The following is a 122,339-nucleotide window of genomic DNA, read 5'->3' as shown; positions in this document are numbered from 1 at the left end:
TAACCAACATTTTGAGAGTGATACTTTTCCCAGCTCCGTTAGAACCAAAGAATCCAAAGCATTCCCCTTTCTGAACTGCAGATGTTAACCTATGCACTGGCACAATAGGTGCACACTGAAAATATATCTAAGGAAACAAATGGTAGGGAGACAGAAGCTTTAAGTCTAAGATTTGTATTTTCTGGGGCAGCCACCCTTTGAGCCCTGTTGTCTCTTCCCCTCTCAACAACAAAAATAAAATAAAACAATGCAAAACAATCCATCAACAACCAACAAAGAGAAAAAAAAACAGAGGAAAAGAACAGAGAAATAATGATCTATGATATTGATCCAGTAACATTTCTTTTTGTTTGTTTGTTTGTTTGTTTGTTTGGTGGTACTGGAGGTGGAACCCAGAGGCTTTCTACCTCCAGGCTATACTCCCAGACCTATTTTATACTTTATTTGGAAACAGGGGCTCAGTAAGTTGCTGAGAGCCTCACAAAGTAGCTGAGGCTGGCTTCGAACCTGTGCGATCCTCCTGTTTCAGCCTCCCAAGCGCGGGGATTACAGCGTGTGCCACCACGCCCGGCTTGATCCACTAACATTTCTGACAGGACTGTTTGTCACCAACTGTACCTTTAAGAGTTCCTTAAGAATTAGAGGTCTGTTCAAGGATGGTGTTTTCTTCGAGAAACACTCCAGGACTTCATTTCTTTCACTGATTACATCTTGATCTTCAAGCTCTAATGATTCCTCATTGCCCTTTTCCTACAGGCAAGAGGGGGAAAAGGATTGAAATTGTTAAGGAAAAAGTTAAATTGTCTCTATTTTCTAACAACAGTATCTTATATATAAAAATTAAAGGATAGTGTGTTTTCTCTCATTTGTATGAGCTAGAGAGAAAATAGGAAACAAAAAACTTTAAATAATGTAAAGAAATATCAGAGTAGTTGAAGGGGGTTAGGGGTAAGAGTCAGGGAGGAGAAGAGGAAGGAAACCATTTAAATAATACAAAGGCAATATGTGAAGGTATCACTGCCAACCTCAGTAACTCATGAGGGGAGGGAAGAGAAGTGAGCAGGGTGAAATGTGGAGGGAAGTACCAAAAGAACTGTTTGCAAGTATCTTTTAAACACATTAAACTTCACTAAGATGTATAACCACAATTGCAGACTAATGAAAAATATAGTAAATTACAGGACACAGTATCAACATACAAAACTTGTTTCTATATGCTAACAATGAACTACCCAAAAAAGAAATCAAGAGAAAAACTGCATCTATAACAATACCAAACTCATTGTCCTTTTTTTGTGATACTTGGGATTAAACCTAGGGGCATTCTATCCTCAAGCACCTCTAGCCCTATTTTAGTTTTTTATTTTTAAACAGGGCCTCACTAGGTTGCTCAGAGTCTCGCTAATTGTTAAGGCTGTCCTCAAATCTGTGATCCTGTCTCAGCCTCCCAAGTACTGGGTTACAGGTGTGCACTACCACACCCAGCTTCCAATCTTCAAGTAATATTAAATGGCATTTAGTTTTTTCGGTTTGTCAAATGCAATTATAGATTAAAAATCATTGCTAAATATGGAATATAAACTATATTGTTCTAATTTACTATAATGAGAGCAATGGGATATGTTATAGTTTTATACATTATAATAATTATTTTATTTATTTATTTTTGGTGGTACTGGGGTTCCTGGAAGCCCTTCTACCTCTGGGCTACACTCCCAGACCTATTTTATACTTTTTTTATTTTTGGAAACAGGGTCTCTTAAGCCAGTGCGGCTGACTTCAAACCTGTGCGATCCTCCTGTCTCTGCCTCCCAAGCACGAGGATTACAAGTGTGTGCCACCACGCCCGGTTTAATTTTTTTTTTTTTTTTTTTTTTTGCAGTACTGGGGATGGGATGGAACCCAGGGCAATTGTACCTCCAAGCTACACACCCAGCCCTATTTTTTAGTCTTTTTATTTTATTTTTGAGACAGGGTCTCACTAAGTTGCAAAGGGCCTTACCAGGTAGCTGAGATCGTCCAGTGTCAGCCTCCTGAATGCTGGGATTACAAGTGTGTGGCACCATGTACGGCTTAAAAATTATAATTATTAACCCATATTAGTTGTAAAATGAGATTCACTGATATTTTCATATATGCATATTGGGCATTGAACATGTCCATCCATCCTTCTAACTTCTCCCCTCCCCTCAGCCTCTTTCTCAGTCTACTTTCATATCATTTGTTTTTGGCTTCCACATATGAGAGGAAACAAGCAATACTTGTCTTTCTGTGTCTGGTTTACTTCACTTAACATAATGTCCTACAGTTCCATCTATTTCCCTGAAATTTTCAGGTTTTATTCTTTATGGCTGAATAACACTCCACTTTGAATATATACCATATTTTCTTTATTCATTCACCGTGTGTGTGTGTGTGTGTGTGTGTGTGTGTGTGTGTGTGTGTGTACGTGTATGTTACTGGGAATTGAACTTAGGGGCATTCTGTCTTTGATATGCACTCCCAGCCCTTTCTTAAAATTCTTCTTTTTGAGACAGGGTCTCCCTAAGTTGCCGAGCGCCTTGCTATGTTGCAGAGGCTGTCCTTGAGCCTATAATCCTCATGTTTCAGCCTTCCAAGTACTGGGATTACAGGAGTGTGAAACCATGTACATCACCAGTCATCTTTTGATGGGCACCCAAGCTGATTCAGTTCTTGGCTACTGTCGATAGTTCCACAATGAACATGAGCATGCAGGTGTCTCATTTGTATCCTAATTTCATTTCTTTTGCTTATATACCCAAAAGAGGGATAACTATCATATGATAATTTTGTTTCTAGTGTTCTGAGGAACTTCCAAACCATTTTCCATAATGGCTATGCTATTTGAAATCCCAACCAATAAATTATAAAGGGTTCCTTTCTCTCTACATCCTTACCAGCATTTATTATATTTTTGTTTTATATGATAATAGCTATTCTCTATATTTCATTTTATTAAAACATAATACATAGGAATAATCTTAATACTTTTATTGTCACATTATCATCATATATAACACGTAGAGTGATAGAAATAAACATGCACGCAGCACTTGCGTTTCACTGTAGATCCCACCTCACCCCTTCTCTTCCCCATACATAGCATTGATATAACATTGATAATTCTGTATGTGTTCAGCATAGCATTATTTTCACTGACACCTTCATTATATTCCCCCTCCTTGCTTCCCTAACCCTTGCTCCACTGGAGTCTCTACTCCTTTATCTGAGGTCTCTTCTGTCACCCAATCTCTCTCTAGCTTCCACGTATGAGAGAAAACACACAACTATTCACTTTCTGAGACTGGATAATCTCACTTAGCATAATATTCTCTAGTTCAGTCCATTTTCTTGCAAATTATTTAATTTCTTCTTTATAGCATAATGGAATTTTAATCAGCCATAAAAATAAATTTAACAAATGAGCTAAAAGATCTCTATGATCCAAACAATAAGACGATGATGAAAGAAACCGAGGAAGAGGCCAGTAAGGAACAGGCCTGTAATCTAGTACTTGGGAGGCTGAGACAGGAGGAGTGCAGGGTCAAGGCCAGTTTCCGTAACTTAGTGAGACTCTGAATGGGGAGGGAATGCGGTGGGGATTGGGTAAGGGCTAACTGGGTAATGTGTGCATGTATGTCTACACAAGTCTTTTATCCCATTAAGGTATATGACAATGTACCAATTAAAAAAATAAAAAAATAGGGCTGAGAGTGTAGTTCAGAGGCAAAATGCCACTGGGTTCATCTCCAGTACTTAAAAAAAAGGAAGGAAATTGAGAAAAACACAAATGAAAAACTTCTGTTCTCATGAAATGAAACAATAGTTAAAATGTCCAGAGCAAAACAAAAAAATTAAAAATTTTATTTTTAAGGTATTTTCACATTTTATGAGCTATATTTAAAAAGTAGTATACTCCTTTTTCCCTCTACCATGAGGACAGGCTTCCCAGAATCCCTTGCTTTTTCTATCTGGGACTGCTAGAACTCCTGTCCCACATTATTAAAATTAGATTCTCAGAACTCTAAGCTAAATGTACAGCTTTTATATTTGTCATCTGTTGTCCCCCTTTTATGTGAAATGTCAGCTTTTTCTTTTTCTTTTTTTCTTTTTTCTTTTTTTTTTTTTTTTTTTTTTGGTACTGGGGATTGAACCCAAAGGTGTCCAACCCCAAGTCATACTCCTAGCCCCCTCCCCTTTTTTTCAGTACTGGGGGATTGAACCCAGGAGCATTCTACCTCTGAACTACACCCCCAGCCATATTTTTTATTCTTTATTTTAAAACAGGGTCTCACTAAGTTGTGAAGGGCCTAAGTAGCTGAGGCTGGCTGTGAACCCATGATCCTCCTGTCTCAGCCTCCCAAGTACTGGGATTACAAGTGTGTGCCATCATACCTGGCTTCCCCTAGTCCTTTTTATTTTGAAACAGAGTCTTGCTAAATTGTTGAGAGTCTCAATAACTTAGGGATTACAGGTGTGTATCATCATACCCGGCTGGTATGAGAGTTTTGAAGGTATGTCTTTTCTTCTTCTATGTATGCGAGGGCTAGAACAATGTTTGACACAAACAGAAGAACAACAAATATATTTTTACTAGTAGTAAAAAAGAAGAAGAAGAGGAGAAATTGTTCTTAAACATAAGGTCCAAATTGATGTGACATTTCTCAAAAGTAGCAGCTTGAAGCTCAAATGTATGAAAAGAGTACTAGAAAAGGAATCAGAAGAGCTAGAGTGTAACTCAGTGGTAGAGCACTTGGCTACCATGTGTGAAGCCCTGAGTTCAATCCTGAATATTAGCAAAAAGAATACACACACACACACACACACACACACACACACACACACACACACACGGCAGTTCTTTAACAGACAGGGTCCTCAGTTTCCTCTGACTAAGGGGCTTGAGTCTAAATGTTCATCAAATTAAATGCTCATCTACTCACCCTCTTTTGTCCTCTTATAAAGCCATACAAAAAAATTAGAGCAAAGAGATTTACAGGACAAGAGTTAGACCTCAATGATGTAAAGCAGGCTGAGAAAAAGGAAGCCTGTGACAATCATGGCAACCACACATTTTCCGATCCTATGGCCTTGAAATCCATAATTCTCTTCATATTTAATGTCTGAGAAAGACAAAAAAGATATACTACTTTTAACATACGTGGAAGTGCTCATTTTTCTCACTTTATACTTGCTAAGTTTGGAAAGTTTTTTAAAAAATTAGAATGGCTCTTTGTTTTTTCAAAGATAGGAACATAGTATACATATAAAGACAATGTTACTTGAGGCATTAATGATGAGATTTGAGCCTCTATTGAAATTAATGTTGCAACCAAATGAAGGTAAAATTAGTGAGATATACTTGATGATAATTCATAGTTGGCTATATGGTAACCAGGAATATGTAGTAAACAATTTATATATTTAATTGATCCCATTTATTCAATAACCAAATACAAAAAAATTTCATAGAGTTTGTCAATTTTTCATTTCTACTTCTTAGAAAACTTCCCTTCTATATCTTTCGTGCTTTTTTTGTGGTACTGGGGATGGAACCAGGAACATTTTACCTCCAAACTACACTCCCAGCCCTGTTTTTTATTCTTTATTTTGAAACAGAGTCTCAATAAGTTGCAGAGGGCCTCACTAAATAGCTGAGGCTGTCAGTGAACCTGAGACCCACCTGTCTCAGCCTCCCAAGTACCAGGATTACAAGCATGTGCCACCACACTCAGCTATTAGTGTATTTTAAAAATTCATTATTGGGATTGATAGTCAAATATATAACCATTAGAACAATGGTCATTATGTACCAACCTTAAACCATCTCATGTACCACTAAGTGTTAAGTCTGCAGCACCTGGAGAAACGCTACTGTATGGTGTGAGTTGGGTTGGGCTGCACTGGGTTGGGGGTGCCCAGGATGGCACAGAAATCGGGTTGTCTGCAGGTTCTATAACTGCATCTTAGTTACAGGCTTAGCGTAATTCACACCCAAAGAGGACACGAGTTCACCTATGCCCTGTAATGTTTATACCACTGAAGCCTGAGTGTATATACATTGGGATCACCTCAGTTACTATTTAAAAAAAAAAAACTGATTTGAATCCAACATGGAACCTGGAGTCTGCACTTCTAACAAACTCCCAGATACTGATGCTAATATTAAGTTTCCCAAGAAGGCATGGTAGCAAGCACGGGGGCAGGGGCCGTACCTTCCTCTTGAGCACAGTACCCAGCACCAGGTACCATTTTGGTTAATAACCATCGACAATTCTACCCAGAACATCACATGATTGACTTTCCCAAAATGCAGATTTCGGCTAACGACTTTCAACGCCTATTCACAACTTTCATTTTCCTCACATAAAAACGATTGTTTTTGTTGTTGGGAGGGGAGCACTGGGAGTTGAACTCAAACTCAGTAGCATTCTACCTCTAAGCTACACCCCCAGCTCTTCTTTTGTTTTGAAACAAGGTCTTGCTGGGTTGCTGAGGATTTCGCTAAGTTGCTGAGGCTAGCCTCGAACCTGCTACTCTTGCCTCAGTCTCCCAAGTACTGGGATTACAAACCTGCACCACCATGCCTCGCTAAACTTTTTAAAAATTTTCTTGATAATTCAGCCAAGAATATATATAACTTTTTTGTGGTACTGGGGGTGGAACCTAGGGGCTTTCTACCTCCAAGCTACACTCCCAGACTTATTTTATACTTTATTTGGAAACAGGGTCTAAGTCGCTGAGAGCCTAAGTAGCTGAGGCTGGCTTCGAACCTGTGCGACCCTCCTGTCTCAGCCTCCCAAACGCAGGGATTACAAGCGTGCGCCACCGCGCTGGGCTAAGAATGTAATTTTTGAGTACACAGAGGTTCGGACCCACTAAAGAGCATCCCTGGACTGTTCTAGGGAAACAGCTGCCAATACCCCTGCGAGGGCCGAAGCCCAGGGGCCAGCCGGTCCGCCGCGGAGTCCCCGGCAAAGCGCGGTTTGATTGGACGATCCAGGTCGGAAGATTCCAAAGTAGTGGCGGGGGACTCAAGACGGCCTCGCAGACGTAGTTAAAGGATTAAATGGCAAACGTGCAGCCCAGAAAAGAACCCAGACAGCGGCGACATAAATGACCTCCTGCGTATTTCGGTTTGAAATTACGCGTCTCCCTGCCCTGCGCCTTGGAGCAATTGGATTGGCCCGACCTCCAGGGAGCAGTAGAGCGCGGTCTGCCTAGAGAGGCCCCCGACGCAGGGGGCGTGGGAAAGCGCTTCGCGGGGCACGCTGGGAAACTCCCTTCCTCCGCCACCATCTTGCTTCCTTTAAGCCCGCGGTGACAGTGGGTGCGAGCCGTCTGGAGCCATGAAGCTGCTAACCAGAGCCGGGTCCTTCTCGGTGAGCAGGCCGGCGGCCTGGGGAGGGCGAGGGGGAGCCGTCCGCTGACCGGGTGGTGCGGGCCGAGGTGTCCGGTGCGGCGTCCCGGGCGGCTCTGGTCTGCCCTTCAGCTGAACCCTGCAGGCCAAGGGGACTGGAGGCTGGGCTCGCTCTCAGAAGCTCGGCTCGTCCAGTGAACGGAAAAGACCTAACGCCGGGAAACCTGGAGAGAGGGGGCCGAGTGGAAAGTGGCGGGGAAGCGGCTCCCAGGAGAGACTTCTGAAGGTCACTCCTGTGCTCGCGCGCCGGAGAAGGACCGTGCGACGCCGGCGGGCGAGGCCGGCGCAGAGCTCGCCCCCAGCTTACCCGCGGGTCGGCCGCCTCTGCGCATTAGGGTTCTTGTGGAGCGTCATTTTCTCCAGCGGCTAAGGGGGCTTACTAATAAAAGTGTAAGAAATAAACTAAGGTTGATGCAGCGCTTAACCCAGTGCCCAGAACTTCATTCGTTGTTAATTTTATCCTACCAATGTAAAGTGCTTCTTCATCTTTTGTGGCAGAATACCTCCAGGAGGGTTTCTTGGGTGACCAGCTCTCCCCCCTCACTCCCAGCCCAATCAAACGTAGCCGTCACTTGAGAGGCAAGCGTCGGTGTCTTATTACTGAAGCACTGGTCATTAAATGAGTAACGGAGGGACACTTCAAATTTTCAGCAAGGGATAATTTGCCCCATTGTACTGTTAGCAATGTCTGGAGACAATTTTGTTAGTAACAATTTTTGGAAAGGGTTCTCCTGGCATCTAGAGGCCAAGGGTGCTGCTAAACATCCTATAATGTAGGGGGGGGGGGAAGCCCCACAACAAACAAGAATTGTCTGGCTCGAATTCCAGTAGTACCTAGGTTTAGAAATTGCCAAGAAGGGCTTGGTGGTGCATGCTTGTAATCCCAGTACTTGGAAGGCTGAGACAGGAGGGGATTGAAGGTTCGAAGCCAGACCAAGCAACTTAGGCCCTCTGCAACTAAGTGAGACCCTGTTTCCAAATAAGATTTTAAAAAGAGGGGGCTGGGGCTGTACCTTGGAGGTAGAATACTCCTGAGTTCAATCCCCAGTACCTCTAAATAAATAAATTGGGTTGGAGTTGCAGCTCAGTAGTAGCACACCCCTGGGTTCATTCTCTAGTTCCTCCAAAAAAATTAATGAAATATCATTGTTAGGCAAATCTGAATGAAAAAGCACATAAATTTTGCTTAATACGTGGACTATGGTTTATTCGTATTTGAACTGAAGGAAGTTAGTAAAAAAGTACTAAATTTAAGTATATATATAGTCTTTTTTTTTTTTTTTTTTTTTTCCGGGTCTGGGGATGGAACCCAGGGGCATTCTGCCTCCAAGCTACACCCCCTGCCCTATTTTTTTATTCTTTATTTTGAAACAAGTCTCACTAAGTTTCGGAGGGCCTCAGTAGCAGAGGCTGTCTGTGAACCGTGATCCTCCTGTCTCAACCTCCCAAAAGCTGGGATTACAAGCGTGCACCGCCACACCCGGCACATAGTCATTTTAACAGGGAGATTTACTGGGCAGATTAGAGATGCAGTAATGCTGAAATCTATAAAAGGATGTTGCCATGGCAATCCAACACTTTTTCAAAAATTTCAAAGTATCAGCTAGAGAAAAACACTTGACACTTTAATAATAATATAGTCAAAAAGTACAGGAAAAGCCGGGCGTGGTGGCGCACGCTTGTAATCCCCGCGCTTGGGAGGCAGAGACAGGAGGATCGCGCAGGTTCGAAGCTAGCCGCGCGTGCTGGCTTAGGAGACCCTGTTTCCAAATAAAAATGTAAAAATAGGTCTGGGAGTGTAGCCCGGAGGTAGAAGGGCTTCCAGGAACCCCAGTACCACCAAAAAAAAAAACAAAAAACAAAAAAAACAAAAAAACAAACAAAAAAAAAAGTACAGGAAAACAGCGACTCTTTGGGGTTTTTTTTTTATTTTTTATTTTTTGGTTGGTACTGGGGATTGAACCTGTGATCTTCCTGTCTCAGACTTCCAAGAACTTGGATTGCAAGTGTGCACCACTGTCCCCCTCCTCTTAGTGATTTGTTACATAGTAAAAAAGAAAAAATGAGCATAAAGGACTCAGTAATATCTATAAATCACAAATAAGTAGAAGTTTAAAAATGGCTTGGGTAAACTATTGGGTTAATAAGTCTATAAAAACTTGTTAGCTAAAAAAAAAAAAAAACTTGTTAGCTACACTGTCCCAAGAGATAATTATCTTTCTTACTTCTGAATACTGTCACTTGGATATAACACTAAGATATAATACTTGTATATAAAGTACCATTGCTGTGAGATAAATTTAACTGATCTTTTTTTATGTGTGTTTAGAGGTTTTATTCCCTTAAAGTTGCCCCCAAAGTCAAAGCCACAGCTGCCCCTGCAGGAGCTCCTCTGCATCCTCAGGACCTTGAGGTTAGTCCTACTGAGTTGCTCACTGGCACCCATATATATATATTTTACTCTCCTTGGTAATAGAAAGACATGAATCACATCTCTACTTTTTCTCATATACAGTTCACCAAATTACCAAATGGTTTGGTAATTGCTTCTCTGGAAAACTATGCTCCTGCATCAAGAATTGGTTTGTTTATTAAAGCAGGCAGTAGATACGAGGACTCCAGCAATTTAGGAACCTCTCATTTGCTGCGTCTTGCCAGCACTTTGGTAAGTATCTTTATTACTTCAGTTTAGAAATGTTGTATCTTGGTCCAATGAAAAGGAAAAAAGCAGTGTCTCTTTATTAGTTTCCTTGAGCTGCCCCATCAAATTAACACAAAGTAGACAGCTTAACCAATAGAAATATATCCTCTCGCAGTTTTGGAAGCTAGACATTCCAAGTCGAGGTGTCTCTGGATGAGTCAGGTCATCAGCAGGCCACGTTTCCTCTGAAGGCTGTAGCAAGGAGTCCGTCCTGGTGTCTTGCGGTTGCCAACAATTCTCTGCATTCCTTGGCTTGTGGCTGCATCACTCCAGTTCCTTCTCCTGTTGTTAGATGCCTTCCTTTTATCTGTATCCCATGTCCAGATTGTATTAGATTCAGGACCCACCCTAATCCAGTATCACCTCATCTTAAGTACATCTGCAAAAGACCTATTTCTAAGTGTAAGCAAAGAACAGGAGGAAAGAGGGGTAGAAAGTAAGGGAAGTATTGGAAAGTGAAAATGATCAAATTACGTTCTATGGTTGTACCAGTATGCTGCAGTGAAACCCACATTCTGTAGACGTAATATAAACTAATTAAAAACAAAGATCCTATTTCCAAATAAAGTCACTTTCCCAGGTTTTGGATAGGTAAGCATTTTGAAGAGACACTGTTGGACCCAATAAAGCCCCCTAATGTAAAATTAGAAACCATAAGATATTTGTTAGAAACAACCATTCAATTAGTGTCCATCTGGATGTTAGTGTTAGAACATAAGAAATTAGTAACAGTGCCAGGCACAATAGCATACGCCTGCAATCCAATACTTAGGAGGCCAAGACAGGAGGATTGCAGCTTTGAGAACAGCCAAGACCCTGTGTGGAAATCAAAAGGATTGGGGGTATAGCTCAGAGGTAGAAGGCCCCTGGGTGCAATCCCTGATGAAAGTACCAAAAATTGGAAGGACTTTTCTTTCCTATATGCAGTTCTCTTTCAGAATAGACTAAGGAGTCCAGTAAGCTTATTTTTAATAATAGAATTTTTATATAAATGTACTTTGTATAAAAAATTTGTTGTGTGTGTGTTAGTGGGAAATGAACCAGGGACATTCTATCTCCAAGCTACATCTCATTTTTTATTTTGAAAGGGTATTTCGACAAGTTGTCGAGGTTCTCACTGAGTTGCTGAGCTGGCCACAGACCTGTGATCCTCCTGTCTTAGCCTCACAACTACTAGGATTACAGGTGTGTGCCACTGTGCCCAGCTTCCAGCCCTTTTTTAAAATTTCATTTTGAAGCAGGACATGGTGGTGCACACTTATAATCCCAGTACTTGGAAGGCTGACAGGAAGATCACATGTTCCCACAAGCTCAGCAACTTAGTGAGGCCCTCTGCAACTTAGTGAGGCCCTTTTCAAAATAAAAAATAAGAGATGGGTGTGGTGGTGCAGGCTTGTAATCCCAGCATTTGGGAGGCTGAAACCAGAAGATCACGATTCGTGGACAGCCTCAGCTACTTAGTGAAGCCCTCTGCAACTTAGTGAGACCCTGTTTCAAAATAAAGAATTAAAAATAGGGCTGGGGGTGTAGCTCGGAGGTAGAATGCCCCTGGGTTCCATCCTCAGTACCCCAAAAATTTTTAATAAAAAGTAAAATAGGGCTGGGGGTATGGCTTGGAGGTAGAATGTCCTGGGTTCAATTCCTAGTGCCACAAAAATAAATAAAATTTCATTTTGAAACAGGATCTAAGTTTCTCAGTCTGGCTTTAAACTTGAAATTCTCCTACCTCAGCTTCCCTAAATTCTTATTTAAAATTTAAAAGGACCCACTGTAGTGGCACAGGCCTACATTCCCAGTACTTGGTAGGCTGAGACAGGATCTCAGATTCAAGGCCAGCCTCAGCAGTTTGTCAAGATCCTCAGCAACCTAACGAGACCACGTTTCAAAACTTTGTTGGGGGTATGGCCTGGAGTTGGAATGCCTTTGGGTTCAACAATTATACAATCGATTCTGATAGTGTGAAATTTGGCAAACTCATTATTTGAAAAACTACTAAGAAAAATCATCCTTTTTTTTTTTAAGACTACAAAAGGTGCTTCATCTTTCAAGATAACCCGTGGAATTGAAGCAGTTGGTGGCAAATTAAGGTTTGTTAAATAAGTATTTGGAAATAAATAGTGAAAGCACCAGAAAATATTGGGTGTAAGGGGAAGATTTCTTTAAAAAAAGATATAAGAAGACTGAATTTGCATCAAAATCTAAAACATCTTTGTGCATTAAAAATTTAAGTAATTGATTGAGAGTATGTATTTGCAAGATACATAACATGCAAAAGATTTCTCTCAGGAAAATTAAAGAACTACAAAACAGGAAAAAGTAGCCAAAGAGAAAAGGAATGGGCAAAAAATAGGAATAAGCTGTTGACAGAAAAGGAAGCCAGAAACATCAGTCTTTGTTGTCAGTAGCACAATACCATTTTATACTCATCAGATTGTATAATAGATCATGTGTTGGCAGAGATAAGGACAGTGGGGAATCTCTTAATCTGCTGGTGAGAGTATAAACTGACCCAATGACTTAGAATCTGGAAATGCTAATAATATTGAAAAGTATGTTACTGCAAAGAAATGACCTAGATCTGTAGATCAACGTGGAAAAACAAAGTGCTTATCACTGTGGTTTCTAGAGTGGGACAGTGGGAGGGAATTGATCTCAGAGGGGATCAAAGAGATCTTCAATTTTATTTGCCATTTTTAAAAATTATGGCAAAGTATAAATAACATAAAACTTGCCAGTGTTTAGGTGTGTAGTTTCATGGCTTTAAGTGGCATTTAGCAGCTACTACCACCAATTGTCTCTGGAACTTTGTCATCTTCCCCAAGGGAAATTCTGTACTCACTGAACAGTGACTTCTCATTCTCTGTCATCCCCAAGCCCTTGACAACCACTGTTCTATTTTTTATCTCTGATTTTGACTATTCTGTTCTTCATGTAAGTGGAATCATGTAATATTTGTCCTTAGTGACTTCGTTCAGCGTGAGATCCTCAGGATTCATCATGTGGTAACAAGGGTCAGAATTTTACATCCTAGTTTTCCCCCACTTTGTGGCACTGGGGATTGAAACCAGGGACATTCTACCTCTAAGCTATGCCCCAGCCATATTTTATTTATATTTGGAAACAGAATCTCCCTAGGTTGATGAGAGTCTCGCTACTTGCTGAGGCTGTTCTTGAACCTGTGATCCTCCTGTCTCAGCCTCTCAAGTACTGGGATTACAAGAATGCACCACCATGCCATGCTAATTTCACTCCTTCTTAAGGTTGATTTTACACTTTAAAAAAAAGTTGCTTTAATATTTTTAAATCTGTTGATAAATATATATTGCACTCTTTGATAATACTTCCAAAACTTTCCAAAGGAATTTGTTGATTTAACAACAAAGTCATATGTAAAAGCTTCTTCTGATTCTGATTCAAATAATTTCATCTAATTTATTTCCAATTCAGTGTGACTGCAACAAGGGAAAATATGGCATACACTGTGGAATGCCTGCGAGATGATATGTGAGTACCTGCCTATGTTTAGAATAGCTGCTTTTTTTTTCTTTCAGTAGCAACTTAGTATTTCTCCCATATACCTATATATACATATGTTATATATATATTATATATGTAAGTGTGTGTGCATGTGCGCTTGCTTTCTTTTATTGGTGCATTGTAGTCTCAGGGCATGCTGCAGGTCAGAATGATAGGGACATCCATGCACACAGCACTTGGTGAGCTTGACGCCGCTCCCTCTTCCCCATATATACATTAGAACATCTGTTTTAATGAAATACTAAGCTGCTCAGTTCATCTTTGTAACGTCACTGTAACCTTTGGCTTTAACTTTGGTCTTAGATTATTATTCACAAACTTTGGGCTCAAAATATGGAAAGCTTTTTTTTTTTTTTTTTTTTTTGATGGTGCTGGGGAAACCCTTCTACCTCCAGGTTACACTCCCAGACCTATTTTTATACTTTTTTAAATTTGGAAACAGGTTCTCTTAAGCCAGCGCGGCTGGCTCTGAACCTGCACAATCCTCCTGTCTCTGCCTCCCAAGCGCGAGGATTACAAGCGTGCACCACCACACCCGGCGGGAAAGCATTTTTAAAATTGATAATTAAAAGCAGTCAGTCACGATTAAAACAATATAGATCTACTGTTCTTTTTAGAACTTTGTGCTTATAACACTGCTTGTTATCACAGGCTAAAGTTTATAGAGAATATTACTGTTACATAGAATATTTTGTTTTGGTTTTTGGTTTCTTAGGTTTGTTTATTTTCTTTTGGAATAGAGACTCACTAAATTGCCAGGGCTAGCCTCGAACCTGCAATCCTTCTGTCTCAGCCTCCCAACTACTAGGATTGTAGGCATGCACCACTACCACACCCAGCTACAGTTATTTAGAATCTTGAATGTTAGTTTTAAAGTTTTGATCATAACTCTTGATGTTTTCTATAGTGAGATACTTATGGAGTTCCTGCTCAATGTCACAACAGCACCAGAATTTCGTCGCTGGGAAGTAGCCGCCCTTCAGTCTCAGTTGAAGATTGACAAAGCTGTGGCTTTTCAGAATCCACAGGCTCGTATGTACATTTTCACATGATGTTCAATTCCTAAGATACTGACTTTTTGAGAAGATTGATTTATAAAGGGGGAAAAAGCTATGGAAATATTTTTCTACTTAGGCTTGAAAATATCTTTTCCAAAAATTTTGTTATTTAAGTATATTGTATGTTGTTTTCCTTCTATTTGTTGATTATTTTTTCATGTTTACTGGTAAGAAAATTGATAATAGAATCTTAGATGTTTTTTTCTATTTCCTTCCATGGTTTTGGTTTTGGTTTTGGGTTGTTTTTTGTTTTGCTTTGCTTTGCTTTGCTTTTGTGAACCCAGGGACATTCTACATCTGAAGTACATCCCCAGACCTATTTTATTTTTTATTTTGAAACAAGTTCTCACTGAGTTGCAAAGGACCTCACTAAGTAGCTGATGAGGTTCTCTGGGATCTCAGTCCTCTCTCAGCCTCCCAATGCTGGGTTGCTGAGAGTCTAAGTTGCTGAGGCTGTCATCAAACCTGTGGTCCTCCTATTTTAGCCTCCTAAATACTGGGATTACAAGTGTATACCACCATGCCCAGCCCTCAATTTTTTTTAATGGTTATTTTACTTATACCAATCCCGGCAACAGTTTATCAGTTTATTTTTGCTGCTTCTGCTGTTTTTGTTGTTGTTTTTTTTTTTTTTTTTTTTTTTTTTTTGGTACTGGGGGTAGAACCCAGGGGCTTTTCTACATCTGGGCTATACTCCCAAACCTATTTTATATTTTATTTGGAAACAGGGTCTCACTAAATTGCTGAGAGCCTCACTAAGTAGCTGAGACTGGCTTTGAATCTGTGCGATCCTCCGGTCTCAGCCTCCCAAGTGCTGGGATTACAAGCGTGTGCCACCACACCTGGCTCTGCTATAATTGTTCATAGTTTTTGTGGGCTTTTTTTTGTTTGTTTGTTTTGTTTTGTTTTGTTTTGTTTTGTTTTTGTAGTACTGGGAATGGAACCTAGGAGCACTCTACCTCCAAGCTCTACCCCCAACCCTATTTTTTATTCTTTGTATTGAAACAGGGTCTCACTGAATTGCAAAGGGCCTCACTAATGAGCTGAGGCTGCTGGCTGCGAAATGCAATCCTCCTGTCTCAGCCTCAGGAATGCAAGGATAACAAAGTGCGCCACCACACCCTGTTTTATTGTTATTTTTAATCAAGCTCTCTTTATGGGTTTTTCAAAAGCAAGTAACTTTTAAAATCAGCTTATTTGTATTCATATTTCATGTTTATAACATTTATTTATATAATCTTGACAAGCACAACTGACAAAACATACCCTTAAACAAGCACCACTGACTTAAAAATCATATAATTTATGAAAGGAGCAAGAAGACCAGAATAGGGGACCAGCTGCAGGAGGCTCAGAGTGGCAGGCTTCCCTAAGAACACAGGCCTGTCAAAAGATTTTGGCTCAGTTGGGCATGATGGCGCATGCTTATAATCCCAGCATTCATGAGGCTGAGACAGGAGGGTGGCAGTTCATGGAACTCAGTGAGACCCTGTTTCAAAATAAATAAAATAGGGCTGGAGCTCAGTAGTAGAATGCCCCTGGGTTCAATCCTCATGAAAGCTAGTGTCACACAGCAATGTGATCTTTTTTTTCAGGACCTGTACCAAACAAATAGAATGATAAAATTGTAGGAAAAGTAACTGAAGTGCCCAGAATGGCTGACATTTCAGCCCTCATCTTTTCTGATTGAACAGTGACTAATCTCCTGGCTGCACTGGACTCTACCCCCAGATCTACATCGGCCCTCTCCTACATTGCCTTTTCAGTGATCCTTCTGACATGAAAACCCAGTGAAAAATCTGTTAAAAACAAATATAGAGTAAAGCCTAAACTCTTTAGCTTAGTTTATATGTCCTTTTGTAATTTTGTCATGACCGGACCACTTCTCTTATTTTTTTTATTATCATTTTTGTTTTTCAACTGACAGCACAAAAACTTAAGTTTATTAATGGGGTAAAATGAAATATTTCAGTACATATATACATTGTGTGATGTTTAAATCACATTAAGCAAATCTCAAATATTTCTTTGTGAGAAAAACTTCAAAAATTTTTTCTTTTAGTTTTTTTGAAATGCCCAGTATTCCTCTTGTTTCTTGCTCTAGCCTCTTCCTCTCCTGGCAGTGATTCCTCTCTGTTAAGTATACTGAATGTTCTTTTCGTTCTGACCATTTATGTTTGTTGATTATTTTTCATGTTTACTGGTAAGCAAATCGATAATAGACTCTGGCTCATCCTGTCATCACACAAAGATGCCTTTGCTGTGTCTGTTTCCATTGCCTTCCATGCTGCTCCCAAATCATTCACCTGGAAGACTCTCCTTCTAGAAGTCTTATTCCATACTTGTACTCTTTTCCAGTCTCCACTGCCTTTCTTTGTGCCCTTACTGCACTTTCAGCATACCATAATGCTTCATTTCACAGGTTTTCCTCTCAAGTTTTGGAGGGGAGGCATTGTATCTGACACATCTCTGTATTACTAGCATCCCGCACAGTGCCTGGTATGGAGTAGCTGCTCAAATAATGAGCAAGGGTAAGAACTATAACTCCAGCAAAAACACGGGAGCAGGAAGGCAGGGACAGTGCCAGGGTACCCTTGAAGAGGGAGTCCAGGCTGATGGGAGCATCGCCAAGGACTCATGAAAGCTAGTAATACAACCTGGGACCTTCATAGCGCCCCTTATCCTAACAACAGCACACCCATTACCTGGAGCAGGGACCTAGATTAAATGATTCGCCCAAGGTCACATGGCAAGGTAGTAGCAGAACTGAATATAGATCATGATACTTTCCAGGTGATACAGGGTAGATGAAAGTCCGAGCAGTGTTTAGATGGACTCCGGCACGTAGAAGCCACTGCCATGTAGTCTCTTATTTTGCTCAGCACATTCAACTGGCAGGCGTTTTAAAGGAGCTAGACGTCAAGTAATAATAGATTTCAAGTTTCAAGTCCTCTTAATATTGAATAGGTTTATTGGAGTCTTTTTAAAATATTATTTTCTTCAATTACATTACAATAACTGTTCCTTTGTTTATCTCACAGGTATCATTGAAAATCTGCATGCTGCTGCTTACAGGAATGCCTTGGCTAATTCTTTGTACTGTCCTGACTACAGGATTGGAAAAGTGACATCTGAGGAGGTAACCGATAAAACATATGCATTTTATTTTATTCTTTTATTTTTTATTTTTGGTGGTACTGGGGTTCCTGGAAGCCCTTCTACCTCCAGGCTATACTCCCAGACATATTTTATACTTTTTTTATTTTTGGAAACAGGGTCTCTTAAGCCAGCACGGCTAGCTTCAAACCTACACGATCCTCCTATCTCCACCTCCCAAGCACGGGGATTACAAGCATGCGCCACCATGCCCGGCAAACATATGCATTTTAAAGTGTGTTCGTTTTCACATTGAACCATCACCTACTGCTTCAGAGTGTTTGCTCACTTTTCTTTTTACCTCCTAATTTTAAGAAATTCAGCTTGCTTGTTTCTCCCTCCACCCCCCAGAAACATTACTTTTTAACTCAAATTCTACCTGAATATTATTGTGTATCTTCTAACTTAAAAAAAAAGTTATGGCAAAGAGATAAGATCATTGCAGAAAATCTGAAAGATAAGAAAAATGAGGAAAAAGAAAATATCTCATATACCTAAAGGTACCTAATACCTGGACTATTTTCTTCTACACCCTTTTCTGTTTATTGTATCTTTTTAAAACTATATTTAAAGCCAGGTGTGGTGGTGCACACATGTAATCCCAGTACTTGCGAGGCTGAGACAAGAGGATTGCAGGTTTGAGGACGGGATCAGCAAGTAGGAGACTTTAATCAATCAAATGAGACCCTGTCTCAAAAACAAATATAAGGTACAGATGGGGGTAGATCTTGAAGTTAGGATGCCCCTGGGCTCAATCCCCAGTACCACAAAAATAAAAAATAAGTATTAAAAGCTGTATTTAAGCCAAGCGTGGTGTTAGAATGCCTCTAATTACAGTACTTTGGGAGGCTGAGACCAGAGGATCTTTGGTTTGTGGCCAGCCTCAGCCCTCCTCAACTTAGTGAGACCTTGTTTCAAAAATAAAGAATAAAAAACTGAGCTGGGGGTGTAGCTTGGAGGTAGAATCTCCCTCAGTCCCCAAAATAAAAGCGAGGCTCTCCGTAACCTAGAGAGACCCTATTTTAAAATAAAGAATAAAGAATGGGGCAGGGGTTGTGGCTTGGAGGATGAATGCCCCTAGGTTCCATCCCCAAACCTGCAAAAAAAAAAAAAAAAATCGGTATGACAGTAAACCTCTTAAGGAATTTAGTCCCTCTGAATACTTATGTGAAATGAGCCCCACCTCCTTGCCCCAGCCCAGTGTCAGCCCACTGACTTGCTCACTCACCCTCTAGGACACGAACCTCCCTCTGCTGTCATGCTCCTCAGCCATATGTACGCCATGGAGCTTTGTTCCCAACAAGAAACATTGAGTATTCGATCTTCAAATGTAGAGGCATACATAGAATCTTAATTTCCTACTTTATCACCTGCCAACCCCCCAAAAAAAAATTTATTAGAAAACATCAAGAAGCAGGGCATGGTGGCACACGCCTATGATCCCAGTACTTGAGAGCCTGAGATAGTAGGATCACAGGTTTGAGGTGAGCCTCAGCAACTTAGCAAGACTTAGCAACCTAGTGAGACCCTAGAGGTGCAGCTTAAAGGTAGAATGCCTCTGGATTCAATTCCTAGTACAAAAATAAAAAGACAAGAGAAAAATTTGGAATTATCTATACTTTGAAATACTAGCTTAAAAATTATGTTTTTATTCTTTCATTTTTAGTTAGCTGCTACAGGAAACTAAATTGTATATCTCTTTCTCTTTTGACTTATCAATCAGTTGTGTGTGTGTGTGTGTGTGTGTGTGTGTGTGTGTGTGTGTGTGTGTGTTTTACTGGGGGTAGAACCCAGAGGCTTTCTACCTCCAGGCTATACTCCCAGCCCTATTTTATATTTTATTTTGAGACAGGGTCTCTGAAAGCCTCACCAAGTAGCTGAGGCTGGCTTTGAACCTGCGCGATCCTCCTGTCTCAGCCTCCCAAGCTCTGGGATTACAAACATGTGCCACCACGCCCGGCTCAATCAGTAATTTAACACCAATCATTTCTATGGCACTTTTATTTCAAAACCATAATTCATATCACCCAATTTGAACAAGAATATTTTTCATTAAGACTGGCTTCTAAGGAGTTTTGACATAAATCAAGTTCACCCTGTGAAGAAATATCATTGAGGTATAGCTAAAAGAAAGCACAGTAGCTGGGTGTGGTGGCATGTGCTTGTAATCCCCGCGCTTGGGAGGCAAAGACCGGAGGATCACACAGGTTCGAAGCCAGCCTCGCTGGCTTAAGAGACCCTGTTTACAAATAAAATATAAAAAAAAATAGGTCTGGGAGTATAGCTGGAGGTAGAAGGGTTCCATCCTCAGTACCACCAAAAAAAAAAAAAGAAAGAAAGCATAGTAATACATGTATCTTTGGTCATGCTGAAAATTCTCTATGAAAGGCTGAATGTAAAAGTACAAGGAGTACATCGTTTTGTTTTGTTTTTGTTTTTTTGGCAGTACTGTTGATGTAACCCAGGGGCATTCTGCCTCTGAGCTGCACCCAGCCCTATTTTTACTCTGTTTTTGAAACAGGGTCTCACTGAGTTGCAGAGGGCCTCACTAAGTAGCTGAGGCTGTCTGTGAACCACAGGTCCTCCTGTCTCAGCCTCCCAAATCCTGGGATTGCAAGCCTGTGCCACCACACCCGGCGGGGGGAAATAAAGGAATTTAAACATTCATTTTCTGTGCTCATTTTTAAAATTTATAGCTTAAACATGTCAAGTTTATTGCAAAAGAAAAAAAATCTATAAGGCTGAGCATGGTAGTGCACACTTGTAATCCCAGCATTCGTCGGGAGGCGGACACCAGAGGATCACGGTTTCGCAGACAGCCTCAGCTACTTAGTGAGGCACTTTCCAACTCAGTGAGACCCTGTTTCAAAAAATAAAATAAAAAGACTAAAAAGTAGCCTGGTGGTATAGCTCAGAGGTAGAATGCCCCTGCGGTCCATCCCCGGTACCACACACAAAATATATATATATATGAATTGCGGTATTTTATCATTAAAAAATTAGAAACAAGCCAGGCATGGCGGTGCACGCTTGTAATCCCAGCATTCGGGAGGCTGAGACCAGAGGATCGTGGTTCATTGACAGCCTTAGCTACTTATTGAGCCCTCTGCAACTTAGTGAGACCATGTTTCAAAATAAAGAATAAAAAATAGGGCAGGGGGTGTACTCAGTGGTAGAATGCCCCTGGGTTACATCAACAGTATTCTTAGGCGTGCCATAGAATAGTTATAGTGTTTTATTATTATATGTGGAAAGACAAAGTAAATGTGAAAAATTGCTTAAACCACATTGTAATAACAATCATAAACTTCCATTTTTTCAAGTTCAAGCCAATATGTACTTTAATTTCTTTTCTTTTTTATTAATAGCATTATTGAAATATAATTTACATTCTATAACCTTTCCTATTTAAAATGCACAATTCAGGTCATGCATGGTGGCCTGCAATCCCAGCACTTGGGAGGTGAGGACCAGGAGTGTTATAGGTTCAAGGCCGGCCTCATCAATTTAGCAAGGTCCTCAGCAACCTTATTTTATTTCAAAATAAAAAAGGGCTGAAAGTGTAGCTCAGGTAGATTGCTTCTGGATTTAATACCCAGTACCACAAAAATAAAGTAATGTGCACCATAATACATTGATTTTCATATTTACAGTTCTGTAACCATAACCACAAATAAGTTCTAGTAGTTGTAGGCAGTAGTTTTTATAGTTAAATCCAATGTGATTCAGTACTAGCTAGTTAGCTGGTCCCCCATAGTTCATGATAGCATTTAAGCCTGAGTATTTATTTTCTGCTAAACTGCATTTGTATGTTTTTACAGCTTTTTATATTTATACCAATGTAACCTAATAAGTGTTTTTAACTTTCTCAGTTACACTACTATGTTCAGAACAATTTTACAAGTGCAAGAATGGCTCTGATTGGACTTGGTAAGTTGGCATGGGTATCATTTGCTTCTCTAAGAGTAGTCCTGTGAACTATAATTATGTGAACATGGGATTTAACAAAATTGGAAAATTTGGGGTTTTGTCAGATAATCAATATATAATAGGGTTTTTTTGTTTTTGTTTGTTTGTTTGTTTGTTTGTTTTTTCATGGTTCTGAGGATCGAACTCAGGGGCATTCTACCTCAAAGCTGCACCTTCGGCCTTTTTCTTAATTTTATTATTTGGAAACAGGGTCTCACCGAGTTACTGACAGCCTCACTAAGTTGTTGAGGCTGGCTTCAAACCTGTGATCCTCCTGTCTCAGCCTCCCAAGTACTGGTATTACAAGTGTGCGCCTCCATGCCTGGCTGTATAGTAAGATTTTAACTGCTATTCATTTCTTCAAAGAAACGGAGACCAGTATTTAACTTTGTAAGCTACTTGTTCTGTATTTACAATATTTGCAAAAACCTGTGATATGGGCGACTTTCTCTACAAAGAACTTTTACAAACTTACAAATAAATACAACTTTCTGGCATGGTTGCACGAGTCTGTAATCCCAGTACTTGGGAGACTGATACAGGAGGGTTGCAGGTTGGAGCCCTGCCTCAGCAACTTAACAAAACTGTGTTTCAAGGGTGTTTGTTTGTTTTATGCATTACTAGGGATTGAACCCAGGGACATTCTACCTCCGAGTTACACCCCCAGCCCTGTTTTTTATTCTTTATTTTGAAACAGGGTCTCACTAAGTTGCATAGGGCCTCACTAAATAGCTGGGGCTGGCCACGAATCTGCAATCCTCCTTTCTCAGCCTCTCAGGTACTAGGATTACAAGTGAGCGCCACCAAATAAAAAGGGACTGGGGGTGTAATTCAGAGGTAAAACGCTCTGGGTTTAATCCCCAGTACCAAAAGAAAGTACATCTTAATAGAAAAAGAGGCAAAGGGCATAAGCAAACAATTCATGAGTGAAGAGTATGTATGTGTGTATCCAGTTATTTTAAAAGACGGTCAGAGCCAGGCGTGGTAGTGCACGCTTGTGCAACTACCACTGTCCCATTTAGAACATTTTAATTCGCTCCCCCAAAAGAACCATACCCACAAGCCACTCCCCGTTCTCATCTTTCCCTGCTCCTGGCATCTACTAATCTACTTTCTGTCTCTGTGAAGTTGACTACTCTTTTTTTTTTTTTTTTTTTTTTTTTTTTGGTGGTACTGGGGTTCCTGGAAGCCCTTCTACCTCTGGGCTACACTCCCAGACCTTTTTTTTTTTTTTTGAAACAGGGTCTCTTACACCAGCGCGGCTGGCTTCGAACCTGCGCGATCCTCCTGTCTCCGCCTCCCAAGCGCGGGGATTACAAGCGTGCACCACCACGCCCGGCAGAAGTTGACTACTCTTGACATTTCATACAAATGGAATCATAATACATGGTTTTATATAACTTTTACTTAGCTTGATGTTTTCAAGGTCCATCTGTATTATAGCATGCATCAAATATTACATGGCTGACGCATATTCCATTGCCGGATCTTGTTTATCCATTCATTGACATTTGAGTTGTTTCCATCTTTTGGTGGGTGTAAAAACTTAACATTCAGTTTTTCTTAGAACACTGGTTTTAAATTGTTTTGGGTACACACTTATTAAGTAGAGTCACTAGGACATGTAGTAACTCTCTGCTGAAACAGCTTAAGGAATTGCCATACTATTTTCCAAAATAGTTGTACCGTTTTACATTACCACCAGCAGTGTACAAGAGTTCCAGTGTCTTCACATCTTTACCAACATTTATTACTGTCTTTCTGTTTGGGCCTCACTAGGTTGCTGAGGCTGACCTCCAACCCTGGAGTCTTTTTGTCTCAAGCAAAGTAGGAAAACCCAGCTTTTCCTACTTTGTAATTGGGGCTTTTTTTTCCCCTCTTTGTGGTACAGAGGATGAAAACTAGGGGCATTCTATGTCCGAGTCTATGTCAGCTACACCCCTAGTCCTATTTTTTATTCTTTATTTTGAAACAGGCCTCACTAAGTAGCTGAGGCTGTCTACGAACTACAGTCCTCCTTTGTCAGCCTCCCAAATGCTGGGATTACAAGCATGCGCCACTATGCCTGGCTGGGTTCACTCTTGATAATTTCCTCTCATAAGGCAATATTTGTTTTAATAGACAACTAAAAGGAACATGTCAGTTGGCCAGGTGCAGTGGTACATGTCTAACCTCAGTACTTGGGAGGCTAAGACAGGAGAATTGCAGGTTTGAGGCTAACCTCCGCAACCTAGTAAGGCCTTATTTCAATAAAAAGTGGGGTGAAGCTCAGAAGTAGAATGACTGTGAGTTCAATCCTCAGTACCAGTGAAAGAAAGAAAGCTAATTATCCATCAAAAAGAGATTGATTAAGCCAGGTGTGATGGCACACGCTTATAATCCCAGCATTCAGGAGGCTGAGACCAGAAGATCGCCATTCGCAGACAGCCTCAGCTACTTAGTGAGGCCCTCTGCAACTCAGTGAGACCCGGTTTCAAAATAAAGAATAAAAAATAGGGCAGGGGGTGTCGCTCGGAGGTCGAATGCCCCTGGGTTCCATCCCCAGATCTGCCAAAAAAAAAAAAAGAGAGAGAGAGAGAGAGAGAGAGATTGATTGTGCACACCTGTTATCCCAGAACTTGGGAGGCTTAGGAGAATCGCAGGTTCAAAGTCAGCCTCAGCAAGTTAGTGAGACTATTTCAGAATGAAATTAGACAGGCATGTTAGAGCACACCTATAATGCCAGTACTTGAGAGGCTGAGACAAAAGTTTCGCCAAGTTCAAAGGAAGGAGTTGATTAAATAAATCATGGCTCATCCATAGAATAGAGTTCTGTATAACCATTAAATATTAATATAGATCAGTGTCCCAGAAAGATGTAAATTATGAGAGACAAGTTAAAAGCATCAATAGGATGATACCATTTTAAAACTAGGGGCTGGTAGTCTATAGTTCAATAGTAGGACACATCTGAGAGTGCATGAGGCCCTGAGTTCAATCCCTAGTACAGAAAATAAAAGAAAATGAAGATAGTAACTGCTCAGAAAGAAATCTAGATTAATATAAGAATAAGCAGTAGGCAACCTGGCATAATAGCATATATCTATAATCCCGTACTTGGAAGACTGAGACAGGAGGATCACAGGTTCAAGGCCAGCCTCAGCAATTTAGCAAGATCCTGTTTCAAAATAAAAAACAAACACAGCTAGGAGTGTAGGTTCAAAATAGAATGTACCTGGGTTCAATCTTCAGCATGTGTGTGTATGTATTGTTATATATATGTGTGTGTGCGTGTGTGTATTTGTAATGTTTGAATTTCATAATCACATTCTTTAAAACAAGGTGAAGCCAGGCATGGTGGCGCATGCTTGTAATCCCAGTACTTCGGAAGTTGAAACAGGAGGATAATGGGTTCACAGACAGCCTCAGGTACTTAGTGGGACCCTCTGCAACTTATTGAGACCTTGTTTCAAAATAAAGAATAAAAAAAAAAAGACTGGAGGTATAGCTCAGAGATAGAATACACCTGGGGTCCATCCCCAGTACCAAAAATAAAGTGAAACAGTGGGTTTTTACAATTGGGTTTTAGAAATTCTGTTTCTAGTTTTCTTTCTCTTCAAACAGGTGTGAGTCATCTTGTTTTAAAACAAGTTGCTGAACAGTTTCTCAACATGAGGGGTGGGCTTGGTTTATCTGGTGCAAAGGCCAAATACCGAGGAGGTAAGCATTCTAATTCCTTTAAGGTTCCTTTATCAGAAGGACATTTCACCGCTTTAATACCATTGGGGATGGGATAGGATTGATTATTTATTACTAAACCATCTCTGTAAGAAAAAAAGAATCAGATGGTTTGGTTGTTATATATTAAACACGTTTTCTGTATGTCATCGGGAATACTGAGAGTCATTGTTCCTTCTCGCCATCTCCCTACACGGCCCAGGTGAAATTCGAGAACAGAGTGGAGACAGTCTTGTCCACGCTGCTGTTGTAGCAGAAAGTGCTGCCATAGGGAGCGCGGAAGCGAACGCCTTTAGTGTTCTGCAGCATGTCCTCGGTGCTGGGCCGCACGTCAAGAGAGGCGGTAACACCACCAGTCTCCTGTACCAGGCTGTTGCCAAAGGGAACCCACAGCCATTCGATGTGAGTCTGAAAACTGGGCATGCCTTCTCTGTGTTTTTAGAGGCTCAGTATCTATAATGTTATCCTGATTGTCTGCTCTATATGGTAAACACATAAGAGACAGCTTGATTTTAGTACCTTAATAGGACTATCAAAAACTTACTGTCTTTTCATTCCTAATATAGAAAGGAATTGAATGCTTAGAAATTAAAGAAAGTCACACTTCAGTTCCTTTTTTTTTTTTTTTTTGGTGGTACTGGGGTTCCTGGAAGCCCTTCTACCTCCGGGCTACACTCCCAGACCTATTTTTACATTTTCATTTTGGAAACAGGGTCTCCTAAACCAGCGCGCGCAGCTGGCTTCGAACCTGCGCGATCCTCCTGTCTCCGCCTCCCAAGCGCGGGGATTACAAGCGTGCGCCACCACGCCCGGCACACTTCAGTTCCTTTTATAATCAGGTTGTAGATAGAAAATATACTCCTAAGTTCTAACTAGAGTTTTTTTTTTTATAGAGATTCTTCTCACCTTTCTGTATCTGTACTTTCTGAATCTTGGGCAAGGCATACACTAAAAATTGATTACAGATCCACTTGCGCCAGCTTTAAGATTAAGTTAAAGAAAAATAATGGCATTTGATATAAAAGGTTCATACTACTTTAGAAGATACTTTGTGAGAGTCTTAAAATAATGATGTGTCAGGAGAATATGAAATGTCAACAAACCAAATATTATTTAGTGAGTGAATATTATTTGCCCAGTATAATACCCTATATGACATTCGGTTGTATACCTTAAAGAATAACAAATGAACTGAGTTGTATGATTCAATTCAATTTTAGTCATAGTTTCTGCTATGATACATGGAACATGTAAGTGTTGAGCCATGTGACACTTAGTAGAAATTAAAATCTGCATTCTTGTTTTTATTTCTCAGTTTTATATTTGACTAGTAGTTTTTTAAGCACAGGAAACTTTTTTCTATATGTTTTCCTACCTTCAATGCACAAGTTAAACTTGTAAAGAAATTTTGAAGACTTTCTTGACTGTGAAACCTTTTGAATCTTCTGCATGAGTCTCAGGGTTCCTGGAGCACAGATTAAAAACAATTATCTTACATTAGTCCTAAATTAAGTTTGCTGTTTTCATTTTCTCCAAATTTTCTTTCCCAGTTCATAACCCACTGTTTTCTTAATGCTTTACTTTTCATTGTTGATTGTTACTGAAGGTTTTGTGTAGCTGGAGTTTATTCTTAATCCAGTGACATCATTTAATATAAATTCCTAGTTCAGAATTTGGCCAGAAATTTGGAGCATGATTAGGATAGTCTTAGAGTTAATTAAATCCAAGCTTGCTTTTTTTTTTTTTTGGTAGTACGGGTGATGGAACCCAAGGGCATTCTACCTCTGAGGTACACCCCCAGCCCTGTTTTTTTATCCTTTATTTTGAAACAGGTTTTCACTAAGTTGCAGAGGGCCTCACTAAGTAGCTAAGGCTGGCTGCAAACTGCGATCCTCCCGTCTCAGCCTCCCGAATGCTGGGATTACAGGCATGCGCCACCACGCCCGGCTAAACTTCAAGCAATTTAAATGTGTTTCTTCTTAGTCTTTACATGGACTGAACCATGGTTTTCAAACTTTAATGTACATAAGAATCATCTGGAATACTTGTTTAAAATGTGGGTTCCCAAGGCTGCATCCACAAGGATATGAATCAATAATCTTATTGCAGGAATCTGCAAGTCTGTTTTTAAATAATACCATAGGTGATTTTTCAGGCAAATGGTCTACATAAACACTATACTGATCAATCTAGGTCACCTTAAGGAGCTTGAAACTTTTTATACTGTAGTCAGCAATATCCTTATTATCCAGAGGTTAAATTTATTGCTGCCTTTGATATCCAGACAGTAGCTACTAAGCAAAATTGTCCCCTAATCCTGAATCCTGTGGCTTTAGTGTGTAGGAGAAATGAGAACAAATTGGTAAAAAAAAAAAAAGTCACCACCAACAATGGAGATAAGAAACCAGGTCTAGACCGTCTTAATATCAGAGTTGTCATCTGTACCACTTACCACTTGACCATATTGTGTTACAATGTTTCCATTATTCTTTAGTCATCAAAGGGTTAGAAAATGCCCTGCAAAAAGGAAAGTGAGCAGTCTTTTTTTTTTTTTTTTTTTTTTTTTTTTTTTGTACTGGGGCTTGAACCCAGAGGCATTCTACAAGTTACACCCCAGCCTGATTTATTTCTTATTTGGAAACAGGGTCTCACTAGGTTGATAAGAGTCTCTCTACTTGCTGAGGCTATCCTCAAACCTGTAATCCTCCTGACTCTGCCTCCCAAGTACTGGGATTACAGACATGCATCATCACACTCAGCTTTGAGCAATCATTTTAGAAAGATATGTTTAAAACAAAAAAAATGTACTGAAAGATGTACTGTGGGTATAGAACACGTCACCCTTTGACAGGACTGGCCAAGTGAAATATTAATCTATTTTGCATATACTGTGAAGGTATACGTTTTTGTTTAGACAGCCTTGGAGTATGCCATTTTACTTGGTAGAATATTATATAATAAAGTTTCATTATATTTCAGGTTTCTGCTTTTAATGCCAGTTACTCTGATTCTGGACTCTTTGGAATTTATACTGTCTCCCAGGCTGCAGCTGCTGGAGATGTAAGTTGCAAATACCAACTCTCAAGTTTTTTCCCTACCATTTCCCACCTTTGTTAAAATAGGGAATGTTTGAATTGAATGCTGTGATTTATCAGCACTATCTACTGTGATACCACTGAAGTGTATCTGCTATGGGGAAAACTTAACAATGCAAACAAATACTTCCAGGGAAAAAAGGAAATGCCTCTTTGGTATTCTGGCTCTGTTTTGACAAGTGGCATTGAGTTGGCTCTGAGATATCTAAATTTGAAAATCCAGAAGAGGCCAAGGCCAGTGGTCAAGACCAAGATGCATAGTTGTGGGCCCTCGATATAAAGACTGTTGAAGTTAGGTTTATGGGTGAAAGACTGTAGGGAAACACCACCTTTTTTTTTTTTTTTTTTTTTTTTTCTGTACTGGGGGTGGAACCCAGAGGCATTCTACCTTCAAGCTACACCTCCAGCCCTATTATTTATTCTTTATTTTGAAACAAACTCTCACTAAGTTGCAGAGAGCCTCACTGAGCAGCTGACACTTTCACTAGCCTGGATCCTCCTGTCTCAGCCTCCCAAGTACTGGGATTACAAGGGAGTGCCACCACACCTGGCCGAAAACACCACCATTTATGTAGCAAATTATGGGAAAATGGGAATAAAAAGAAGAGAATATGGTATATTTGGAGGTCAGGAAAGATAATGGTGAACACCATTTTGATCCACTATGGCTTAGAATCCCTTTAGTTACCACAGGAAGTCTGGTAGTTTTAGTAAACTAAAACATCATGGATTACTTTATCAGTTTCTCCAGAAGAGTAGATGTGAGCTAAAATTCATTGTGATTAAGGAAGGAATGGTGCATGAGAGGTTGATGTAAGCAAGTGAAACTTAGACTTAACCTCTAGAGAAGAGGTTGTCCATTTCAGGAGTGTTTATGCTGAGAAACTAAAGAGAAAACACAGTCATAAAAGAAAAACTTGAGCAAATAGAGGAGTTAGAAAATGATGATTGGCTCAGTTCTGGAAAAGCAAGAGCAAGTGGGACCCAGAATCCAATGGACATTTTAGTCTTGAGAACAAATAACTGTAGGGAGAAGATGAAGTACATTCTTATAAGGTAAGGGGCTCAGTCATGTTTTAAGAGAGAGAAGGGAGAAAGAAAGTAATAGCGTTTGGGATAGATGAGTGGCCAGATGCACAGAATGGGCGGCAGCAGCAGCGTCTCTTTGAAATGAGTGGCCATGGATTCACAGTATAATCAGCAAGGTCTGTTTTATGATTTTTCTTGGAAAAGTGGGGGAGGCAGGGAACAGGATGAGTCCCAGGTTGGAGTACTGCAAAGTGGGTAGGTTAGAAGTAGAAGTATAGCTAGGGAGTCACAAACACTGGCAAGAGCAACTTGAAGGGCCGATTCGTGGATCCAAACCAGTTAGAAAAGAGAGGCCTGATAGATTGAGAGGAAGTGGGTAAATCGGGGCACTAGAGATCTCGATGAAGTGGAAGAGTAAGGACAGCATAATTACAGTCAGTGGCCGGGGTCTTTGGAATAGGGGATTTTGAAAGCAAGGCACACGTGTTTAGGCTGTGTTCAACTCTGGGAACAAGGAAGGGAAATGAAAATCCTAAAATTGAAGTGAACAGTAAGTAGAAGACCTAGAATGATGCCAGGGTTGGGAGAGAGAAAATTATGGGCCAGGTTTGGGGGTTTCTGTGTTTTGTTTTGTTTGAGGGGACACGGACTGGGGATCGACCCCAGGGGTGTTCTACCTCTAGCTACTCACCAGCCCTATTTTATTTTTTCATTTGAAACAGGGTCTTGCTAAGTTTCTGAGGTTGGCCTCAGTCCTGCAATCTTTCTATCTCAGCCTCCCAAGTACTAGGATTACAAGTGTGTACCGCCATACCCAGTTGGATCTGATTTCTTAAATTATTTGTTCAAGCTGGGCGTGGTGGCGCACGCTTGTAATCCAGCATTCAGGAGGCTGAGACCAGAGGATTGAGGTTCGTGTACAGCCTCAGCTACTTAGTGAGGCCCTCCGCAACTTAGTGAGACCCTGTTTCAAAATAAAGAATAAAAAAATAGGGCAGAGGGTGTGGCTCGGTAGCTGAATGCCCCTGGGTTCTATCTCCAGACCTGCCAAAAAAAATAAATACTTTATTGGTTCAGCAATATTTACTAAGCTTGAGCTAGATGTGGTGGCTCATGCCTGTTAATCCCAGGACTTGGGAGGCTGAGACAGGAGGATCACAGGCTCAAGACCAACCTCAGCAACTTAGTGAGAATCTCAGACACCTAGCAAGACCTAGGTGTCTGAAAAAAAGGTGTGGGGGTATAGATTAGAGGTAGAATGCTCCTGATTCAGTCCCCAGTATCGTGTGTGTGTGTGTGTGTGTGTGTGTGTGTGTGTGTGTGTGTGTGTGTGTGTTTTTACCAAGCTCCTACATCACTAGAACCTAAGCTCCTACATCACTAGAACCTGATTTCTTGTCAGTTCTGGCATTCTGAGTAAAGATAAGCCATTATTGCCTTCCTCTTAGTGAACAGTAAAAGATAGCAGTATTAAATGACCTGTGAGAGTTGGGACATTTTAGAGGTGCTATTTCGTATAAGCTATAACAGATTCATGTGTTTGCTCTTCTTCAAGGAAGAACTGTCCTCTTGAGCCATCTTCTGCCCTCTACCACTTAAATTTTGTAAGAAGCATGGCTGCTTGGATACTGTAAATTGTACAATAGCTGCTTAAAGAACCTACTAGTGATTAGAGCGTTGCAAATGGACACTGTGCTGTTTGTGTAGAGCTCACCTTCCATCTTGTGTTTTGCCTCAGGAGACTCTGGCACTAGCAGTGATGACCGCCTTTCATTTGTGTGCCCTAGGTTATCAAGGCTGCCTATAACCAAGTAAAGGCAATTGCTCAAGGGAACCTTTCCAGTGCAGATGTCCAGATTGCCAAGTAAGTCTCTATCGTAGCTATACATCTCACCTTTTAATTACTTGAAAATTGCATTTTTTTGTAGTTTTAGTGATACTATAATATATGCTTATTATAAGGATTGAGTAGTACAGTAAAGTCTTAAATGGAGAAAGGAAGGACTGGGGATATAGGTCGGTGCCCTGGGTTCAATCTTGGCGACATATAACATCTGTGGAGAGGGAAACACACCTGCATTCTAATCACCTAGAGATATAATCGTTAACATTTTGTTTTCTTGACCATGCATTTTATACCTATATATGTATGCTTATATCCTTTTTAAATACCATGTTTATTACCGAAGTTTGAAAGTTACATGAAAAGAAACAAAAATGATCTTTGGTTCTCTACCAGTGATTCCTCTTTAAACATCAAAATGATGTTTCCATTTATTCAGATTACTAAAAACCTTTAAACAATAGTTGTGTTTCAAACTTTCTGGATTTTTTTCCAGAAATTATAAACTATAATGGACATCTCTGAGCTTAAAACCTGCATGTTTTATATTACAGTTGACTGTGTGTATTCAGAAGTTCTGTATCTGTGGATACAGAAAATATATTTTGGGGGAAAATTTGCAGGTGTTTTTTTCTTGTCACTCCCTAAACAACACAGTATAGCAACTATCTATGCAGTATTGAGTCCTATAAGTAATCTAGAAATAATTTAAAGGATATAAGAGGTTGTACATGGTCTATATGCAAGTACTTTTTTTTCTTTTTTTAAATAAGGGACTTAAGCATTGAAGGATTTTGGTATCCATGGGGATCCGGAAACCAATGCTCCTTGTGCTCGCTTCAGCAGCACATAAACTAAAACCAGTGCCCCATACGTGCCAATGGTCAACTATACTTTTTTCTTGTGAATTCCCAGCTAGGTTCTTTATTTTGTTTTTTAATAAGAAAGTCAAATACTAGACTGCCATTTGGATTTTGAGGGCTAATAACAAACTCCTAATGCATTGGTGTTTCAGAGAGTTTCTCTAGCTAAAAGAGAAAAAGTTGGAAATCAATTTTTTATATAATAGTTGACTTCACCTACTTAGAACAGTTCAAAATGTAAATCCTCTGACTCAGTCTTTATGATCTCTTTGTATTGCCCACAGAGAAGTAGGACAGAGTGCATTACAACCCATGATGGGACATCTGTTACTCATTTCTGTTCCCATTCCGATTGTTAGTTTTTCTGTGCTGAGTACACTACAAAATTGCATCTCTTAAATAAGTACAACATAGTTTATTAAATGTATACATGGAACCAAGGGCAATTAGGTAGAATACAGTTCTACCTAATTGCAAAAGAAACAAAGGATGATGAGAATAAAATTAAATATTAGATTTATTTTTAAAAATTCTAACTGGGTGTGATGGAGCAGGCCTGTATTCCCAGTATTTGGCAAACTGAGACAGGAGGATTGCAGGTTCGAAGATAGCCTCAGCAAGTGAGACTCTTTATCAACTTAGCGAGACCCTTTTTCAAAATATAATTAAAATAGGGCCGGGGGCATAGCTCAGAGGTATAATCTCCTGGTGCCCTCCCAAATCTAAGTTTCAAACTTAATTTATTTAAGAAAATGTATTTTCTTCATAGCTATAGCACAGTTTTCATAAGATGGCAGTATATTGAAAATGAAGTTTTGGTTATTGATGTCAAGATATGTTTTCTGCCATTTTGATGAAGGTGATTCTCGTAAGGCTCTTAGTTTTCCTATAAGAGAAAGTGAGGTGTCAGTGTTGAAGGGGCAAACTAATAACCTCTTAGTAAAGTTTTTTGCAGGTAAAATTCTTTTTTAATTTAGTTGACAATTTGGTAGAATTGCTGCATTCCATTATAATGGCTTAAGTGGAAGTCTCACTATAAAGTGCCAAAAGATGAATAGTTTATTTGGGGTTTAAATAACTCAAGTATCCACCATATTTATAAGTATTATTTCTTTCTGGGAAAATTGTGAATTGGGTTTTGTCTTGTTTTATTTCAAATGAGTGCTTTTGTTCCCATATTTAAGCTACTGGGACTTTGAAAACCTATACCATCCTTCCCCACCTATCTTCTCCATAAGGCCATTTGTCATTGAGACAAACATTGTGCTAGATAGGCTGTGCCTTCAGAGCCTGCATAGCTAGATATCTTTCTTTCATAGAAATTTCAAAAATTACCACTAAAAATATATTATGAGGCAGGAGTTATTTCATATTAAAATAGTTTTACCTAGGTCTAAGTAAAATTAAACATTCTGTTGAGTTTTTAGTAGTTTTGTATTGACAGCTTTCCGGGAATTATGCAAATGATAAAATATTTAGTGAACTATAAAAATAGGTCTTTAGCTGTTAATTTGCCTATTTATCAAAAACATGTTGCAGAGTTTGAGGCTTACACTTTAAATTTGTCTTTCTCTACAAAACTGACAGGAATAAGCTGAAAGCTGGATACCTAATGTCAGTGGAGACTTCTGGGGGCTTCCTGGATGAGGTCGGGTCCCAGGCTCTAGTTGCTGGCTCCTATGTACCACCGTCCACCGTCCTGCAGCAGGTCGACTCAGTGGCTGATGCTGATGTCATAAATGTAAGCAAATGGAATCTTACAATTTAACATTACAGAACTTGACCTTAATGATCCCACTTCAGAAAGAGTACATAAGCTTCATGGGCTATTCATGTGGTTCTCATGCTATCTGGTGCCTCTCTACCTATTCTGGAAGCAGGGGGGCTTTTATGAGAAATCTGCAAATACCTTCCCTGTTAACTCAGGGCTTAAGTATCTTCCTCATTCAAATAAACTACCTAAAGCTAAACTTTTTTTTGGGGGGGGGGGTACTAGCAAGAGAACTAGGAGCATTCTGCCTCTGAGCTATTCCACCCAGCTCTATTTTTTATTCTTTATTTTGAAACCAGGTCTCACTAAGTTGCAGAGGGCCTCACCAAGTAGCTGAGGCTGCCCGCAAACCTGCAATCCTCCTTTCTCAGTCTCCCAAGTACTGGGATTACAAGCATGTGCCACCACACCCGGTCCATTTTAAACTTTTTAGGTCAAGAAGAGTCAAATACTGGCAATTTTATATGATTTTACCTAAAAAGTAGCCTATTTTTCTTCTTTACCCCCAAGAAATAAACTCCATCAAGCATTTTCTTTACTCTTCATGGGGGGAGGGGCTGTTGGGGATTAAACCCAGGGACATTCTATCTCCAGACTACACCCCCAGCCCTATTTTCACTGAAACACAGTCTCACTCGGTTGTTTAGATTCTAACTGCTTGCTGAGGCATCCTTTACCTGCAATCCTCCTGTCTCGGCCTCCCAAGCTCTGGAATTATAGTGTGCGCCACCACACCTGGCTCTGATTTTGTATTTTTATTTGGAAACTGTCTCGCTAAGTTGCTGAGAGCCTTACCAGGTTGCTGAGGCTGGGTTTGAACCTGCAATCCTTCTGTCTCAGCCTCCCAAGAACCTAGGATTACAGGCATGCACTACCATGCCCAGCAAGGTTTTCTTTACTCTTTTCAACCTAAAACATTCTTCTGCTTTGCCTTTTATTTTTTCCTCCACATATATTATTGTTCCCTACAAGATCAAGTCTCATACGTTTTTTGTAGTAGGGATTGAACCCAGAGGCAGTCTACCTCTGAACAATACTCCAGTTCCATTTCTTATTTTTGATTTTGATATGGTCTCATTAGCTGAGGCTGTTCTTAAACCCACAATCCTCCTTCTCATGTCGCCTGGCTCAGACTTCTTTTTTTCCTACTATGCCTAATAAGCATGTTAATAAATATAAAGTTACTGGGGTTTTCCAGTCCTTTTCGCATTAAAAATGCCAGTTCCTCAGCCAGGCATGGTGGCACACACTTGTAATCTCAGCATTTGGGAGGCTGAGACCAGAGGATCACGGTTCGCATACAGCCTTAGCTACTTAGTGAGGCTTTCTATAACTTAATGAGACCTTGTTTCAAAATAAAGAAGAAAAAATAGGGCAGGGGGTGTAGCTCGGAGATTGAATACCCCTGGGTTCCATCCCCAGTACCACACACACAAATAATAATAATAATAATCAGAGCTAGAGCACACCTCTAATCCCAGTACTTGGGAGGCTGAGACAAGAGGATCATAGCTTTGCAGCTAGCGTCACAACTTAGACCTTCCTCAACCTAGTGAAACCCTGTTTCAAAATAAACAGTAAGCCAGGAATGGTGGCACACGCTTGTAATCCCAGCATTTGGGAAGCTGAGACTGGAGGATCACGGTTTGCAGACAGCCTCAGCTTAGTGAGGCCCTCCACAACTTAGTGAGACCCTGTTTCAAAATAAAGAATAAAAAAATAGGGCAGGGGGTGTAGCTTGGAGGTTGAATGCCCCTGGGTTCCTCCCCAGACCCAAAAATAAATAAACAAACAATAGAATTGGGCTGGGGGGTATACCTCAGACATAAAGTACCCCTAGGTTTAATCCCCACTACCACAAAAATTAAATAAATAAATAAATAATATCAGTATATTTTTATTAACCCAGACCATTTGCCTACAGCCCTGCCTGAAACCACTCTGTCCTATTTGCGTGTCAGTGAGGTTTTACTCATCCCATTCTCAGCAGCCACCTTCTTATCTGGAGCACAGCTTTTGTTCTGTCGGTCACATATATGATGAGATGGCCATAGTGGTGGTGCATGTCTGTCATCCCAGGACTTGGGAGGCTGAAACAGGATCGGAGGTTCAAGGCCAGCCTCAGCAACTTAGCGAGATTGTATCCCAAAATAAGAAAAATGAAATAGGGCTGGCGGTATAGCTCAGAGATAGAATACCTCTGGGTTCAGTCCCCAGTACAAAGAAAAAAGAAAAAAAAAGAACAGCTGAGCATTCCCTCCCACGTTGTCACAAAATAAAACACTAGCCAACTCCTAATAAATTTTCATAAGGGGCTCTTTTAGAGTTTCTAGCCTAGAATGTCCTACCCATAAACTCTTGAAATAACAAAATAAATCAGTTAATCTACTTGATGATACATCTTCTGTCTTAACTTTCTGTCCTTTGTTTGTCTATTTAAAGGCTGCAAAGAAGTTTGTTTCCAGTCAGAAGTCAATGTCAGCAAGTGGAAATTTGGGGCATACACCTTTTGTCGATGAGTTGTAACACCAAAGAATGTTTTGCAAAGGAGCGAGCTGGACATTTTTTCAACCCAGAGCAAAACAAACACATGAACGTTAGAAAGTGTCTAATAATTTACCTTTTTTTCTCAACAAGGTAAAAAATAACTTAAAGTATAAATGCAGGTAATTATTCCCAGCTGACCTAGAGTCAATAAAACATTCTACGTAAATGTTTTTCTTGCATTTTTCCTAGTTTACAGTATTTATTATGTGCCGAGATCTTTGCTTTAGATGCTTTAAAGGAGATAGAAATCTAGTCGTTGACTATTATTACCTAAGAAACATCAGAAACTATTAGAATTAAGAGCTATTTGGGTAAAATTTTCCAGATTATTAATTGTGGTTTTTTAACATAGAAACAAGCTTAAAATTTGTCATTTGGGGTCACATCAGTTTTAAAGCTCTGATTTTTAACCCCCTTTTTTGCAGTGAAATCATTTCTGAAAAACATGAACATACCCTGTATACCTACCTATTACTTCACTTAATATGTGACTTGCCTTTGCTGTAACAATTTTTTCTCTATTTCCCCCCTCATCTGTGTCAGTCTGTTTCTTTCAAATAATGACAGCCCCATATTCAAAGGGCTATAAAGGAGGGAGGAGTGCTAATGTGAACAACCACCCATAGAACATAAAATATCTAAAGAAAAATGTGGTGTTTACCTTAAAAAGTGAAGTTTTCTACTCTGTTCCAGGCATTCTCATATTGGCTTCCTTTACTGCAGTTTCTAAAAGTTGGGGAAGTCTCAGAAAGGAGGGTCTTGATGACCTAAATCATTTGCTATTTTGAGAACAAGACTTGGGAAGCCTGTGAGACCCAAGGAAGTCTTTTTCACATTGAAGAAAGTCTGTAAGGGCTTTTCTACACAATCATGGAAGAAATTTGATAAGTCTGAATATACTTCTGTAAGAATTCCTACAAACCTATACATAGGCACAAAAAATGAGTGTTTTAAAGATAAGTGCTTGTATGGGCACCGCTCTGCAAAGCACTGCCTAGCCAAGCTTTGATACTGGTTGACCTTGGCCCTTCTCATCCTGGGCACAGGCCTCCAGCCAAAGTGCATCTGAGGTCGAGGAGGCCGAGGAGGAGGAGGAGGAGGAGGAGGAGGAGGAGGAGCTGCTTTCCTTGTCTCGCTTCACCATTGTCCAGTAAGGCGATGGGGCTCTTGCTTCTTTCTTAATGTCTTTTCCAATTCTTATAGTATGGTTCTTCTTTTTATAGCCATGCCATTCTCGGGAGATAGATACTGGTCTCATTGCAGGGTGATGCCCAGTTGACCGCGGATATCTATAGTATTGAAGTCTTTTATCTAAAACTATATCTTCATTGTCATCACTGCTTGTTAAAGATTCTTCTTTTGCCTGCTCAGTTTTCTTTGGTGTACTGAAATGGGAAGAACACTGAATGAATGAAATGGAATTTTTTTATTTTCAAAACTGGGGGTTGAACCCAGGAGCATTCTACCTCCGAGCTAAACCCTCAGCCTTATTTTGTTTTATTCTTTATTTTGAATCAGGGTTTCACCAAGTTGTAGAGGGCCTCACTAAGTAGCTGAGGCTGGCTGCAAACGTGCGATCCTCCTGTCTAAGGCTCCCAAGTACTGGGATTACAGGTGTGTACCACCATGGTAGGCTTATTTCACACTTCTTTAAAAGCCCAACTACTGGCCAGAATATTCGAAGGCCTTAAAGGATGGGTTCATTTCACTTCACTGAGAGTGACAAATTCAACCTGGCCATCTCCTGAGAACTCTCCTCATGGGTCATATGGCAATAACAGAAAAGATCACTGATTGCCAGGAGAGTCAGGAAATAGCCTCAGCATCTCCAACATGCAAATCATTAGTAAGACTTGAAGTCTTTTTCTCCTGACACTACTACACAGAACATCCTTCTCTGCCTCCTGTTGGGTTTTCAGATGTGTATCGGTAGAGCACCCCCTCCTATCCATATGTCTGTGGTCATTCACTATTTCACCTCTCTTGCTATCCAAAAGCTTTCAGGGTTTTTTGTTTTTGTTTTTTTCTTTGAAAGACTTGATGATTGGAGCTTGGATAATGGTTGCTGGCTAGCAACTATAAGCCCTTGGACTTCTATGATGCCTACAGTACTTGGGCTTGCTTTGTTGTTCTTTTTTATTTCGGTACTGGGGATGGAATTCAGGGGCATTCGACCTCCAAGCTACACCCCCAGCCCTATATTTTATTCTTTATTTTGAAACCGGATCTCACTAAGTTGCAAAGGGCCTCACTAAGTAGCTGAGGCTGTCCACAAACCTGCGATCCTCCTGTCTCAGCCTCCTGAATGCTGGGATTACAAGTGTGCGCCACCACGCCCAGCTTGTGCTTGCTCTCTTTACAGAAAAACACTATCCATCACCCACTCTGCCCCACCCTGGTGATGTTGCCCAGCAGTTCCAAAACTGGATCTGTGTAATGACAGTCCCCTGGCACATCTGTCCTGTTAAGACAAAACAGACCTCCTCCTCATCCCCAAACCTGTCAGATTTGCTCCCATTATCACTCAGTACTCCTGCTGGTCTTTCTGGTTTGGGTTTTTTGTTGTTGTTGCTGTTGTTTATTTTTAATTCCAAAAATTTAAGGAGCTTTTTCCTAACATTTATCTCTTCTAGTAATACATAATTAGTACTGAGTCGTTTCTACTAAGAGCCTTAAATGGTATGATTTTCTTTATCCTTGATTTAAGGACATATTACTCAAATATCAGAACTAAAACAATTTGAAGGAGAGAAAAACATCCAAGTTACTTTTACTCGGATTGTAAGAGCTAGCCTTGGGAACTCTGTATTAGGCAACCACAAAAGACAGGTAGCAGGGCTGGACTACTGTTAAATTAGCATTAGAAGCCAGGCATGATGGCGCATACTTTAATCCTAGCATTTGGGGGGCTGACACAGGAGGATCAGGGTTCAAATAAAGAAAAAATAGGGGTGGGGGTGTGGCTCGGAGGTAGATTGGCCCTAGGTTCTATCCCCAGTACCTCAAAAAAAAAAAAAAAAAAATAGCATAATAGACCACAGTCAGCAGAGGTTAGGGTTGGCTGGAAGTCATTTCAATACCACTAGGCCTAACAGCACATTATATGGACTGTTCTCTCCAGTGGACACACAAGTGCCGTCTGCTCCTGGAAAAGGCCACACTGACTGTGAAAGAAGCCTTTCCTTACCCTTCTGTCCCTTCCCTGGCACCTTGCATGTAAGTAATTAAATCCCTTTGAGGCAGGAACACAGCTTTGTCCTTTAAACTGAATCTTCTGCACAGGCTCTCTTGGATATAAACAAAGCTGTGTCTCCCTAGACAGCCTACAAGATAAGAACAGGACTGATGGAAAGAAAAGCAATATGCTAATTAATGGCTCCTCTGCTTCCGCATCATGCTTAGACTAGGAAAAACGAGCCTCACACTTACCCTGCCCCTTTAGAACTAGGAAACCAAATGTATAAAAGAACGTGCACGTTCTGAGTTTGGGGCTCAGACCCGAAGCTTTGCTTACTCAGCCTTCACTAGTGAATAAAGTAACAGCTTTCCTATCTCTAGCCACGTCTCTTATCTCTGGGGATCAAGTTTCCTGCAACAGCTTACTTATAAGTACTTTGCTCAATTAAGAAAGAGATTCAAGAGCTGTAATCCTAGCATTTGGGAGGCTGACACAGAAGGATAATGGTTCGTGGACAGTCTCAGCTACTTAGGCCCTTTGCAACTCAGTGAGACCGTTTCAAAATAAAGAATAAAAGCTGGGTGTAGTGGCGCACGCTGGTAATCCCAGCATTCAGGAGGCTGAGACCAGAGGATTATGGTTCACAGACAGCCTCAGCTACTTGGTGAGACCCTGTTTCAAAATAAAGAATAATAGGGCAGGGGGTGTAGCTCATAAGTTCAATGCCCCTGGGTTCTATCCCCAGACCTGCCAAAAAAAAGAATAAAAAATAAGGCTTGGGGTACAGCTTGGAGGTAGAATGCCCCTGGGTTTCATCCCCAATACTGAGAAAAGAAAGAGATTTAAAGCCAGGTGCCATGGTGCATGCCTATAATCCCAGTACTTGGGAGGCTGAGACAGGAGGATCACACAGGTTCAAAGCCAACCTCGTCAGCTTAGCTAGGCTCTCAGTAACTCAGTGAGACCCTGTTTCCAAATAAAATATAAAATAGGTCTGGAGGTGTAGCCCGGAGATAAAAGGCCCCTGGGTTCCATCCCCAGTACCACAAAAAAATATAAATAAATATAAGTCTGGGACTGTAGCCCAGAGGTAGAAGTCCCCTGGGTTCCATCCCCAGTACTACCAAAAAAAAAAAGAAGAAGAAGAAGAAGGGTTGGGAATGTAAGTCTGAGGTAGATTACCCCTGGGTTCAATCCCCAGTTTAAACAAAAATTTTTTTAAAGGTATTCAGAATGTACTTGGGAGGGGTATTATTCCTTATGTTTATGAGGTTTCGCCTCACACTTTAGTTGAATTTATCTTTGCTAGTCTGTGTAATGAAAATGCTTGGAACATAGCATTTCGATAAGCAAATGGTTGAGGCTATAGCATTACATTTCTTAATACAGGGCTACCAGCAAAGTATAGCTGGATAAATTTGACTTAAATTTAAAATTCCTTAGTCACAGTCCCCACCTTTAAGTGCTCAATAGCCACATGTGGGTAGTGGCTGGCATAGGGGACAACTCAGATGTAGACATTTCTACACTGCAGAAAGGTCTCGCTGACATGCTGCTCTAGAGACAGGCCTGTGCCGATTAGCCAAGCTTACGCGCACTGCCCAGGGCCTTAGCTTCCTTATCTGAGGGGGGGTGTTGAACGGATGCTTAAAGTCCTAGTTGCAGTGGCCACAAAATAGTGAGCAAGTGTTCATTGCTTTTAAGATGGGAGTGGACGGAGGAGTTCCTAGGAAGTGGATCTCCTAAGGAAACCCGCTGCAGCCCTTTCAACAACCATTGGAGGGGGACAGGAAGAGGGCAAGGGGTGGGAGGTTTGCATTGGTGGAGAGAAAGAAGCTGACGATGCAAGACAGGGGAAACAGGACCCTGGCGCGTGTCTTAAGGGCTAACTGCAGAGAGGGGCAAGGTACAGGTAGGTTCAGGGATGGAGTTCCTTCCCATCAGTGACTGCAGTGGGTTTGGTTGTTTTTGTTTTTGTGTGTGTGTTTTATTGGAAACTGAACCCAGGGCATTCTCTCTCTGAACTACACCCCCCCCCACACACACACACACACATTAACCTATTTTATGTTTTATTCGGAAACAGTCTCACTAAGGGCTTCATAAGATTGGTGAGGCTGGCCACAAACCTGTGATCTTGTCTCAGCCTCCCAAGTATTGGGATCACAGGTATGTGCCACCATGGCTGGCTGGTTTTTTTATTTTTATTTTTATGAGATGTGTTTATCATGCTGCCTCATACGAGGTCCTGCAGATGGTCACTTAAATTATTCCAGCAGTGTCATCAATCCCTCCCTACCATTCAATAAATCTCATATTAAATCAGTACCCTGTGTTTCACAGGCCCTGGAGTTCTGTATTGCTAACAGAGCTCCTAAAATAAGCTACTTACCATGTTTCTGGGAATTTGGTCTCGGGGATTAAGTCATATATTTCTTGCCATTCTTTGGGTATGTCAATAAAATCTCGGTAAACCTTGATTTGTAGCACTGTTCCTACAGTGATATGTTGCAAAAGCTTTAGAAATTCTCGAAGAGTATATCCTAACACATTGGCATAGCCAACACTAATCAGAACATCACCTGAAGGAGGAAAAATATAATCAGTAAAATTAAGATAATGGGTTGAAAGGGCCATATTGATTTCTGGCTTTATTGCAAGGGATTTCATTGTATGGGTTCATATTGTTGGTTCATTTAGTACCAAAACCAGGCTCCAGTCTTTATTTATTAAAAACATTCATCTCTTTGACATGAGTGTCCTTTGCACAATGAAGAATGCTTGCAAGATGTTTCTTAATAGCAGGATAAGATTCAGGTAACTATTTTGGATTGCAAATGAGGATAAATTTAATGTTCAAACAATCTGATAAAACAACCATTTGGGAACTGAAAAAATAGCAACATAAGAGGATATTATACCATGTTTCTGAGACATTTATGAAGTTCTTGGTGTAACAGAAGCCAGAAACCATTTATAGTCTCAACAACCTTTTAGGATTCTCAAAATATTTGTTTCAAATAAAATGAATGGCCATTACTAGTAAAGAAATGATCACTTACCCTAAGTGATAAATGACCTATTTCCTATTACACCTGCCTGGCATTTTCCATTGCCCTCCACAGAAAAAAAGGCTATATTAAACATCAAGCCTTTTGCCAGGCACCTGTAATCCCAACATTCAGGAGGCTGAGACAGGAGGATTGCACAGGTTCGAAGTCAGCCTCAGCGACTTAGTGAGGCCCTTGTAACTCATTGAGACACTGTTTTTTTGTTTTTTTTTTTTTTTTTTTTGGTTGTGGTACTGGGGATGGAACCCTTCTACCTCTGGGCTACAAATTTTATTTGGAAACAGGGTCTCTTAAGCCAGTGAGGCTGGCTTCGAACCTGCACGATCCTCCTGTCTCTGCCTCCCAAGCACGGGGATTACAAGCATATGCCACCATGCCCGGCTGAGACCCTGTTTCAAAATAGAGAATAAAAACCAGGGCTGGTGGTGTCTCTCAGAAGTAGAATGCCTCTGAGTTCCATCCTCAGTACCGCAAAAAAAAAAAAAAAAGTCTTAATTTTCTGCCCCATGCAGAATTAGTTGGGCAAATAATACTGTATGAAACATTGGGCAGCCTGTTCTGTGCTGAAATATGTATGCTGAGAATATGTTGGTTCAAAGGAATTTGACAGTGGGGTCCCCTACTCAAGGCGATGCTGGAAAGGGAGGGAAGCAGGACAGTCAACCACAGAGCTCTGAGCTCCCGGTAGGGGGCAGAAGACTACATCTTAGCAACAAATCCCTGGACCTCCAGAAAGGAAAAGCCAAAGGCCAAATTACTCACTTGCGCCACCCTCCTGCACTTTTCCAACCCCAGCAAGGAGGACATGGACCTGTAAACAAGGTGCAGCCACCAGGCAGTCCCACCTGGGTGGTGAGCCAGGAGCACTCGTTTCCCAGGAGTAGTGCTGTACTGCCCCCTTTGTTCTCTCCCCATTTCCCAAGACTGGTTCTCCAGCTTGTCTGGAATTCTGTCAGACTTGGTGTCCTAAATTCAGTGACATATAAAACTGTTTCCTGTTGCTTGCAGTGAAGAACCCTTGAATGCTACTTGAATTTGCCAAAAACTTTGAGGAAGGAATATAAAAGAATTGCCTTTTAAAGACAAACTCACATTAGGTAACATCTTAGTCCTCAGAGCTTATTAGAACTGACGTCTGCCAACAGTCATGGGGGCTTTGCCTGGCTGAAGTTATAAAGGATGTGCATGGGAAGCTAAGAACCCCCAACTCTAAGAACCCTCATTCCAAGACAGCTGGAGCCCAGCCTCAGAGACAGAAAAGGTAAAAAAGAAACACCTTCTCTGATACTAGAACTCCAGTTGGCAAAATCAGGAATTACACTGATTCCCAAAGAAGCCTCCAACGACAAGATTTCACAGTGCTAGATCCTATCAGAAACACGTGTCTAGTATTTTAGGAAAATGAGTACTTAGGCTGGAGAAAACCTTTTGCTTTGATCTTAAAAAGTAGCTGGGGATAAAAAATCAATTACATATCTGAAGCTAACATCAGAAAAGAGAAAAAGAAAAAGGAAAAAGAAAAAAAAAAAGGTTTCCCAACTACCTGCAGGCTGCGCAGTGTGAAACAGCTGCTCATCCTACTGAGGTTAATTACAATGGCAAAATAAACCCTCTCTGGATGAGCTTACTTGTCTAATGTTAAAAGGAGTGTTTATAGCTGAAAGCTATGGCTTGGCACTCTGCTTAATTATGTTGTAAAAGGGCGACTTTTTATCAAGAGAGCAAAATATAAATAGCTTAATTCCCTGACCATTCTGGCTGTGAACCAAAAGTGCCAGTGTATGAATGGGAATTATTCCGGCAATATGTATTAACACTGCCCTTCATAGAGAGATGCCAGTTTGGTATATATATGAACAGCATCTTTTTTTGTTGTAATGGGCTATAGAATAACATTATATAAACTTTGTCTTCATCACCTATATTGGATCAACTTTGCAACAGCCATGCCACTACTAAAACATAGGTGTTTTTTTTCTCTGTGCCTCACAATGGGGCCGTAAGTTGTTTTAAGTTCCATCCAGTTAGAGAGCACATCTGTTTTGCTCCCCACTGCACCACTGTGCCTAGCAGGGTGCCTGCACACAGCTGGGTTCAAGCAATGCTGACTGAAGAAGCCTGATGGAGGTCCATGCCTGGGCTGGATTCTACAGTCAGCTAGATTAATGTCTCAAAACTTCTGGATATCAGAGTCTACTTAAGCCATATTGCCTAAGAATAATCTAAAGCTTAGCCAGAATAAACTGGCAGTAAACTAAGGAATTGAGATGAACTCTCATGAAACACCAAAAGCGAGAACATTAAAACACATGGGTGAGAAATGATGGGGCTGGGAGGTAATGGTGTCAAAGAAATACCAAGTTTCTATAATTATTGCCTCCCAGAACCTCATGATCATCAAAAGTGACCGAATTATGGAGATTCTGAAACCCAGGTATTAAAGAGAAATGGCTGACTTGTCATGAAAATACATGAGGCCCTGGAGTCCCTCTGTATTGGAAACTCACACCTAATTATTAGGCAGTTGCCTAGAAAGATACAGGCTTTCTAGGCAGACATGGTTCCAAATCTCAGTTCTGACCAGACTTAGCTGTGTATCTTGAACAAATTACTTTATCTCACTAAGTCTTAACATTTCATTGTCTACATTCCACGAGTGGTGCAATCAGGAAGTTAAATAACAGATGTGAAAGTATGCCGTACAAGACCTGGGACAAATACTCACTTACTGTTCATTTATTAAGCACACATATCATAAATATTCCAGGACTGTAGGTAAGCCCTGGATTTAAAAAAAATGGATTCAAGACCATCTCAGACCTCAGATGGCCCACTAACTAGCTTCACTGTGAGATTCTGTGTCACAGGCACAGACTAGTGCATACTTGCCCTACTGGAGTGTGCACCTGGTTATCAACCAACACCTGTCACGAGACTCCAGAGGAGCTGTGGAGAAAAGCAGAAAAGCCCAAGGAACCTGTCCTGGAGTTCTTTGGTGTGTAATATGGTTTGGATAAGTGTCCTCCAAAGGCCCATGTGTTGAAGGCTGGATCCCTAGCCTGCAGTGCTATTGGGAAGGGGCGGAACCCTTAGGAGGTGGGGCCTATTAGGAGGAGGTTAGGTCATCGGGGGAGGGGGGGTGCCCTTGAAAGAATGTGGGGCCCTGCCCTTCCTGGCTCCCTCTCTCTCTTTTTGCCTCCCAGTTGCCATGAGACCAGCAGTTTCCTCCACCACGCTCTCTCCCACCATGATGTGCTACCTCACCACAGCTCCAAAGCAACAGCCAACCGGCTATGGACTGAAACCTCTGAAATCGTGAGCCCAAAGAGACCTTGCCTCCCCATAAGTTCTTTTCCCAGGTATCTGTCACAGTGATAGGAAGCTAACACGGTCTGGAAAGCCCAGAACCCTAATGGAAGTTTGTTCCCCAGCACCAAGTAGTGATACATGGAGAAAATGATTTGACATTTTTTTTTGGGGGGGCGGGTCTGGGGATGGAACCCAGAGGCATTGGTCCTCTTAGCTACACCTCCTGCCCTATTTTTTTTTTTTTATTCTTTATCTTGAAACCAGGTCTCACTGAGTTGCAAAGGGTCTCACTAAGCAGCTGAGGCTTTCCTCAAACCGCGATCCTCCAGTCTCAGCCTCCCAAATGCTGGGATTACAAGCGTGCGCCACAACGCCCGGCTAAGGGAAACTTTTTTGAATAGCATCATTTATCCACTTTCTTGTTGTTTCAAACCCTAGCTGCAAATAAGAATCATCTGAGGAGCTTATAAACTTGAAACATGAAGAACTGCCCTGTCCCAACCCCACAACAGAACCTCTGGGAAGTTAGGGCTGAGGTGATTCTATTAGGTAACCAGGATTGCTGGAATTCCTATATCGCAATCTTATTTATTTATTTATTTATTTATTTATTTATTTATTGGTACTGGGGATTGAATGCAAGAGACAGAACTACCTCCAACCTATACCCCTGGCCTTTTCTAATTTTTTTTTTGTGTGTGTGTGTGTGTGTGTGTGTGTGTGTGTGTGTGTGGTGATGGTGGTGGTGGTACTGGGATTCCTGGAAGCCCTTCTACCTCTGGGCCACACTCCCAGACCTATTTTATATTTTTATTTGGAAACAGGGTCTCTTAAGCCAGCACAGCTAGCTTCGAACCTGCACGATACTCCTGTCTTCACCTCCCAAGTGTAGGGATTACAAGCGTGCGCCACCACAACCGGTGCTTTTCCTAAATTTATTTATTTATTTATTTATTTCAGTACTGGGAGTGGAACCCAGGAGCATTCTACCTCCAAGCTACACCTCCAGCCCTAGTTTTTATTCTTTATTTTGAAACAGGGTCTCACTGAGTTGCACTGAGTTGCACAGGGCCTTACTAAGTAGCTGAGGCTGGCCGTAAACTGTGACCCTCCTGTCTGAGCCTCCCAAATGCTGGGATTACAAGTGTGCACCACCATGCCTGACTTCTGATTTTTATTTTGAAACACGGTCTCACTAAGTTGCTGAGTTGCTGAGGCTGGCCTTGAACCTGCAATCCTCCTATCTTGGCCTCTTAAGTATTGGGATTACAGGTGTGTTACACCATGCCCAGCTCCATTTTCTTTCTTTCTTTTTTTTTTTTTGGTAGTACTGGGGATTGAATCAGGGGCTTTCTACCTCCAATCTACACCCTAGGCCTATTTTTTATTCTTTATTTTGAAACAGGGTCTCATTAAGTTGCAGAGGGACTCCTATTTCTAAGGCTGGCATCAAACCTGCAATCCTCCTGCCTCAGCCTCCCAAGTACTGGTATTATAAGCATGCACCACCACACCTGGCTTTTTATTTTAAAAAGACATAAGTAAACCAGGCATGGTGGTGCATGCTTGTAATCCCAGCACTGGGGAGGCTGAGACAGGAAGGTCGCAATTCAAGGACAACCTCGACTACTTATTGAGGCCCTTTGCAACTCAGTGAGACCCTGCTTCAAAATAAAGAATAAGCCTGGCGTGGTGGCACACGCTTATAATCCCCGCACTTGGGAGGCGGAGACAGGAGGATCGCGCAGGTTTGAAGCCAGATGTGCACACACTGGCTTAAGAGACCCTGTTTCCAAATTAAAAAGTATAAAAGTAGGTCTGGGAGTGTAGCCCGGAGGTAGAAGGTGTTCCAGGAACCCCAGTACCACACAAAAAACAAAATAAAAAAGAATAAAAAATAGGGCTGGGGGTGTAGCTCGGTTTCAAAATAAAGAATAAAAATATAGGGCTAGGAGTGTACCTCAGAGGTAAAATGCCCCTGGGTTCCATTCCCAATACTGCAAAAATAAATAAAAAATAAATAAATAAAATAAAAAGACATGTCTAAAGAGTTAAGTCAGAGTAATGGGAGAGAAGTTATTACCACTATTTCTAGAGCACTTGAGTTTTCAAATCGCTTTCATAAAAATCTTATTTCATCAAATCCTAGCAACCTCTGGCCAAGATGGGATTCTCCCAATTTAGAGATGAAGTGAGTGTGGTCTGGGAGGTCAGGTGACTCTGCCCCAGGACACAGAACTAAAAAGTGGCAGAGCCTGGGCCTGGCTGGAGGCCACCCTCTGAAAGGCGCGTCCTCTCTCACCACTCCACCAGACACTGTCATTCCCCACTCCTGGGCACAGCCCAGGGCTACGGCACGCTGACCTCACACCAGATAGAAAACGCATTCTCCCAAACATGATGAAGCAGAGCAGTACTGGTCAAGCCTGTGGGCTCTGGAGTCTGAGAAAGGCTCGAATCTCAGCTCTTCAGTATGACTGTGGACAAGTCACTAGATACCTGCTTCCTTGCCTATGGAATGGTTGAATGCAGAATCTACTTCTGGGGTTGCTCACGGGTAAGATGAGATCATGCATCCAAATGCTAGTGATGGTTGATACTACCTATGAAAGAAAAAATCTTTACGCACAGGCATAAGCTTTTGAGTGACCACGAGTCTGTATTTACTTACAAGAGGCAGGTGACCTGGACAAGAACTCAGTATCACTGAGTCTGTTTCCTCACCTGTAAAAGGGGAATGATGCTACCAGTTCACGCCTACAGGGTTATTGTAAGAATTAAATGCGTTAGATATCCAATAGTGAGAGTTATATATGTGAGAGCGGTTGGCTGACCCATAGAAAGTTCTCAACCAGTATTGTTGCATTATTCTGGTTACACTGAAAATGTATGAGTCTGAGAGGCAGAGGGGAGGGAGACATGGGGAAGCCAGTCACCTGGCTGGAGTGTCCCGTCCTTGGCTGCAGCCCCCTTTTTGATGAGGTGGGTGATCTGGAGGTAGGGCCCGTGCTGGATGACGATCAGGCCCAATCCCAGGCTGCCCACAGTGAGTTTGGTCTGTCGCCTTTTGCTCAAGTTGTGGACAGAGGCCTCTTTGAAGTTGGCTTGTCTTTCTAACAGAAAGAGAGGAACTTGTTTTAGCCATTGATCAAGGCAGTGGCGTGGAGTATAAAGCTGGGGAAGCTATGTAATTAATCTCTCTATTCCTCAGTTTCCTTGACAGTAAAATGGGAATTATAAAAGTGTTATGAGAATTAAATGAGACTGTTAAAGGCTTGTGCATACGGTCTGGCACACCATGAGGGCTTAATCAATAGCACTTAGTACCACCATCCATTCACATGGTGAGTCACTCTTACCGATCTTACAGCCTAGTGGAGGAGGCAGATTACCAGTCGTTATGTAGATCTAAGGCAGGTAACACACTGACTGATGCTCTGAGGGAAAGGACAGCGCTATGAGGATGAAGATCAGGGGCGGAGAGAGTTCACCCCGGAAGGCGGCTCAGGCTCCCTGACAAGGTTCATGCCAATTAAGTAGAACAGGCCAGCAGCAGGAAGTGTTTACGTGATGGAGGGCGTAGAGAGAGTGTATCAGGGTTCTGAGGCACTCTGGAGACCCTACTGGGAATAGGAAGGAGACTGGTGGGGAGGAGCGGGCAGGAGGCGCAGGGCAGGGCAGACGGGCTGGTGCCTCCTGCCCGGTCCACCCTCCAGACGGCTTCCATAGGTGGCCAAAGGCAGCTGGAGGGTAATCTGCGCAGTGGTGGACAGTTCCTTGTCTTGACTGTGGTAGTGGCTCAGGGTGGGTCTACACTTTTTAGCTGACCAGTATAAAGCAGGTGCTTCCTGTGTGTATGTTATACCTCGATAAACAATGGTGGGACGCCATCTCCCGGGCCAAGAATGCTGCGTGATAGGGACCCAGGTTGTACCCTCTCCCCACTCCCCAGCTACCTTTCTTGCTTTTCCGGAAGGCCTTCTCCATGGCCCCGGGAAGGCGGAGGGGCTCAGGAGGACCTCCCCCCTCCGAAGCCGGCGTGCCTCTAACTGCCAACAATTTCGAGTCCCTGGGATCCAGCGCGCGGCGCAGCCAGCGCCAGGCCCCAAGGACAGCGGCCAAGACCGCGGGCGCCGCCCTCGCCTGGCCGCCAGGGGGCGCCGCGAGGCCGGGGGCCCTGAAAAAGTGGCGCGGGTACTGCCCCCCGCGGGGTGTGGGCTTGGGTAGAGAACGACGCTTCTGCGGGGTCGGGGACGGGGGAGTGCCGGGCCCCGCTGGCTTCTTCGCTCATCGGTGGGGAGCGTGGAGATGGGGCCGGGGGAGCAAGCCTAAAGCAGAGCCGGAGGGTGCGGAGGAAGCTCGCGGAGCACCTGGCGATGGGTCCAGGCTCCCCGCGCTCCTAACGGGGTGTGTTTAAATGTTGCCACATCAACAGCTCCAGCCGCTTGGCCGCTGCACTTTTTCATGGGTGTTTTGGATGAGACAAGGCCAACGGTGGCCTGAAAACAATGAGTCACTATTAAGACACGGAGTAACGCTTCCTTCTGTTTTCCAAAATAACCCTTCCTCCCCCACACACTCACTCATACTACAAATATGCATTGGGAGCCGCTCTGCAGTTTATGGGATGCTGGGGACATGGCAGTAGAAGAGACAAACGAGGGCTCTATTCTCTCGGAGCTTATATTTAATAAAACAGATGGCAATTTTTTAGGAAAATATAAATCATTGAGAATAAAGTGTAAGCCAGGCACCATGACACGTACCTAAAATCGCAGGAACTCAGGAGGTGGAAGCGGGAAGATGGCAAGTTTGAAGCTAGCCTCTGCAATTTAATTTTTTTTTCTTTTTTTTTTTTCTTTTTTTTTTTTTAGTGTAAAGGAGAGCAAGGCTGTAGCTCAGTGGCAGAGAACCCCTGGGTTCAATCCCAGGAAAAGGAAGAGAAAATAACATAAGGCGGTAGATCTCCACTCTGATGAAACAGAAAGCACCTTGCCCCAGAGCAGTCAGCCCTTGGACATAGTAGTCAAATGCCTCTCCGGTGCCGCACACTGTGTCAAGATTTCTTGGGTAAACCTGGTAGGTCCCAGCTTATTATGTTGTTTCTTTGGCTCTCCCCAAACAATAAGCCAGGGCAGATTTCTCCCCGAATAAATCCCATGTGGCAAAGCCTCATACCAAGGGCTATTTTCAACCTCAGGAACCTCCTGCCCGGGGTTCCTTGTGATGGTTGGTCACCTGTTTCCTCTTCCAAACAGTCTGGCAGGGCTGTTTCTAGACATCTAATGAATACTCTCATAAAATGCTTCCTTTTCCTCCATCATTCCATCAGTAAGGGAGTGTAACGCATTCACAGAAATAAAGCACGTGGGTTTTCCCCTGCATCCCGGGATGAAAGATCTCTTCAGAACTGATGCTAAGGTCACACTGGCTGGTGGCATTGTGGGATACTGTCACGGAATCTGGGCTGTGCTGCCCAGATCCCTTTTAGAGCAGAGGGACTTATATCTACCATCCCCTGCTGCGGGCTGAAAGAGCCCCTTGCCTAAGATCCTGCCTTGGCAGGCAGCTGGCATTCTACGCCTCAGTGCAGGGCCATCCCAGCTTCAGAGCTCGCCATCTGCCTGCTGTGGCCCTGCTATGGCTGTTCCACAGCAGGACTTCTCCCTCTGCCCAGTCCTGCTTCCTTCCCTCTGCCCACAGATGTGGACCCCAAAGCAGGCCCCTGTTAAAATCCTTGCAACTCAGTTTCCTAGAGAAACAAAGTGGCAACAGTTAGTGCCAGAGGCAACCTGAAAGAATAGATGCTAAGATAGGATTTGGGAGCTGGGTCCCCCAGTAAAATGAGGACCCATCCCAGGCAGCAGAGGAGCATAGACAGCCCCTGGCTCAGGGGAACACTGAGGCTGAAAAAAATTCTACTGGTGGTAAGTGAGATGGTACAGGAGAAGGGAATGTTCCAGCAGGTATCATGTATCAGGCGTTCCTCAGGCTAAGGAATCAGCAGGAGTCATCACCAGGAGCCAGGCGCACCTGCCATCCCAGTACTTGGGAGATTGACACAGGAGGATCACAAGTTCAGAGCCAGCCTGGGAAGCCGGGTGTGGTGGTGCACCCTTGTAATCCCAGTATTTGGGAGGCTGAGGCAGGAGGATCACAGATTTCCAGCTAGCCTCAGCTACTTAGTGAGGCCCTCTGCAACTTAGTGAGACCATGTTTATGTTTCAAAATAAAGAATAAAAAATCAGGCTGGGAGTGTAGTTCGGTGGTAGAATCCCTCTGGGTTCCATCCCCAGCACCACACACACACAAAAGAAAAGCCAGCTGGGGTAATTTAGAAAGATTCTGTCTCAAAATAAAAAATAAAAAGGGCTGGGAGTATAGCTAAGTGGTAGAGTAATCCTGGATCCAATCCCTAGTAACTCACACACACACACACACACACACACACACACACACACACACACACAGAAAGAGAGAGAGAGAGAGAGAGAGAGAGAGAGAGAGAGAGAAAGAGAAAGAGAGAGAGAGAGAGGTAGAGGTGTCACCAGGAAGGAAGCAGGCTGCTACTTCACATAGGGATAGAAAAACTGGTACGCAGGTACCCTATTTCAACAGTAAATGGACAAATATAGCAGCCACAGCCTGAAAAGTGCATAGCAAGCAGGGACTTAAACTCTTCAGGCCTAGAAGTCAAGTCCACTCCACCAGATGAACCACCTAGACCGTCAGAGGTGCTGGCAGAAGGCACGAGAAAGCCCAGTGGATAGAAGAGGAAAAGGGAGGGCGTCCGTTATGTTTCGAGATGAGCTGTAGCGGTGACGGGGATGGATGTTCCACTCACCTTCCTCCAGTAAGTTTCCACAGGAAAAGATGCCCACCAGGGCCCCCAAGGGGCTGCTCTCCAGACTTCAGAGCAGTAAGTCAAAGTTGAGAAGTGGGGTGTAATAAAGTGAGCCTAGGCCTAGCTTCAGCAAGGCCACGATGTTAACCTTGGCCCCAAGGCACCAATGTTCGTCACCAGGTACCTTGCTAGTCTTGCAAAGGTGCCTGTTTGGCATCTGTCACTCCTGCTTAGCTTGCACCTGCAGGGAAACAAAGGCTGCTGGGAACTTTCTATCCTTAAAACAATCGAAAGCTGGACAACAGAAGGGATCGACATGGGTTGTTGAGCTCCTGCACAGCGCTGTTCCTGGCTTCTTACTTTCTGCTTGACTTGCACACCCACTGAAAGAAACTATTGGGAACTGTCCATATCTGTGAGAACCTCAACTCTTCACTCCTGAGCTTGTAGTTTTGACATATAAAAAGAGTCCTAAGAAACGGCTTGGGGCTGCACTCAGCACTAAACACCCTGCAGTGTAGTTGCCACCAGCTAATACTTTCTATTTAACTTAAACCAAGTCTGAGTGGTCTTCTCTGGTGGCTGCTCTACGGCAGTGGGAGTTAAAGTATAAAGATATGCTTTTGATTGCAGTAAAACAGGGTAGGCCATGGCCCAAGTATGGGTGATGTGCTAGGATATTCAAGCCACTGGATAGGTATGACCCATCTTCCTGGGGTTTACTTACAGATATATGAGAAATATAAAAGTTATTATTACAAGTTGGGTATAGTGGCACACACCTGTAATTCCAGTACTTGGGAGGCTGAAACAGGAGGATTGCAGGTTTAAGAGGCTCAACGACATAGTGAGACTCTCATTAACCCAGTGAGACCCTGTTTCAAACCAAAAAAAATAAAACAGAGCTGAGGGTCTAGCTCGATCACTAACACCACACACACCCTAAATTATCATTTAGAGCAAATGCAAAAGGCTGTGATCTGTACAGCACCATGGAGGGGGGGATTATTCTCCAGATACCGGGAGGGTTACAAGTTGACAGGTGCCAGCTGTCAGGGTCCTTGAGGAAATGTCCTTGTCTAAAGGGAGCTGCCTTCCCCAAGGTCACACCTCCTGCTGGGGCAGCCAGCATTCGTGCCAGGTCAGTGCTCAGCATGTGAAGCTCAACCCCTTTACCTCACTCAGCAACTCAAAATGGCCCTCCTGGCTGCAGCACTCCCCAGGTCTCCTGTGAATGCACCCAGCTTCTCCCCCTGCCCAACCCCGCCTCTTTCCCTTCCCCCAGAGATTGATCCTGAGAGCACTCCCTAATCAACTTCCTATGAATTAATCAATAACCTCTTGCCTCTGAGTCAACTCCACGAATCTATGAGACAAGCCATGCCTGGAGCCCTGGGCGCAAGCTGTGCACCTCTGGATTTGACTTTTCTGTCTTAACCCTAGAAACCCCAGGTGCACACACGCTTCCGCCACACTCTTGGCCCACGCGTTATACTTGGCCCCCAGGGAGGAAGTGTGTTGTTTACCCTGTCAGGCCAAAGGCACTCCTTAAAGTGAAGAGTGATGGCACAGTCCCTTCCACCGCTTTCCCCGAGGTCCCATCTGGACTCCGGCTCTTCTGGGCTGAAGTCTACCATCTATCACAATAAAGCACACCGTGTTCACGTTCCTTTAACAGCCACCGTTATGGCTATTTATGTCTTTGGGCTTCCAGTATAAGCTCCCTCCTGGGGCCTTCTATGTTCTTCAGGGTCCCCCAGGACTTTCTGCCATAAGGAGCTGAATGAAAAAGGCCCAACTGTTTTGCCTAGGGGTGGTGAGAGAATAAGATGCTTCCATCAGCAAGACAGAATCGCTCTGGGGATCGGTTTGGTCAAATGGAGGAAAGAGGTGACATGATTTTCCCAAATTCAAGCTGGTAGCCAGGCTGGATCTAGAGCATCCTTCTACGTTCTTTGTGCTCCACCAGTACCACTCCTCCCAAACCCCTTGGGTTTCCTGTACTAAAATCTAGACGGAGATATAGAGAAAGGAACTGCTCTGTCCTGGAAAACTCGGGGGCTCGAGACTCTGAATCACCAGCTCCGCTGGAAGGCAAGACTATGGTGTAGTTAATACAGATTAATTAATATAGATTAGTGGGAAATCTGTGAACAATGTACTTGGCTCCTGTGAACCCTATCCCCTATCTTGGTTGGTAGGAAGGGATGGGATAGGTCACTGTTGTCTATAGTGATGAACAGCCGCTAATCTGAAGAAGAAAAAAAAAAAGAGCTAGATTCTTTTAACACAATACTGGTTGTTCTTGTGCTCTAAAACCTCTTATGGAGAACAGATGCAGGAGGAAGTGCTGCCAGGCACAGTCTGGGTAAAAGGAAGAATTTATATTTGTATTTTTTAAACAAAAGAGTCAAGTCATCATCATTGCACTCAATTGGATTTAAAATAGTGGCAAACTGTTCTAACATTAACATTTCACCCTAGGATTCTCATCAGCTGTCCAGTAGTGAACATCAGTGGATAGTATTCAGGAATTTAGTTCTGTAGAGTTAAGGTTTTATTAGTGGGCAATCAAAATAGCAGACAAGAAGCCAAAATTTTATTTATTTATTTATTATTTTTGGTGGTACTGGGGTTCCTGGAAACCCCTTCTATCGCCGGGCTACACTCCCAGACCTATTTTATATTTTTGTTTGGAAACAGGGTCTCTTAAGCCAGCAAATCTGGCTTTGAACCTGCGGGATCCTCCTGTCTCCGCATCCCAAGCGCGGGGATTACAAGCCTGCGCCACCACCACACCCAGCGCCAAAAATTTTAAGTACTTCGCCAGTACTTAAAAAACAACACCCAAAAGGTGAAGAACTACTTCAATAATGTGAAATGTATTCTATCTAGATCCTTGGAATGAATACACACACACGTGCGTGTATGTGTGTGTGTGTGTATAAAATCTTGTGTCATTTTTTGTGGCAGAGTAGAAATTATATAATAAAAAAAAACCCTTCCCCCAAGAGACAAGTGTTTGGACAGAAAAGTCTTTACACTAGCAATCAAATCCCTCCTCCCCCCAATCTATGTTCCGCCATGGATAACTGCACATTTCTTGCAAGGCTGTTGGATTTGGTGGAACTTGAAACCTGCTGAGTTTTGTGGACATGTAGGCATTCCAAAAATAGAGACACTCTGTCACTATTCTAGGTTTTTCTAGAGATAACCTAGGTGGCATTTAAGGAGAAAATCACCGTCTCATCTCCATTCCCTGCGTGGAGGGAAAGAGCTAGATCTAAAATCAGGGTTACTGGTGAAATTAGTCCATGAGTCATGGAAGAAAAAAAAAGACCTTCACTAGATAGCAAAATTTTAGATGGTTAGATCATCTGTATTGCTAATGAATTATGCAAATGTCTTAATTTTTCCTGTTGACCCATTAAACCTGACTCTCCCCACAGCCCAATTCAGTAGATAGAGTTACCAAACACATAGTGGCTCAGGAGTCACTGCTACGCTCTTTCAACGTTCCTCATTATCAGCAAGTCATTCCCTCTGTCTACAAAATATTCCATCTGTCCATTTTTTCTCCATCTTGACTACTTTTACCCTGGCCAAAGCCATAACTCTGTCTTCTGAACTACTTTGCCTCTTAACTGGGTCCCGGCTTTCGCTTTTGCCCCTCCCTGCTGCAATCCACACTACAGACCTTTCCAGATTAAGTAAAATCGAGTCACTGTGCTGGTGACAGCCCCCAGTGCCTTCCCCTCGGACTTGGAACAAAATTCAAAGGCTTTATCACGGGCTCCAACGCCCCCGGCCTCTGCCTACCGCTTCTTCTACACCCTCTAGCCGCATAGGACATTGTGCGGGTCCTTGAATGTGCCAATCTCTACCCGGCCCTCCCCTAATGGTGACTGCACTTGCTGATTCCTGCGTCTGTGATAGTCTTGTATGTGTGTGTGTGTGTGTGTGGGGGTCTATGATCCTAGTGATCTCAGCGGGAGTGTATTCTCCCCTGACCATCATTATCACCAACCCCATCACACTGACCCCCTATAAACTCAGGGATCGGCACCTGAGATTACCTCTAAAGACAGATTTTAAACCTACTTCTTCCCCCCACCAGCGCACACACGCTCGCCTAGGGGCAGACAGTGCGTCTCTGGGTCCGCTCGGGTGACCCCGCACCTCGGGCGGCCGCGGGGCCGACGATGGGGGCGCGGCCCCCGCGGGCTCAGCGCACCCTCTCGCAGAGCTCCAGGATCGCGGCGACCGCAGGGCCGGGCGGGCCGGGGCCGGGGCCGCGGCGCCGGCTTCACTTCCGGGTCAGGCCGGCGCGCCGAGCAGTTCCGGGGCGCGGCGGCGGTCCCGGCGGGCGGGCGGGCGGGCGGGCGCGCGGCCGAGGGGCGCGAGGCGGCGGCGGCGGCGGCGGCGCGGGGACTCCGGGCCCCGGCGGCGGCCCATGGCGCGGGAGGCGTGAGGCGGCGGCCTGCGCGGGGCTCGGGGGGTGGGGGGAGCGGGGCGGGGAGATGGATAAACTGACCATCATCTCAGGATGTCTCTTTCTGGCCGCCGATATCTTCGCCATCGCCAGCATCGCCAACCCGGACTGGATCAACACCGGGGAGTCGGCGGGTGAGCGGCGGGGCAGGGGCGAGCCGGGCAGGGCTGGCGCCCGGCCGGGGACCGCGGGGAGCCCGCCCCCGCTGGGCTTTAAAGGGAGGCAGGGGGAGTCCGGGTGGGAGGCGGCGGGGGGCCGGGCTGGAGGGAACTGCCGGGGAATTAGAAGCCGGGCGGAGAGGCCGGGGCAGCCCGCGGGGAGCCGCGCGAGCCTCGGGAAACTGGGGGGCCGACCCGGACCCCCTGCATCCCCAAGAAGCCGAGGCGGCAGCCGGCGCTGACCCGGCCTGGCAGGGTTAATGGTTGGCGCTGGGAGAGAGGATGGCGTCGGGTCGGGTGGAGGCTGGGGGATCGCAGCCCCCAGTCCAGTCCCCGGCCGCTTGGCAGGGTTTGAGACGCTTGTGGTTTCCTCTTTTCCCTTTGAAGTGTGTGCGGTTATAATTTTGCTTTATTTTAGACCCGGGAGCTATAATAATACTAATAATAAACTTCATTTTATGAAGCATCTTTCATTCCAGCGCATCCCAAAAACGCCGTGGAGATCTTAATAGTAGTTAGAAAATTAAATAACACATTAGAGTTGCAGGCAACCCCGCAGCAGCGGCAGAGCCTGCTGTAACATCACGGAGCTGTAGGCAGGAGAGGCAAGGTGGTGCCCTCAGGAAAGAGGCGGGCATCTTTGCGAAGGGTATCTCAGGTGAATGTGCTGGCAAGATCTTTCTCATCTTGGGCCATCTCTTCTCGCACCCCCCTCAACCCCCAGACCTGTGAGACTAAATCTTTAATTAATGTAAACAGCTGTCAGGAGTGCTGCTGGGAATTAAGGAAAGATCCTGGGTTTTTCTAGCTACTTGCTCAGGGTAGGTAAAGGGAATATTGAGAAGTGGGAATGTCAAACTCCCTCCGAGAATAATTTGTTATAAAAATGTATCCAAAATATATGCGTTTGCTGTCAAACTTACTTCTTAAGTATTACTTAGGGTTCTGTATTTATCCTGCAATATTTTTAGCTCTTTAAAAAAAAAAAAAGCTGTAGCTGGGACATTTGTTGCTTCCTCTTCTCTCCCCTAATCTAGACCTAGTAACACGAAATCATGCTGTCAGATTTAGTGGTTATTAAAATACCACTAAAGAATGTTGCTGGTCTTGCCTGTAGAGTTTTAGCAGAGCTCTAATTATGAAGCATGTAAGAAAAGTATTCGGATGGTGTAGAATTTGGTAATACTGTGGGCTTTGTTTCTGAAAGTGTTGGCGATACCAAACGATTTATGCAATTATATGTGTGACATCAGGTTCATGACCATTCTGTGGATCTCATCATATGGATAACAGCTCCTTTTTCTTTGGGCCTTTACATCCTTTGGGTCAGTGGATTTTCACTGCTTTAGCAGACAGCACCTTTTTGCAAAGGAATATTCTGCCGGATCCGGATAGAAAAAAACAGGCTAACTGTGCATGGGAAAGAAAATAGAGTAGACTATATCATATAGAGGAGAAGAAAGAGGGATGTAATGGTGTAACGTTCCGTAGAAAACAGAACGATGCAGGATCCTCTCACAGTCAAAAGAAAGCAAGAATGAGATGAATACAGCTCCGTTAGGCAAAGTCATTGGTTGTGAGTTGCCACAGACTTGGACCATCAGTAGTTCAAGATTTGAAGAAAGTCATAATTTGGGGGAAGTCGGGAGTTGTGGCTCACACTTGTAATACCAGTACTTGGGAGGCTGAGTCTTAAGGATCACAAGCCTCAGCTACTTAGTGAGGTTCTCTGCAACTTAGTGAGACCTTATTTCAAAATAAAAAATAAAATGAGCCAGGTGTGGTGGCGCAAGTTTGTAATCCCAGCATTTGGGAGGCTGAGACACTAGGATCTGGGTTCGTGGACAGTGTCAGCTACTTCGTGAGGTCCTTTGCAACTCAGACCCTGTTTCAATATAAAGAATAAAAAATAGGGCTAGGGAGCCCGGTGTGGTGGCACACGCTTGTAATCCCCGCTCTTGGGAGGTGGAGACAGGAGGATTGCGCAGGTTCAAAGCCAGCATTGCTGGCTTCAGAGATCCTGTTTCCAAATAAAAATATAAAAAATAGGTGTCTGGGAGTGTAGCCTGCGGAGGTAGAAGGGTTTCCAGGAACCCCAGTACCACCAAAAAAAAAAAAAAAATAGGGCTAAGGGTGTTGCTCAGAGGCATAATGCCCCTGCTTGGGTTCCATCCCCAGTACTGGAAAGAAGAAAAAAAAAAAAAAGAGCCAGGCGTGGTGGCGCACACTTGGGAGGCTGAGACAGGAGAATGGCGAAGGTTCAAAGCCAGCCTCAGCTGGCTTAAGAGACCCTATTTCCAAATAAAAAAATATATTTAAAAAATAGGTCTGGGAGTGTAGCCCAGAGGTAGAAGGGCCCTGGGTTTCATCCCCGGTACCATCATAAAAAAAAAAAAAAAAAAAGAATAAAAAGTCAGGCTGGGGGTGTAGCTTAGAGGTCGAATGCCGCTGGGTTCCATTCCCAGTACCACAAAATGTTGGGGAAAAGTAGTTACAGAGAGGGCATGCCAATGCAGTAGGATTGCCTGGGGCTCTGAAGCCTTGTGGGAGTTGGTGGTGAGCAACTTACAGTGTGATCACCTGTGTGCCCGACTGGCCTCCTGCAGTAGTGCTCAGCTACTCTGGTACCAGAACAGCTGAGGCAGGTGAACTTTCCAGATGTTCTTGGAAGTAAAGAAGCATCAAGAGTGTGAAAGCCAGTAGAAGGTTTCATTTACGTTTGGCATTTGCCAGATATGTGCAACAAAATGACAGGGCCACGAAGGTGTTTCTTGGAAATAAGAAATAGGGTATTTGCCCAAGTATCTGTGTAATGATGTGCCATGGACTCTCAGCTGGATAAAGAGTGAAGTAAATAAAGGAAAGAGGTGATGGATTGGCCAATCAAATAGCAGGTGGTATATGGTCAATGACTAGTAGATCCAGTAAAATGGAAGGCCCACCCCAGTGGGAACAGCTGATACAGGAGAGTGGACTGGCAGGGGCTGTGGGCACGGGCCTGGAGTGGAGCAAGGAAGGGGTGTGGCTCACATGGAGTAGTGGAGGTGACTTTTTTCCTAACAGTTTCCCTTGCCTCAGGATGCTCTTCAAGTAAATGTTTTGTGGCTAAAAAGAAGAAACAGGAGAAACAGTAGGAAATTTTTCAAAATCGTATCTAACCCATATTTCTTACCTTATATATGTCAGGAAATAGACCCTCCAATACTTCAAGTGAATGGGTTGATATGTTCCTCTGTTTATTTTTGTGATCTTGTTCTGTAATAAAATGCACCTGAACTTTGCCTGATACTCGAGCACTCACTATACAGTTTTACCTGAGCAGACAGATGCAGTCTTGCATTTAAAAGAAAACTACACTGGGCGTGGTGGCACACACTTGTAATCCCAGCACTTGGGAGGCTGAGACAGGAGGATCACACAGGTTCAAAGCCAGCCTCAGCTTCTTAGTGAGAAACTGTTTCCAAATAAAGTATAAAATAGGTCTGGGAGTGTAGCCCCGAGGTAGAAAAGCCCCTGGGTTCCACCCACAGTGCCACACACCAAAAAAAAAAAAAAAAAAAAGAAAGAAAGAAAGAAGGAAAGAAAGAAAGAAAGAGAAGACTACAAAAGACAGGGCAGAGTTATATCTTTCAAATCAAATATAAGAATATTTAGCCAGGCATGGTGGCGCATGCTTGTACTCCCAACATTCAGGAGGCTGAGATGGGAGGATCACAGTGCCTGGACAGCCTCAGCTACTTAGTGAGGCCCTTTGCTACTCAGTAAGACCCTGTTTCAAAATAAAGAATAAAAATAGTGCTGGGGGTGTCACTCGGAGGTAGAATCCCCCTGGGTTCCACCCCCAGTACACCACACACACACACACACACACACACACACACATACACACAAGAATATTTAAACTAGACCACTTGGGGCTGAAAGATTTTGTAGAATGTGGTTTGAAAATCACTGTAGTCACCAACTATGGTGGCCCATACCTGTAATACCAATACTTGAGAAACTGAGAAAGCAGTTTGAGGCCACCTGCAACAACTTAGTGAGACCCTGTTTTAAAAAAAAAAAAAAATTAGGGCTGAGGGTATAGCTCAGAGGTAGAATGCCCCTGGGTTCAATCCCTAGCAACCCCCCCCCCCCCACACACACACACAAAACCCCACCACAGTGAAAGACTAAGGGCAACTTCAGGATTCAAATCCAGACTTCATTCCTCACTTCAGTGTAAGCTCTCTGGTGTCTCTCTGCCTCACTTTTGTCATCTATAAAACTGGGCTAATGTTAATAGCCGCCTAGTTGGGTTATTGTGATGATTAGCCCAGCTAATCCATGTAAAACATTTAAATAGTGCCTGGCACATAGTGTTGGTAAAAGTTAGATGTTGTATTGCTGTTCTAGTTTATAAGAACAGATTCAGTCAAACCTGAATATATTACTGTGAGAAATTATATCTTTACCGGATGTTCTTGGAAGTGAGGAGACATAAAAACATAGCGCATCTCTTGGCTTTGCGCTTTCTCCATCACTCCTCTATGATTTCTCCTCTTCTGGGCTCTCATCTTCATACACTAACCTCTGCCCTCCAGCTTTTGCTTGAACTGCCTCAGGATGAAATATCAGACAACAAAATCTGTACAGAATAACATCACAAGTGTATTACCATAAGATTGTGAACTTTGGATGAGCAGAACTTTTTGCTTGTTTTTATTGCAGGGGTCCAGACAGAAAGTACATTTCTTTCATTTCAGCTGTTTGAGAAGATATGTCCTGCTTGTTCTAATAGCTTGAAGATTATGTACAAACTTTTGCAGATATAATGAAACAAATTGATGTTGCATATGGGGGAAAACACTCCAGTAAAGATCCTTAGCAGTTTCTGTTAGTGTTACCAACATTACTAAATTGTACAGGAGTATAATGGCAAAATTACATAATTCTGATATGCTGAGGTCAGATTTCTGCTGGTTACTGAAACCCAACCTCAGTAGGAATATATTTCATTTTATATAATGCTTCATAGATTTTTTTAAGCACTTTGACATTTATTACTTCTGGGGCTTTTTATATTTGGCTTAAATAAAGTAATACCCATGTTTTTCCTGTATTTCAATGCATTCCACATGAGAGTTGAATCCAAGTGTGGCTTTAAAAGCTCCCTCCAAGAAAACATTACATTTGCCCAATACGTGTGCGACCCTGAGTTCAACCCTCAGTACCACAAAAAAACCTTTTCATTGAAGTGTTACCTATATCTTATTTATGTGAAGACTCTTATTTATTTTTAGAGAAGGTTAAAATTCTTCTGTGACTAGAGTTTTTGTGCCAGATGGAGGAAAGGGGAAGATTTGGGTTTCAACCTTAAAGTGATACCTTTGATTTGCACAAATTTATTAAACCTCACTGTCACTCTTTACTCCTCCCTAATCTAAAGAGACAAACTTTTTTTGTGTGTGTGGGGACTAAACATGAGCCAGACAAGGCGGCTCACACTTATAATCCCAGTACTTGGGAGGCTGAGACAGGAGGATTGCAGGTTTGCAGACAGCCTCAGCTACTTAGTGAGGCCCTCTGCAACTTAGTGAGACCCTGTTTCAAAATAAAGGATAAAAAATAGGGTTAGGAATGTATGTATCTCAGAGATAGAAGGTCCCTGGGTTTCATCCCCAGTACCACAAAAAAGAAGGAGGAGGAGGAGGAGGAGGAGGAGTTATTGTTGTTTAATTTCAGCAATATCAGCACAGTTGCTTCTGAACAACAAACCCCTTTATTGAGGAATCATCTATTTACAGCAAGGATTTCAGTGACCCTCTTGGATTATACCATCCAGGAACATCCTAGAAGAATTTCCATAGTGTTTTCTGTGAAGGTTTTTCATGTTTTTCAAAAGTCTTTTTCAGGTACATGCAGGAATTTCTTCCTTACATCTAAACAATTTTTTTCTAGGATGGTTATGATAAAGTTAGTATATTTATTTATTTATTTATTTATTTTTTTTTCGTTTGGTACTTAGGATTGAACCTAGGGGCATTCTGCCTTTGAGCTATACCTACCCAGCCCTATTTTTTATTCTTTATTTTGAAACAGGGTCTCACTGAGTTGCTGAGTGCCTCACTAAGTTCTGAGACTGGCCTCAAACCTGTGATTTTTCTGTTTTAGCCGCCCAAGTACTGGAATTACAAGTGAGCGCCACCATACCCAGCTAGTATTTTCATTCTTGTTCTTTTCTAAGTTGTTTACATGGAATGTTGGTGTTTAAGAGGTATCAGAAACAAACACCTTCTTCTCTCCTTGTATTTCAAACTAGTTGAGAAAAAAATAAGGGATTAAATACTGTTTTTTATGGATAAGGAGGGTATTGGAAAATGTGAATTACACTTGAAGCCAGCAGCTTCTTACTATTGGGCCACAGAATTGGACAGACTTACCTGCTCAGTCTCACACAGAACTGGGAAACCTGTGCCTATAGGAATCACGCCATTTGCAGGAAAATAGATGTATTCAAGAATATTATACTAAGCCAGTATAGCCAGTCTCAAAAAATGAGATTTATCTTTTCTCAAATATATGGAACCCAAGCCGGGTGTGGTGGTGCACGCTTGTAATCCCAGCATTTGGGAGGTTGAGATCAGAGAATCGCAGTTTGCAGACAGCCTCAGCTACTTAGTGAGACCCCATTTCAAATTTAAAAGAATAAAAAACAGGGCAGGGGGTGTAGCTTGGAGGTTGAATGCCCCTGGGTTCCATTCCCAGACACACACACACACACACACACACACACACACGGAACCCAGAGAGATATTTGGAAATAAGGGTGACATCAGATAGACGATCAGAGACCCCAGGGGAGTAACTGAGGGGGACTAGGAAAGAGAGGGATGAAGTCATAAATAATGCTCTGAATGTATACAGAACTACCCATTCCAATCTCAAAGGCATGCACAGGAAAGAGGAGACAGACCCGGTGTGGAGGGCATCAAGAGCAGCGTGCATGTATTTTTCTAACACTGTGTACCCCAATATGATATAAGGCATCAAATTCAAGAGTGCTCCCAGAGGCCAAAGGTTGGACAACGTAGGTCCAGCTCTCTTTCCTAAACTTCCAGTCAAATGAAGTTACGAATGAGCTGGGAAGGAGTGAGTCGGGGGCACAGATAAGCTAAAAATAGGACGCTAACAGAATTCTCTCCCTCTTCCTGCCCCCACCTCTCATGGACAGAAGAGTCAGGAGAAAGCCTTACCTGATAAACCGAGGCGATGTCTGACCTTTTGAGAGGAAAACTCCCAGTTTTTACAAAGGTTGGCAGGCTCTTAGGGAGGTGAACCCTGGTGTCCACGGTGTCCGTTCCCACTGTGCTTCCTGCCGTCCTGTCCTCAGGGCGTCCTAACAAACCTCACCTAAGCGTCCGTGGTAGGTACGCAGTATCTCCCCGAAGTGCTTCGAGGTCTACAAGTAGATCCTGGCCTACAAATTAGAGACCCTTGGTTTCAAACCTTAAAGTGCTGGGTGTGATGGTGCAGGCTTGTAATCCCAGTACTTAGGAGGCTGAGGTAGGAAGATTGCGGTTTACACTGCCATCCTCAGAAATTTAGTGAGGCCCTTAGCAACTTAGTGAGACCCTGTTTCCAAGTAAACAAGTAAAGATCTGGTAGTGTAGCCTGGAGGTAAAAGGCCCCTGGGTTCCATCCCCAGTAGCACCCCCCCCCCCATACACACTTAAAATTTAAAATTACAGGCTGCCCAAGACAGTTTCTTTTTTTCTTTTTTTTTTTTTTTAGGTACTGGGGATGGAACCCAGTGGCATTCTTTTCACCCCCAACCCTAGTTTTTATTCTTTATTTTTTGAAATAGGGTCTCACTGAGTTGCAAAGGGCCTCACTAAGTAGCTGAGGCTGGTGGCGAACAGCAGTCCAACTGTCTCAGCCTCCCAAATGCTGGGGTTATAAGCCTGTGCTTCCACACCCCATTCACAGTTTATTTAATATTGGACATTATTGATTATTTCTTTGAGCTCTGACAACTGTGTGTGTGTGTGAGTGTTAGTGTTACTGGGGATTTAACCCAGGGACATTCTACTTCTGAGCTACACTCCCAGCCCCATTTTATTCTTTATTTTGAAACAGGATTTCATTAAGTTGCAGAGGGCTTCACTAAGTTGCTAAGGCTGTCCCAGAAGCTGTGATCCTCCTGTCTCAGCCTCCCAAATTACTGGGATTAAAAGTGTGCGCCACCACGCCTGGCTGAGCTCTGACAACTTCTGTGATCACAAAGATGCTTTGGCATGAAGAAGCTCTGTAATAATATCAATTATTAAATCACTTTGGGGATGATTTGTAGAGGACATAATTTGATTACCTAAGAGGGCAAAAGTTTTGGTTTGGTGTTTGGGTGGTACTGGGGATTGAACCCAGGAACATTATAACCTCTGAGTTATACCCCGAGCTCTTTCTTTTTTTCTTTTTCTTTTTTTTTTTTTTTTGTGTGTGTGTGTGTGAGTGATGTGGGTATGTGTTGCTGAGGATGAAACCCAGGGGCATTCCACCTCCAAGCTACACCCCCAGCCCTATTTTTTATTCATTATTATTATTATTATTATTATTATTATTATTATTATTTTGGTGGTACTGGGGTTCCTGGAAACCCTTCTACTTCCAGGCTACACTCCCTGACCTTTTTTTTATACTTTTTTTTATTTGGAAACAGGGACTCTTAAACCAGCGCAACTGGCTTCGAACCTGTGCAATCCTCCTGTCTCCGCCTCCCAAGCGCAGGGATTACAAGCGTGTGCCACCACGCCTGGCTTATTCTTTATTTTGAAATAGATGTCTCACTGAGTTGCAAAGGGCCTCACTTAGTAGCTGAGGCTGGCCGCAAACTGAGATCTTCCTGTCTCAGCCTCCCGAATGCTGGGATTACAAGTGTGTGCCACCACGCCTGGCCTCACTTTTATTTTCAGTTCTGAAATAGGGTCTTGCTAAGTTGCTGAGAGTCTGGTTGCCGAGGCAGGTCTCAAACCTGCAATCCTTCTGTCTCAGCCTCCCAAGCACTGGGAGTTTTTACAACAAAACTTTTAAGATTGTGTTCTCCTTTAATTTAGAAAGCATCAATAAAATTTCTTCATTGACCTTTCGAGGTTTTTTTCCAGTAAGTTTCTTTCTTAAATGGCTTTATTGAGATGCAATTCACATAATCATAAAATTTACTTATTTAAAGTATATAATTTAGTGGTTCTTAGTATATTCACAGAATTGTGAACCACAATCACCACAATCAATTTTAGAATATTCTCAACATTCCAGAAAGCAGCCCCATGCCTCTTAGCCATCACCACCAACCACTAATCTTTCTGTGTGTAGATTTGCCTATTTTTGACATTTCATATAAGTGGAATATACAATATTATGACAGGCTTCTTTCACTTAGCATAGGTTTTCAAAGTTCCTTCATAGTATAGCCTGTATTTCTTTTTATTGCCAAATAATATTCTATTACATGGATAGACTACATTTTATTTATCCATGCATCAGTTAGTTGATGGCCATTTGGATCAGTAAATTTCTTTTACTACTTAGAATAAAATTCCATAATGGTAAAGTGGTACAAAGATTTATAAATTTTATTTATTTATTTATTTATTTTTGCAGTACTGGGGATTTAACCCAGGGGCATTCTACCTCCAAGCTACACCCCCAGTCCTATTTTTTATTCTTTATTTTGAAACAAGGTCTCACTTAAGTTGTAGAGGGCCTCACTAAGCTGAGCCTAACTGTGAACCCACAATCCTCTTGTCTCAGCCTCCCAACTACTAGGATTACAAGCATGTACCACTATCCCCTGTTTATTTTTAAAAAGTGATACTGAGGCCAGGCGTGGTGGCGCATGCTTGTAATCCCCGCGTTTGGGAGGCAGAGACAGGAGGATCGCGCAGGTTCGAAGCCAGCCCCGCGCACTGGTTTAGGAGACCCTGTTTCCAAATAAAAATGTAAAAATAGGTCTGGGAGTGTAGCCCGGAGGTAGAAGGGCTTCCAGGAACCCCAGTACCACCAAAAAAAAAAAAAAAAAAGCGATACTGACCAGACATGGTGACACACTCCTGTAATCCCAGTACTTGGGGAGGTTTAGATAAGACTGCCACAGGTTCAAGGCCAGCCTTAGCAGCTTAGTAAGACCCTGTTTCCAAACAAAAAATAATAAGGGTTGGGGATATAACTCAGTGGTAGACTACTGCTCTGCTTAGTTCAGTCCTCAGTACCAGAAGGGGGGGCAATATCAGTATTTATTTCAGCATATCAAGTAAAACGTGTGTGTGTGTGTGTGTGTGTGTGTGTGTGTGTGTGTGTGTGTGTGTGTGTGTGACTCAGGATGGAAACTAGGTACATTCTGCCTCTTAGCTACACCCCTCGCCCTATTTTTTATTCTTTACTTTGAAGCAAGGTCTTACTGAGTTGCAAAGGGCCTCACTTAGTAGTAGCTGAGGCTATTCAAGAACCACTATCCTCCTGTCTCACTCTCCCGAATGCTGGGATTACAAGTGTAATCCACCACACCTGGCAGGTAGAACTTTTAGTAAGAATTCAAAGACAGAACTGGAAGTATATTTCTTTCTTCTCCTTCTTCGTGTGTGTGTGTGTGTGTGTGTGTTACTGGGGGTGGAACCCAGGGGCATTTCTATCAACAGGGTCTCACTAAGTTGCTGAGAGCCTCACTAAGTAGCCAAGGCTGGCTTCAAACCTGTCCAATCCTCCTGTTTTAGCCTCCCAAGAGCTGGGATTATAAGCGTGCACCACCATGCCCGGCCTGGGGGTGTATTTCAATGGTAGAGTGCTTGTTAGTATACTTAAGGCCTGTATTTGATCCCCAGCACTGTCAAAACAAACAAACCAAATTCAAAGACCAGCTTTTTTTTTTTTTTTTTTTTTTTTGAGGATAGAACCCTCATGCTATACTTCCAGACCTACTTTATATTTTATTTGGAAACAGGGTCTTACTATGTTACTGAGAGCCTCACTTAGCTGCTGAGGCTGGCTTCGAACCTGTGATCCCCTGTCTGAGCCTCCTAAATACTGGGATTACAAGCATGTGCCACTACACCTGGCTTTTTACGTGTGTGTGTGTGTGTGTGGTACTAAGGGTGGAACCCAGGGGCTTTTCTACCTCAGGGCTATACTCCCATACCTATTTTATACTTTATTTGGAAATAGGGTCTAAGTTGCTGAGAGCCTCACTAAGTAGTTGAGGCTGGCTTCGAACCTGTGTGATCCTCCTGTTTCAGCCTCCCAAGCACGGGGATTACAAGCATGCACCACCCACCATGCCCAGCTTTACTTTTTACATTTCTGAAACAAGGTCTTGCTAAGTTGCCACACACAAGCCTTAAACCTGAGATATTTCCATTTTAGCCGCTCGAGCACTGAGATTACAGGGTTATGCCACCGGGCCTGACTTGAAAGAGGAGTCTTTTTACAGTGTTCAGAGTGTAACAGTGCCAAAACTGTAACGGTTTGAGGTGGAGCTGTGTGTTCTTGTTCTTAGCTAATTTAGAAAAAACAGCCAGAACTATACTGCTGTAAGCTTAAGCAAATTTTATTATTACAAAGATAGAAGGAAGGGACAGAGAATTATAAATCACTACGTCAGAGAGACATAGTAGAGTGCCTTGAAAATAAGACCATGAAGTTTTTAGATATAGAATTGTTTTTATAAAAATTCATTATCTCCCATTTTGTTTAACCAATAGTCTTCTGGTGCAAGCCTTTTGATATGATTATGAGGATTTACTATCTCACATCCTGCTTGACCAAAAGCCTTCTTCCTGCCCAGATGCAGGTGTGGGCCCGCCCCTGTCTTCAGTGCAAGACTTTAAGACCAAGATGTGCTACTTGGTTTCCAAAGTCAGGGGTCACATGGTCTGCACCATCCTTCCGAGTCCTTGGGGAGTTTTGGCCTATCTGTTAGAAGTTATTTATTATGTAAACTTGTCTTTAAAATATGAAGGCCCTGGGCTATAACTCTTGTGTGTACTTGCTAATCACTTTTGGTTGAGGGAGGCTCTGCAGGGTAACAGCTGCCTCCCCCTCCCTACCTGAGTGTCTGCGTAGCACCCAGGCCCCGTCTACTTTTTACATTGGAAAAGCAATTTTCCAATACTGGCACATTCCCCGTTACAGAGGACATGCTTAAGGCTTGAAATCATTTGATACTGAATTTCACAGTAGAGGCCAGATTTTCCAATATGAAATTACATTTCCTGAACAAAGCATTAATATTTTCTTTACAGGCTGGGTGTAGTGTGCACAACTGTAATCCCAGTACTTGGGAAGGAGAGACAGGAGGATTGCAGTTTCAAGGCCAGCCTCAGCAACATAGTGAGGTTTTTGACAACCTTCATGTTTCAAAACAAAAAATAGAAAGGGCTGGAGGTGTAGCTCAGAGATAGAATGACCCTGGGTTCAATCCCCAGCACCTAAGACAAAGTTAAACAAAGATATTTCCTTTACAATCTTAGTTACAAAAGTCATTTCTTTTTAACTTTATCAACAGATATATATCCATATCAGGATGAAGAATATAAGCTAGTAGTCTTAAAGTTTTATAGAGTGGATTTAGGACTGAGAACATAGATAGAAGGCAAAAGTAAGTAGAAGTCACTAAGGAAAGGAAATGGAGAAAAATTATAGCATGATGACTGCCAGTCCATCATCACAGTGGCAGCACTGGTCGAGTCCATTGTTACTTGGGTGCAGAGATGTCCTTTCAGTACTGCTGTATGTTACCGTTTTGGTAACAAAAATGTTACGGTTTGGGGAAACTTTCCCCAAGGACCCTGATAGGCTCCCAGTGGTTCTTCCCCATAACCGCGTGTTCTTGTCCCGACTCAGGACAGATGTACACTGGTCAGGACTCTTGCTGAAGATTTAAAGGAGTTTATTAAAAAGATAGAAATACAGAAGACAGTTACAGCCCCGTGCTAGTCAGGAATAGCATGAGGGGCTTGTTGGAACAAATTCACCGAACCACAAAACACGGTGAACAGCCTTTATAGACACAAGGCCCTCCATCTTGCTCTCTTACGTAATCCCATGACATAGGTAAAGTCTGTCCCTTAATTTTCCTGCCTAACTCTTGGTTTACACCCAGGTTTCTCCTTTCAGGAAGGTCAATTCCCTTCACCCATCCTCTTAAGTAGATATCAGTTATTATGTAAACCTGTCTTCAGAATGTGAAAGTCCTAGCTCCCACTCCCTGTAGACTTGCTAATGACTTTTAGCTAGCTTAATTTGCATTATAACAGTTACCTGACTCCTGGCCATAAACAAGTCCTGACTTGCCCTTCATCTCTTACAACTCTGAGCTTACAACTCTGAGCTTCATCGTCTGTGACCCCATTTTTTAAATATTTTTATTAATAATCAGCTTCTTTCTCAAATTTTCCTAGGCCATTCCCAGTACTGGTCCACTGTAGTAATAATCACTTACATCAGTCCTCACTCTTTAGCCTAGTATGACCAAAAACAGTGTCATCATTTGACCCTTTCCCGATAATCAGGGTTTGTATTGCAGTTGCAGCGTAGTAAAATGGCTCAGTAGGATTTGAAGTCAGACATACCTAGATTTTTATTTTTTGGATCCCCATACACACACACACACACACACACACACACACACACACACACACACACTTTTTTCCCCCCTCTAGCACTGGGAATTGAGCCCAGAGTACTCTAATACTGAGCTACATCCCCATCCCTTTTAGTTTTTATTTTGAGAGAGTTTTGCTAAGTTGTTGAGGCTGCCCTTAAACTTGGATCCTCCTCCCTCAGTTTCTCAAGTCACTAGAATTACATTGGATTCTTTTATTAGATTTATGATTTGAGGCACATGTAACTTGATTTCTTAGCTTTACAAATGGAGATGATTACCACAAAGGCTAGCTGAGGAAATAAAATATGGCATAGGAGGGATTTTAGCCCATTGTCTGGTACATAGTAAATATGCAAATGTTAGTCATATTGTCATTTATTATATAAAAGGTCAAAACATCTGAATGTCTTATAGTTTCTCTTGTGTATCATCTGTCTTATTTATTTACTTATGCCCTGCCCCATTTCAAACAGATTTAAGGCAGCATGGTGTGTCTGTAGTTGAATATTCCTGAAACCCAGCTGGGTCCAATCTGGGCAGAGAGGCTGCACTGTCAGTTGTAGTGGTAATATAAACTTAATGGGACACATGTAAGTACCAAAACCAGGGGGTGCATTGGGTTTCTGTGTTTCCGGAACAGATTGAAGAGGTTTTTAAGTGATAGGCAGCCTAATACAGTATCAAGGGTGCGCAGGTTTTGGAGCAAACCAACATGCAGCTAATCCCAGCGTCACGATTAACCATGCAATTGATCGTAGGTTGCAGTTGGAGGTTTTTACTAATAAGAATGACATCATTCAGGCCCAAGTAAGACTTCTTTGAGCACCTCCAGTAGTTGTACATGTTGAGATTTCACCTTCCTGTCCTTTAGGTCACAGTACCAGCCATAGTGAATTGTGAAAACCCTTTAGAAGTTGTTCTTAAAGGATGTTCTAAGAGCCAGTAGTCTGCAAGCCCTACAGTTGGGAGTATCAAGAGCCAATTTATCTTACCTTAGAGTCTGAAAAGTTTGGAATAGATGAGAGAGTACTTTCTTTATAAAAATCTGGCAAACAGTATATCTAATGACTGAGAAAGAGAGAGAGAGAGAGAGAGAGAGAGAGAGAGAGTGTGTGTGTGTGTGTGTGTGTGTGTGTGTGTGTGTGTGTTAATTGAACCCAGGGGGTGATCTACCTCTAAGCTACACCCCCAGTCCTATTTTAGTTTTTATTTTGAAACAGGATTTCACTAAAATACTGCATGCTAGCCTTGAACTGGGATCCTCCTGTTTTAGCCTCCCAAATTCTAGGATTACAGGTGTGTACCACCACACCTGGTTGAAGGTTAAATTTTACTTACGTAATACAATTTCTTTTGGTTATTATTAGCTTCTGTAATACAACTTTGTGAATTATTTTTCCCATACCTCATTTTAATGCATACTTAAGCAGTGGGTGATACTTCATAATCTCATAGGGGAAATTTGAACACATAATGAAGTGTTGCTCTTTATGAAATTGTTATTGTTGAATTATCAAGAAGAGCTTAGCCAAGCAACCTGAATACATAGTTATTCACATAGTGACCTTATTTTATATCCTCCAAGTATCTCAGAAGATTAGGTCACATGGTGAAAAGTTTTAGTATATAGTTATAAATTTCATATTTATTGCTCTACCTATTTATGACCCAAAATAACAGCCAGGTGTGGTGGCAAACCGCAATCCTCCGGTCTCAGCCTCCCGAATGCTGGGATTATGAGCATGTGCCACCACGCCCGGCTATACCTATGTAAATTTTACTGTGTGTGTGTGTGTGTGTGTTTTATTAGCTGTAGCTTATTATACAGAGGAGAATCCTTGCCAGATATTCAGTGAGCAAGTAGCATGCAGTGTTTCTTTGGGATTTATTGCTTTGGAGTTAACAAAATAAATAACATATGGGTTTGGGTGTGGATACCAATGATACATGGATTTGTACATACTCATCAGCCTAGTGGTTTAGGGAAAGCTATGGGAAGACTATGGAGTCTTACATGAAGTATGCTCCAATTCACATTTTGGGTTTTTTTGTGTGTTTATTTTTTGTTTGTTTGTTTGCAGTCCTAGGAATTGAACCTAGGGATGCTATACCACTGAGCTGCATCCCCCGCCTTTCTATTACTTCACTGGAGGCACTGCTAAGTTGTCCAGGCTGCCCTTAAACTTGGAACCCTCGGCCTCAGCTCGAGCAGTTGGGATTCTAGGCATCCGCCATCATGCCTGGCTTCAATTCAGTTTTGAAGCAAACACATTTTTTTGAGTCACCACTTATTTATTTATTTTTAATTAGAAAAAGGCTGCACTTTTTCTGTGTCTCTTTATACTAGCCTTGCTATAAATAAAACATCACATTTGGTATCTTGACACTTGCCATTGTGTATATTGAGCAAAAAGGCAGCTGTTGACTTTTAATATAGATCTGTTCAACTAGGGACTGTATCCTGCTGTAGTTAGAGAAATAGGAGTAAAGACAAATGCAATTGACTGAAGCAGTTAAGATGATTTCCTGAGGCAGAATAACCTGAGATAGAGTGAACACGGTGGAGACAAGAAAGGTAAACATGAGTGCACAAATGTGTATGTGGTAGAAATAATGGTCTGAGGTGGGTCTGGAGGAGATTAGGAACTTGTAGTGGGTAAAGGATCTCTCCCGTGGGAGGCAAGGTGATACAGAAGAGCCTGTTCTTCATCGAAGCCCATGGGGCAGGCTATTAGTCTGGTCCAGTACTGTTAATCTTTATTGAGGGACCACCATGACAGGACAGAGTAAGGAGAAAAACAGTTTTATGTGCCAGTGTAGGTATAATATGAGAAAAATTGAAAAGCACTTTTTTTGTGTGTGGTGCTGGGAATCAAACCAGGGGCATTCTACCCCTGAGCTATACCCCCAGTCCTATTTATTATTTATTTTTCATTTATTTAATTTTTTTGTGTGAATGTTACTGGGGATTGAACCCAGGGGCATTCTACTTCCAAGCTGCACCCCCAGCCCTATTTTTTATTCCTTATTTTGAAACAAGGTCTCACTAAGTTGCAAAAGGCCTCACTAAGTAGCTGAGGCTGGCCACTAACTGCGATCCTCCTGTGTCTCAGCCTCCCAAATGCTGGGATTACAAGCATGCGCCACCACTCTCGGCTTATTATTTATATTTTAAACAGGGTTTACTAAGTAGTTGAGGCTGGCCACAAACCTGCAATCTTCCTGTCTCAGCCTCTTAAGTACTGGAATTAAAAGCGTGTATCACCATGCCTGGCTAAAAAAAATTATTTAGAGTGCCTGCAATTGGGTTCTAATTCTGGTTTGGCTGTAGTTTTTATTATTAGCCTAAAATATTACCTGAAAACTTATTCTTTATTTTCTCAACAGAATAGTAGTTCATGTTCCTTTTTCATCCTCATGAATCCCATTACTTGACTTAAAATAAAAGAGCCAGCTGCAGTGATGCACACTTGTAGTCTCAGTACTTCTGAGGCTGAGACAGGAGGGTCACAGGTTCACAGCGAACCTCAGTAATTTAATGAGGTCCTCTGCAACTTAGTGAGACTCTGTTTAAAAATAAAAAATAAAATAGGAATGAGGGTGTAGCTCAGAGGTAGAATACCCCTGAGTTTAATACCCGGTACCTAAAAAAAAAAAGAAAAAAAGAGAGAGTATAGAGAGCCAGACATAGTAACACAGGCCTGTAATCTCAGTACTTGATAGGCTGAGCTAGGGGAATCTCAGGTTCAAGGCCAGTCTCAACAGCTTAGCAAAGACTATTAGCAACAAAATGAGTCCTTGTCTTAAATATAAAATAAAAAGGGCTGGGAGTGTAGCTTGATGTTAGAAGGACCCTGGTTTTAAGCCAAAACTTTTTTTTTTTTTGGTGCTGGGGATTGAACCCAGGAGCATTCTACCTCCGAGCTACACCCCCAGACCAGTTTTTTTATTCTTTATTTTGAAACAGGGTCTCATTGAGTTGCAAAGGGCCTCACTAAGTAGCTGAGTCTGTCTGTCTGCAAACCTATGATCCTCCTGTCTTAGCCTCCCGAATGCTGAGATTACAAGCGTGCGCCACTATGCCTGGCTTTTTTTTTTTTTTTTGGTAGTACTGGAAGTGGAACCCAGGGGATTTCTACCTCCGGGCTATACTTCCAGACCACTTTATATTTTATTTGGAAACAGGGCCTCACTAAGTTGCTGAGAGCCTCACTAAGTAGCTGAGGCTGGCTTTGAACCTGTGCGATCCTCCTGCCTCAGCCTCCCAAGCGCGGGGATTACAAGCGTGCGCCACCACGCCTGGCTTTATGCCTGGCTTTGAAGTCAAAACTTAACTCAAATTCTGACTTTGCTGTTTACCAGCTGTGTGGCTATGTTACTTGGCCTCTTTGAGCTTTACATCTCTCATCCATAAATGGGTGTAATGCCTCTTTCTTAAAAAGGTGGTTGTAAGAATGAAAAGTTAGTCTGTGAGCTGGGCGTAGTGGCACATGCTTGTAATCCCAGCATTTGGGAGGCTGAGACAGGAGGATCACAGTTTGAGGACAACTTCAGCTATTTAGTGAGGCCCTTTGCAACTCAGTGAGACCCTGTTTCAAAATAAAGAATGAAAAATAGGGCTGAGGGTGAAGCTTGGAGGTAAGAATGCCCCTGGTTTTCATCCCCAGTCCCTAAATAAATAAATAAATAAATAAATAAATAAATAAATAAATAAATGTTAATATGTGAAACACCTACCACATTACAGGTGCATATGGTGTCTTGTTGAGAACCCAAATAAATCAGTCTCTTAATACATTTGATACCCAGATTATAATTAATGCAGTTAATTATTTAATGCACCTTACAGTCACTAGAAGCAATCTGATGTCTTTAAACTAGGATATATCATAGTGATACACTTGACTGCCCATATTATTTTTCTCATATACACTGTAGTAGTGCCCCTGACACCTGGATTGCTGCCTTCTTCCACCACAGTGCAGGAAAAGAAGAGTACCAGGCACCCTGTCCAAATTTTTATATTATCAGTGCTTTTCTCCAAGTGAATATTTGTGTGTCCCCCAAATTCTTATGTTGAAATCTCACCTCTCAATGTGACGGTGTTGGGAGGTAATTAGAAAGAGGTCTAGCCCTCCTTCTGCTATTCGAGGATGCAACAGGAGTCACCAGTCTGCAACCTCGAAGAGAGGCCTCACCAGAACCCAGACCTTGCTGGGCTGCTCTCAGACTTCTAGCCGCCTGAGCTGCATAGGTGACTTTCTGTTGCTTATAAGCAACCCAGCCTAAGGTTCTTTGTTGTAGCAGACCACACTAACTAAGGTGTTAACCAAGTGTAAATAAAAGATTATAAAAGATGGTTGATCGTCACAAGTAGCCTATGAGATAGTTCATGTCATAGCCCTATTCTCTTATTTATTTGCTTTAGTACTGAGGATTGAACCCTGGAGTGTTCTACATCTGAGCTACACTCCCAGCCCTATTTTATTTTTTATTTTGAAACAGGTTCTAGATTGCTAAGGGTCTCGCTGAGTGGCTGAGACTGGCCTTGAACCTATGACCCTCCTGTCTCAGCCTCCAAGTATGCACCACATGCCTAGCTATTCTCTTATTATAAAAGAAAATTTAAAAATTTTTTTTTTTTTTTTTGGTACTGGGATTGAACTCAGCGGCATTCTACCTCTGAGCTGCATTCCCAGCCCTTTTTTGTTTTAAACTGGGGACTCCCTAGGTTGCTGAGAGTCTAGTATGTTGCTGAGGCTGTCCTTGAACCTACAAACCTCCTGTCTTAGCTTCCTAAGACCTGGGATTCCAGGACTACCACCATGCCCGGCTTTAAAATTCTTTGTATTTTATTTATCCTAAAGATAAACTACTTTGGGAATTTGATTTAAATTTGAAAATCAGGGTGAGAAGGTGGGGTTTATTTCTATTTTTCTGCATATGGATAACCAGTTTTCCAACACCATTTGTTGAATATGCTATCTTTTTTCCAGTGTGTGTTTTTGGCCCCTTTGTCAAAAATCAATTGGCTCTAAATATGCAGATTTGTTTCCAAGTCTTCTATTCTGCTCCATTGGTCTATGTATCTGCTTTTGTACCAACACCATGCTGTTTTTATTACTATGGTTTTGTAGTATAATTTGAAGTCAGGTATTGTGATGTCTCCTGCATGGTTCTTATTGCTGAAAACCATTTTGGGGGTTTTATTATTCCAAATGGATTTAAGGACTGATTTTTCTATGTCTGTGAGAAATGACCTTGGTATTTTAATGAGTAATGCATTGAATATGTCAATCACTTTTGGAAGAATAGTCATTCTGATATTTATTCTGCCTATTCAGGAGCATGGGAGGTCCTTCTATCTTCTAAGATCTTTGTTTGTTTGTTTGTTTGTTCCAATGTTTTATAATTTTCCTTGTAGACGGTTTTACTTCCATGATTAGGCATAACTAAAGATAGATCAAAGACCTGGAAATTAGACCAGAAACCTTGCAGATACATGGAGAGGGCATAGGATCAACACTCTAGCAAATAAGCATGGGTAAAAGTTTCCTCGACAAGGCCCCAAACGCACAAGAAAGTAAAACGAGGATTAATACATGTGATTACATTAAACTAAAGAGCTTCTTTGCAGCAAAGGAAACTTTGAAGAACCTCACAGAGCCAGGCGTGGTGATGCACGCTTGTAATCCCAGTACTTGGGAGGCGGAGACTTAAGGGTCACATGTTCACAGCCAGCCTCAGCTACTTAGGGAGGCCCTCCTCAACTTAGACCCTGTTTCAAAGTAAAGGATAAAAAATAGGGCTGGGAGTATACCTTGGAGGTAGAATGTTCCTGGGTTTAATCCCCATTGCTGCAATAACTAACCTTAACAGCTGGCGCAATGGGAGAAGATTTTTGCCAGCTACTCTGATAGAGGACTAATATCTAGAATATAAAGAGAACTCAAGAAATACATTGCCCAAAAAAACTCCAATAAAAATATGACTAGCTGGGCGTGGTGGCGCACACTTGTAATCCTCGCACTTGGGAGGCGGAGACAGGAGGATCACACAGGTTCGAAGCCAGTCTTGCTGGCTTAAGAGACCCTGTTTCCAAATAAAATATAAAATAGGTCTGGGGGTGTAGCCCAGAGGTAAAAGGGTTCCATCCCAATACCACACACACAAAAAAAAAACCTAAATAGACATTTCACAAAAGCCGAAATATAGATGGCCAGTAAATGTCTGAAAAAATTTTCAACATCATTAGCAATCAGAAAAATGCAAATCAAAACTACCTTGAGATTTCACCTAACTCCAGTTAGAATGGCACTCAGTAAAAACAGTATCAGCCGGGCATGGTGGCACACGCTTGTAATCCCAGCATTCGGGAGGCTGAGACCGGAGGATCACGGTTCACAGACAGCCTCAGCTACTTAGTGAGACCCTCTGCACCTCAGTGAGACCCTCTGCACCTCAGTGAGATCCGGTTTCAAAATAAAGAATAAAAAATAGGAAAAATAGGGCAGGGGCTGTAGCTCGGAGGTCGAATGCCTCTGGGTTTCATCTCTAGACTCGCAAAAAAAAAAAAAAAAAAAACAGTATCAAATGCTGGAAAGGATGTGGAGAAGTAGAATCTCTGATACAGTGTTGGTGGGTTTGCAGATTAGTGTAACCACTTTGGCAAACAGTGTGGAAGATCCTCAGAAGAATGGGAATGAACCTACTTTATAACCCAACTATACCACTCCTGGATATCAACCCAAAAGAATGGAAACCAAAACACCAGAGTAATGCATACATATCTACGTTTATAGCTGCACAGTTCACAATTGCCTGGAGCCAGCCAAGATGTCCATCAACAGAGGAATGGCTTACAAAACTATGGGATATATACATGGAATTCTACTCAGCCATAAAGAAGAACAAAATTATGTCATTTTAATCCCAGCATATGGGAGGCTAAGACCAGAGGATCACGGCTCGCGGACAGCCTCAGCTACTTAGTGAGGCCCTCCACAACTTAGTGAGACCCTGTTTCAAAATAAAGAATAAAAATAGGGCAGGGGGTGTAGCTCAGAGGTCAAATGCCCCTGGGTTCCATCCCCAGACCCGCAAAAAAAAAAAAAAGAAAATGTCATTTTCAGGGAAATGGATGGAACTGGAGAACATTATGCTAAATGAGATTAGTCAGTCACAAAAAGTGAAAAGCAGGATGTTCTCCCTCATGCGGAAGTTAGGGGTAAATCGGGACAGAGGAGGGACTCCAGACAAAGGAGAAACTTTAGTTGACTGGAGAAGGGGATCTAAGGGGCAGAGGAGCACCTCAGTGGTCATGATGTATGTGCACAAACTCACCGAAGCCAGTCACTGCTGAGCATGGGAAGGGAGGGGGGAATGGGGCAGGGCTCAGAGTGCTGTGTGCACCTATGCCTCTATTGCCCTGAGCTTCAACAAGGTGTGTGATTACAGTGCCCCAATAAAAATAAAAGTAAATGCGTCTTAAAATAAATTTGAAAATCAAGTCACTCTGAAAGGCATAGTAAATAAGATTGAGTGGACTTGGATCAGAAGATAACCTTACTTTGCTGAAATGGTGCTGGCATAGGACTAATCCTGGGACCATTAGAGTTCTATTTCTGTTCTCTGCCTACTTACCATCCACTAGGCAGCTATCATTCTATAGCCATTTAGAATCGTACCAGTAGTTATGTAAAATGTGTTCTTTAAGTAGACCAACCTCTATTTAAGTTGTATTGTTCTTTATGAATAGCTATCAGGGATCTTAGGGACATAATGGGCTTCTCCTACTTGCTCTTACTTCTTGCCTCTGTAAGTTGTTGAGCAATGCTTTTGTCTGTCATTGTTATCCTGGAGGTAATTATGTTTTTTACCTATTGTATGTATGTATGTATGTATGTATGTATGTATGTATTTGGTGGTGCTGGGGATTAAACCCAGGGGCATTCTACCTCTGAGCTATACTCTAGCCCTATTTTATTTTTTATTTGAAAATAGAGTCTCAGTGAGTTGGACCTCTCTAAATAACTGTGGCTGGCCGTGAACCTGCAATCTTCTCATCTCGTCCTCCCAAGTACTGAGATCACAGGCATGCACCACCAGCCCTGCTTACCCATGACCTCTTACTGCTCTCTCTCTTCTCCCTCTTTTCTTCTTCTTCTTCTTCTTCTTCTTCTTCTTCTTCTTCTTCTTCTTCTTCTTCTTCTTCTTCTTTCTCTCTCTCTCTCTCTCTCTCTCTCTCTCTCTCTCTCTCTCTCTTTGGTACTGGGGGTGGAACCCAGGGGCTTTTCTACCTCTGGGCTATACTCCCAGACCTATTTTATATTTTATTTGGAAACAGGGTCTCACTAAGTTGCTGAGAGCCTCGCTAAGTAGCTGAGGCTGGCTTTGAACCTGTGTGATCCTCCTGTCTCAGCCTCCCAAGCTCTGGGATTACAAGAGTGTGACACCACGCCCGGCTTTCTGTTCTCCCTCTTTAAGACCCATTTGACAAATCCCAACCTGACATTCAGTCAGTCCAAGCTCAGTGAGAAGGTCTGGTGCAAACATCATCAGCCATTCCGGTTGACCAGTTCCCACTTACTTTACCCACAGCACACACTTGTTTCTCTGAGCTTGTAGCTTTGCTGAGTTTTTTGGGAGAAAACGTTCACTTTTTAAATGAAAACAACCATCTTTTGACTGTATTGATGTAGGTAGACTACAGAGACACTCCTTTTCTGTGAAGCTGTTTTCTTTTTTCTGGAAATTCTTTAGTGGTCCTGCTTTGTTTGTGGTATTCTTATTTTCCTATACTTCTGGTCACTTAATGAGATTTAGAGGGGGTATAAATTGGCTTAATTTTACCTCCTTGTGCCTTTTTTTTTTTCTTTCTTTGTAGTACTAGGGATTGAACCCGGGGGCATTCTACTTCATCTTTTTTTTCCTCCCCATTTTGAAACAGTCTCATTAAGTTGCAGAGGGCCTCACTAAGTAGCTGAGGCTGGCTGCAAACTTGTGATTCTCCTGTCTCAGCCTCCCAAGTACTGAGATTACAAGCATGTGCCACCATGCCTGGTTTTCTTGTGCTGTTTAAAAATATAGTAATTGCAGGGTAAGAACAGAAATTGGGTCACGGTGCAGTTGATTTGGCCTAAATAATATCTACAAACATGTATAAGAGAGTATAGCCCATCTTTTCTCATTATCTTTAAAAGTTTTATTAGAAGTGGGAAATTATTATTATTATTATTATTATTATTATTAATTATTTTATTTATTTTTTTGGTGGTACTGGGGTTCCTGGAAGCCCTTCTACCTCCGGGCTACACTCCCAGACCTATTTTTACATTTTTTTTTTAAATTTGGAAACAGGGTCTCCTAAGCCAGCGCGCGCGGCTGGCTCGAACCTGCGCAATCCTCCTGTCTCTGCCTCCCAAGCGTGGGGATTACAAGCGTGTGCCACCACCCCTGGCCAATAGTGGGAAATTATGATAAAGTCATTAACATCACAGATTTCTTAGGTAAACCAGAAAAGGTGTACATTCTGTGGCCTCTCTTTAAAGCATGAACATATGTGTGATCGATTAAGAATGTATGAGGGGTGTGTGTGTGTGTGTGTGTGTGTGTGTGCGTGTGTGCGTTGCCAGGGATTGAACCCAGGGGCATTCTATCTCTGAGCTATACCCCCTAGCCCTATTTTTTATTCTTTAGTTTGAAACAGGATCTCACTAATTTGCAGGGGGCCTCACTAAGGAGCTGAAGCTGGTCTCAAACCCAAATCCTCCTGTCTCAGCCTCCCAAGTACTGGGATTACGTGTGCGCCACCATGCCCGGCTTGCTTTTTTAATTTTAGTTGATGTCAAAGTCACAATTACTCTTAGATATAGTTTGTACTGATAACTAAGTCTGGAAGTTGTATGAGAGAAAGCTACATCTTATAGACACTAATCTATTTGTAATTTAGGATGTTTTTAGGTGTCTTTTTGTGAGACATGGAGGAGGAGAGTGATAAAGAATACAATTCTTAGACCTGCATTTTTTACATGAGATATATTGGAAACTTATTTTACAAACTGTGACTTTGAAGTGATTCATTCAAAAGGAAGCAAACAGTTGAAACAAGGACATAATAACTTGTTAAATGAACTCTATGTCCTTTGAGAAAGGGATGATTAAGGAAGAAAATATATAAATAACTTGGGGAGACACGCTGCTGCTTGAAATTTTGCTGAGTAAAAATAATCGGAGGAGTCAAACTGTTCAGGAATTTAGTTGGATCTTGGTTAAAATTCTTTGTATAGTAAATATTTTTTAGGTTTAGGATTTTATTATAATTTTAAAAGGAAATAAAGTTGGCAGATTGATTTGAAAAAGTGCTTTTATCGCAGTTACGAATGTAAAATAGTATTGTAGTTCCTTTATTAGATTGAGTTTCTAAACACCTAGAGAAAATGATTTTAGTATCCTCTGTCCAAAATAGCTGTTTGAGGGGAATGTGCCACTTGTCTGTAGAAGTCAGTTATGAAACATGTTTGTTGATATTCTAAGGTCTTGACTCTGGACAGTCAAGAAAAATTAAACTGTCCTAACAAAATATTCATAAATAATAAACTTGGAACATAACTGTGGAACCAGACCTAGTTCATGTCCTAACTTAGCTTTCTCTAGCTTGTTCTAGGCAAGTACTCAACGTATAATGGCAGCTACTGTTGTTCCTCCTTTCACCGGGTCCTTCTCTTCCAGTGTTGTGAGTGACGGGGAAAGAACATTTCCTACAGGGGTTCTTTGTTTTATTTATTTATTTTTATTTATTTTTTATTTTATTTTTTCAGAACTGGGGGTTGAACCCAGGGGCATTCTACTTCTAAGCCCCACCCGTAGCCCTATTTTTTATTCTTATTTTGAAACAGGGTCTCACTAAGTTGCTGAGAGTCTCACTAAGTTAACTAGAGCTGACCAAGAACCTGTGATCCTCCTGCCGCAGCCTCCCAAGTACTGGGATTTCAAATGCACCATTACATCTGGCTGGGGGTTCTTTATTTTGATGTTAGGGTTTTAAAGAAGAGTTTAAAACAAAACTAGATTTTTTTTTTTTTCTGAATCAAAACACTTGAGAGTGTAGAAGTGAGAAAGAAAGCTGCTAAATACCTACTTGTGCAGTGGCACAAAGGAATTTCTCATTTGTTTCTTGCCCCAGCCTTAGCCTTCACTTCCACTTCCTCAGTAGGAGAATTTCCATATGCCCGAGGAGACAGTTGCCTAAACTAAAACAACAGAACGCCTCTAGGCGTTTTATTGTGCCTAGTTAACCATAATTTTTTGGAATAATATCTGGATACAATTTCCATTTATAAAGTCCTTAATACCTAGCACAGTGGAAATGTGTGATTGTTGCACTATATTGTTTAAAGAATGAAGAAACATCTGTTTATATTCAGTACAGATGCATGTTTTTTTTAATGTAGACTTTAAAATCCAAGCCTGGCTGGAGTTAGTTGAATGTGAAGAAATGGGCCCTGTAGATAGAGGGGCCAACTGTATACTCATACATACAAATGTAACTTTAAAACTGGTTACTTGTATTATGTAGATGTTAAAATACTATAATAAATAGTTTCAGTAATATCGTGGATAGGATGCTAGATTGGAATTCAGAGAGGATTTTAACACCAGAAGTGGATAATTAATTTGTTATCTGAAGGATGTTTGAAACTTACCTCTAAAGCAACGTGTTTTAGTAGTAACAGGGATTGAACCTAGTGGCACGCTACACTGAGCTACATCCCCTGCCCTTTTTATTTTTTATTTTGAGGCAAGGTCTCACCAGATTTTCCAGACTGGCACTGAACTTGCGATCCTCAAGCCTCAGCCTCCAGAGTCGCTGGGATTACAGGTGTGCGCCTCTATGCCTGGTACACTTCTTTTTTTAAATTGACCTTTTACTAAGCCTCTTTTAGAAATTGTTATATATAATCTACTTAATTCTATTTCTTGCAGTTTCTCTCTTTCGAAAACTCTACTTTTCCAAAGGTGATGCAAATTACATGCTTCGTGTTCACCTGCATTTACACTCCACTGAGCTTTCCCTCCAGGCCTCCCTCTCGTGGACATGAAGGGGTACAGATCACAGCATTGTTTCTGGCTCCCTTTTGTGATGTTTTAGAAAAGTCATGAAAGGCAGACTGTTAATGTACATTCTTGACATTTTAAAAACCTCCAATTTCGAAAGCATTCCTTTTCTAGGCTGTTAGATACACGTATGATTCATAAAATGAAGCAGGATTCACTGTAGTTCTTTCTTAATTGAGTTGCCATTTAGAGTCTTCTGGCCTTTCATCTGTCTAGGGGGGAAACCTAGCTTGCCTTAACGTCATATATATTATTGCAGGTGTTATGGTTTAAGAAAATTCTCTTTCCTTTTCTTCAGAACTTTTGCTTTAAAGCTTTTACTTCCCCATTAGTTTTGTCTTCAAAATGTGGTTTAGCAGTCAGTTGACGTAGAACTTTAGAACTTAAATATGCAATCAGAAAAGTGTTGTTGCATTCTTAAAGGTTTTTAAGCAGTTATTTGGCCCTCTGGCATAATTTCTAAATTATATTACTGAACAACTTCACATGAAAATTAGTAATAGTCTGAGCAGGGCATGGTGGTGCACGGTCGTAATCCCAGTGCTCGGGAGGCTGAGACAGGAGGATCGCACAGGTTTCAGGTCAGCCTCAGCTGCTTAGTGAGACCCTGTTTCCAAAAATAAAGTATAAAATAGGTCTGGGAGTGTAACCCGGAGATAGCCCCTGGATTCCACCTCCACAACCACAAAAAATAAAAATAAGTAAATAAATGAATAAAAATTAGTAATGGTCTGAAAAGATTGTTTTCTCAGATTCTTGTCATAAACCCATGCTTTACTACCCCTACCCAAAATTCTGAAAATTTCCTATGGCTTATGAAGTCTAATCTTAAGTTTGAACAAAATCTATACAAGGGGAACCACCATGCTAGACTAGATGGAACCTGTACTAACCCTCACCCTGACTCAGAATCATTGATAAGAATGCACTGAGCCTTAGTATTCTCTTGGGTCTGATTTTACACTTTGCTGTAGATACACACTGACATTCTGCACGGGCATGCATCACTGCAGTAGAAGATTCAGATACAGAATATTTGAAAATGAAAAATGTCTTTTATGAACAGTCAGGTTAAATATGTGTTTGCCTGAACAAAGTTGAACCATATAAGACATGATCATCTTTTCATTTGAAAACTTGCCCTGAGTGTTAGAACATTAGGTGTTTCATGCATATTTCTAGGCAAATTATATACCAATACTTTCTTCTTTACAATTAAGAATTTTTTTATGACTTCTTGGGGGACTTTTTTTTTTTCAAGTATTCTGAGTTGACAAATGATCAGAAAAGTGATTTGACTTAAAGTTAGTTTATCCCAGTCTTCACAAAGTACTTACATGCTGGGCATGGTGGCATATGGTAGCGCATGCTTATAATCCCAACATTAAGGAGGCGGGGACCGGAGGATCGTAGTTCGTGGACATCCTCAGCTACTTAGTAAGGCAACTTCGTTAGACCCTGTTTCAAAACATAATGAACAAAAATACGGCTAGGAGTGTAGCTCAGGTAGAATGTCCCCGGGTTTCATCCCCAGTACCCCGCCCCAAAGAAAAGTACTTCCATTTTACCTTCTCTAGGATGACATGCAATGAACAAGGTGCAGTTTTAGTGAGAGATACCAACAAACATTTAATTGGAATTCAGTGAAAAGCGTGCTAAAAAGTAGTTAAGTGCATATTGTTGCAGAACACACTGAATGTGCCACCACCTCAGGCATGAAAGTTAAAATGCCTAGATGGAGGAGTGACGTCTAAGCCAAGACCTAAAGGGCATACTTGAATTGGCCAAACTAAAAATGGACATGATGTTTAGGTAGAAGGAAAGCAAGTTGAAAGCCTCAGGGTTTCATGGGTTTTTTTATTTTTTTATTTTTATTTTTTTGTAGGTGTGGGGATGGAACCCAGGGGCATTCGACCTCCGAGCTACACCCCCTGCCTTATTTTTTATTCTTTATTTTGAAACGGTCCACTGAGTTGCAAAGGGCCTCACTAAGTAGCTGAGGCTGTCCACCAACTGCGATCCTCCTGTCTCAGCCTCCCGAATGCTGGGTTTACAAGTGTGCACCACCACGCCCAGCTTAAGCCTGAGTTTTAAAAATATAAAATTTTGAGCCGGGCGTGGAAAACCCAGCATTTGAGAGGCTGAGACTGGAGGATCGTGGTTCCCAGACAGACTTAGCTACTTTGTGAGACCCTGTTTCAAAATAAAAAATAAGGCAGGAAGTGTAGCTTGGAGGTCGAATGCCCCTGGGTTCCACCCCCACACCCATAAATAAATAAATAAATAAATAAATAAATAAATAAATAAATAAATAAATCTATCTTTGTATAGGGGACCTTCAAGTATTTTTTCATATGCTTATTAGCAATTTCTGTATCTTTGGAGAGATATCTGTTCACTTCTTCTGAACATTTTTTTTTTTTATGTGTGTGTGGTACTGAGGAGTGGAACCCAGGGGTTTTCTACCTCCAAGCTACACCCCCAGCCCTATTTTATACTTTATTTGGAAACAGGGTCTCACTAAGTTGCTGAGAGCCTCACTAAGTAGCTGAGGCTGGCTTTGAACCTGTGTGATCCTCCTGTCTCAGCTCCCAAGTGTTGGGATTACAAGCATGCGCCACCATGCCCGGCATCCCTTGCATCTCTTTATGAATTTCAGAATCAGGTTATTAATTTCTACAGCAATGACGAAAATCTCAGGATTGCATTGAATCTGTAGATCAGTTTGGAAGTGTCTAAATCTTCCAGTCCATGAATGTTGAATGTCTTTACGTTTATTAAACCTAATGTCATTTCAACATTGTTATAGTGTTCAGTGTACACATCTTGTACTGGTTTTAAACTTTGTTTAGCAATTGATTTTACATGTACACTATGCATTTACAACTAATGTTAGTTCTCTTCCAAAGAACATCTAATCTCTTTACAGGCAGTGTGTCTACCTTAAACATTCCCAGTGGATCTTCTTGTTCCCTGCAACGTTGCTGTCATCCATGTCACTTATCTATAAGCTGTAATCACTGAATACACTCTTGCTATTATTATTTTGAGCAAATTATATTAGATCAATTAAGTATAATAAAAATGAAAAGTTTTCTTTACTTTATTTCTTCTCTAGTGTTCTTTCTTCTCTGTGTGAAGATCTAACTTTCTGACCTGTGTAGTTTTTCTCCTTCTTTCCTTCCTTCCTTTCTTCTTTTCTTTTCTTTTCTATCTTTCTTTTTTTATGTGGGCTCTGGGGATGGAACCCAGGGCATTTGACCTCTGAGCTAATACCCCCTGCCCTATTTATTATTCTTTATTTTGAAACAGTGTCTCACTAAGTTGCAGAGAGCCTCACTAAGTAGGTGAGGCTGTCCAGAACTGCGACCAGCTGTTTTTCTTTCTGAAGAAATTCTTTTAACATTCTTAGCATGCAAATCTTCTGGTGAAAACTTCTCTTCATTTTTGTTTGTTGGAAAAAGTTTTTATTTCTGTCACTTTTTGAAGAGTAATTTTATTGGATACACAATTCTAGGTTGCTGAGGCATTTGTTTGCTTATTTTTCTTTGAGCACTTCAGATATTTAATTCCACTGTCCTTCCTTCTTGGTTTCTGAATAGAAGTTTGATGGAATTCTTATCGTCGGTCCTCTACAGATAAGTTGTTCTTCTCTCCTCTCTGGCTTCTTTTAAGATTTCTCTTTGTCTTTTATTTTCTTCAGTCTGAACGTCATATACCTATGTGTATGTATTTTGTTTCCCTTGATGTCTTTGTGATTTAGAGACTTCTTAAAGAAGGCCTGAGGCCTCCAGTTCTTGGAATTGTATGCCCCTGTTATTATTACATTAGCCCATTTGCTGCTGTGGTAAGGTATATTAAGAATGGAATGTGTTCTCTAAATCTGTGATTTGGTGTCAGTCTTTTAGTTAGTCCCAGCCCTGGGCTTTGGCCTTCACAAGAGCTTCTGAGTCCCCTTCCCCTCTTAGGCCAGACAGGGAGGCTAGAGAGAGCTAGAGTTAGGTATTCAGTTTGGCTCTGGTAAATGGTTTCTTTTCAGCCAAGCCTTGTTCAGAAAAACAGATGCTCTGGGCATATTTCAAAATGGGTAGTACTTTCCCCTTTCACCAGCTGGAAGCACATTGGGATCCTTCGTTGATGTTTGCTGTGAGAACTCGGTAAGGCCTTTAGAGATAAAACTACACAAGTATCCTCCCTCTATCCCTGGGCTGGCCCCTTGATTTTTGTTTGCTTGTTTGTTTTGTTTTGGTGCTAAGGATTGAACCTAGGGTCGTGCACATGTTAAACAAATAATTCCTCTACCACTGAACTATATATAAGTTGTCCAGAGTGTCCTTGAATTTGTGATCCCACTATCTTAGCCTCCTGAGTAGCTGGGATTACAGGCATGCACCTCTGCCTGTAGGAACTATTTATTTAATTGAGTAAATTCACTTGTATATCTAGCCACAAGAGTAATATTTTTGTAAAATGCTGGTATGATACCAGAACCAGGGTATTGATAATGATACAGTTCATGGATTTTATTCAGATGTCCTCAACTTTACTTCTACTCGTTTGTGTTTATGTATTAAGTTCTACACCATTTTATCACCTAGGTCCACCACTGCAGTAAGAATCAGACAGCCAAGTTACGTATGTCAATGGTTTGTTCCTTCTTATTGCCATGGTATAAACATGTCACAGTTTGACCACTTGCCTTTCTATCTTACTGCTTTCTATACATGTGTTAGAAGAATGAAATCTACTAAGGAAGGAGAGAGACTAGAAAATCATTAGAATAATTTCAGAATTAGGATATAAGGAGTGGTAGGAATAACAGTAGTGTAAATAGAAGGAAGGAACCAAGCCGGGCGTGGTGGCGCACGCTTGTAATCCCAGCATTCGGGAGGCTGAGACAGGAGGATAGTGGCTCACAAACAGCCTCAGCTATTAGCGAGGCCCCTTGCAACTCAGTGAGACCTTGTTTCGAAATAAAAAGACTAAAAAATCGATCTAGAGGCATAGCTCAGAGGTAGAATGTCCCTGGGTTCCATTCCCAATACTTCAAAAAAAAAAAAAAAATTGAGGGAAGGAATAAAGTAAAATTACAAAGAATGACTTTTCACGTATTAGAGATGATATGAGTTAAGAAACAAGAAAGATCCCAAGATTTCCAAAGTGGGCAGAAATAACTGCTCTTATCTCCTTTTTTTAACAACTTTTTATATCTAAGGCATAGAACAGCGCCCAGAATATGTTGATGGGCAGCAAATATTTGCAGAAAAGAATTGAAAGGAAAATCAGAAGGTTATATCTTAGCTATATCGCATGTTTAAAGCAACAATAGAATATTGAGGCAGATGGTGGGTAAGGGTAAAATTCTGGAGAAAATGAGGGCCTTTGGGTTGTACATATGGGGGAGGGGACAAGTGCCAACTAAGTAGAAACAGCGGCCTTACAGATAAAACAACAGGAGGATGGTGAGTCGGCTCCAAGAAGTTGCCAGTGTGTGCATTAGAACGCTGAAGAACACGAAGAGGGAAGGCCTTGACATTAACTGAGAGGCCACGCGTGATCTTGGAAGAGCAGTTCAAACAGGACAGTGAGTGCAAGCCATCTGTGAGGCCCGGGGCACTGAGCCAGGTTCCCCACGGAGCTGAGGAGAAGAGGAACACTGGTCACCGTAGGCAGAGTGATTTCGGGGAGTATAGTTTCTTTAGGGCTTGTTTTTGGAAACATATAAGCATATTTTTAGTAAAGATCCATTAGTAGAAGACAACTGTAAAATTTTAGCGTGAATAAGAAAGACATAGCTGGGTGTGGTGGTGCGCGTTGTGATCCCAGCATGCAGGAGGCTGAGACCGGAGGATCGCGGTTCACGGACAGCCTCAGCTACTACTTAGTGAGGCCCTCTGCAACTCAGTGAGACCCAGTTTCAAAATAAAAAGAATAAAAAATAGGGCAAGGGGTGTAGCTCAGAGGTCGAATGCCCCTGGGTTCCATCCCCAGACCCACAAAAAAAAAAAAAAAAAAAAGAATGACATAGAGGTTTATTTAAAATGCATATTACTAGTATGGCTTATACAGAATCTCATTCAGTTGATCTGAGGATCAGAAATTCACATTTTTTTAAACAACACAGATTGTGACAAAGCTCAGTACCAAGACCTTACTTTGACTAACACTGGTCCAGGGAGTAGTTGAAGTAAAAAGAAATGGGTAGGAAGAGAATTAGATTTAAAACGAAAAGATGGGCGGGGATCAAAATGTAAAGACTTAGGCATCTGGAAGGAGAAGGAGCTCATCATCTTAAAAACAAATAAGAAAAGGTCATACAAGACAAGTTTCAAGATGAGGACTGAGCTTTGGACAGGTGGGAAGCCCCAGTGGAGAGGAGGGCCTAAGAGGCTGCTTCCTTTGTATGACCTTGGTTTTTTCTCTGCAAGTGAAAGGAAGGCTTGTGTACCCTGGGTGGGCTTGAGAGAACTGGGAGTGTTGGAAAGGTTTGAAACAGCTGCTGTGGAGGCTGAAATGGAGTCAGCAAAGGATGGACATAAGCTCCGCAGAGCGTGGTCAGGCTCTGAGTTAGGTGGTGAGTTCTCTAGTGACCCAGTCAGCAGTAAGGAATAGTCGAGAGAACATATATTTTCTCTTGTTCCATCAAATGTGCATTTACTTAAAGCTTTTATGATGCTTTCGGCCTTTACCACTTCATAGAGTAATGGACTTCATGTATTTACTTTACAAAATATAAAGTATCTAAAATTTACCTTTTGATCTTACACTACTTCCTATGATTTGCTAGAGCATATCTACATTCATTCTCCATAATCTTTATGTTTTTGTGGGTTTTTTTTTTTAATCTTTTGTGGTACTGGGGATGGAACAAACCCAGGGGCATTCTATCTCTGAGCTACACTCCCAGCCCTGTATTTTATTCTTTATTTTGAAACAGGGTCTCACTGAGTTGCAAAGGACCTCACTAAGTAGCTGAGGCTGTCTGCAAACCATGATCCTCCTGTCTCAGCCTCCCAAATGCTGGAATTACAAGTGTGCGCCACCACATCCAGCTCTACTGTATTTCTTTTAAAATATTCTAAGGCCAGGCATGGTGGCGCATGCTTGTAATCCCCGCGCTTGGGGGGCAGGGACAGGAGGATCACGCAGGTTCAAAACCAGCCACTTGCTCTGGCTTAAGAGTACCTGTTTCCAAAAAAAAATCTAAAAATAGGTCTGGGAGTATAGCCTGGAGGTAGAAGGGCTTCCAGGAACCCCAGTACCACCAAAATAATAATAATAATAATAATAATAATAATAATAATAATAATAATAATAAATAAAAGATTCTAATGCCCAAACAGTAATGCTAAATTTAAAGAAGTTCTAATTAATGCATTTTATTTTTATAATTATTTTATTTACTCAGTAGCCACATGTGGCTGTAGCTGTTGTATTAGTGCAGGTCTAGACTGCCTTCTTGCACTTAGGAACACTAGACAGAACTTCAGCACTATGGATGGCACCATAGTGAATCACCCATAAAAAGCACAAAAAGGAGCTGTGTATGATGGCCGTGTCTGTAATCCCAGTACTCAGGACACCGAGACAGGATTGCAAGTTCAAGCCAACCTCAGAAACTCAGCAGAAACCTATTTCAAAGTTTAAAATTTTAAGAAAAAGATGGGGGTATCACTCAGAGGTAAAGTGCACCTTGGTTCAATCCCCAGGACCAAAGAAGAAAAAAAAGAACACAAAAAGGCATAAAACATGGCATGAAACATACTGTCAGTGCCATTGCTAGGACTCTTTCTTTCTTTCTTTCTTTCTTTCTTTCTTTCTTTCTTTCTTTCTTTCTTTCTTTCTTTTTGTGTGGGTACTGGGGGTGGGACCCAGGGGCTTTTCTACCTCCGGGCTACACTCCTAGATCTATTTGTTACTTTATTTGGAAACAGGATCTCACCAAATTTCTGAGAGCCTCGCTAAGTAGCTGAGGCTGGCTTCGAACCTGTGCAATAATGTCTCAACCTCCCAAGCGCTGGGGTTACAAGCGTGCCCCACCATGTCCAGCTTAGAAGGACACTTTCTAACTATGAGAGCTGAAACTAAAAGAGAAAGCGTCTTGTTCAACTTTAGCTGGAAATATGTATTGAGCAGCAACTTTTTGCCAGTCTGCATATACATTCTATCCCTAAAATGACCACAGAAGTGCCACAATTATTGACTTGGGGACTTATGAATAAATTTAGTGGGTAAGCATATTAGAAGTACGAAATCCTCAAATAACAAGGATCTGTGAAATTTTAAGGTGAAAAGTAAAAATATTGGGCTTTGTTGTTCCCCTTGCCTTTCCCATCCCCTTCCTCAGTTTTTCTTTTCTAGAAATAACCACTCATAGTTGCCTGTGCATGGATATCATGATACGTACTGCTCGGCGTTTTGATTTTTCTCGTGATGTCTTAGAAATACTATCACATCAGTGATCTTTTTCTTTGTACTCTTCTGTGCTGTGTATGCACCATCATGTACTTAGCCATTCCTCTCTTGAACAGGTATTTAGGTTTCTCGCCGTGACAAACAACAGTGCAGTGAACATTTTTGCACCTTTCTTTTTCCTATGTGCAAGTTTCCCCCCGCATTACATAAGTAAAAATGAAATTGCTGAGCAGAAAGGTATATGCACTTTAGATTTTGTTAGAAAGTTGGTTCACTTCCTCTGGGAAGCTGACACCGAGATGGAATTAGGACTGCAGGCTGTTCACGAGGACTAGCGCTTGTTGAAGACAAGGGATCGAGGAATGTGGCCAGACCAAGACTCAGATCTAACAGTATCAGCTAGCACAGTAGGGCACTCTGGAGTGAAGATTGCCTGTTAGAGAAATGGTATGGTACTGAACAGAAATAGCCAGGCCCTAGTACTTCCTCATGCTCAGTTACTGAGCAGGGCCGCCTGAGAAAAGAAATGGCCTGGTCTTGAAAGATAAGGTAAGTCCTAAAGGCAGTAACAGCAGGAGCTCTCTACACCCTTTGCAACTGAGCTATGATGTTTGTTAAAAGGGAGAGCCGAACAGTGTACCTCCATGGTTGCCACTGCAATATATAGTACAGCACAGCAAATAATAGCACAGCTCCTAGAGCCAAAGTCCTGAGTCCAACGTTTTTGAATTGCATGGTACTTAACACCTATGTGCCTCTTTCTTCATCTGTAGCTGGAAAAATACTAGTACCTATATATGTCGGCCTTTTAATCACTGTGACCAAGATTCCTGATGTGAACAACTTAGAGGAGGAAGGTTTATTTTGGGCCCATGATTTCAGAGGTCAGTCCATGGTCATTCGGCTCAGCAGCTGGGAAGCAGAGAGAGACAGAGACGACAAGGGACAAGGGAAGGGACCGTTACAGTCCCCAGAGCCACACCCCACTGCCCTACCTCTCCAGCCATGCCCTACCTACCTGTCTGTATTACCACCCAGTGAATCTACTCAAACTATCGACCCATCAGTGGATTTATCCTCTGATGAGATTAGACCCCTGATTTAATTATTTTCTGAACATTTTTGCATTGCTAATACATGAGATTTTTCAGGAGACATTCTTATTTAAACTGTAACAACCTACATCATAGGGTTGTAAAGAGATTAAATGAGCTACTGTGTCTAAAGAGCTTAATAGTACCTGGGAAATGTTAGCACTGGATAAGAGTTAACTGATGTTGCTATTGTTTTTTTGTTGTTGTTATTACAAGTTGTTCTCTCAAAAAACTGCACAAATTTTTCTTCCTACCCTCCCAACAATGTATATAAGAGTACTCATTTTTCTTTATCTTTTCTAGTACTAGATGATATAAGTCTTTGTAGCTTTTGCCAACTTTATGGCCAAAAAAAATAGTATTTTGTCTTAATTTGTATTTTCTTAGGCAGTTAAGCATCTTTTCATATTGTTGGCCACTTATATTTTAATCTTCCTTTACATATTGAAGTTATAAATATTTTTGTTTGTTTGGTACCTAGATATTAAATTATCAAATAGTTGTATTATTTCAGTCTTATATTATTTTTCAAATGTAATTTTTAATTTATGGTTTCTGTCTTTTGACTTAAAGATAATGAAAATTTTATGGATATAGTTTTTCTTTTATTGGGTTCAAGATTTTGTGTCTTACTTTGAAAAGATTTTTTTTTACTCTAAGTTTATGTTTCTCTTTTTTACATTTGGCTTTGTAAAGCATTTTGAATTCATTTTTGTCCCTAATTTGAAAGAAATAGCTAGCTTTATTCTTTCCCAGCTATAGCCATTTGCTCTAGTGCTCTTCATTAACTAGTCCATTTTTTTCCTCTGAAATGCCATCTCTTCATGGGGGCAGAGGCACAGGGGATTGAACCCAGGGGCATTCCTCTGAGCTACACCCTGAGTCCTTTTTATTTTTGTGTTGAAACAGAGCCTCACTAGATAACAGTCTCCCTAAGTTACAGAGGTTATCCTCGAACCTTGGATCCTCTTGTCTTAGTCGTCCAAGTCCTGGGATTACAGGTGTTCACCACCACACTCAGCTATCATCTCTACCATATTCCAAGTTCCTACATGTATTACTCTGGATGACAGGACCATTTTTAAAGGTTTTAATAAGTGTTGCAAAATTGCCCTTGCCCCTTATAGAAATTTCTGTTTCTATAACAGAGTTATTACATTTCCAAAACTTTGACTTGTGTTACTTTTCCAAGTTAATAGTTGAAAAATAAAAATCTTGTTTTGCCTGTAATACTTTGATTACTATAAAGAGTGAGCCCCCCCCCATTTTTTTTTTTTTTTTTGCAGTACTGGGGATTAAACCCAGGAGCATTCTACCTCCAAGCTATACCCCCAGCCCTATTTTTTATTCTTTATTTTGAAATAGGATCTCACTAAGTTGCAGAGGGCCTAAGTAGCTGAGGCTGGCCATGAACTCGCAATCCTCCTATCTCAGCCTCCCAAATACTGGGATTACAAGTGTGCTCCGTAATGTCTGGCTGAAAGAGTGAACTTTAAAAAAATATGTTTTTGATGTTTTTTATGACATCTAATATAAAATGCTTGCTCACATTCTTTGTCCATCTTTCACTTTTGGTATTTGATTTCACATTGATTTGAAAGACTCTTTACATGTAAAAATAGTACTCTTATGTATATTGCACAGAGGTAAATTTTATTATTAGATTGTAATTAGGGCCTTTTTCTTTGTAGTCTGACTTTGTATGTATGTATAGAAAAGTCTTTCTTAGCCGGGCGTGGTGGCGCACGCTTGTAATCCCTGCGCTTGGGAGGCAGAGGCAAGAGGATCGAGGCCAGCCGTGCTGGTTTAAGAGACCCTGTTTCAAAAATACAGAAAATAGGTCTGGGAGTGTATCCCAGAGGTAGAAGGGCTTCCAGGGGAACCCCAGTACCACCAAAAAAAAAAAAAAAAAAAAAGTCTTTCTTATTCCCAAGACCACATAATTAATATTTTTTCTTTTATTTTATGACTTTAATTTTTATAGTCACCCGGCATCTTATTTTGGCATATTATGTAGAAATCTATCGTTTAATTGTTTTCTAAATGGTAAGCCAATTATCCAAAACAGCTTCCAAAAATGCATTCTTTCTGCTGATGTATAAATGCCATCTTATCTATACTTGCCTTGCCGGGGTATTTGATTTCATATTACTGTTTTGTGTGTATCTATCCCTGTACCATTGCCACCATTCATTATTGTAGCTATATATCTATTTTGTAGCTGGAAAACTCACCTTAGAAAATGTAAGCATTCTGGGGAAGTAAGGTTTTGGAACACTGACTTTAATTCTGTAAGTTAAAAGGAAAACCTCTCTTAACTACAGCAAGTGAAGTAAACTGACTTGCACTCTGCCTGAGTGCCCGCTTTTACAGATCTCTCTGTGGTCCGTATGCAGCATCCTTTACAGTTCCACTTGATATGAAGTAATGATTGCGCATAAGCTATTAAAAAACTAGAGAAAGAACTGTATAAGAGAAGTATCAGCTCCGGAGACTTGACTTTGGCAATTGAAAATATTAACTCTGAAAGAAAATAGGCCCAGTGTGTGAGGAATATCTTTGTGATTAGGGGTAATTGGATGTTGCCCTGTAGGCCTGATCATCCCTATGATTAGAACTAAATGCCAATCTCTAAAGAAAAGATTCACAGCTGGGGCAGTTTGGGCCGCCATGCCACTCCGGGACACTAGGCAGTGTCTCAAGACATTTTATCATCACCACTGGTGGGAGGGCGCTTCTGCTTATGGGAGGCAGAGGCCAGGGGTGCGGTTGACAGTGTACAGGGTAACCAACAACAAGAATTATTTCATCCAAGCTGGGTGCGATGACACACAACTAATCTCTGTACTCGGGAGGCTGAGGCAGGATTGCTGATTCTTAGGCCAGCTTCTGTAACTCAGTGAGGCCCCCAGCAACTTACTGAGACCCTGTTTCAAAATAAAATAAAATAGGGCTGGGGGTGTAGATCAGAAGTAGATCACCCCTGAGTTCAGCCCCCAGTACCACATTTTTTTTTTAAATCTAAAATGTCAGTACAGTAGTACTGAGGTTGAGAAACCTTGCTATAGAGAAAACTCAAACCAAGAACCTATCTTGCTTGCTTTCTTTTTTTTTTTTTTTTTTTTTTTTTTTGGTGGTACTGGGGTTCCTGGAAGCCCTTGTACCTCAGGCTACACTCCCAGACCTATTTTATACTTTTTTTGGAAACAGGGTCTCTTAAGCCAGCGCAGCTGGCTTTGAACCTGCACGATCCTCCTGTCTCTACCTCCCAAGCGCGGGGATTACAAGCGTGCACCACCATGCCCGGCATATCTTGCTGTTTTTAACGAATGTACAGAAAAAAAGACCTAAAGGAAAGCATAGGCATTTTAATATTGGAATAAAAGTAGGCATTTCTAAAAGTTTAATATAAAACCTAGAAGCCATAAAAGATTGCTAAATTTAGCTCTACAAAAAATAAAATTTGGGGGGAGCTGGGGATGTAATTTAATGGTAAACAGCATCTGCTTAGCATGCCTGAGGCTCTGGGTTCAATCCCCTAACACCATACACACACCAAAAACAAGTTAAAATTTTACATGCAGGCAAGTTTACCATAAACAAGAGAAATGATAAAATAGAATAAATATATATATATATGTCAAATCACAGATGACTTTTTTTTAATATTTAAAGAGCTCTTATACTTTAATAAGGGAAATACCAACAACTCAGTAAAAGCAAAGGGTATGAACAGATGGTTAAAGGTTCTTTAAATGGCCTTTAAAGTTATGTAGCCTCTCTGGTAAAACAATATGACATAGAAGTGTACTGGGATACCATTTTTCACTTACCATGTTGGCAGAGATCAAAAGTTTGGTGAATTTTATATTGGTTAAGATAGTTTTTCAAAGTTTCTGATAATCCTCTGGATTTTTACACTGTCGGTAGTAATATCTCCCTTTTTATATTTTATTTTGAAACAGAGTCTTGCTGAGTTGCTGAGGCTGGTCTCCAACCTCCTTTGCTCCTGTCTTAGCCTGCCAAGTTCTGGGATTACAGGTGTGCAGCACCACTGCCAGCTTCACCTTAGCCTTTAGCCAACACTTTAGGGTGAAGAAGAAATTACTTTTCATTATGACTTGCTTATAGGCCTGTGTCTTTCACTACTATTAGAGAAAGAGTTAGGCTGCTTTATTGACTTGAATGTTATAAAGCATGAGACTGGATCTTTCCAAAATCTTGAGGCTGTTTGCTGATGCTCTCCACACTGTGGTCCAAAAGCAGTGAGCCTAAGGAACTAATCTTGTTTTTGTTTTGTTTGTTTTGTTTAACTAGAAGTAGTAGAGTTAACAAAACTACCCCTGCTAGACTGTTGATTTGCCAGGAGCCCTCTTCTCTTGGAGAGTAGGCTTGTCTAGTCCAATTTCTAAAGCTTTTTTTTTTTTTTTTCACAAGTACAACTTATTTTCTAAGATAGCTCATTGGCACCTGCCATTGAAGAATGAGTTCACACATTTATTGTCAATTCTATAGTCTTTTTTAAGATTTTTCCTCAACTCTCTACTACTACTTTCTTCTCTCCTTTTAAATTAAACAAACAGAAAAAAAAAAAAAAACGAAATGGAGTGTCTCTCTGATCTGTCTGTATTTACATTTCTCTATCCCAGAAACTAACCTAGTCAATTAGGAACCAGCATATTCCCTAAGACATATCAAATAGTTGGCTGGCCATGTTAAAAATGCATTTCTGATTCTATTTTGGGTATACTATTAGTCTGTGAAGTAAATGAGACTGTTATAAGGATTCATAACTATAATCTGGATATGTCACTAAAATCTTATTTTTACTGCCTTATTAACATAAATGTTTCATTTTTTCCTACTTCCCTTTTCAAAAAGTTAATAAGCTAAATACTTTCAGTGGCCCAGAGAAGCTACTGTTTAAATGATGCCTTCCTTAAGATGAAAAATAATTGTTTCCTATTTTGTTTTTTATTTTGGAGAGAGAAAAATGTGACAAAATACGGTTTCTTAGTCTTTTGTGCTGCTATAACAGAAACTGGAACTTCAGAGTAGAAATGTGTTCCTCACAGTTGGGGAAACTGGGGAGTCCAGGATCAAAGCTCGCAAGTCAAGAGTTGTGAAGGGCCAGTCTCTGCTTCGCTTCCCAGATTGCACCTTGATGCTGCATGCTGCAGAGAGGAGCAAACGTTGCATCATCACAGTGGAAGAGCAGAAGAGAGTGAACCCACTCCCGCGAGCTCTTTATAGTGGCATTAATCTATGAGGCCAGAGTTTGCATGATCCGAACAGCTCCCATTAGGCCCCAGCACTGTTTTAATGGAGATTGAGTTTCTGGCACATGAATTTTAGGGGAAATGTTCCAGTCACGGCAAGTGGATTTTTAACTAACAGGCATATAAGTTATATAGAACAGATTGGTAATTCAATTCGTATTTATTGAGAGCATATTATAGGTTGTGCTCTATATATATATGTGCATTAGATATATATTGGTAAAATAATATAGATGCTGACCACACCCTGAGTTTATAGTCTATCAGTAAAAGAGCCAATAGACAAAAAATATGAAAATAACCATAATTATAAATCACATAAAAAGAAGAATATAGTAATGAGTACCCAATAAGTAGGAGACGGTACTAGAGAAATCTTCAAGAAAATGAGCAGGAAGTAGGCAGCAGGCTAAAAGAATAACATGGTCAAGTCCTTGAAGTAGAAAGGAGTCTGCTGCATTTAAGAACTAAAGAGGCTAGGCATGGTGGCTCGTGCCTGTAATCGCAGTACTCAGGAGGCTAACATCAGAAGATGACAGGTTCAAAGCCAGCTTCAGCAACTTAGTGACAACCTATTTCATAAAATAAAATACGGCTCAGGGGTTATCTTGGAGGTAGAACTCCACTGGGTTTACTCCCCCAGTGCCACATACACATACCAAAAAAAAAAAAAAAAGGACAACTAAAGAAATCGTGTTGGGCCTGGCATGGTGGTGCACACTTGTAATCCTAGTACTAGGGAGGCTGAGACAGGAGGATCGCACAGGTTCGAAGCCAGGCTCAGCTACTTAGTGCGATTCTCAGCAACTTAGTAAGACCCTGTTTCCAAATAAAATATAAAATAGGTCTGGGAGTATAGCCTAGAGGTAGAAAGCCCCTGGGTTCCACCCCCAGTACCACCAAAAAAAAAAAAAAAAAAAAGAAATTGTGTTGGGCATGGTAGCCCATACCTGTAATCCCAACTACTTGGGAGTCCAAGAGGAAGATCACAAGTTTGATGCCAGCCTCAGCAATTTAATGAGACTCAGTCTCAAAAAGGGCTGGGGGTGTAGCTCAGTGGTAGAGCACCCATGGGCTCAATCCTTAGTACCACAAAACAAATAAGTTGATAGGTTGAACTGTATTAAAGTTTCAAACATTGATTCTTCAAAAGCCATTGTTAAGAAAATTTAAAGACAGGACTAAGGGAAAATAGTTGTAAAGCACATATCAGGTGATAGGCCTTTATTCAGAATATATGAACTCTTAAATTCAAAATAAGATAAAAATGGCAAGTAAGTAAATGAACACAAAACTACAATAAGAGACATATCTACCCTTACAATTTTAGTATGGCTAAAACTAAAAAGACTGAGAATGCTAAGTGTTAGTAAGGATAAGGAGCAGCTAGAATTTTAATATATTGCTGATGGGAAGGGAAAATGATGATATAGCCACTTAGAAAGCTGTTTGTTTGTTTGTTTGTTTGTTTGTACTGGGGGTGGAACCCAGGGGCTTTCTATCTCTGGGCTATACTTCCAGACCTATTTTTAGATTTTATTTGGAAACAGGGTCTCACTAAGTTGCTGAGAGCCTCACTCAGTAGCTGAGGCTGGCTTTGAACCTGTGCTATCCTCCTGTCTCAGCCTCCCAAGCCCGGGGATTACAAGCATGCGCCACCACGCCCGGCTAGAAAGCAGTTTAATAGTTTCCTATAAATTTAAATATATAACCAAACTTACCATGTGACCAAGCACTTTTACTTCTAGGTAAAAGGAAACAGTGCGCCGGGCGTGGTGGCACACGCTTGTAATCCCCGCGCTTGGGAGGCGGAGACAGGAGGATCGCGCAGGTTCCTCCTGTTTCCAAATAAAAATGTAAAATGGGTCTGGGAGTGTAGCCCGGAGGAAGAAGGGTTTCCAGGAACCCCAGTACTACTCAAAAAAAAAAAAGGAAGAAGAAGAAGAAGAAGAAGGAGGAGGAGGAGGAGGAGGAGGAGGAGGAGGAGGAGGAGGAAAACATGTGACAAAGACCTGTAGACAAATGTTTATAGCAATCTTATTCATAATAGCTAGCAGTGTATGTCTCTTACAAAATTATACAAGAGGCAAAACTATATTGACAGAAAGCAGACCCATCTTAGGAGCTTGTAGAGGAATCTGGGGACTTTTACAGTTATATGCATATTCTGTGTCTGGATTGAGATGGCCATTTACAGTTGTCAAAATTTACCGAATTGTACTTTGTGTGTGTGGTACTGGGGATTGAACCAAGGGCATTCTACCTCCTAGCTACCCCCCAGCCCGATTTTTTTATTCTTTATTTCGAAACAGGGTCTCACTAAGTAGCTGAGGCTGTCTGAGAACCAACCTCCCAAGTACAGAGATTACAAGCATGCGCCACCATGCCCACTGAATTCTACATTTATATATATATATATATATATATATATATATATATATATATATATATATATATATATTTGGTGGTGGTACCGGGGTTCCTGGAAACCCTTCTATCTCTGGGCTACACTCCCAGACCTATTTTATACTTTTTTTTTTTAAACAGGGTCTCTTAAGCCAGCATGGCTGGCTTCGAACCTGCACGATCCTCCTGTCTCCGCCTCCCAAGTGCAGGGATTACAAGCGTGCATCACCACGCCCGGCTTTTAATTTATTTTTTATTTTTCTTTACAGTACTAGGTATGGAACCCAGGAACATTCTGTCTCCAAGCTCCACCCGAGCCCTATTTTTTAGTTTAGTTTAGTTTTTTTTTTTTGGTGGTACTGGGGTTCCTGGAAGCCCTTCCACCTCCGGGCTACACTCCCAGACCTATTTTTACATTTTTATATGGAAACAGGGTCTCCTAAGCCAGCGCGCGCGGCTGGCTTCGAACCTGCGCGATACTCCTGTCTCTGCCTCCCAAGCGCGGGGATTACAAGTATGCGCCACCACGTCCAGCTCTGGATTGTACATTTTAAATGAGTAATTTTATCTCTAAATTTATATCCCAATAAAGCTAGTTTAAACAGTTATGAAGAATTGTTAAGAACCTTTTAAGAAATATTTTATTTGTAAAATCGAGCAGTTAACTTAAAAAAGTGACTTTCTTGCTCAAAATGAGCCCCACAAGGCTGCAGATTTCCCTTGGCATTAGTTCACATCCTGTCTGCTGCACTGTCTGTGTTGTACTTTTTAGCTGGCCGTGAGTGTGCATGTTGGCTGTGTATATGTAAGTTCTGGGAGTACAGGGATCAAGTCTGTGCTCTTCATCCTTCCCACCTTGTATTGCACAGCACGTGCTCGGTGGGCATTTAGTGAATGAATGAAAGCCTAGTAGCACACTGTGCCTAGCAGGCTTGGATAGAAAATAGGCCTGGATCGTGGCTTGGTGCCAGCGTTCTCAAATTCATCAGGGCCCTTCTCTAACGTATGAATTCTTTGGACTACCATCTCTTTGCTTAAGAGATCTTGTCTACCACAAATGAGATCATGCCTCATTGATTAATGAGATATATTTTACATATTTCTTCAAAAGCTTGGGTAGTGTTTTCTACTGTTGAAAATTGAGGAAGATATCACCTTACATTTTCAGTCTAAGGCCAAATATAACTGCAGTGAGAACATAAGCTTCTCTTTAAAATTAAATAGAAGAACAGCTGTCAGAAAAAAAAAAAAAAAACTTGTTTTTTTCCCCTAGAACTCTGTATTCTTAAATCCACCTTCTTTGGTCATTGAAGGACCGTACTAATGGCATAGAATACACTTGACTCAATGCTAAATATGTTTTCCTCATATTTATAGGGCTCTAAATTTTCATAATTTCAACTCATTTTAAAATAGTAGGTCTAAGCCAGGCGTAGTGGTACACGCATGTAATCCCAGCATTCAGGAGGCTAAGACAGGAGGATCACGGTTCACGGACAGCCTCAGCTACTTAGTGAGGCCCTTTGCAACTCAGTGAGACCCTGTTTCAAGATAAAGAATAAAAAATTGGGCAGGGGTTGTAGCTCGGAGGTCAAATGCCTCTGGGTTCCATCCCAGACCCGCAAAAAAAAAAAAAAAAAAAAAAAATAGCAGGTCTAAATAAGTTGAGCACAAATTTACTATCTTTCTATCTAAGCCCAAGAAAGCAAAGAACACAAAGACACTAAGAGAAATCAACAGCTAGCGATACACCATTAAGAACACATAACATTTACCAGCTCCTTTACCAAGCATTTGTCCTAAGTGCTGTATGTAATTCTGTGTCCTAATGTACGCAGTGCTATGAGATCGCTCTGTATCCCCACTGACAGTCGAGGACCCTGATTACATAGAAATTAAATAAGTTGCCCAAATCTCACTTTTAATAACAGGTGAGTTTCCATCTTAATCTGGAGCCTGAACTCTACTGATGTACTTAGACGACTGACGTATGACTAACTAGAATCTGATGTATTATCAAGAATTACATACCTCTGTAAATTAAGGGAGCTTACTTTATTAGAGAATGGTTTCGAGTTATTCAATATTGGGATATGAACTAGTAGCAAAAGATTATTTCAACAGACCAGAGGATTATACAGTGGAATTTTGTTAAACTCAGGAAAGCTACTTACTGACTGTAACTTACTCTACAGATTTCTTTCTGAGGAGGTGGGCAATGCAAATAAGGTGACTATGAATGCTCATTTTGGTTTTTGAGACTAGACTAAAAATAACTAATATTCCTTGTAGCTAAAGTTCCTAGAACAAGAACCAAAGTTGATGCAGGGAATCCTTTTGATCTTGAGACAGAGAAAGGATCTGGGATGGGGTATGTTTGACTGTTTAAGAAAGAGTGACTAGCCAGGCATGGTGGTACAGGATTGCAATCCCAGCATTTGGGAGGCTAAAACAGGAGGATCACAGTCCACAGCCAGCCTCAGCTACTTAGGCCCTTTGCAACTCAGTGAGACCCTGTTTCAAAATAAAGATTAAAAAATAGGGCTAGGGTGTAGCTCAGAGGTAGAATACCCCTGGGTTCCATACCTAGTACCAAAAAAAAAAAAAAAAAAAAAAAAGACTATTGGCCAGGAGCTTCACAGGACTAAGAGCTGTTCTTGTCTGCTGTCTTGTTTTCTTTCTCCATCATTGTCCATAGACCCTTTCCTTGGATGAGGCTAAAGGTCCAGTCATATTCAGCCTTTTGGCTAAAATGCTTCTACAAGTAATTCTGCAATAGCTTTCTGTCCTTAGAAACTGATCTACCAAATTTGTTTGATTTTTATTCTCTTTATCACTATCACCTGTCTTAAGCCAGCTCAGTCCTACATATAAAACATGGAGATTATTCATTTAAATGAAATAAATGGGTTTCTTTGGCCAAGTTCACAAGGGAAGAAACAATAAGCATCCAATTTGACCTATTAAATCCAACCAGGTTGGTGGAATTTGATGCCCTATAGAAGTGTCTTATGATACCCTATAGACATTATAATTTAATTTCCATTTTTGCTCTGATTTATGTTACTTTATTTTCTTTGTCATACTTTTACATTCTTTTAGACCAAAGCATTGCTTAAATTCATGTATGATTAAACAATTTCACAGTACATGATATAAATGTAATTAGCCTTTCATGTATAATAGTCTTTAGACATTTTAGAATTTTAAAATATAAAGTGAAGATGGGGGTGGTGGTGCACACTTGTAATCCCAATACTTGTGAGGCTGAGACAGGAGGATGGCAGGTTCATGGCCACCCTCAGCAACTTAATCAGGCCAACTGCAACTTAGTGAGACTCTGTTTTCAAATAAAAAAATAAAATAGAACCCAGGTATGGTGGCACACCTTGTAATCCCAGTACTTCAGAGACTAAAACAGAAAGATTACAAATTCAAGGACAGCCTCAGCAAGTAGTGAGACTTTCAGCAACCTAGTGAAACTTTGTTTCAAAATAAAAATAAAATAGAGCTGGGGATATAACTCGGAGGTAGACTATCCCTGGGTTCAATACTCTGTACCACAAAATAAAATACAATAGAGCTGTGGCCGGGGGTGGTGGCGCACATTTGTAATCTCCGCGCTTGGGAGGTGGAGACAGGAGGACCGTGTAGGTTCGAAGCCATCCTCGCTGGCTTAAGAGACCCTGTTTCCAAATAAAAAGTATAAAATAGGTCTGGGAGTGTAGCCCCAAGGTAGAAGGGTTTCCAGGAACCCCAGTACCACCAAAAAAAAAAAAAAAGGAAAAAAAAAGTAGAGCTGTGGATATAGCTCAGAAGTAGAATTCCCCTGGGTTCCATCTCTAGTACCACACAAAAAATAAATGGCTGAAAAACGTTTCATTCTATTGGTATGCCTCACTTTGTTTTCCATTCATCAGTTGGTGGACATTTGGGAGTTGGCTACTATAAATAGTGCTGTTACAAACATCCCTGTGTAAGTTTTTGTGTACACATATGTATTCTGCTTCAACTCCAACTGAGGGTGCTGCTGTGGAATTCAATTCTAACTCTATACTTGTGGAGTTATCGCAGACCCTGCTATTTATTTATTTATTTATTTATTTATTTATTTATTTATTGGTGGTATTGGGAGTGGAACCCAGAGGCTTTCTACTTCTGGGTTATACTCCCAGACCTATTTTATATTTTATTTGGAAACAGGGTCTCATGACCCTTATGAGTGGACCTTTAGCCGAGGCTGGCTTCGAACCTGTGCGATCCTCCTGTCTCAGCCTCCCAAGCGCAGGGATTATAAGCGTGCGCCACCACGCCCAGCAGACCCTGCAATTTAAACACTCAATCCTCAAAGCTGCCCTCAGTTCAGACACTGCTGCAACTTTCAGGGGATCCCCAGGTTACCTGCTCTTCTGACTAATTGGCTAAAAAAAAAAAGGTGCCCACTTTGGTGGGCACTCAACTCAGAATACGGGTGAGAGCTTGTCGAGGAAGGCATCCCAGAGCGATTTCTAAGCTGAACTGGGATTTTGAGTCATAGGTAGCAACCAGAAGAAGGGGTTTGGGAGTATTTTAGGTAGAGGGAACAGAATATATGAAGGCAGGCAGGAGGGGAAGGTTCAAATCATATTTGTGACCTAAGAAGACCACGAAACCCCAGCAGTGCAGAGCTGGTTGCTGCCATCCCTGACAATCCATAGGAACATGGTTGATGCTGCCAAGTAGAGGCATCAGCTGGAGCTCCCTGTGCGTGGGGGAATGGCCAGTGGCCCCTGTGGGGACGATTCTAGTCAACCTTTTCCTTGCTACTGCTGTAGCACAGAGCAAGTGAAGGGATCAGATGGTGTAGACCAGTTCCAGGCAATGCAGGAATACATGCAGAAATACCCGGACCTCTGTCCTCAAGACGATGACGACAAGGAGAAGCAGCCAGCAGAGCACGCAGAGAAAGTGGCCCACTGAGGCCACCGCCACCAAAGAAGAGCAGAGGTCAAGCTGACGGGTCCCAGGCCTGGGCTCCAGTCCTCCACACAGTGATGTGGGCCTTTTGCAGAAAGCCTTTATATGGCCTCCAAGAGAGTGTCCTTCCTTTATTGTTCTGTGCACTATAATGTACAAAATGAGTTATTTTGATGATCCGGTGTCTTGGCCTTTTCCATATACGCTGGGGGAAAAATGGGGGTTTGTAGGTTCTATGTCCTACATAAACATATCAGTGAATGCAGCTGCCACTTTTGAATTTTATTTTCTTAGATTGTCCAGAATTTTGCCACTTTGACATGATGTGCTGAATACTCTCAGCAACCGAAAATCATTATCCAGGAGTGTTTCTTAAGAGTGAGCTTATTTATTCTGAACCATTGTAACCCTTTGACTAGATTTTACTCCTCTTTAGGAAATAGAAGCAAAACCCTCTTCTTTCTGAAACTCTGGAGTGGTGCCATTCCTAGCAGAAGAAGCCAGTGGTCAGATCTGGGTTTCTCAGGAACCATTCTGCCCTTGAGTATAAGAGAGGGATACTGTGCTTCATTCCTGATGCATCTTGGTTTCCATGTTTGCACTGAGCTCCAGAGTTTCTACATTTAAAAGCTAGAGATTTGGACTATCCAGTTTCTAGGCCCTTTCTAAGGAAGAGCTGGTTTAGCTGTTCTGAAAGCCTGGGTGTGGGACCCTGGCTCTCATTGTCTGGCCCGATGCCATCCATATTCTTGAGAGGTTGCAACCTAAGTTGCCAGAGCAGCAGCCAAGAGAAGAGATGGTGCGAGTGAAGTTCTCAGTTAAAAAGAAAAAGTTTAGCCGGGCGTGGTGGCGCACGCTTGTAATCCCAGCATTCGGGAGGCTGAGACCAGAGGATCACGTTTTGCGGACAGCCTCGACTACTTAGTGAGGCCCTTCACAACTTAGTGAGACCCTGTTTCAAAATAAAGAATAAAAAATAGGGCAGGGGGTGTAGCTCAGAGGTCAAATGCCTCTGGGTTCCATCTCCAGACCCGCAAAAAAGATAAAATAAAAGAAAAAGAAAAAGAAAAAGGTTTTTAGGGCTGAGGACCAGGGACTCAGGCGGAGCCAGACGGGGAACAGGATGCCGCTGGGGAGGGCTTGGCAGAGTGGAATGGCTTTGTTTTATGATAGGAGAGATGTAGTGTATTCTGAGAGTGTTGAGATCCAGATGTGGACAAACAAGAAACACAAAAGAAAATAATAGATTGGGCAGGATTCCAAGGAAGTGAGAAAGGATGGGATCTGAAACACCAGGGGAATCGGAGGGTGAACGGATGAATGTGTGCAGGCAGCTCCGTACGCTTGGTAGTGGAAGCTGAGGGCTTGCTGTCCGCTGGCCTCTCCCGCTCCTGAGACTGAACCACGGAGTGAGCGATGTGGTTGATGGTTCTGGTACCGGAGAGCCATAAGGAGGTCAGGAGAGTGCCAGGGACTTGGGAGGGCCCCAGCAAAGGCTGGGGAGCACAGAGTCAGGGAAACCTAATTGGCTTCTGGGCAGTAAAACGGAGATGGACTGAATTGAAGTAAATGAAGCAACTGACCCTGAGATTAAAATTTAGGAATTTACTGTGCACCTCTTCACTCTAGGTTGATTTTCTTCATCATCGTTCGGCATCCTGGAGGTAAATGCAAAAAGGGAAAATTTCATAATGGATTAAGGAGTCTAGGCTGGAAGGAAGATGTGAAGACAACAGGAAGGTAGTAGCTAGAGGAGAAAGTATAGGGGTCTGGAACTAGAAGCCCCAGGGAGATGATAAGATCAGGTGAAGGGGTCGGGCATGGTGGCGCATGCCAATAATCCCAGTAATTGGGGCAAGACAGAAGGATAGCAGGTTTGCAGCTAACCTCAGAAATTTAGTGAGATTCTCTGGAACTTAGTGAGGCCCTGTTTCAAAACATAAAATAGGGCTGGGGGTGTAGCTCAGAGGTAGAAAACCCTGGGTTCAACCCCTAGTAACACACACACACACACACACACACACACACACACACACACACGTCACGGTAGCATTGCTACTCTAGTGCACACTAGCCCTTAGCTTCTACCTCTTATTCAGGTGTGACTCAGACTCCATGTGGATTCATCAAGGCTTTGTTTTACCTGTTCACTCTTCTCAGCCAGTTCACTACTGATATGCGCATGTGTCCTGTGGTAGAACACAGAAATCCTAGCAGAGCTGGGCTCAATGACAAGTGCCTGGGACCCCCGCGACTTCAGAGGACAAATTGGAGGCCAGCCTGAGCAGTTGAGTGAGACCCTGTCTCTAAAAAATGGGGGAAGGCTAGGACTGAGGCTTAATGGCAGAGTGTCCCTGGGTTCCGAAGGAAGGGAAGGAGGGAAGGAGGGAGAGAGGGAAAGAGAAGATGGAACTTTTTTCTGGAGGAAAAAAATATGTAGGTTTAAAGTTACCTTTAGGCTACTCTTCCTGTGCTTGTGCATTTACTCATCCGAGTGTGAGCTGCCAGGGTGTAACAACCCAGGAGGTGTGTGGGGTTGCCCTCACTAGGGCCTCCCCCTTCCTAGGCCCCCTCTGCCATTACTGGCCCCCCAGGTCTGCTTCTTTAGCCAACCTGTCACTAAAACATGAAACTCCATAATTTGAATTAAACTGGAGCTTTGTCTCGTTTAAATACAAATGCTCTTAGGAGTAGATGTTAAGCCTTTATCAACCATTAAAACATTGGTGGTAAAGAATTTGTTTGATCTGTATAACCAGCAAGATAGCTTACCAAGAACAGAATTGTATTTCTGCCAGGAGGAAGTAGAGCAAAGGTGCCAGGTCACACTAGATAGAGCAGACAGGGCGAGCCCAGAGCAGGAGGACGACGTGGCGAGTGTAGGGGACTTGAAGAGGGGCATGGGCGAAGGCAGTCGCTTTACTATTATTTTTATTGTTGGTGCTATGGATTGAATATACTCAACCACTGACCCACACCCCCAGCCCAACCACAAGTTGTAATCTGCCATTTTTGCTCAGGTCCAACTCTGGACAGACCCACGATGATTTGGTTTGACAGGCTTGGGGTGGGGGCGTTCTTCTCTGCTTTATAGCCTCTAGGTTACAGATTTTTTTTGTGACAGTTCTTTTACATGCAGCGAGGCATGCCTTATAATCATCTCACTGTGGCGGCAGACGTGCTCAGACTGGCTGCACCAAGTCATTGTTGCAGTGTCTGCTAGAGATGATGCCAAAAGCTGCTTCAATTAAAGTGCCCCCACTTAATGGGGTAGGACTCATTACGACTTTTCCTTTTGTGTGTAATGATACACAGGTGAGATCTTGGGAGGCATGTGGGATGTTAATGGTCCTCGTTGGTTTCCTTTTTCCTATTGTGTATTAGTCTTTTATTTGGCTGGATCGTTACCTAGGAAACTGCTTCTAGGTAAAGATAGATTGGCTGTTTGGGGAGTGGAGGGAGTTACAGGGATCTTCAAGAGGCAAAGGACCTGTTGGAGAAAACAAAAATGAGTGAATGACTGAGCTTGTGTTTAGTAAATAATGCCTCAGAAAATCACACTGCATAAGACAATTCTATAGAGAAGCTGTTCAATGCAGTGCAATTTCAAACTTAGCTTGTTTTAGTGCCAGATGCTTTTGAATTTCTCCTCGGTATCCATTGCTACAGGCCATTTTGGGAGTTCCCAATGAAATAGAAGGTGTAGTCACCTCCTGAAAAGCTCATGTTCTGTCTGGGAAGAAAAGCTACCTTTGGAGCTGGGGGTGTGGCTTGGTGGTAGAATACAGGCTTAGCATGTGAAAGGCTCTGGGTTTGATCCACAGAACCCCCCAATAAAGCAGCAGCAGCAGCTACCTTTTAAAATCAAGTAATAAAGACTAGTATATTAAGAGAATTTGGAGGAAATAAAATTGACTTGACCATCTCCTGCCCAGAGATTCAAATCCATCACTTGACTATCAAAGTGATGGATTTGAATGTCTAGGCAAGAGATAATTGAATGAAGTAGAAGATGAAATTTAAAGACCTGGTGAAAGTTGGGTACTAACAGTACCTGAATTTATAAGATTTAATAGTAGCAATACCCTAGAGATTCTCCCCAGTTAGTTTAGGAGAAATGTGCGATTGTGGTGTACATTTTATCGAGTATTACTATTTTAACGATAATGTTGACAGATCACCACTTGCACTAGCACTTTGATAGTATTTATAAGGAAAGTCTGTTTTCACTGAAAGTGTGATGGCATGTTTATAACTTCGGGACATGACCACTACAATGGTGATAGGTATATGAGAGGCACTCAAAATTGTTTTAGTGCTGGGGATCAAAAAGATGCTAAGCACATGCGCTACCACTGCGCTCTGTCCCCAGCCCACGATAAAATATTTGTGTTTTGATTTTCTTATTGTATAAGATGTATTTTAATGCATTTTCTTCTGATTGTTAACTAGAATTAGCTTTCCTTTCTTCTAGAACAGAGCTGCTGAATACTTAGTCTTGATTTAGTGCGATAATGAATTTTGTAAATACAGGAGCATCATTCTTTGTGTGTGTGTGGTGCTAGATATTGAACCCAGGGTCATTTTACCTCCGAGCTACTCCCCCAGCTCTATTTTTTAATTTGAAACAGAGTCTCACTAAGTTGCAGAGGTCCTCACTAATTAGCTGAGGCTGACCACAAACCTGGATCCTCCTGTCTTAGCTTCCCAAGTACTGGGATTACAAGTTTGCACCACCATGCCCAGCTAGCATCATTCTTTTAAAGCTAAATATGTTGGGTTATTTCCAGTTGTTTTTTTAGAAGGTATAGTTATGATTTTCATTTTCTTACTTGTTCCATGTTTATTCACTGGGTATGGTACACTATTAAGGGAACAAGGGAAAAAGAAACTCTACTCAGAAAAACTCTACTCATAAGCAGGCACAGAAGGTTAAATTAAATTTCACCTCTTATGCTCCTCACCATGTTCAGAACCAGAGAGTAAGAGGCAACATAAGGATATTCAGAAGTATTTTGAAGGAGAGATATTTTAGTTATGATTTACTGAATCTATTTTTAATACTTCCCAGCAAAAAATAATTCCCAACTGTAAATCTAAGTTCAGTAGATATGTAGAATTACAAATGGAACTTTATATGTTAAATTGTGAGCGAACAAAGTTATTTCTATAATAGGAGCCCACAATATTACATTTTATCAGAGGGTCTTTCCTTGCCTCTATCTGTTCTTACAGCAATAACAGATTTTATAAATGGAAGTGTAGATGAGCATGGTGGCGCACACTTGTAATCCCAGTACTCGGGAGGCAGAGACAGGAGAGTCTCAGGTTTGCAGCCAGCCTCAGCTACTTAGTGAGGCACTCTGCAACTTAGTGAGACCCTTATTTTCAGAATAAAGAATAACAAATAGGGCTGGGGATGTAGCTCACAAGTAGAATGCCTCTGGGTTCAACCCCTAGTACTGCCCCCAAAAAAAAAATTTTTTTAAAAATGGAAGTGTGACTTCAGGAAGGTAACTTGTTAGAAGTATTTTGCTGAACGATCAGGAATCGTTTTTTTGTTAGTTCTTGGGCACTGCTGTAAATGTTTTCCAGAATTGCAATAAAATGTTTTATCACCCTAAGACACACCCATTTCCCCTATCTTTTCTTTTTAGTGTTTCAATTTAAGAACAGTCATATAGCCCCCTGGTGTATACCCACCCCTGCTTTATCCCCTCTTTTAGTTTCAAGCACTCACCATGAAACTTTGTTAGCAATCATGTCAAAATATCTTCACTTGACAGACCTCTCTTTGGCCAATGAAATCTCTCAGCCTCAAGCAGCTAGGGCGAGTGGACAGCATTGGTGAAGGTCTGTTTACCTTGTCCCCCGCCTGACAACCCCATACTGACAACGCTACTTGGCACCTGTGCAGGTATCACTGGATAGGCCTAATTATTAGATACTTAGGAGGAAAATACAGCTTGTTTGTATATCTTCCATTTAGAATTGTAGTCAGTTAAGAGAAAGGAGACTCGATTTTGAGAGTCACACAGATTTCTTGCTACATTCATTTCAACACCTTGCTTTATTTCTAAAAATGTCGAAGTGGCAAAACACGAGTTGCACAGAGCACCTTCCTCCAACAGCCCCACCCACCCGCAGCTCCAGGGGCAGATCCGCCCGCCCCAGCCCGCTGCGCCTGCCAGGCAGCTTCTAGGAACTCTACTGCCTGTCCTCACAGAAGGAAAGAGCTATGATTTGTGTTTATGTTGAGAAAATAATGTGACTCAAAAAAGGCCCTCCAAAAAAATGAAGCAACAATTGTGTTTTCAGTGGCTGCAGAAACACCTGCTCTGGTATTTTTGGTGGCTCTTTTGCCATTACAGTTACTCTGGAAAGGAGAAACAGCAGGTTTGGTGTTTTTTTTTTTTTTCAGAAGTAATATTTTAATCATTGTTTGTGTGAAGAAGAGGAAGTAATAATTCTTTCACCGTCCTAACCTGGGTTTCTGTAAATCAATATTGCCCCAGATTTGATAGACAGGGCCCTTGGGTTTAACATGGAAACATGCTTGCAAAAATCGTACTTGATATTTTATGAAAATCACTGTCATGTTTGTTTGGGGATTGAACCCAGAGGCATTCTACCTACGAGTTACACCCCAGCCCTATTTTTTTATTCTGTATTTTGAAATAGAATCTCAGTTGTGGAGGGCCTGACTAAGTAACTGAGGCTGGCCACAAACCTGTGATCCTCGTCTCAGCCTCCCAAGCACTGGGATTACAAGCGTGCGCCACCATGCCTGGCCTCTTTCATGTTATTTAAGTGAGGAGGGGTACACTTAAAATATTGCCTTTATAATCTGCTTTGTGCTTTTCTGTTGAAGCATGCCTAATGATTTGACAATATGAGCACTTGTACATTGTATAAAAATTGGCGAGATAGCCGGGCGTGGTGGTGCACGCTTGTAATCCCAGCGCTTGGGAGGCAGAGATAGGAGGATCGCGCAGGTTCGAAGCCAGCCCGTTTCTAAATAAAAATAGGTCTGGGAGTGTAGCTCGGAGGTAGAAGGGTTCCCAGGGACCCCAGTACCACCAAAAAAAAAAAAAAAAGGCGAGCTAGGATTTTTAATTTTGATAAGTAAATCAGTTCTAGTATCTAATCCATTATTTTTATTTATGTATTATTGTGACTAGACATATTTCAAGTTTGTCTTCAATTTCCTAAAAAGTATTTTCTTCAGCCAAAATAAAATAATATGTAGTGAATCTTGAATCCGCAAATAGGAAAAGTTTCAGTTCTTTCTGCTAGTGTTAGATTCCTCCATAGGAAAGGAGTATGTGTGTGTTTGTGTGTGTATGTATATGTTACTGGGGATTGAACCTAGGAGCATTCTACCTCTGATCTACACCCCCAGCCCTATTTTATTTAAAATAGACTCTCACGGCCAGGCGTGGTGGCGCACACTTGTAATCCCCGCGTTTAGGAGGCGGAGACAGGAGGATCGCGCAGGTTAGAAGCCAGCTGCGCTGGCTTATGAGACCCTGTTTCCAAATAAGAATTATAAAAAAAAAATAGGTCTGGGAGCGTAACCCGAGGCGGAAGGGTTTCCAGGAACCCCAATACCACCAAAAAATTAAATTAATTAATTAAAAAATAAAATAGACTCTCACTAAGTTGTTCAGGGCCTCACTCCATTGCTAAGGCTGGCCATGAACCTGTGAGCCTCCTGTCTCAGCCACCAAGTACAGGGATTACATTGGGGCAGGAACCTCATGTATCTCGATCACTATTGTTTTTCTGAAGCCTGAAGCAGTGCCTGACACAGTACTCAGAAAAGCAACTATTTATGAATGACCGCATTGACTGCCTTTCATAGCTTCTGTAAGGTCTGGTTTTGTTTTGTTTTTTATTTTGGTGGTACTGGAGATTGAACCCAGAGACATCCTACCTCTGAGCTACACGCCTAGCCCTTTTTATTTTGAAACAGGGTCTTGCAAGGTTGATGAGAGCCTCGCTAAGTTGCTGAGGCTGGTCTTGAACCTGCATTCTTCCTTTCTCTGCCTCCCAAGTACTTGGATTATAGGTGTGCACTACCATGCCCAGCTTTATGTATGTAGGATAAGCCAGATAGCAGAAGCTGAAGGATTGGATGACAACACAGCAACAGATAAGGTTTAAGGACTGAAGGGGTGGTAATAGACATAGTGCTGGGTGTGCCCGATCCACTAAAGTACTCCCACCTTTCATATCTTCCCAGGAGCGCTCACTGTGGGCCTTGTGCGACAGTGTCAAACAATCCACGGACGAGACCGGACATGCATCCCTCCCCGGCTCCCCCCAGAGTGGGTCACCACGCTGTTTTTTATCATCATGGGAATCATTTCATTGACTGTCACATGTGGTTTGCTGGTGGCTTCCCACTGGCGAAGAGAAGCTACAAAATATGCTCGATGGATAGCATTCACTGGAAGTAAGTAACCCATGCTTACTAAGTTGTCTAGAAGGCGCGTACACTAGTATTTTGTGAAGATAAGCAAGAACCAGTAATAAGGACTCCATAGTCATCAAAGAGCACCAACTGCATGTGGTCCTGAGACAGACTCTCCACAGTCCCATCAGTCCTTCCGAACTCCTACCACAAGACCACGACCTCTGCAACTTAATTGCTTTGTATAAAATGCTGTTTTAATGAATCTTTTATGCTCACACTGGGCCATGGTATTCCAGGTTGGTGACTCAAAGCTACCACTGGCCTGAATCTTTTATTGTTGAAGGTATTGGTATCTTATATCCAAATAAAGGTAAATCTAGAAAAAATATAGAATCTCTGAAATAGATGAAGGTGGTTATTTGCTATGCAGTAGCATTGATTTTGAGTTTCTGTTGTGTGTTATTATATGACCACTGAAAGATCAACACATTTGGTTATTTAATAATTGTTTATCAACATTTCTTACTCTTTTAAGCTCTGGGGTAAATTTATGTATTATATAGTCTCCTACTTTGCAAATTTGGTTTCATTTCATAATACATCAGAAGCTTATCCCAAGTTAAAACCATAAACACTCAAAGAATAGGTGCTTCCATAATTCTGCTTCCGTCCTTCTTTCTCTCTAACGCAGCTTCGCACCCCAGGGTACATTTGGCAATGCCTAAAAACACTTTTGATATTTACAGCTAGGGCGATGCTCCTGGCATTGTGATACACAGCACTCAGGAGTGCTGCTTAACATCCTGCAGACCCACAGGGCAGCCCAACCACAGCGGAAAATTATTTGGCCCTCAATGGCAATAGTGCCTCTGGTGAGAATCCTAAAGAAATGGGAGGTCAATACCTATTCCAAATACTATGAGACTTCACTTCTAAATCAGTTGTCTTTAAGTCTTCTCAGGTTTGCATAAGTTTCTAAAAATGGCTGTTATAACACAACTTAGTGCCATTTAATATATTCATTTAGAACTAGTATGATTAGGGTAAGGGATAACCTCAAGGATTTCTATCTGTTAAAACTCAGTTTACCCTTAATCCTTTTTAATCTGTGTTCCTGGTTCTATTGTTTTATTTTTGTCTCTACATTGCCCTTAATTTTAAAATTTGATCAACTTTCTTTGACATAGAAAAGCTTCCCTGCTCTTGTTGAGCAGTGTGGAACAAATTGTGATTGTCTTTCCCCTGCCAAAGGGACCTCTTGACAGTCATTTTCTAGAAAGTATGGACTAGACGCAGTTGAAGAGATAAGGCTGCTAAAGTAAAACGCATCGATGAGGAATTTAAGGGGAAGATAACTCCCTATATTTTCTCATAGATACACCACCTTTTATGTAGACAGAATTGACTCTTTCCATAGTAAGATAGTAAGATAATACCAAAGAAAGAAAGTTTTTTCAGTTCCTTGAAATTTAGAAGTATATATGCTTTGAATACCAAAAATCTTCTTCATTTATTTATTTATTTATTTATTTATTTATTTATTTATTTTTCAGTGCTGGGGATTGAACCCACGGTCATTCTACCTCCAAGCTACACCCCTAGCCCAATTTTTTATTCTTGCAACAGGGTCTCACTGAGTTGCAGAGGGCATCACTAAGTAGCTGTAGCTGTCCATGAACCACGATCCTCCTGTCTAAGCCTCCCAAATGCTGGGATTACAAGCATGCGCCACCATGCCAGGCTTCCAAAAATCTATAATTTGACAAAGTTGTATGAAGTAAAGAAAACGTTAAGATGTTCATGAGCTATTGATTCTCATGACTCAGTAAAGGAAAAGAACTAAGATCACTTTTGTTTTTTATTCCCCTTTAATATAGCGTTAAGTATGTATAGTTGTTTTTTTTTTTTTTTGTTAAATGGTATTTTTATATAATTCAAAGTCTATGAAAGAGTAACTAATGGAGAAGTCTCATTTGTGGCCCTGTCACCCAACTATTTAGTAATCTCTTTCCAGGGGGCCAATCATTTACCAAAGTTCCTACTAGAAGTATTCTCTACCTAGAAACGTACACGTATGCATGTTCTATGCATGTGTTTAGATAAAAATCTCACCGTGCTCTGTGCGTGTGTGTGTGTGTGTGTATGTGTATGTGTGGTACTGGGGTTCCTGGAAACCCTGCTACCTCCGGGCTACACTCCCAGACCTATTTTTTATATTTTATTTGGAAACAGGGTCTCTTAAGCCAGGGTGGCTGGCTTCAAACCTGCATGATCCTCCTGTCTCCGCCTCCCAAGTGTGGGGATTACAAGCGTGCGCCACCACGCCTAGCTGTACTTTTGTCTTTTAACGTAATATATCTTGGAGTTAATTTTCCCTAAGTATAGAGAGTTATTCTTGTTAGCTTTCTTAAATGCCGCCAAGTTGGCTGAGCAACAGTCTGAGAGGCAGTGGGCTCCCCCTAGTGTTTCCTCTCTGCCCTTGAGGATGTACTTTTATCTCGTGTGTGTGTGTGTGTGTGTGTGTGTGTGTGTGTGTGTGTGTGTGTGTGTTACTAGGGATGGAACCCAGGGGCATTCTACCTCCAAGCTACACCCCCAGCCCTATTTTTTTATTCTTTATTTCCTTTTTTGAAACAGGGTCTCACTGAGTTGCAAAGTGCGGAGGCTGTCCTTGAACCATGATACTCCTGTCTCAGCCTCCCGAATGCTGGTATTATAAGTGTATGCCATCATGCCCAGCTTTGTTGTATATATTTTTATTCCAGTTAAATTGCTGTTTTTGAGAGTGACATTTTCTTTCTTTCTTTCTTTTTTTTTTTTTTTTTTTTTTTTTTTTTTTTTTTTTGGTGGTACTGGGGTTCCTGAAAGCCCTTCTACCTCTGGACTACACTCCCAGACCTATTTTATATTTTTATTTGGAAACAGGGTCTCTTAAGCCAGCGAGGCTGGCTTCGAACCTGCACGATCCTCCTGTCTCTGCCTCCCAAGCGCGGGGATTACAAGTTTGCACCACCACACCTGGCTGAGAGTGACATTTTCTGACAGCTGTGCACAGTGGGGAAGCTCGTGTCGGAGGAAAGCCCCACGTGATGCTCCTTGCCCGTGGAAACAGGAGAAACGCAGTCAAGTCCCCTTCCTCCACCCTGACCTGGCCTTCCTTGACCAGAGTCCTGACCTGCCCCCTCATCAACCACTGTACCTCCCTTCTCACTCTCACTCAAAACACCTGTGCTATGCAAGATAGGAAGTTACGTCTTCACAAGCTTAGTAAAGATCATCAATGTGGATTATATTTTAATATCTAAAATGATTTCATAGTTCTTAAAAATATTCACCTCCATTAAACCTGGTCTCCAGAAAGTATAGAAAACTTAATTCCTAGGATTTAAAACCAACTTTAGATTGATTAGGACTTTATTGCTTCCATAAAATTTTATTAAACATTTCTTAACCAATTTGTAAAATGTTTAACTCTTTAAAAATATTAAATTTGCTGGGTTCACTGGCACACACTTGTAATGCCAGTACTTGGAGGAGGATCATAGTTTCAAAGTCAGCCTCAGCAACCTAGTGAGGCCCTCAGCAACTTAGCAAGACCCTGTTCCAAAAACTAAAAAGGGCTGGGGTATAGTTTGGATACTGTATACCCCTGGGAAGGAAGGGAGAGGGGGGAGAAGAAGGAAGGTAGGTTGGTTGAGTCTAACTATAGTTATCTTTTATCCTTTAATATAAAGGATAGATTTTTATTTTATAGTTAAAATTTCAGAAAAATAGGCATAAAGTTGCAACATCAGTTAACAGAATAGAAAATTTTAATGTGTACATATCTTAAGCATTTTGCTTTTAAATTATTTAAGTGTTTTGTGGAGTAGATTAGTCAACATTAAGAAAAATTGTTTTTGAAACAGTCTCATTTCATTGTTTTTTATTAGGCTGCATATACATACCTAGATTGTGGTTGCAGTTTACTCGCCAAACTTGTGGTTTTTTTTTTTTTTTTTAATGTGGCAGTGTGTATTGAACCCAGGGGTATTCTACTTCTGAGTTACATCCCTAGACCTATTTTTATTTTTATACTTATTTTGAAACAGGGTCTCACTAGATTAATGAGAGTCCCACCATTTGCTGAGGCTGTCCTCGAACCTGCAGTCCTCCTGTCTAGCCTCCCAAGCACTGGGATTAAAAGCGTGCTCCACCACTCCTGGCTTACCAAACTGCTTTAAGCCATAGAATTACAGATTGGTGACGGCGAACATGACCACATTTAAGAAGTTATGTCACTGACTATACAACAGGAAGGCCAAGGACTCTTAGAGATGTAACGCCTGAGTGTTTCGTTTGTTCTCTAGTAGGTACCAGAGAGAAACAAGCTCACTCATGTGATTTTTGGGGGCATAGACATTTTCCCAAATGAAATACTCTCTATGTATAACATAAAATAATCTATCTAAAATGGTACAAAGCAGCATGTTGATGTTTCCTAAGTAGTGTATTACTTAAGCAAATGATATTTTCTAATATATTGTTGAAAATGTTCTATCCAGGAAAGGCTCCTAATTGGCTTTTTAAAGACTCTCATATTAAATTCTGTTGACTAACACACACACACACACACACACACACACACACACACACACACACACAATCTCTCTCTCTCTCTCTGAGACAAGTGTCAGTGGAGATCTTTATCCAGAGCTCTGTCAGTATTCTGGGGATAAATTTAACTTGGAATAGGTTTCTCGTTTAGTTAATAATGGAAAGCATCAATCTTCATATACAGTGACTTGTAATCTGTTTTTACATTACACTGAAGAACTATTTCTGCCTACAAAGAAATTTAAAAGACTGTGAACATTTGACCAGTATCCCTTTAAAAAGCAGCAGGCCCTGAGTGTGGTGGTACATGCTTATAATCCCAGCATTTGGGAGTCTGAGACAGGAGGAACACCTTGGCCAGCCTCAGCTACTTAGTGAGGCCCTTTGCAACTCAGTGAGACCTTGTTTCAAAATAAAGAACATTTAAAAAAAATCCTGGGAATGTAGTTTGGAGGTAGAATGTCCCTGGGTCCATCCCCAGTACATTAAAAAAAAAAAAAAAAAAAAAAAAGTTAAAAAAGAAAACCTACCCTATCTGTAGTAATTTAAGTTCACTGAGAAGAGCATTTCTTTGGTACACAGGGGAACCCACTGTTTGCTAAAACATTAAACTGTGGATTTACTTCTACCTATACCCTAGAAATCATCTGATCATCTTTCTAGAAACGTTTTAGTAAATAATATATTTCATCATGTGTATATACAAAAATTAGAAAAGGTTTCTCTGCCTCCCTCACTTTATCACTTCTGTGTATCCAGAAACTTAGCAGATTTTATTTTTTGGAACATTGTCCATGTTGAGAGATAACCACTCTGACAATTTGCTAATCATCCCAGAGACTTGAGATCCTTTATACTAACTGATTGTAAATCAGAGTAAGATAAACGATTCTTATTTTTTGTACCTTTTCTCCCATTTCTTCTAATACCAAAAGGAGCAGAGAACTAGCAGAATAAGAACTCTGATGGTAATAGTGTGTAATGTTTATTCAGGGCTTCCTGTCAACCTGGCACTGTGTGAGGTACTTGAAATTATTTTTGTTTATTCTTCTAGTATTGCCCCCATTTTCAGAAGGGAATCAGAGGCCTCCAGTTGCACAGCTAGTGCATAGTGGGGCCAGAACTTAGCCCCTGGCTCTAACTGGTGCCCTTAATTATTGGTCTAAATAGCTAAGAATAGCATATGTAAGTACTTAGCAGGGTTAGAGAAGACCTTTCTTAATACTGGTAATTCAAAATCATCCTAAAATGTATATAAAGGGTTAACCAACATTTACTGTATTTAATTATTAAGCCTCAGGTGATTATGTGACCTGTAATATATGCAAATCTTTTTGACAAGGGGCCCATGTTTTAACAGGTTTGGCCTTGTTGTCGATCCACAGCCCCTCCCATGAACTTCCTTTGTGCCAATTTTTCATTGTTCTTTTTAATCACCAAACCATGTTACTAATGTTGTGTTTTGGTTTGTTTTACAGTGATCCTTTTCTGTATGGCTGCCCTAATATTCCCAATAGGATTTTACATCAATGAAGTCGGAGGTCAACCTTATAAGTTACCCAACAACACAGTCGTTGGGTCATCATATGTACTTTTTGTCTTATCCATTTTCTTTACAATAGTAGGACTTCTCTTTGCTGGCAAAGTTTGTTTACCGGGCTGATGAATGTCTAAACTGCTTGACTCTCTTATGATTTTTTATTTTGTTTTATTTTTTTATTTTTAGAGGGTGGGAGACAAAGACAAGGCATCTGAGCAATCCTCTCGTGGGAAGATGCTCAGATGAAACCGATGCTGAAAAGGAAAAAAATCCTTTGATTTGTTCTCACTATGCACTTTGGATTTAAAAAGAAAAAAGTAAAATAAAAAAAGAGCCTTTTCCATTACCAAATACAGACACTATTGACTAAGTCTCCTGAGCATATTCAGGCAGTCAGCCTGCACTGTGATAGCAAGTAGTGAAGGAGAATGCTTTATACTGAAAAGCATGTGGCCCTTTTGACTCTGTTCCGTTTTTAATGTCTGATGATTCATTTGAGGGAAAAAAAAGTCTAAATATTTATGAATCATGGTGGACCAGAGGGATACAAGAGAAGTTCCTGTGGGGCTGGCCTCACCTCCTAAGAAATTAGTATTTCCAACTTCCTTGTAATTCTACGAGCCTAGAATGGATAACTGTTGCATTACTGCACCAAGAAGCCAATAGAACAAAACCTGTTTGCTAAAACGTATGTAAAAATTCTGAAATTCCCTAATCTCTGTGTATTAAAAAAAAAAAACACTAAGAGACATGTTGTTTGGGGTGGGTGGGGAAAATCTTCCTTATATTTATATAAATATATATATATATAATATATATATTTTGCTGATGCAGTATACAGTGTGTATATATGTGTGTGTATGTATGTATGTGTGTGTGTAAATTTATATATGCACACATGCAAACAGTTCCTGGAAGAGAACTCTGAATGCTTTGCTAGCAAAACACTGTGGTGTGCAAACCTAGAACTCAATAGAATAAAAAAGCCATTTATCTGAAGGCTGCATAGTGGAGAGAGTCTTCAGTTTACCTCATTCTTTGTAGCAGCCCTTGATTTTAACAGGTTTTTGTAATAGGTACAAATAGTCCCATACCTTTCTAGG

The 122,339-nt window shown here is 41.6% G+C and overlaps 3 protein-coding genes across 3 annotated transcripts; 2 read left to right on the top strand and 1 right to left on the bottom strand.

Moving 5' to 3' along the window:
* Positions 1–7,370: 7,370 nt before the first annotated feature.
* UQCRC2 (ubiquinol-cytochrome c reductase core protein 2) lies at positions 7,371–36,706 on the top strand (the record flags this gene model as incomplete). Its single annotated transcript, XM_080704462.1, has 14 exons — positions 7,371–7,403; positions 9,771–9,854; positions 9,957–10,106; positions 12,165–12,229; positions 13,590–13,646; positions 14,587–14,711; positions 17,779–17,876; positions 21,766–21,823; positions 25,466–25,561; positions 25,782–25,981; positions 28,559–28,639; positions 31,491–31,567; positions 33,997–34,150; positions 36,623–36,706. The coding sequence occupies 14 exons, from the start codon at positions 7,371–7,373 to the stop codon at positions 36,704–36,706; spliced, it is 1,362 nt and encodes a 453-aa protein (XP_080560588.1).
* Positions 36,707–37,721: 1,015 nt separating this feature from the next.
* PDZD9 (PDZ domain containing 9) lies at positions 37,722–50,272 on the bottom strand (the record flags this gene model as incomplete). The annotated part of the gene is made up of 4 exons (XM_080703929.1): positions 37,722–38,112; positions 42,298–42,487; positions 49,222–49,398; positions 50,242–50,272. The coding sequence occupies 4 exons, from the start codon at positions 50,270–50,272 to the stop codon at positions 37,722–37,724; spliced, it is 789 nt and encodes a 262-aa protein (XP_080560055.1).
* A 7,377-nt stretch (positions 50,273–57,649) lies between these two features.
* MOSMO (modulator of smoothened) lies at positions 57,650–121,359 on the top strand (the record flags this gene model as incomplete). Its single annotated transcript, XM_080702683.1, has 3 exons — positions 57,650–57,755; positions 114,927–115,139; positions 121,175–121,359. 3 exons carry the CDS (start codon positions 57,650–57,652, stop codon positions 121,357–121,359), a joined length of 504 nt encoding a protein of 167 aa, XP_080558809.1.
* Between the last annotated feature and the right edge of the window lie 980 nt (positions 121,360–122,339).

The sequence above is a fragment of the Muscardinus avellanarius genome (assembly GCF_963383645.1).
Source record: "Muscardinus avellanarius genome assembly, chromosome: 10".
Classification (NCBI taxonomy): domain Eukaryota; kingdom Metazoa; phylum Chordata; class Mammalia; order Rodentia; family Gliridae; genus Muscardinus; species Muscardinus avellanarius.
This window is presented reverse-complemented; position numbering and strand designations above follow the sequence as displayed.